Source organism: Phocoena sinus, chromosome 10 (genome assembly GCF_008692025.1).
Source record: "Phocoena sinus isolate mPhoSin1 chromosome 10, mPhoSin1.pri, whole genome shotgun sequence".
Taxonomy (NCBI): domain Eukaryota; kingdom Metazoa; phylum Chordata; class Mammalia; order Artiodactyla; family Phocoenidae; genus Phocoena; species Phocoena sinus.
In genome coordinates this window covers 85,963,744-86,107,922 of record NC_045772.1, presented here as the reverse complement: position 1 = coordinate 86,107,922, position 144,179 = coordinate 85,963,744, and the positions used below count along the sequence as shown (strand labels likewise).

Sequence of the window (144,179 nt, the reverse complement as noted above, 5' to 3'; positions counted from 1 at the left end):
GGATGGTGAATCCCAGTGGAAACCTGTAAGAGTTGTTGGATTGCCTGAGTACTAGGTGTGGCAGTCATTGTTTTAATTATGAAGTTTGAGGCATTGTATGGAAAAATGCAGAGAAAAAACTAGGGAGTCAAGACCAAACTGGGCCAAGAGGAGGGAGGCATACATTTATTGTAAGAGGGGCTTCAAATCCTTATGTACACCTGACAGATTTTCTCCATCAGTTATCACCAAAAGTATAACTTAATACTATTATTATTATTATTCACATTGAAAAGCTTTCTCATTCAAAAATGTTCAGTTTCACAACATTTAATCCTATTCCTCACTTTCTTTAGGTCGGAGATTAAAGACCACATACTTGGATATAAAACACATAATTTTATATTCAGTAAACTCTGGTAGTTTAAGAAAGCTCCCATATAGTGTTATTCTCTCGGTTTAGGTTTACTGACTGATTAGGCCTTTGTCTTCTCTTGATGAAAAATGACATATCCAGACTCTTTCTGCTTTTTAATAACCCCCGTGTCCCACTGAGGCTAATGTTGATTTTCTTCAGTATACTTTTATTTCAGTTATTATCTCTTCTTTCCAAATGTAGGTTAATCCTTTCTTTTTCAAACATAGTTTTTCATAATTTCACAAAATTTAATACTTCTGTTTTTTAAGAGTGGTTTTAAAAATGAAAGCAGTATTTCCCCTATGGGTGATGATACCTTCATGCTTACGCATCTTTCTGAGGACAAGTTCATAGGGTAAGAGGATTAGAGGGTGTCTCGTGAGGTATGGCACACCCAGGAGTCACTTGTGGTGACTACTTACAGTAAATACGGCTCGCTGGTCTAGCATCAGTATTTTAAGCTATTCTGATATGTGTTATGTTTGTGTTTAAAATACAAAAAAAATGGTAATCACAGAAATTTCTAGTTTATAAAAATTAAGGAAATCATTTCATGGTAACTGTGTGCCTATATGTAAATTGACATATAAAATTTATCACCAGATGTGTGTGTGTTCTGCTTTCTGCTCATCAGCAATGCTGTATGACCTGAGCAGAGTTAAGATAAAATGTTCTCCAGATAATCTGACATTTAGTAACTATAAATACTCTTTGCTGGCATAGGAGAGGAGGAAAAATAAAGGCCCATTGGAGAAAGCAAGGGACTCCTTTACCATATGCCAGAAAGCATGAACATCAGGTGATCTGAAGTCAGATGTACTAAACCTTCTTTCTTTTATCACCTGCTTATTGATCAGCCTCGAAAAGTCATATAACCTAACTTACATCAGTCTGAGATATAAAGATGGTAGTACTTTTTACCATAAATCAATGTTAAAAATTAATAACACTAATACACTCTTATTACCATTGTAATTTCAAATAAAATCCTAGTGTAGTTAGGATGACCATATATACTGTGTGTATATATTGTCCCAATTCATTTGTACCAAAATAAGTAGTAATAGCAGATAGATTATAATGAACTTCAGGGACCTTGTGGAATGAATATTAAGAAAATTACGTTCTCCGTGTCCAAACCTAGAGATAAAACTGCAGGAGCTCTGGCTACCTCCTGAACGGTAATGGAAGGTGGCTTCCTTGGCCATTCCTTTCTTCCTCTAAGATCCTTCATTTTTCTGTGAACTGGATCTTTCTTTGGCTAGATGGCTTGGAAATTTCTGAGGTGAAGGGAATTCACTGCAGGGTAATTATTCTGTTATAACAAAGTTAAGATTTTAGTTTCTCTCTCTCATTTGCTCCTTTTTCTGTGTCCTTCCATAATGTGCTTTGAATACATAAAATATTTGTTAGCAAAGAAGTCAACTGTTCTCAATATTGTAGCTATATAACACGTATAACATCTGTCCGTTCATTACTGATTAATCTATAACTAGGTAATAAGCAAGGCACTGCTCACTCCTGGGAACCCTGGCGGACATTCATATAACTATCCTGTAGAAATTAAACACTTTGAAGTGATGTTCAGTGCAATGAAATTTTACCTGATATTCAGTACATATATTTGTCACATATGTTTTTTCAGTAAACTGGTTACATTTCTTGTATTATTTATTCTACTTAGCACGTATTATCCTGAAAGAGTGTTACATTCCTCTTTATAATCATTCTTTCTCAGTTTGCCTTAAAATAGTTTATTTACATTTGCCTTAAGAGATAACTGTTATTTGTAGATACAAAGAGTTTTTCTTCCAACTAACTTTCATATTCCTTTAGGTATGAAATTGAAGGCTGTGAAGTGATTTGGGCCATTAAAGATAAAGCTATTGGGAATACTTTCTTCGATGAAGGAGCAGCTGAATTCTTGACTTCAAAGCTCATTGCTGAAAAACCAGAGGCTAAAATTGCACAAAAAAGAACAAGATATACAACTGAAGGTAAATATAGCATCTAGCTCATTCATTCACGGATGAAACTGTATCTTTTTAACCATATAGAAAAAGGCTATAAGAAAATTTAGCAAAAATATTTTATTTGGGGATAGGAATTTTATTTCTATTTCCTTATGTGATGTTTAAGATTTTATTTATATATATGTATAAAATATTTATAAGATAAATATATTTACATATGTGTATGATGTATTTTATATGAAAAATATGTATAACTAAAACTGGCAATTTAAAGTAAATTAAGTAAACCAGCCCATCTGCATCTTTGCGGACAGATGCTCCAGTTGGACAATACCTAAGGTAATTTTACTAAAAATGCAGTGAGTTTAAAAACAAATGCAGTTTTTTTAGTTTAAAAGAGCTTTTTTATTTTTTTTAACTTTTGGCTTATAAAATTGAGCAAGAATTTTGTAAGTTTTGGGGGTACTAAAAATTGACAAAATTTTCAAAATTTGATGTCTAATTTTCTTACCTTTCATATTAACCAGTGTATATAACATCCATAAAACACTTTTGAGTGTTTATACACAACACTCGATTGAAAGATTACCCATTTTATAGCTCTACATCACAAAATATTAAAATTATGATTAAAATGATTAATATAGATAAGTTTAGTCCTGCTGTATGAATGTATGTGTGAAAATTATTACATTGCCTAAAAACTTCTGAACAAAAACGTAATTCTCTGCCTGGCAGTTTTTATATCATTTGGATTTTGAATTGAGTTTATCCCTTCAGGAAGGAAAAAGGAAGCACAAACCAAAGCTAATGCTGGTAATACAGGCAGTGCCTTGGGACCTGATTGGCATGAAGGGTTGGATCTTAAAGGAACAAAAGAGGTATGTTTTCGTATACTGTTTAAACGTATCTAAATGCAATTTTAAATTCTTGAACTGTTTGTTAAAGACTGGTTATAAGCATATAGTCTAAGAATTGCTAGGTCACTTTCCTTAAAATCCATGGTTCTAGGAAAGGGCTTCAGTGCCACTTGGCCCCATTGAACTCTCCAGAGACAGAGATCTCCATACAGAGACGTTAGTGAATACACCCGTCCTATTTTAATCTTTTCTCAAAGGTCACTTTAGATGTAGTATAATATCTTAAAGGCTATTAGATAGATTCTAAATAAAATACACATTTAACATCCTAATTGCATAAGCAGATGACTTGCTTTTACTCATTTTATTTACTAGATATTTTAGTTTTTTAATAGCTGTTAAAAGGCTATGATATTTAAATATTGCAAGAAGCACGCAGTCCTTATTACTGTGTATGATACCTTTTCAGCCTTCAGTAGGCTGGAAGGGGGCAGGCTTCACAGTGTACCTAACTTTTGTGATGGAAATTACACAAAGTAATTTATTCCTGCACCTTCAGGTCCTAAGCTGAATGGTATTCTTAACCTGGGAACTTCAGTTTAGTTCAGTGAACATTTATTGAGTATCTCCTACCTAACTGGCATTTTACTAAGATTCTGGAATATAACAATCTGGGATATATCAACTTTTTTTTTTTAGTCTGTAACAGCTGTAATTTAAAAGAAATCTACGTGCAATTATCAGGGAAGCTCATAGTAAAAAGTATGCCCTTGGTGCTACCTGCCAGTTCAACTACTAGATCTCTTTAAGTACTGACTGAGGTTCTGCTTATTTCTTTCCAACAGAAACTGAGAGCCATGCTTGTGGGCATTCAGTGTGTTTTCTTTTATACCACAAGAATTATTTTTTCTGTATGTTTTTATAAGCGTATTATAAATTTTTTCTTCATCGTCAGTAACCCAGATCATTCTTTCTAGAAGTATTATAGTGACCAGTACTTCTTTTATTTTAGTTTTCTCATAAAATCCACATTGAAACTATGTGTGAAGTAAAGAAAATCTATCTTCAGGAAGAATTTAGAATTTCTAAGAAGAAGTCCTTGACTTTTCCAAGAGACCATCATAATCAGTTAGTTATAGCTGACAAAGGTAAGTGATGAAATAAGAAAAAAATAAACACTTATTTTAAAAGAAGACAACTTAATATTGCTTTATTATATTTAGAAAACAGCTTCATATTTCCATATAAAACTTAAATGTGAAAAGTAAAAATAAAACCATAATTTAATAACATAAATCATCTTGTTTTCACTACCTACTCTTTACATTTTCTAATAAATTGTAGAAAGAGTAACATCTTACGTAGGGCTCATTATGTTTTGACCATCATAACGTGATGAGTTAATCAGAATATCTTGTGAATCAAGACAAAACATAAAAACTAAAAGAAATCTGATACTCGCAAAGGTGAAGTGACATCCTCAAAATCAAACAGAATGAAATCTATAAATTTGAAACTAAGGCACAGATCTCTTAAAATTCCTATTCTACACTCCTGTGAGAATTACTCAGAAATACACTCACCCAAACCTACTGTATGGGATATCCCACTGCTCTGAATTCTTTGAATTTTTTCATAGGAAAAGAGAGTGTTAGTTTGAATGTGAATAATAAGGGAAAACATTGAAAAGTGAGTAACCTAGTTAGACTAAACTCTCAATGGAGTATAATCTATTAATAAAGATTTTTAAAGAAATAATTTATAAAGTATTATCAATTTAAATTTACTTTGTTAGAATTTCTGTCTAAATTTGAAGGAAAAATGTTTAGAATGCCTGCCATGGTTTTGCGATTATACCCAAAATAAGAAGATGGCACTGATGACATTAAAAATTGTTTTAGCAGATGTACCTATAAATATTAAGAGGTGTTGTTTTAAAGTCATCTCCTGCCTTTTTCTTTCTTTCTTTCTTCTAGTCACTGTATTCACATAATGTTACAGACGGTGGTGATTACACTTGAGAATAATTTTTTTTTTTATTTTAAGAGATATGGCCTGTATATGTGGAATTGACCAATGAAAAGATATATGGCTGCGATTTCATTGTCAGTGCTACAGGAGTTACACCAAATACAGAACCTTTTCTCTGTGGCAACAATGTAAGGTGAAAATTTTTGTCCCACTGTGAACACTTTTAAAGTATTGTTTATGAAGATCTCTAATTCTCAAGCATGAGTAATTGTTCATTGTTCTGGCACAGAACTGTAATTTAAGACGACTGAAAACAGTTTAGTTTATATTCATGTCTTGATTTGCAATATTTTTTTTACTGCTTCAAGTCCTTAAGCAGTTAACATCCCAGCCTAAGTGTCATTATTAAGGGGACATAATGCACAGTTTATCTAAATGTTGGTAAGAAACTGATACCTCCTATGAATTCTTAAAAGTGATTCTTTTAGAGAAGCCAGCTTGTATTTTTTGCTTTTTAGCATCTGAAGGTTACAAAAACTAAGGAATATTTTTGTAACTATGGGTGGGGTCATCATATGGTTATTGGCAATTTTTGATGTTCTAAGAATCTTAGGAATTTGAAGTTCTAAGAATTTCATGGGTTCGTCTTAGTAGGAATTTGAGTGCCTGGAAATTCAGCTTAGTTGTCTAAACTTTGCAGTTTAGCCAACTTTTCTCATTAAAGATCAGCATATCAACGTGTAGAATTTGACTTGTTCTTTTACATTAGAATGAAAAAGTCACGTTTCCTTTTTCTTACCCCGTATGCTTATGAGGAACATTGTTTAGTTTGATGTAGGAGAAGACGGTGGCCTGAAGGTGGATGATCACATGCACACGTCCCTTCCTGACATCTATGCTGCAGGTGACATCTGCACGGCCTCCTGGCAGCCCAGCCCAGTCTGGCAGCAGGTAAGCTGGCATAGGTGGTCACAGGTTTTTATCAGAGATTCCATCTGAAAATAAAGGAACTGCTACCAGCATATCCAGCCTTCTGGTTTTCCAACTTTTCTACTTTAAGTGGGAAGCTATCATTGAGTTTTTTTGTCACAAAAACAACAAACAAAAAGAACACTAGAATTTTTCCCTTTTGGTAAGTGATTATATAGTGATGGAATAGACTGGGATGTCTTCTGATTTAAAAAGAATTATGATGGTTACTTTGCTTTTCATGCTCAGATGCTTATCAGCGGTGTCCAGTGGAACTTTCTGTGATAACAGAAATGCTCTGTATTTCGGCAGTGTCCAGTCAGGTAGCCACCAGCAATGTGTGTACTAAGCATTTGAAATGTGACTGAGGAACTGAATTTTAATTTTACTTTTAATTAAATAGTCATGTGGCTAGTGACTATGATTTGGGACAGCACAGCTTTGGATGAAAAAGTAGCAAACTGAAATTAGAAACCATACATTCTGTTTCTGACGATCTTATTCCCGTGGGAATTATTACTGAAAGACTGTTCCCATAGTAAGCAGAATTCCTCAGCCTAACAACCCCCTTCTAACTGGACCTAGACTTACTCCTGCCCCGACAGTGTTGCCTGCCTTGTAATGGTGGAGCAGAAGTACTGGAGGAAGATACTCAGCGGCCAGAGGTGGGGTTGTTTTAGTAGGAGTAGAGACAGAGGTAGATGTTAACAGATGAAAGAACCAGTCAACGCTTATCTTGGTGAAAGACCAGCTCCACAGGTAGGCATGTTTATTCAGATTAACTGTGGAGTGTGAAGTAGTGCAAGAACCAGATATATTCTAAGAAGCAGCTTTATTATTTAGTATGTTTTAACATACATCAGAGATAGCATCAACAAGACAGTGATTTCAGCCATAATTCTAAAATGCTTCAAACTAGCTTTTTTTTTTAGTTTTCTCTACAATGACATCCAGTGTTGTTTTTATGGCATGTCTGTCCCAAACTCAATTCGGAATTGGAGTTCATGGGATTTTTTTTTTTTTAACATCTCAGCCCTCTAAGGGTTGAATCTAGGGAATATGTATATTATTATATCCTTCATGTGCCTCATACTCTGATACAGGAAAGTCCAAAAATAAACAGGGGTTTCTTACTTTGAGTGAATCTAATAAAGCTTCATCTCTTAATTTGCAGAAGCAGTAAGTACACTACTTCATTTGTTTTATATAGTCCGAGACACAAACTAAAGGGACTCGGAGGTTAGAATACATTAGGTAACAGTGCAGCAGTGTAATATCGCAGGCCACTTCTGTTGGCCGCTCTCTAGTTGTTACCGTGCTCAGTTTACTCTGCTCCCTTACCGTAAGCTGCCTCTTACTTCTTCAAACCCAACCTTGTTTAGAGAGGAGACCGAATTTTTTTTTAAAACTCTATCACTTCTACCAGAAATGCTTAAAGCTCATATCCATGAGTATGGTTATTATTTTTTGCACACAAAAAGACATTTGTTACCACACATGAGGTATAAGAATGACCAACACCAGAATCAGCTGGTTAGTGTGGATGGCTGATTGCTTCTGTGGCAAAGATGATTCAATCAATTACCTAACTAGCTAGATCTAACTGTTCTCAAGGACTGTCAAGCACTGAACCCCTTTAAGGAATTTTACTAGGTTAAGGTGATAACATTTTTCAAATGATGATAATAAAAAGTTAAATAGCATAACCTTTTTTTTTTATTTCAGATGAGGCTGTGGACCCAGGCTAGACAGATGGGATGGTATGCAGCCAAGTGCATGGCCGCAGCTAGTGTAGGCGAGTCTACTGACATGGATTTCAGCTTTGAACTTTTCGCTCATGTAACAAAATTTTTTAACTACAAGGTAAGATAGATAAGCAGATGAGTGCCTTTTCTGCTTGTTAGTTTTTTGGGGGTTTTTTTGCGGTACGCGGGCCTCTCACTGTTGCGGCCTCTCCCGTTGCGGAGCACAGGCTCCAGACGCGCAGGCTCAGCGGCCATGGCTCACAGGCCCAGCCGCTCCGCGGCATGTGGGATCTTCCCGGACCGGGGCATGAACCCGTGTCCCCTGCATCGGCAGGCAGACTCTCAACCATTGCGCCACCAGGGAAGCCCCTGCTTGTTAGTTTTATAACTAACTAATTATGATCATCTGATTTTCTCACATGAATAAACATATGGCTTTAACCACTTTACAAAAAATGACAAATTTCCTCATTTCTTGCAAATTTATACCTGGTTATTATTGCTGGGCTTAATCACTAATCATCTGATAATCATAACCTACCTTCTCACTATATTATTTTATAGTTCGGGGGGTTGGGGGGGAATCTCTTCCAGATTTGTTCCCTGTTGGTGCATTTCTGAGTTTTAGTTGCAATTCACTCCTCCTTTTTGAAGAGAACTAACAGCTGTTCATACTCAAGAATGAGCAGGTACTTCCCCCTACATATTATCTTATTTAATCCTCTGTACATCACTCTGAGTCAGGATTTTTCCTCCTAATTTACCGATAAGGAGAAACACATACAAATATATACATACGGTTCAGGGAGACTAAACAATTTGCCCATGAAAAATCAAATTCAGCTTCTTACTAAATCTTTAAATTGTGACTCAAGGCTAATGTAGTCTACCTCCTACATATTTGTATATTCACTAGGTATTTTTAATGTTCGTACAGGTTGTATGGTAGTGTTATCTGTAGAGTAAATGCATGCCATGCAAGTGTTTTCTTTGGGCTCTTCCGAATGGCACTTTTAGCTGTAAATTTTCGTGACTAGATTTGCCATTCTAGGAAAACACAAAATAACTGCATATTCTGTTTCTTTTTCATAGTCACTAAAATAATTGTTTTGTCTTTCTCTATATAGGTTGTATTGCTGGGAAAATACAATGCACAGGGCTTAGGTTTAGACCATGAATTAATACTGAGGTGTACCAAAGGACAAGAGTACATCAAAGCCGTCCTGCAGAATGGGCGAATGATGGGAGCGGTCTTAATTGGTGAAACTGATTTAGAAGAAACATTTGAAAACTTAATTTTAAACCAGATGAATCTTTCAGCATATGGAGAAGATCTACTAGATCCAAATATTGATATAGAAGATTATTTTGACTAAAAAGGGCATTTCAAGGGCTACATCGAGTTCCAAATAAGACAAAAAAGTCACATGCCAATAAAGTAAATTGACTGACTGCACTGATTTAAAGATGACCATCTGAAGTTAAAAATACAGAAATACGAAGATTTTAAAAATAAATAAAATTCTAAAGATGAAATCAGTTCGTGTCATTTATTTATAGATATATTTTTTTCCTAACACAGAACTGACCACTTAAGTCTTAAGTATTCATTTCTGTGTTTTTAAACTTAGACACATTCATTTGTGATTTAGATTTGGAGCAAATTTAACTATGTCGTTATCTACTTAGTCAGCAGTGTGGTCTGGTTAACATACCAGAGCCATTCTCTGTGAAATGTCAAAGTAGGGCTGTGGTCTCAAGCAGCTCACAGTTTTATTTTACTTCAGTAGAGGTGTAGCATACTTGCTAATGTTATTTGTGTGGATACCTTATTCCTTTTTTATTTAGTAAAATACTCAGTATAACAACATTGTTATCAAAAGACAGTTGTGTCAAAAGAAAAAAATACAACTAGTTATGGCAAGGCATAAAGAGCTTAAGGTAGTTATATGAACTTACTCTCTTAAGTATTTTACATTTAAAGGGTTTTACATTAAAATGATGTATTTTTCCCTTGTTTCATACTGTAAATTTATACAGTTCATGATCTCAAAATTTCAAAAGGTCTCAAGTCTTCAATACTTAAATAAATTCTGAAAATATAGCTCCATATGAATAAAATATTAATGAAATTGTCTTAAACTTTTGATTAACTACAAAACTAATGGTGTATACATGCATAAACTTCTTCTTAGAAGATTTAGAAGCACTCAACTCATGCATTATCAATTTTTCTTTTCTTAGCCCCTGTAATCTTACAATCAGGTTGCTGAAGCATGTTCCCCGACTTCTGGAAGTTACTTGGAGTTTTTTCTTCCCTCTTTTTATCAGCTCCTTCGGAATGACAACTTTGAGGTGATTCAGCCTACAAAACAACAGCAAGACAAAACACTGGTAAAAATTCAGCTATTCCATTTTCTCAGGAGATTAATAATCTCAATAGTCCTTCTATATCACCTCTTTAATTAAGTGTCCTGTGGTCTTGTTTTTTATCTTCAAATTTCTTCCACTATGCGCCCCATCTTAAATAGAAGGGGCTGTGCTGTCAGGACCGTAAAGAACACCTGACATGTCCTTAGACACACTGGTGCCGGGTGTGCTTTTGCAGGCTTGAGAGCAGTTAGTTTGTGACAGTGCTTTTCAACCTCTGCTGCGCAGGCAGACTTCTCAGCCAATAGTGACCACAAGCAAGGGCAGGGTGCCTCATAACGCCAGACATTAAATGGAGTCTTCACATCCCAAAAGGTTGGAAACCCCTAGTCTATATTCTTCTACTCAATACCTCTACAGAACACAAAAGTAGGTTTTCTCTCTTCTATACCCAGATTCCAGGAAGAAAACTGACTTAATCTCTTCTTATGCTCCACTGGACCCAGGAGAGTACTAATTAAAGAAAAGCATCCCATAGGCTTTAATGTCTTTTTCAAATATATAAAAATTAAAAATTAATAACTACCCTGAAACAGCTCTGCATGGGCTTCTTTACTTGCATTGTAATAACATGTTCCTCATTGTTCAGAAGATTAGCTTTAGGTCCTATTTTCAGATACGAGATGGTAGCATAAGCTGTAAAACTGTAGTCTTCTCTGCAGAAGATAAAGGCCAACAGTCAGGTTTTGACAAATTGCAGACAACAAACTGAAATTTATAAGAAAAAAAATAAGTGCAATAATTTTAAGTAACATTGATATGAAATATAAAACTTTTAGCATAAAAATGCAGTTTATAGAAAGTATTTTAGTTTTGTGCTTTTCTGACATACAGTAATCAAAGTTTGAATTTGTTTACTAGGTAAATTTTGCATAGCGTTTAAAAGTTCTTATGAAACAACCACAAAACCATTTGTTCTGCTGCAGTTATAAAAATGAGAATCAAAGACAACATGAAAGGGCAAGAAATGGGTTTGTATATACTTGAGATACTGCCGTATAAGAAAGTGCGCGATAATTTTCTCCAGGTCTTCACGAGGAAGCGTGGGAGGAGCAACGCCTGCTACTCTCAATTTCGCTGCACCCTTTCCCATCCAAGAGTCGATCAGTTTCAGTGGAGTGAGCTTTTCTTTCAGTTCCTCTGCCTGCTTCAGGATCTTGATTAGATCCCTGCAGTACGCCGTTATGTTCTTTCTTTCAAATGCTGTAATGAAAGAGGCATGGTTACAGGTGAATGGGATTTCAAAATTAGGGTAAGGATAGGCCGTCCTAAGTGGTTAGACTGGTTTAAAAAATATGTCTTCACCCAGTGTGAGCCACCCTAAACACTGATTTGTTTCTATGTTCTGAACTAAGACTACTGCTCAAGTCTCATCACTAGATTAAGCTACAGTCTCTGTAAGACACGGAGATTTAAGTGATGTAAAGAAAATAATCTGGTTATCAGAAGGCCTTTGGGTATGCTCTAGGAACCAAAGAGTGTCAGCCAAACATGATTATGACAAATACTTAGTGATGTTCACAGGCGGGTCAGTCTGTTCTTCATGTTACCTGAGGCGTGCTCATTAAGCAATATCCTGACAACCGGTATGGCTTCCTAGGGACTCTAATTTCATGACAAGAATGTCATGGACAGTTATTCCCAATTACTGATACTAACACTCCGATGTATGTATCAGGCTTTTGTTAATTTGGGCAGTATAAAATAATCTAATAAACACAAATAATTTTCTCTGGCTGCAGAGTTAAAATTGTGACCTTCACTGATCAAGGCATCAGAACTCAACGAGGAACGGGTTAGTCCAGCTTTTCCAATAATACGCATACACACAGGATTTTAAAAAGTGAAAAGACAGCACCAACACACTGCAAAATTAGTGTCTTATGAGTGGTTAGCCATTATCTGGATCAAAAATGATACACTATAGTCTCTATTTTGCACTATATTTCTCTTTCCTATCAGTAACTATAAAGCATCAGAGATTATCACAAGAGGTTAGCGTTCTCTTACTTAAAATAGTATTTCTATTCAGAAGGTTTTTTAACTTTTCCCTTCATTTCTTAAAAGTTTAACATGTCCTCAGTGTAGCAACATAAAATAAATGCATACGCATATGGCTTTTAATTTTGCCTCTGTTTCAAAACTTTGTGTTGTCACTCTTGAATCTGGGAAATTCTATTCACACCTTGCTTATTCTTTTAAATCCATTTTGGGTGTCTAATATTGCCCTCATGTATTCCTACATATAAATATTAGCCTATAAGGATTTTAAAAACAACTCACAAGTCTCTTTACAGCAATTATCACACATTTTGTTGCATGTTTCTGGGCTCCATACTTCATCAAAATGTTGAGCTATCAACACACGGCGACAGCTGCAAACATCAGATACAAATTATCAAATAATTAACAGTTTTAAGAATCCCTATTTTAAAATACAGAGTTATATACTGTATTAATTTCCTATTGCTGCCATAACATTACCACAAACTTGGTGGCTTAAAACAACACAAACTTATTATCTTACATTTTTGTAGGTTAGAAGGCTGACATGGGTCTCACTGGATTAAAATCAAGGTGTCAGCAGGGTTGGATTTCTCCTGGAGGCTCTTGGGGAGAATCTGTTTCCTTGCCCTTTCCAGACTCTAAAGACTGCCTACATTCCTGGGCTCACGGCCCCCTTTCCTCTATCTTCAAAGCCAACAACAGTGGGTTAAGTCTTCACATCACTCTGACATCTTATGCCTCCTTCCACATTTAAGAACCCTTGTGATTATCGTGGGTCCACCTAAATAATTCAGGATTATCTCCCTATTTTAAGATCAGCTGACTGCAACCTTAATTCCCTTTTGCCATGTAAAGTAGCACACTCACAGATTCCAGGGATTCAGATGTGGATATCTTTGGGTGACCATTATTCTGCCCACCACGTATAATAATATTTTCCATATGTTGTTAATAGACATTGCTTTTAAAAAATTGTCTGAGATTCAGTACTTCACAACTACAGGCATACCTTGTTTTACTGCAGTTTGCTTTACTGTGCGCTGCAGATACTGTGTTTTTTACAAACTGAAGGTTTGTGGCAACCCTGCATTGAGCAAGTCCATTGGCACCATTTTTCTAACAGCATTTGCTCACTTCATGTCTCTGTGTCACAATTTCATAATACTCACAATGTTTCAAACTTTTCCAATATTATTCTATTGTTATGGTGAGCTGTGATCAGTAGTCTGAATTACTACTTCAATTTGCTGAAGGCACAGATGATGGTTGGCATATATTATTAGTAATAGTTTTTAATTATTTAAGTATAGTGAAAAGATAAACAGAATTGATAAACTTTTAGCCAGACTCATCAAGAAAAAAAGAGAGGGCCCAAATCAGTAAGATCAGAAATGAAAAAGAAGTTACAACCAATACTACAGAAATACAAAAGATCAAAGAGACTACTATGAACAACTATTTGCCAATGAACAACCTAGATGAAATGGACAAATTCCTAGAAATGTACAATCTCCCAAGACTGAAGGAGGAAGAAATAAAAAATATGAACAGACCCATTACCAGTAATGAAATTGAATCAGTAATTTTAAAACTCCCAAGAAACAAAGGACCAGGACTAGATGGCTTCACAGGTGAATTCTACCAAACATTTAGAAAAAAGTTAACAGCTATCCTTCCCAAACAGAGAATGACTTTTTTCTTTTTTTTACACTTGATACTATTTATTTTTTTACTTTTATACAACTTTTAAAGGTTACTTTCCATTTACAGTTATTACAAAATATTAGCTATATTCCCCATGTTGCAGTACCTCCCACACCCCCACCCCTATACTGCTCCTCCCCGACTCTCCCCACTGGTAACCACTACTTTGTTCTCTATATCTGAGAATATATTTTCTTAGATTCAGGCATCCTGCAGGTTCATGTACTGGTTCCCACCCTTCAGACATCTGCTTTTACTGGTTTGCACTTGATGTTTCACTAATGTATTTACTCATTTGAGTAAGGACTCAAAGTAATGTCATGTGCTTTCATACTGTGCTTGTCTTTAATTGACAAAAGTGACAAAAAGGTGTGTGCTTACTTGCTTATGTTTTGGCAGTATGACACCATCTCATAGAGCTTCTGTTGTCCCACATTCTCCATCACCACCATTGAACTTATCCTGAATATATCTCCAAAGCCATAATACAAAATACAGTCTGCTTTCATGTCATCTCGACCTGCAGTGGGAAGAATCTTGAGATTGCATAATGACTTTAAAAAGTCAAACATGCAAAAATAATACATAAAATTTGCTGGCAATATTTCGTAGTCTAAATATATATCTAGAAATTTCAGACAGAGCTGTGAAAGTTAATTTGTAACAGCTGCCCTCAAATTTTTTTAAAAATGACTAAAGAGATCTATCAGTAATCAGCCTTACTAGCTTAAAAATGTGTCCATAAGTAATCCAGTTATTTAAATTATAGACTTGAAACCACTAATTAAAAACTCAGGAGGCAAAGATGGACATCAAATTATTTTAGCAAATATGAGAAGAAATAATTCATGACACTCCAACATAAATAAAATTTCTCCATAGGCAAATATAAAACTACAAAAAGGATTTCATTGTCTGTTATAAAAATACTAGCCAATAAAGATGATGAAAAATACAGTATTATTAAACATCATTTATAGTGTTTTTAAAGCTCTTTAAAAATTATTTCTAGGGGACTTCCCTGGTGGTCCAGTGGTTTAAGAATCCGCCTTCCAATGCAGGGGATGCGGGTTCAATCCCTGGTCAGGTAACTAAGATCCCATATGCTGTGGGGCAACTAAGCCCACGAGCTGCAATTACTGAGCCTGCGCACTCTGGAGCCCACGTGCCACAACTAGAGAGAAGCCTGCGCACCATGAAAGAGCCCACACACTGCAACTAAGACCTGATGCAGCCAAATAAATAAGCGTTAAAAAAAAGTTATTTCTGGATGTGAGTTACACGTACCTGCACGTCCACTCTCTTGGTAATAATTTTCCATGGATTTACTCATTGAATGATGAATAACAAACCTCACATCTGGTTTATCAATTCCCATACCAAATGCAACTGTTGCCACTACCACCTAAAATGTGTTAACATTTTACATATTAATTAAGTCAAGTTAAAATACATTCAAAGGTGAATTAGGCTTCTATTGAAGATCTGTTACTTAACCTGAATTTCATTAGCTGACCATCTTCTATGAACCTTGGTCTTATCTTCTGGTTCCATATTGGCATGGTATGCCCCTGCAGGAATCCCCAATTTCTGTAAACTAACTGTAACTTGCTCAGAGTCTTTCTGAGAAAAGCAATATATTATTCCTGTAGTAAAAGAAATGGTTAGATATATATAGTACATTCCTAGAAAATTTTTAACTCACACACTGAAGAGGCTGATAATTACAATGCACGGGGGAAAATAGGAATTATGAAAAATTCCAAGGCCCTGAACACATACTGATTTTTCAGTGTAATTCAAGGTCTGACCACCAACTTGCTCCAGAGCAGTAACAAGCCTGGAGCCACCAGTTTGGGTTCCCATTATCTCAGTTCTCTCTCCAACTTTATCTCCCACTACATAGTCTTTCTCAAACTGATGCCCCACAGCTCCACAAGATGTTAAGCATGCTATGAGAAAAGAGTTTCATGTGCGAATAAGTTTGGGAAGGTTAACAAAGTTAGACAAACACGTGTGTCTCTTTGCAGGGCTGGTCAGAATTTCTAAGGTGCTGATACACCCTGGGACTCTGCAGGAGGAATAAACGGCTGCAGCCTTCCTCAAACTTATTTGACCCTGCAACTCCTTTTACCCATGCCCCTATTAATATCTCCTGAAAATCCACAGAATAGTTTTGAAGTGCTACTTTTACACCAACTGTTGCTTTAGTAACACTTGTCTCTACATTAATCCTGGAACACGTTATACACACTCTCAACTCCATCTATACTTAGCTCATTCAGTATGTACTGTTTATTTCTTTAATGTGTCCTTTACTATAAGGAACTATAGTTTACATCCCTTTAGAAAATCACTGCTTAACCTTCAATCTTATACACAGTGGATACTTAATAAATATGTGCTGTTGATAATTAACATTATGTCATTAGGTCCACTCTTTAACGCAATTAAGTGTAAATAAGCAAAAATAAATCAGTTTTATGACTCTTATAATCTGTGTAATTAGCAAATGCCACACCTGATTTCTAAGATCACCAAGCAAATTAATTTTATCATGATATTTTCAAGTTCTTCTGCCATGCATTAATATTTCTGGTGCCAATCTTTTTCTCGGTGTATTAGTGTAAATAACATGTGCTACTTCTGGAAAGTTCTCTCTCAGTCTTCAAACTCGGTTTGTGTCTATATTACCTGATTGCCCCTTGTATCTTCCATTAATGAGCTTTACAATATCCTCAATAAAATCCTCAGTGTTTGAGGGCTTCTGCCGAACCTAAAAAAAAGTTAACTTATTAAAAAGTAAATTAATGAGTACCATTCATGCGGTCGTTTACTTAACAACTTTCAAGGCGCCACTCTTTCTTGGGCATGGTGTTTTTTTCTATTACTCTTTCACTCGCCCATCTGACCCTATCACCTCCCAGACTCTTCTTGATCCTTATTTTTGAATTTACCAGAGACGAGGAGGCACAGAAGCAGTGAATAACTTGTAAAGACAGAGACTTTTAAAATTTTCTGATGCTACTTTTGTAAAAACATAAACTATGGCAGAAACAACTAGTCAGTAAGAGCTCAAAAAATATTAAGTCTATCCTTAAAAGGACTGGAAAGTAAAAACAGCTGTGAGGTTATTTACCTTTCAAGGTTGTATATCAGATAAAATCTAAATAGGGAGTATTAGCAAATCTTTAATGGTATATTAATTTTTGCATTATTTCATAATTAATTTCTATAGAGATGTCATTAGGGTCCTTAGTATCAATACATGCTTTCTCTCCATCCTTGCATAAGAAAGCGTGTACGCAAATTTAATGAGGCAGTGTTTTCTACTTAACAGAGCAAAGAATTAAATAGCACAGGAGATATACGAAGAAAGCATTCTTTAATAAGTCTGCTTATACTCACTTGATTTTTTTTAAACTTTTAAACATAATTAACTGTGACGTAAATAGACATAATGAAAACGTAACCTTTCTTCTGAAATCCTTCACAAAATAAATTGACATAGGGCTTCCCTGGTGGCGCAGTGGTTGAGAGTCCGCCTGCCGATGCAGGGGATGTGGGATCGTGCCCCGGTCCGGGAAGATCCCACATGCCGCGGAGCGGCTGGGCCCGTGAGCCATGGCCGCTGGGCCTGCGCGTCCGGAGCATACCACAAAATAAATAAATAAATAAATAATAAATTGACATAAAAGTTACATACCTCATAATAGAGATTTGGCCGATTAAAAGAAGCTGTAAAAGTAAAACACTTTTCAACACACAGTATTTTCTGAGCATCCTTCAAAACATGGCTGGTCGCAGTTGCAGTCAGCCCAATTAGCGATGCATTGGGGAACTGCCGCTTCAAAATACCAAGGGCCTTATAATCTGGAAAAAAAAAACAAGAAACAAAGTAGCCCTCTTGCTATCCTTTAAGGAGTAAATTACATCTTCTAACATGCTGCAGATCATCAAGATGACTGCAATTTTACTTCCATAGCCATCTGTATCTAAGCTGCGGTTGCTGCCTAGCCTTGGGGATAGACAGGCTTTACTCTACTTTTAACTGGTTCTTCAGAAACACTTCTTGGCCATAGGTGTCTTCAATAGGGAATACCACAACATTTCCAATCAGCTGAGCACTGGTCTATACCTGCTAAACAGTGGATTAGAGAGGCAGAGTGGGAGGAGCCATAGTGTTTGAATCTATGGCAACTGACGAGAGATAAAAAGGCCATCAGTCGAAACCCTTCTACCACAGGTATCATCCAAGAGTGGCAAACTCAGAACAGAAAACGCTTGGTGAGGGCGTTGGTTTTTATATAACCCACTTCAGGAAAGCCGTTCTGGGCTCATATTAGACACATCTAAGTCACTAGAGAAGTTGTCTATGAGCACACCCTGAAGTACTTACTATTTGGAGAAAAGTAAAAAAGAAATGTGGGAGAGATGGCTCAATGCTAAGGTAGAGGACTCGTATGAAAACGGCACAGAAAGTAACTGCTTGGGAAGTTGTGAAAGCTTCAAGGGAGATAACATCTGAGTTGGGTCTGGAAGAATCCAGCAGTTCGGGAAGAAGGGAAGAAGAAAACACCAGGCAGAGGAAGCAGCACGCACACGTGCGGCAAACACACTGGCATGAAATCACTCGGTAGGTTCAGGTATCAGCAAGCAGTTCAGAGGGGCTATATCACAGGGTGCTGTGCTAGATGGACCTACTGTCAACCCCAGTTGGCTGGGAACTCTATTCTATTGCCTGGATGGTTCCAAGTTAAAGCTGGACCAGAAGAGGAACCTGTGTAAGGCCTAGGAGGCAGGAGAGAAGCAGCTGCTACACTCTGAAGGGCCTTCCCGGCAGATAGGATGGTGGACAAATGCCAGCCTGTCCCAGTTCTTCCCCATTCCTCCTTCAGCTCTTCTTCCCAGCTGTAGGCTTCACTGATCAACACCGGCCCTCTAGATGCCTGGCAGCAGACCCACGGAGGTGACGGCTACTCAGAGGAAACTAACCAGAGACCTCGCCTGAGCTCCCCCTGTGCGGCCCCTCTGGCAATGGCCATGCCAGCTGCAGATTTCCCTACAAGCTCCGTTTGGTCCTCCCACACCAGTGCTCCAGGACTAGTCAGTGACTTTTCTCTGACCCTCCAACTCCCCCTCCAGACCTTCCCTTCCCCAGCTCCTCCCACAACTGTGCAAAGTCTGCTTCCTAAAATAAATCCCTTATCCCTTAACATTCATAAGAGCTCGGCTTCCCTACCCAAACCCTGACTGATACTGTTACTCCAAAGAGTATAAAAAGGCAGGTTCAAGTAAGACTATGAATTGAACAGTTGGTTGATTCTAAGGAGCTAGAACTTTGCCCTATAGGAAATGAGGAGTCGTGTGATTTTTCAAGCAGATAAAGGACACAGTCTATGTTTCAGGAATCGTCTTTTGGTGGAAGTGTGAAGGATGGGCTGGAGTAAAGCAAAAGGCTGACGAAAGGGAGATGAGTTAAAAGGTGGCAATGACAGACTAGAAAACTAAAAACAGTGAATATGAAATAAGGCATGACACTGAGGATAAATCAGAAAGAAAAGACTGAAATACATGAACTGGAACCCCATAGGTCCTAGTGACTATTGGGATATGGTGCGGGGGGTGGGGGAAGAGCCCAAGATTCATCCATTCATCACCTGGCATATGCTGAACACTTTTAACTATGTGCCAAGCACCTAGAGACCTAGGCACCAGAGATAAAGTGAGAACAAGGCAAAGATGCTATGCAAACGGAACTACAATTCAAGCAAAGAAATCAGACAATGCAAGGAGTAAACCAATAAGTATCTGATTATCAGGACATGGTAAGCGGTCATCATGATAACCTTATTGTAGCTGGAGTGTAACATGTGAGGGGAAACTGGGCAGAGACAAACGGGGGACAGATCACATGTGGTCTTAGGGACCCCAGTTAAGAATGTAGACTTTATTCTAAGTACAAAGAGAATCTGCTGGGTAGTTTAGGGAGGGAAGTAACAGGATTTGATTTGGTTGCTGGGTGAAGGATGAACTGTAAAAGGGTGAGACTGGAACAGAGACAAGCTAGGGAGCTAGTGTAGTAGACTGGTGGAAAGGAGCCCAGCTGGACTTAAGAAATAGCAGTACAGACAAAGAGAAGTGGACAAGCTTGAGATTCAACTTCGAGATGGAGGCGACAGGACTTGGTGGTGGACCGGATCTGCAGAGGTAGGATAAGTCAGGGACAATGTGCCACCATGAAGTTACTTGTTCTCAGCTCCAACTCCACCCTTCTAGACTCTGCTTTGTGGCGCTGGAGTGGGGAATCTCTGCTTTGCCAGCTGGCCCTGGAAGCACAAAGTGCAAGGCTGGGGGAGGAAGAAGAGTGCTGCTCCTTCCAGTTTGCCTCCTGTGTGTTTGCTGGTGTTCTCGGGAATGTCGCCCAGCAAGGTTTATCCACCACTTAGCAGCAGCTGAATACAGTTGGCAGTTTTCTGAGCTTTGGAGAACTGACTTCATCACAGGTCCACCCTATCTCTGCCTCCACAGACACCAGCACCACGGAGCTGGGCCTCCCACAGGTCTGAGCGTCAGCTCCACAGGCCCCTCCTCTAGGTTTCTAAATCACGTCAATCCCAACCTTTTCTTCCTGTTCCCCCAGCCCTAGGGATGCTAGTTGCTTCTTCTAGCTTTTACCTCCATGATACGTTAGAGTTTTCTTTTTCTTTTTTCAGTTAGCTGCTTATAATCACTTTTTACTTAGTTAACAATTCTTTACATAATGTAATGTAAATTCTCTGTGTTCAAATAACTGGTATGGCTTTTGTCTTCTGACTAGACCCTGACTAAACAGATCTGCTAAAACTTCGGCTTAAGTAAATGTGTGAGTATTAAGTGATTTTCTAAGATAGGGAAGACTGAAGGGGAAATTGCTTGGGCGAATGGGGAGGAAGAGGGAAAGACATGGAGAAGGGAAGCAGATCAAAAGTTTTTGATCAAGAAAAAAAAAAAGTTTTTGACTGCACACAGCAACAGGGCAAATAGTGATTCCCAGTTACAAGACAGAAGGAAAAAGAACAGGCCTTTTGGGAGGCATTTAGTTGTAGTCACACTAGTTGAGATACACATGAAGAAAGAGAAATTTTACAATGTCTTGAGACAAGTGAAAGTGGAAATACAACATACCAAAACTTACAAGAAGCAAGAGCAGTTGTAAGAGGGAAGTTCACAGCAAAACACATCTCCATTAAGAAACAAGAAAGATCTCAAACAACCGAGCTTTACACCTCAAGGAACTAAAATAGGAAGAACAAACTAGGCCCAAATTTAGCAGAAGGAAGAAAATAACGAAGATCAGAATGGAAATAAAAGAAATAGAGACTAAAAAGACAATAGAAAAGATCAATGAAACTAAGCGCTGGTTTTTTGAAAAGATAAACAAAATAGACCAACTTGTTAGCCATACTCAACAAGAAAAAAGAGAGAAGACTCATATAAATAAAATCAGAAATGAAAAAGGAGACATAACAACTGATACTATGAAAATACAATTATAAGACACTATTGTAAACAATTATATACCAACACATTCGACAACTCAGAAGAAACAGATAAATTCCTACTAAAACCTATCAAAACTAAATCATTAAGAAATAGAAAATCTGAACAGAAAAAACACTAGTAAGGAGATTGAATCAGTAATCAAAAACCTCCCAACAAACAAAAGTCCAGGAACAGATGGCTACACTGGTGAATTCTACCAAAAATTTAAAGAAGAATTAACACTAGTCTTTCTCAAACTCTTATAAAACATAGAAGAGAAGGGAACACTTCCAAACTCATTCTACGAGGCTAGCATTATCCTGATACCAAAACCAGGAAAGAACACTACAAGAAAAGTTATGGGCCAATATCCATGACAAACATAGATACAAAAATCCTCAACAAAATATTAACAAACTAAATTCAGCAATACATTAAAAGGATCATACACCATGATGAAGTGAGATTTATTCCAGGATTGCAAGGATGGTTCAATATCTGCAAATCAATCAATGTGATATATATCACAGTAACAAAATGAAAACTAAAAGTCACATGATCATCTCAGTAGATGCAGAAAAAGCAAAATTCAACATGCATTCATGATAAAAACTCTCAACAAAGTAGGTTTAGAGGGGACAAATCTCACCATAATAAAGGCCATATGTGACAAGCCCACGGTTAACATCATACTCAATGGTGAAAAGCTGAAAACTATTCCTCTAAGATCAGGAACAAGACAAGGATGCCTCCTCTCACCACTTTTATTCAACATAGATTGGAAGTCCTAGTCAATAATTAGGTAAGAAAACAAAACAGAAGGCATCCAAATCAGAATGAAAGAAGTAAAACTCACTATTTGCAGATGACATAACATTATACATAGAAAACCCTAAAGACTCCACCAAGAACCTGTAGAACTTATAAACAAATTCAGCGAAGTTGCAGGATACAAAATCAAAATACAAAAATCAGTTGTGTTTCTATACACTAATAACAACTATCAGAAAGAGAAATTAAACTAGATCAAAAAAGGATAAAATCCCCAAGAATAAATTTAACCAAGAAGGTGAAATACCTATACACTGAAAACTAAAAGACACTGATGAATGAAACTGAAGAAGACACAAACAAATGGAAAGATATTCTGTGCTCATGAACTGGAAAAATTAATATTGTTAAAATGTCCAAATGACCCAGTGCAATCTACAGATTCAGTGCAATTCCTATCAAAAGTCCAATGGTATTTTTCACAGAAATAGGAAAAACCACCCTAAAAATAGGAAAAGACCCCAAATAGCCAAAGCAATCCTGAGAAAGAACAAAGCTGGAGGTATTATGCTATAGATTTCAAACTATATTACAAAGCTACAGTAATAAAAATATAAGAACATACAAATAAAAGCTATAGCTAAAGTAATGGGACAGAATAGAGAGCCCAGAAATAAACCCACGCATATACAGTCAATAAAGTTACTACAAAGGAGCCAAGAACATATAATGGGGAAATGATAGTTTCTTCAATAAATGGTGTTGGGAACACTGGACAGCCACATGCAAAAGAATAAAACTGGACCCTTATCTTACACCACATATAAAAGTCAACTCAAGATGAATTAAAGACTCGAACGTAATATCTGGAACCATAAAACTCCTAGATGAAAACATATGAGATAAGCTCCTTGACATCAGTCTTGGCAATGATTTTTTGAATCTGAGGCCAAAAGCAATAGCAACAAAAGCAAAAAAAACTCACACACCAAAAAACAAGTGGGGTTGCCTCAAATTAAAAAGCTTCTGTATAGCAAAGGAAACCATTAACATAGTGAAAGGCAACCTATGGAATGGGAGAAAATATTTGCAAATCATATACCTGATAAGAGGTTAGTTAATATACAAAATATATAAAGAGCTCATATAACTCAATAGCAAAAAAACCCAAACAATTTAATTAATTTTCAGATTTTTTTGCACAGAACATATCTGAGTAATCTGATTCAGGCTATGACTGTAGGATTCTGTTGGAGAAGCAAAGAATAAGGTTACTAAAATATACCATAGAACTATAACTCTGACGAGTTAGCTGGGTGTAGATCCTGAAGTGGGTGCTAAAGACACCCAGAATGACGACTAAAAGAGACAAATTTGAAGCAGATGCAAATTCCTCAACAGATGTGAAGGAGAATCTGGAGGTCAGTAAACCTTTATGGCTAAAGATGGCAAGGTATAATATTTGCTAATAAGCACACATTTCAAAAGATAAAGGCAATTAGACTAATAAACACTACCATGGGGGTGAGGGGTAAAGAGATCAAAGATTCTGCCTCTTGACTCCCTTTATATTAAGGCAAGAAAAAATGAGTAATAACTACCTAAGAAGATAATTTTAATGGAAGCAGGGATTTCCATCATGTAAAGCTGAGTAAGAAAAGAGTCCCTAGCATCAAGGGGTTTTCTAGATACAACATACATACCAGGTCTGAAATCATGTCCCCATTGACTACAGCAATGAACTTCGTCTACAGCAATTCGGGTAAATCTCCTTGCTTCATAGGCTTTTTCTAGTCTTGACATAAACATTTTGCTTTTTGCAATTTTCTCTGGAGTCACATAAATTAGCTTTAGCTTGGAGTTTTTATTTACCATTTCAGCATGAACCCATTTCACATGCTCCTATTGAAAGGAAACACAGACACAATGATAGTAGAGCTAAGCTAGCAGACTGCAATACTCAGTGGTAAATGAAGACATTCATTACTCAGAAGCAACAGCCTTGGGGCTCTTTTAGCAACAGATGTTTACTTCATTAAAATCAAAGTAATGTCCCAGTACTAAACTTCATGGCAGCTGTGCAAACAGCATTTCAGTTACTTACTTACATCCAGACTGCTGATAAAAGAATAATCTCATTTGACAAAAAAGAGAACAAAAAAATGAATGTGAAGACACTCCAATAAGCATTTACTCCATAAAGGCATAATGCTAAATTTTTCACAATAAATGCCAAAATGTAAGCTCAATGCAATAGGTATGGTGATAAAGGTGGGTTTTATTAATTTTTAACATTATATTCGAAATCATTTCATGCATGTGTGAACTAGCTATTTTAGTGATGTTATCAAATCTACTCATAATCTAGGTTTTATGAAGTATCTTATTCATTAAATTTTTATAATATGAAATACATATATTTATATATTATATATATCAGGGGTCCCCAACCCCCGGGCCACAGGACACTGCCTGTCCGTGGCCTGTTAGGAACCGGGCTGCACAGCAGACGAGCGGCGAGTGAGCAAGCTTCATCTGTATTTACAGCCGCTCCCCGTCGCTCACGTCACTGCCTGAGCTCACCTCCTGTCAGCACTGCGGTGAACTGTGTAATTAGTTCAGTATATATTACAGTGTAATAATAACAGAAATAAAGTGCGCAGTAAATGTAATGCACTTGAGTCATCCTGAAACCACCCCCTCCCCCAACCCCCGTCCGTGGAAAAACTGTCTTCCAAAAAACTGGCCCCTGGCGCCAAAAAGGTCAGGGACCGCTGACATCTGTAATAAGAATAAATCTTAAGGGGCTTCCCTGGTGGCGCAGTGGTTGAGAGTCCGCCTGCTGATGCAGGGGACACGGGTTCGTGCCCCGGTCCGGGAAGATCCCACATGCCGCAGAGTGGCTGGGCCTGTGAGCCGTGGCCGCTGAGCCTGCGCGTCCGGAGCCTGTGCTCCGGAATGGGAGAGGCCACAACAGTGAGAGGCCCGCATACCGCAAAAAAAAAAAAAAAAAAAAAAAAAAAGAATAAATCTTAAGAACTAACAGCTATTAGGTTCTTAATGTTGCTGTTATTTTCTATAATATTTAGAACACTGGATGTTGTATTTTCTCCCTCTAACCTAATTAGGACCAAAAGAAGTGGTGAATGCGATAGAACGTCAAAATACTTTCAATCATCCCAGAAAAGCAGTTTGTTAACTCGAGATATTCCTAGTTTTGTTAAGAAATGGCCAAAGTGTATTAAATACTTCAGCTGGTCCTAAATGTCCCAGAAATATTCGAGGAGCAAACATAAGGCTATTTCCTCAGCAACTCTTCAAGCAGTAGTGACATGGCCTGAACTCGTAATTAGCACACCTTTCTAACTACAGTGGACCCTGAAACAACTCAAATTTGAATTGCATGGGTCCATTTATATGCAGATTTTTTTCAATAGTAAATACTACAGTACTGCGATCTGCAGTTGGTTGAATCCCTGAAATGAGGAGAGCTGACTACAAGTCACCCGCAGATTTCTGACTGTGTGTACAGTTAGGGGCCCCCAACCCTCACGTTGTTTAAAGGTCAACTGTACTTTCCATTATTATTACTCTCTTTTTCAGTTTTAAAGAAGTGCAATATGAGAAGGCAGTGTTTTCCACAGATTCATTTTGGTGAACGAGAAAGCAGTTATAATGACACAAGAGTTTAAATAAAACAAAATTATATGGGAAAGACTAGGAGAACCAGGGCTTCCTGAAGACATAGCTGACTTTAGGGCTGGGAGAAAACATACAAAATGAGCACAGAGTATCTTATAAAAGGAAGCAAAGACTCAAAAGCTATGAGCTAGATGTAGGAGCCACCTTAGGTAAGACTCTCACTACTCAAAGATGGGGCTATTTCACCATAAAAAAAGAATAATAACTATGGATCAAACATGTTAAAAATCCGTAAATTTACAATGATACTTGGGAAAAAAAAAAAAGAACTTATTGACCACCTTTGGAGAATGCTGAAAAACCAACTCTTTCTGAAAATTGGTAAAGAAAGGGAAAGAACTTTCAATCTGCAAAGAGTTAATAAGGAAAAAGTTCTTTTTTACAGAAGAAGTCTAGCTAATATAAGAAAAAGTGAGAATTAAAAATCACCATCTTGTAACCCCCTAATTAAATAATGCTCTAGGATAGGCAATAATCATCGGTGGCTGCTACAAACCATTAGATGAAAAGGTGATAGAGAACTTGATAATTACAGAGCAGGCAGACATAAGCTGAACCCACTGATCAAGCTAATGTCACAAAAATATAACTGGGTTTTACATACCTCCTGAGTGATACCAGGGGAAAGTATACTCTTGCCAAAAAAAAAGAAAAGAAAAGAAAGCCCAAATACAGTCAAGCTTTTAGATCTAACTAAAAGGAAAAAGTGAAACAACATCACAAGAATACAGTCAGGAAGAGATAAAATATAGGAAAGTATAGGACAAAAAAACAAACAAAAAAACCAACCTAAACAATAATTTGCATGGGAAACAAACAAGAAATAAGGGAAACCTATGGATATATCAACCAATACAACATAATGCATGAACCTTATCTGGACCATGATTTAAAAAAATAACAACAACATTTGATGAGACAGAAATCTGAATCTTTTTATTTGATGGTTTTAAAGAACTAACACTAAATTTTTTAGATGTGATAATGGCATTGTAGTTACCTTTTTAAAATGTTAGAGATACACACTGAAGAAGAAGCTACAATTGAAATGATATGATGTCTGGGACTTATCTCAAATAAATAAACCAAGGGTGGGCAGGAAGGGAAACTGGGGATATATAGACGAAAAAAATTGGTCATATGCTGATAACTGTTAAAGGTACTTAACGATACATGGCAGTTTTTATACTATTCTCTCTACTTTTGTATATTTTTAAAATTTTCAATAATATGCTTTTTAAAAAACAAACACCTTGGAAATGCTTTATTCTACAGATAAAGGTAAGAGAGTCCCTTCCCAAACAGAAGAAAGTCCACAGGGGTTGGGTACCTTGTTACTAATTCATTTTTTGTACTTAATTATATTGCATAATAAGAAATTCTTGCTCACTGTTTTAGAATGGACACTATAAAACAGTCAGCAAATATTTCCTGTAAAGTGCCAGATAGAAAGTATTAGGTGTTGTGGTCCATATCGCAGCTACTCAACTCTGCCGCTACAGTGGGAAAACAGTCACAGACTACACATAAAAGAACCAGCGTAATTCTGTTCCAACAGAACAGTATTTATGGCCACTGAAATCTGAATTTCATGTAACTTTCACACTTCACAACATAGTATTCTTCTTTTGATTTTTTTTAACCAATTAAAAATATAAAAACTAATATTAATTCACGGACCACACACAATAGGCAGTGGGCTAGAACTGACCTACGAGCAGTAATTTTCGACTCCAATGTAAACAGTTATCAGTTTTTAAATTTTATAAGCAACTCAATTGAATCTAAGGTTCCTATTTCAATGAAGAGTGTAAATTAAAAATAAAATACAATAAAAGCCACACACACATACCTTAGAACTAGAAGCATTTAACATGGTAGCTGAAATTCCTAATTGTTTCAAAACCATTAACTGGTCTTCCATAAGGGAGATCAATGGGCAAATCACGAGTGTAAAACCTAAAAGAGAAAGAAATCTACTTTAAATTTTATATCACCACCAGAATGAGTTTACCTTCTTTACTGTAACGTGCGGCCCTGCCCATCAATTCGGACTGATTTTCGATGCAGCCTTAGCAATATACCACCTATTTCTTACCCTCATTAATAAAGGAGGTAGATACGAATAAACAATAAGCCAAATAAGCAGATATAAGATAAACAGACATCTCTCACCCTATCAGTCTTATAGAAATATAGATAGATGTTATCATTTGGAATTTACTATCATTTTTAACATTCAGTATTGGTAATCTCAGTAAAATGATATAAATCAAGTCAAATACTATCCAGTTAGCTTTCCAAAGAAAACATAGCAACTTGTATCATCTAGAATGATAGTTACATAAGTATCCATTCACTTACTGCACCAGATTAATTTAGTCGGATCAGAAATCAGGGAACGGTTTTATTGACTGACTCAAGTTCTCGTAATATATCCCCTTTCTCTGAGAACTGAAATTGTTTGCAGCAGCTACAAAAGCTATTCTACATTGTTAAAATCCTAAGTTCTTATGTTTCTGTAGTTTGTTCCTTAAAAGAGCCTAGGGCAGAAAGCAGACCAGTTTAAAAAATATACTCAAGATTATGACCTTATCAAGGATTTTACCCTCTCAATTAGTCCTCTCTCCTGTATTTTCACTTTCTCCCTCATTACTGGCACCTTCTCATTAGTATTTTATTTTATCTTATCATCTTATCTTATTTTATCTTACTTTATTTTATTTTCTGGCCACCCTATATGGCATGTAGGATCTTAGTTCCCCGACCACAGATCAAACCCGTGCCCCCTGCAGTGGAAGTGCGGAGTCTTAATCACTGGACCACCAGGGAAGTCCCTCATTACGTTTAAACACGGTCAAGTCTCTCAAATTTGCAGAAACCCTGAACACCTAATTCAGGGCCCCCTGTCTTTTTCCCTGCATAGCAATTCTTTCCCAGGAGTATCCCTTTCACTGGTTCCACTTCCTCACTCCTACTCACTCCCAAACAATTGCTCTTTGGTTTCCACCCAACCATTTTACTGAAGCTGCTCTAGCCAAGGTCATATTTGAGCCCCTTGTCACTAAGTCCACTGGAACTTCCATGTCCTTATTTTATTTGACCTTTTGCCAACAGTCATCACTATTAACTACTCCCTGCTTGAAATACTCCCTTCTCCAGGCTTCTGATAACCCCATACTCTCCTGACTATCCTCCTACACTTTGCTACTCTGTCTTAGCCTTCTCTGTAAGGCCCTCTGTCTCTGTTTATCCCTAAACTCTTGGTGTTCTGGTTTCTGTTCTGGGCGCCCTTCTCTTCTCACGCTGTTCTGGATGATATAATTCACTTCAATAGCCATCTGCATACTAACAGCCTCCAACCCAGCAACCTCAGATCTCTCGGACCCAAGCTTTCCACTCAAACATCCTCCTACTCAGAGGACAAAACTACCTGGATATCTTGCAGGCGTCATAAATTCAACAGGCCCCACATTAAATTCATCACCTTCCCTCTCCATTCCCAAATAAGTTCTTTCTCCAATGTACCCTGTTTCAGTGAACAACTTCACCATCTGTCCCAGCCTCAAATCTGGGCAGCTAGACTATCTCTTCTCCTAGTCCTGTATCCAATGAATACCAAGTCCTACTGAACCTACCTCCTAAATATTTCTGGAATTCCTCCATCTGCTGGAATTATCCTTCTAAACCACAAATCTGACAAGTCTCTTACCTGTTTAAGACCCTTCAATAGCTTTCCACTCATCTAAGGAAAAGTTTTTAAAATATCTTTAAAGACTCTTTCCACATGTCTTGGCCTTCACTGCCTGCCACACTAAAATGATTCCAGGTTATTGAATACCCCACACCACGCATGTTCTGTCACTTTTAGGCGTGCACACACACACACACACAAAAACACACTACAGAATATTACTCGGCCATAAAAAAGAATGAAATAATGCCATTTGCAGCAACATGGATGGACTTAGAGATTATCATACTAAGCGAAGTTAGCCAGACAGAGAAAGACAAATATCATATATCACTTATATGTGGAATCTTAAAAAAAAAAAAAAAGATACAAATGAACTTATTTACAAAAGAGAAACAGACCCACAGACACAGAAAACAAACTTATAGTTACCAAAGGGGAAAGGGTAAGGGAGGGATAAATTAGGAGTTTGGGATTAACATATACACACTACTATATATAAAACAGATAAGCAACAGGGACCTGCTGTAGAGCACAGGAAACTCTACTGAATATTTTGTAGTAACCTATAAGGGAAAGGAATCTGAAAAAATATATATACATATATATGTATAATTGAATCACTTTGCTGTACACCTGAAACACAACACTGTAAATCAACTATACTTCAATTAAAAAACAATTAAAATTTTAAAAAAAGCAAGCCACTTCCTCAGGCCTTCCCTAACAGCCCCTAGACCAGATCTTTGCACTGACTTAATTCCCTATTAAAACCTTTATCACAAAACCCTTAATGCAATTGCCTGCAATTAAGCTGTATTCTCTAGATCAGGGGTCAACAAACTAAGGGCCGGTTGCTTGTTTTTGTAAATAAGGTTTTCCTGGAACACAGCCACAGCCATCCCTTTACCTATCGTCTGTGGCTGCTTTCCTGCTACACTGGCAGCTGAGCAGTCGGCACAGACCTCACGGACCACAGAGCCTCTCCCATTTACTGACTGGCTCTTCAAGGAAAAGTCTGCTGACCCTGCTCTATACCCCTGGTAGTCCCCAGACAGCAGCATCAGTGTCATCTGAGAGCCTGTCAGAAATGCAAGCTCTCGGGTCTCACACTAAACTAGAATCTGCATGTTGATCAGATTACCAGCTGATTTTTATGCACGTTAAAGTTTGAGGAAGCACTGCTGGCCGCTGAGCTCTGTGAAAACGAGGACCATGTACATCTGCTGACTCCAGTATCTCCAGGGCCTAACACCACAGCAGACACTCCACAAAGACCTGGGGCTCGACTCCAGGCCTACTGATTCCTTTTCTAGGGCTTTTTCTCCTACAACATGTTCTTTAATGATGTTTCAGGAACCAGATAAAAGAATGAATTACTCTCAGTCTTTTTTTTTTTTTTTTTTGCGGTACGCGGGCCTCTCACTGCTGTGGCCTCTTCCCGTTGTGGAGCACAGGCTCCGGACGCGCAGGCTCAGCGGCCATGGCTCATGGGCCCAGCCGCTCCGCGGCATGTAGGGATCTTCCTGGACCGGGGCACGAACCCGTGTCCCCTGCATCGGCAGGCGGACTCTCAACCACTGCGCCACCAGGGAAGCCCTATTCTCAGTCTTTAACATTCCCTCTCTAGGTGAATCCTTTAAATGTCTATTAGTGGAGAGATAAATCAAACAAAAATGCACTTGACTTTGGCAAATATAGGGCTAGACATTTTTTTTAAAGACTTAAAGATATATTCAGAGAAACGATGTTTCTTCATGTTAAATTAATGTTGATTAATACCCACCATCTGAACATAACGCTGGTAACTGGTAGCATAAGCTCTTTCCCCCACCTGTAGGCATAACGAGAAATACCTCCTTTCCAGACATTGTTACATTAATCGTTTCCAGCTGAAGTGACCTGAACTTCTGCAGTTTAAAGACATTTTGCAGAACATCTTTAACTTTACCAGACCATGGAAAATCTAGAAAAACAAACCAGACAGATTAGAACTATTCAGGATTATGAATGAGACACAAATGTGAATGGCCGTTTTTATAATAGAGAAGAATCAGATCAATATATAAGACTTTTAATACTATGGACAATCTAACTTTTATAATAATAATTTTGAGATGTTTAATTCACGATGCTAAGCAAAATCATATTTAATGATATATCATAAGAAAAAGTACATCAGGAAAAAATGACATTTGCCGGTGATAAATAACTTACAGAGGAGAAAGATGCTTGGTCAGGTATTTGAAAAACAGTCTGCATGTCCATCAGGAAATTCATAGCATCATAGAAAACTCAACTATCATGAACAAAGTTAACGATTACCTGAAATTTTTGGTGTAAATATCTTGTTTAAAAATGAACACTGGAAAAAAAGGCCCACAAAAGCAATTCAATTCTTTCAAGAGTTATACTATTCCACAATTAATGATAAACAAGATGCTTGGCAAGGTCCTGAATCAAGAAAGGTTTGTTCAATAAGGCAGGACAATGCACTGCCCTTTAACGAGTTTGAATTTTTTTCTCAATTGTTTAATTTTTTCTAGTTAAAACCTAGAAAACTGAGTTAAGTAAATATCTTACTTTTCCAAGCACTGATTAATGTTGCTGAAACCATATTTGGACAAAATAATACATTCTGAATAATAAAGGCTTCATTTAAAAAGAACATGGGTAAAGAATGGTCTGCTTCCAAGTTCCCCTGCCACTTAAGGAATGGCTAGTTTCAACTCTTAAGCTACTAGAAAGCACTGATCCAGGCACAATGATTTAATTCCAGTTCATAGAACTGAGAAGAAACAAAACTGGCAAAGATAAAAAGAAAAACAACGAAAAAAGAGCAAACCTTCTTTATTCCAAGAGGCCGGTGACGAATCACATTCGCTGCTCTCGCCAGCATCAGAATTCTCTAAACACTGCTTTAGTCTCTTTGTTAGGACATTTTTTTTCTGAATAAGCTCCTGTTGCCTTTCCAGAAGTTCTTGAATTTGAATGTCTACTGCATGTAGCTCACTGGTTATAGAATCCAGTTCCTCACTTAGAGCTACGAGGGAGGAAAAAAGATATAATGACCAGACAGAGTTAATCACAACTTTAGGTTTCCTTATTATTGATTTTTGGGTATTCCTCACCATCAAAATTATATACTTATCGTAGTATAGCAGAGTGGTTAAGAGCATGTGTTTCGGAGCCACACAGACCCGAGTTAAATCTTAGGTCTTCCTCTTACTGGCTGAGTGACCTCAGGCTAAGTACCTTATACTTAACTGAGCCTCAATTTCCCTATCTGTAAAATGGGGATAATATTAATGCCTAGCTTTCATAGAACTGCTATAACAAATTAAATGAGATAGCATATTGAAAGTTCTTAACACAGTACCTGGCACACAGTTAAGCATTTAATCAATAATAATATTTTTATTATGTTGTAGGGCAGTGGTCCAACCATCTCCTAAATCATTTCAGTAAAGTGACCAGACTTTGAAGCAAGAGGAAATTATTTAAAAGTCATACCCTAACTACTTAGCTATCATTTTACAAAAACATTCATATTTGGGTTCATACTGTGACATTGTAAGGAGTCGGTGATTATAAATACAATGATGTAACAGTAAAGAGAGAAATCAAGCGTGCTACTGGAATTGGCATTACAAGGCCAGCATGCTAACTTTTAAAGAAGCCTTAACATATGACTCTAATCAGTCCAAATATTAAAGTCAAAGTGAGATTTCTTTTGACATCACATCAGTGGAAGCTAGAAAAATTTTATAGATTGGTGTTTTCTAAAACATCTGCCCGCATTAATCAGTGTCCAGTTTTTGTTTTGTTTTTTTTGTTTGTTTTTTTCTTGGCCATGCTGCATGGCTCGTGGGATCTTAGTTCCCTGACTAGGGATTGAACCCTGGCCCTCGGCAGTGAAAGCACAGAGTCCTAACCACCGGACCACCAGGGAATTCCCAATCAGTGTCCAGTCTTAATGGCTTTTCATGAGATGAAATCTTACAGTTATGATTTAAAATAGGATGCTCCGGTGGCTTTGTATTGTACCAACTGCCTGCATGATTCGTGGTTAGGGCTGGCCACCAGGGAAGTCTGTAGAAATGAATCAGCAGCCAGGTTTACGGTCAGGAGGCTGGCATAAGGTCAGGTGTTGCTGCAGCTCACTCCTGTTGTCGCTGATCCACTGGCTCACCTTGCTGACAGGGGGCAGAAGCAGGGGCAGGTTTACCCACAGCTTCTTCAGCTTCTTTGAATCTTTGGCTGGGTTCACATGCAACTTTCTGCGGCAAGTGCACCAGCTCTTCCACAGGGCACCAGCGTCCTGGAGGTCAGAGCCTTGGGGACAGTGATACACCACATGAGTCCCAATGACACACAGGTTCCACTTGGTCCTAGTGCATTTCAGCTCTTCCTTATCCTCCCACATGCCACATCCATCCTCCTGACCCTGCTGCTGGCTCTTGTGACTTCCAGACCAGCAACGGACTTCTTCACCAGGTCCCATGATCATGTAGAGACTAATCCCTGGCATAAATCCCTTATATCACTCATAATGATTCAGCTTCTCTGATGGAACCCTGACCAATGCCAAATGTTGTCCCAGAGGAACAGAACCTTAATGGGTTCTCTGAATCGCTTCTGGGCCGCCTGGAATTGAGTCTCTGATCTGATTAGATTTAAGGGCATTAATGACCCCTCTCTGCAGTGGTAGAAGCGATAATGGTATTCCACAGCATGCAGAAGACAAAGTTAAGTTATCATCTATAGATACCAGTAATTAAGTACCTAGAGAAGGCAATGCTCTGGGTGACCAAGTGTTTGCTGTCACAGAACATTTTTGTAAGAATAATGGGGTTGGTTGGTTGCTTCCGAGTATGCTGGAGCACTTGATGAGAGAAATGCAGGGTGTCCATAAAGGGACCTCAAAGTTTCTATGACTGTCCTAAACAAAACCCTTATCTCCAGAGATTACTGAATACTAACAAGTTTAAATTCTGCAGGTGGCTGAATTATGATACAAACTGAATTCCCAACCTCGCAGGGACTCTTCTGTTAAAGTCAGGACATTGATTTGGAAGGAGTGAGACCCTGAAATCAGGATGGCAACATATGGGCAGATTTCAACGAAGCAGGGGACCTTGAGCCACTAATTCTGCCAAGTCATTTTTGCCCCCCGTCCCCTTTCTGAAACAGCCTCCTCCTGCCTGTTACAGTCTTTCCTGAGGTAGATGCCCTGCAAGAGCACGCTAATCACTCGAAGGATCTGCCCCCACCACCTTCCAGTGCTACAAGACCCACGAGGCCCCAGAAGATGCGGTATAAAAATGTGAACTGTGAGAAAACATGACACACACCAGAAGAGTTGCATTTGCCAATATCCATCACCAGAAACTAGAGAGTATACGTGGGAACAGGTCCTAAGGCTACTAAATCAAGGTGGACAGCATACAATATTGAATGAAGCCAAATTTACTGGTGTGGACTCAATAAGAAATTCTGGAGTTAGGGACTTCCCTGTTGGTGCAGTGGTTAAGAATCCGCCTGCCAATGCAGGGGACACAGGTTCGAGACCTGGTCTGGGAAGATCCCACAGGCCACAGAGCAACTAAGCCCGTGCTACACAACTACTGAGCCTGCGCTCTAGAGCCCGCGAGCCACAACTACTGAGCCCGTGAGCCACAACTACTGAGCCCGTGTGCCACAATTACTGAAGCCTGCACGCCTAGAGCTAGAAGCCACAGCAATGAGAAGCCCGTGCACCACAATGAAGAGTAGACCCCGCTCGCCGCAACTAGAGAAAGCCCAGGCAGCAACGAAGACCCAACACAGCCAAAAATAAATAAATAAATTTATTTTAAAAAAAGACAGGACATAGTCCAACAACAAAATTTTAAAAAAAGAAAGAAATTAATTCTAGATTTAGTGTGCTAAATATAGTGGCCAGGAGTGGCTCTAATAATTTACTTAGCTAGTCCCAAAGATGAATATCAGAAAGTTGGGAGGGCTGGAGTGGCTGTTCTCTGTAAGCCAGGAATGACCATGGGAAGTACTGCCTTTGAACTAGACTACCTGAATCAACGAGAATGATGGATTCTAAGACATGGGGGCTAAATGCTGGGAATTCAGTTCACGACCAGAGGAAACGTAGATGTGGCTGCCATACCTGGCAATAGAGTAGAACAGTCTGACCCACAGAGATCTTCGGCAGTAGCTAGCTGATCATGATGTCTGAAATGGAAATAGACGACTTGATCTGTACAGGCAGAATACAAAGGCCTGATTCTGGTAAACACATGCCTGATTTGAATCACCGCAATGGAGACATAGTCCTTCAACCAGTTCCCAGAAATGGCCAGTTTATAGACCTAGAGTCCCTTGTATAAAGTGGAAGTTGGGGACCTTTGAAAAAGGACTCTCCTACACAGCTAAAAATTTATGTGGTAAATCTTTCCACTATCCTTCTCCAGAGAAACTTATCAAGGTTAATAGTGTACTGGGAAAAGGAAAATAACTTCTCAGAAATTACCAGACATCAACTCTAACTTGATAATTCCTGGAGAACTAAAATGCCACGGTGATCCACCAGTCAGAGTAGGGACTGGACAAGCAAAGCCGATGATCAATGCAGTTTTGCTTGGGTGCATGATACAGTGGGTTAGGAGGTCCTCCAACCTCCTCTGTGGTTATTTCCCCAGTTCCAGCAGGCATAATTAGAACAGGTATATTCAGCAACTGGCTGAGTTGGCCAGTTTGCGTTCCTCATGACAGGAAATCAACAGGCAAAGAAGGGGGTTACTGGACTGGCTGGGGTGAGTGATCCTGACCATTCAAGGGAACTGGATTGCTAGGACACTGCAGAGGTAAGGACAAGTGTGTCTGGAATGGAGGGGATCCTCTAGGCTGTCTTTTGGTATTCCCATGTTCTCTGATTAGAGTTAATGGAAAACTACAAAAACTTACTACAATCAAACTGCTAAGGCATATCCCACCAGGCAAGGCCCCATGACCAGGTGAGGTGCTTGCTGAGAACAAAAGGATATGGAATGAGAAGTTGAAAAGGCAGTTATAAAATAATAGCTATGACCACATGATCAGGTGAGACCCAAGAACTGCAATAGCTATAAGCACTTCTCCCTTATTTTGATATTCCTATATAAGCCAAATTTGGGTTTTTCTTGTTGCTGGTTGGTTGGTTGGTCGGTTGATGGATGATGGGTGGATGGGTTGATTGATGTTCCTGCTCGCGTTCCCCTAAATTCTAAAATAAAAAGTGTTAATAGTCGCTAACCTCGTATCTCAGGATTTAAGTTAGAAGATTATCAAGAAGGATGTGATTCAGCAAAAAGAGGAATGAGCATCACGCAAAGATGAAGAAAAAGAATTCCTGTCCTCTTCGGAGGAGAGGATCAGCGTATATTTGGTTGGACCAGGGACAGCTGTATCATGTGGGGGAGCCAGAGACTTAGAAGGTGGAAGTGAAGCCGTCGCCATATTTAAGAAGGTCAGTGCAAGGTCAGGCTGGTGACCTCACTGGCATGGGGCAGCAGCTGGGTCCATGATTCCAGCTGCTGCTAGATATCCTTAGGGAGACAGCAGGGCCTGCAGCTCCTCTAGATCCTGTTGGTTCTCCTCCCTTGGCTTCTCTGAACACTCAGCCAGGTCATATGCAACTCCACGGGGAAGGACGTGAGCATTCTGACAGGTCCTGCATCACCTACACTGGAGGCTTTGAGGCAATAAGAGACTGATCTAGGTTCCAGTAAGATTCATCTTTGTGGGGAGCAGTTTGTTTGGGCATTCCCCACTGCATATGCATTTTCTCTTCCTAACTGCTGGCTCCTCCAGCTTTGGGCCCAGCTCCAGACACGCAGGCAACAGACCGAAAGAAAGAGCTTAACCACTTCCCATATTCACACCAAGTAGAATCCCTACAGTTAGTCCCTTATATCTCTCATAGTGGCTCTGCTTCCTGATCAAATCCTACATAACAGAGATGTTAATGTCAAACTATGCTACAAAGTCAGTATCATCGTACCTTAGATAAAGTCCTGATTGACTAAGAATATGAGAAAATAGAGCTAGTTGTAATAAATCAGGGTCTTTTAATGCTTTTGTTCAAAATTATGTCACCTCTATTGCCAGCACGGACAACACATGACTTGTATTATTGGAGATGAGATTGAAAAGTGAAAGATTTCAATAAACCGTAACAAAGAGGGCTTATTACTATATCTCAAGAGCACATAGTATTGAGCAGGGATCACACTCCAGAGTTCCTAAGCTTACAGCTGACGCAAGGGAGGTATCTGTCTTCAGAAACAGCACATTTTCTAGCAACATCCCATACTGAAATGAACAACGAAAGGAAAGTGATTTGCCACAAGGGAAGCCATCAAATCCAAATCAATAAACTGCCTGAAGTCAACTTCAGAGGCATTTCAAACACAGTTCCACAAGTGGGTAGAACAATAGAAGAGGTGGGTTATTTGAAAGGGGCACAATATTGTAAAGCCAATGATTCAAAATAAGCATCTCCTCTTAAATAAAATTTATCTATGTCATTACTCAGTTACTTTAAAATCATAGCCTACTGAGAAAGCTTAAAGTCTTGTTAAGTAGAATAACTCATTTATGCATTCCAAAAATAACTATACCCAACTGAGGCAAGGTTCCATAACATCTCTGAAACCCTCACCTCTGTCTCTTAGCAAAGAACATTTGGATTAGCATTTAATATAACTTAAATTGTTACCATTTATTATTAACCCTTAAGCTGTGAGAATGAGTCATGAGACAAAGCCAAAATCTATGTCACTACTTTTTTCATATTTATATTTAAATAAATTGTAGTTTTTAGGGGTGGATGGGAGGATGCCATACTTAGGAAAACCATTTCTTTAAAGTTTGAAAAGAACCTAATCTTGTTACCCCACTGTTAGTGCTAGTATGTAGCAAAGGCCATATTCACTATATCCTACAAAGGACAGGAAAATACCATAGAATAAGTTCCTCACTCCTGCCATCCACTTCTTTACTGAATAGTCAGCAAGACCTCACTAATAAGCACAACAGAATCTAGCCAAGTTTATAAAAACAAGCAATGGATGGAAATATACCAAAATACCAAGAGTAGCTGCCTGGAAAAGGTCAAATGGAAGTTTTTCTTTTATACTTTAAAAACGTTTCAAGTAGCTCCACTTACAGGAACTTATCTTAAGGAAATAATCAGAGATGCACACAAAGCTTTTGATTCAAAGATGTTCAATGCAACCTTTTTTACATTTTAAAAATGGAGACAGACTGAAAGTTCAACACCAACACCAAAAGTGTTAATTGTTTAATGTCACTTCAAAACAATAAAATACAGAACAGTATTAAAAATAGAATATTTACAACATAGAATTTACTTAACAATGTCTATACTCTATATCTACATTATGTTTTTAAAAATCACATTACCAAACATTATGTACAAAACGTTAAAAATTTTGTTGAAAAACAATACATCTAAATGTTACAGTATTAACCTGACTAGTGAGATTATAAATGATTTATATTGTCTACTTGATAAGTTCCCAAATGCTATCAAGAAACATATCATTCCTTGGAACTCTTATGTATTGCTTTTTGGGAACATAAAATGGTATAGTCACGATGGAAAACAGTACAGTAATTCCTAAAATAATTAAACATAGAAACACCATGTTAACCAGCAATTCCACTTGTAGGTATATACCCCCCAAAACTGGAAGCAGGGGCTCAAATGGATACTTGTACACAACGTTTGTAGCAGCATTATTCACAAAAGCCAAAAAGTGAAATAACCCAATGTCCACTGACAGACAAATGGATAAAGAGAAGGTGGTATATACATACAATGGACTATGATTCAGCCTTAAAAAGATACATGTTACAAAACAGATGAACCTCAAAGACATGCTTAAGTGAAATAAGCCAGACACAAAAGGACAAATATTGTATGATTCCACTTAAATGAGGTACCTAGAATGGTCAAATTCACAGAGACAGAAAGCAGAATAGTGTTACCAGGGGCTGCAGGGAAGGGAGGACTGGGTTTAACGGGTACCGAGTTTCAGTTTGGAGTGATGAAAAAGTTCTGGAGGTGGATAATGGTGATGACTGCACAACAGCGCAAATGCATGTAATGCCACTGAGCTGTATGCTTGCAAGCAGTCAAAATGGTAAATTTCATTAAGTACATTTTCCCACAATGAAAAAAAATCTGAAAAAACATCACTTCTATAATCAAAATTTTTAAAACAATTATTTTTAAAATTTATTTTTTATTAACTTCTATTAAGACTTTTTTAGAGCAGTTTAAGGTTCACAGCAAAATTGAGGGGAAGGTACAGAGAAAAACATGCAATTAGAAAGAGAAGAGAATGAACTACAAAATGTAATCATCTCCACTAACCTGAAATGGATGCCATTCTAAAGTTGAACTGGAGAGCCAAATTTCTTTCTAAAAGTGAAAGAAAAATCAGAGCAACAACTTTTTAAAAACAGTACTCTTGCTAATGCTCAATGATAATGTCATTACTAAGCACAAAAAATGTTAGAAAGTAAACTATATACTGCAGTGGCCTTTCAATAAGGACGACATGCTTCTTCCCACTCTACATTTTTATGGAAAATTCTCTAGATTCCAGAGAAGTGTCCAAAGTCACATAAACATATAATAACAAGTATGACGTCAAGAACACTGAACAACTATCCACCAGACACAAAGCGATGTCACAAAAAAAGAGCAAAGCTTTGAGGTTAAACAGCTTTACCACTAAATTACTGTGTGATCTTAGCAAACCTAAACAACTTGTTCGTCTCAGCCCCTTTCCCTGTCTCTAAAATTGGGATGGTGGAAGCTATTTTACAAATAACAAGTTGCATAGATTCAAATATCCCAGATGAAGCAAAATCCATCAACATAATATTCAAATTAATAATTTAACATTTTACTGAATATTTGCTTTAAAGGGTTACAATTTAGACTCAATCTTAAAAGAGGAATTGGTATTCTACAGAGGGGTGAGATTTCAGAGGGAGAGAACATGAAAAGGTCAGAAGTGGGGAAAAAGCCTGGTTTGTATTAAGGAACTCAAAATTTTTCTGAATGACTAAAACTTAAGAGTACACAAGAGCAAGTGGAAGGAGGTCAGGTTGGAGGGTAGGAACTTTATTTAGATTGTCCATAATCTCCAGGAACACCTCCCCCAACTCTGATATGGAAAACCAGTATTTTCCAAAACTAACTTAGAATGTTCTCCAAAGCTTCAGCATCACCCTACCCTTACTCAAACTGCTGACCTTATGCCCTTCCTCATGTAGAATTCTGTAGTCACCACTAGACTGGAAAAATAAGTAGGGTCTTCCTTACCTTGCTAAGAAGTTTGGAAGGGCCACACCACTAAAAGATACTGAAGGAGGGGAGTAAACCAAGGACTTCTAATTCTTTATCGATATGAATATGTCTTCACCATTTTGTGGAAATATAATTCTCCTTCTCTAGACTGTAAGGTTCTCCAGGGGGGTAGGGATTGAGTCCCTTCACATCTGTATCCACATAGCCTAGCACAGTGCCTTGCATATAGGGCAGGCTCAGGTTTGCTGAGATTGAAAGCAGAGGGTTTTTCTATACTTATGAAACGATGTAATCTACAACCATTTTGCCCCACTATTTTAAACGACTCCTTTGATTATACTGTTAAAAAACTGCTCATAAACTCCTTCCCCAAAGGATATGATTTAATAGCAAAAGCTATCTGAACATAAAATACGTTCAAAAATTAATGAGCTATCTATAGCATGTGTGTCAGAAGTACACCTAGGCACTGTTAAAATCCAAAACAAACGGAGACCAGTCTTGAAAATTTCCTGGGCAGACAAAACCAGCACAGACATACAAACAAAGCTTAATTTAGCTTATTTTGAAAGACTAACTTGACCTGGGGCATTTTTTTGTTTCTGCCTCTGGAAATCAGAAGCAAAACTCCAACTTGTTTCCCAAGGTTGCTATGAGGTAACCACTAATCAATTCCCTATTCTTTAAGAAAATGTTAATATTATAACCAATCAGTGTGAAGAATAAACAGTCCTTACTAAACAAGCTGCTTTATAACAATATAGCCCTGAGCCTAATTCCATGTTTCGATTTGCGTGCTCCCGGTTGGCAAACTGTCTTTTTGGTGTGTACACATGAACTTCTACTAATTACTACTTCCATGATTCAGTGGTTTTACTTGCTATATCTGAACTTTTGCAAGCATCCTCAGGAAATATTTTACAGGGTCTCAGGCAGTCATGCATGCTTGACACCAAGTACCAGAGGCTAAATTACACACACACATCCTCCAACTCCTCGACCCCTGCGTTTAGACGCAACAGCAATTTAATAATACCCTCCCTTACGCTTAGGCGTTCCCAGTGGCGTTTCCCAATAAATAGTGGTTGCAAATAAACAGGCTGTGGTACCCAAGCCTCCTGCACGGAAAAGGCTGGTGATAAAAAAAGACCGGTCGGCAGTGGAAAGTGCCCCTAAAGGACCGAGTTCCATTAGAGGTGAGCAATTAAAGAGAGTTCCATTAGAACGGCGAGGGCCCCTGTTTCTCCCCCGCCAATGTATTCGTGGAAGGAAATGACCCGGCCTCCCCATCAGCCAGGAAAAGTAACGGGAGTTACCCCAGAACGTCTCCCCAGGGGGTTAAGGGACATCCTCCCCTCCTCGGTCTCTGACCCCAAAACGCCCCTGCCTCAGGTCCGCTACTCACCGCTTTCAGACGCGCTCCAACGAAAACTTCCCGCCACCAGGCTTTCCTTTCTTTCCAGCCAGAAGCATCCACCCTTCCGGGTCGGTCCTTTCAACCAATTGCAAGTAATACCCTTCTCTTATTGGTCAAGGGGTGGGGCCACTAGTTGCGTCACTGAACAAAGCCACAGGTGATTGGTTGATGTTGGGAGCAGGCTTAGCCAATGGGGAACGGCTTTGAATTGGGGTGTGGGAGGCTGCGTGTTTCCGGAAGACGTGGCGGCTTTCGCCTGGGCTGTTTCCCGGCTGCGTTCCCTCGACTTTGCCTCACACCCTGGCCGCTCAGAGGTGCTATCGACGCCGCCTTTACCCTTGCAGCCATGATCTCCTTAACGGACACACAGAGTAAGTACCTGCTCCGAGGCCCCGCCTCGAGCCCCGGACACCCCTTCCTTGGGCTGGGTCTCGCCCGCCCGCCCCTCCGCCCTCCCGGGTCAATGAATGAAGCTCCGGAATGGGGGCGGCGGCCTGCGAGACAGAGCTAGGGCTGTGGGCGTCTGGAGGGCTGCCTGGAGGAACCGAGGGCTAGACTCGCGGTGGTGGACCTGGCCTGGGGGGAGAGTCGGTGGGGTCTGGGGAGACGCCCTAGCTGGGGAGGGGAAGCTTTCGCCGAGCGTCTGTCTCGCACCGGGGTAGCGCAGCTCTCCCTCCCAGGGAGATGGGCGCTTTGTTCCCGCGGGTGGCCACGAGAGAAAGTTTGATGCGCTGTGCCCGCAGCCCACTCTTGGGGACATTTCTGCACGTGACATGCTTGGGGTCCTCTACAAGTTACTGCTGGTTGTTTGGGAGGCTGAGTTTTAAATGTCATCTATGATAGGCTGTTTTTGAAAATGTGCTTACGCTTAAATATTTTGAGTATTTGCCTTTTGCCACTACTGGAAGCACCCTTTTAAAAGTCCCTTGAAACAACTTCACTTTTCTACCGGCGACTGTCTCCCCAATAGTAAACTCTGTGTTCAGTTAAACGATTTCTTTCGTTAATATTGTATATTGTGCTTTGGTGGCATGTTTTATTATTTTAGCATCTTTCTGCCTGCCACAGTTCTCCAGGCCTATCTTATCTCTAAGATTAACATTGCTGTCTGTTTTCTTTTTCTATCAATATAAAATTTCCACTTTTCTATCCCTTTTTGTCAATCTTAATAATTTTGTATTTACATTTCTTCCAGTGCTTCCTATCTTTTGATGGTCGTGATAGACTTTTTATCTCACTTTGTTTTATCTGCCACGCCTTTTTTTTTCTTATTTTAAATAACTTACTTGAATTTTAAAGATTTTAAGAACTAAACAGTCTGTTGAAATAAAAATAGAACTTCCTTTAAAAATGCCCTGTTTTAAAGTGGAGTCGTAAGGTTTGGATTCAAGTCATGGCTAACTTGAACTTCACCGAGCTGCTAATAACTCCTGCACACACTGCCACCCCAGTCAGGCTCCCTCCCTTCCTCAAATTGGACTGGGTCTGTACCTTGGATGCCCATTTTGGTCTGCGTGTTCTGATCAGAGAAAATATAAGTATAGTCCTTTTTTGTTTGGGGTTTTTGTTTGTTTGTTTTTGGTGGGATGTTTTGGTTTACTGTTATAATAAGAGTAGCCATTGTATATAATTGTATAAAAGCATCTTATTTCAGTTTACCGTGGGCTTTTATATAAATCGTTATCCTTAATTCTTATAAGAGCCCTGTAGAGCAAAGAGGAGTATGTCTCTTATAAATTAAAGGAGGCTCAAAAGAAATTCAGTGTATAATCATGAGGAAAGTGACAGAAACAAGACTTGATCCCAAGTCTGCTGGCTCAAAAACCTTTGTTCTTTTCACGGTACCCTACTAGCATCTAAGAAGACTTGCTATAAAGCTTATTTGAAATCTATCTTAGAATCATGAAATTGTTCCATAGCAAAAAGAGTTTCAACAGTAGATATTTATCCTTTAGAATTGTGCATTGATTGTTTTTTGAGAGACTATGTAGAATATTCAGAGCCTATTTTCTTTATGATGCAGTGCTCTGTTGCTCTCAGTTGAAACCCAGAATTTAGCAGAATTGTATACATAAATTGCTAGGATTTATTTCTAATACTACTAATTACTCAGAGGAAGTACTTAATCTCTACATAGTTTTCCTATCTAACTTTCCTATCTTAGTCTGTGATTATTACACAGGTAAATATATGAACTGCTTATCCTGTGTGTAGAGATTCTTTTCTACTGAAGTCCTATAGGGACAAGTGCCTGATTTACATCCTTCCAAAAACCAAAACAAGGGAGTTGGGTTAGAATGTGGGCAGAAGAAGAAGCATTCTCCTCACTTCATTAAATTGATGAGGAGGATGAAATTATACTCTTTGCCGCGCATTTGTCAAGTGTTTTAGATAAGACAGTGGATCAGAACACAAAATGATTAGTGAACCAAAAGCTCTTTGGATTTCAAATGGTGTTTGTGTATGTGTTTAACTGTAGGAATCAGCCATCATTCAAGTGACTTGCCAAAATTATTCTGGGATCCTGATTCTGGAAGAGAAGTACCAGACCAAGTACTGATCATAGTAAATAGCAATTCATAATTGTTTTAAGGAATTCTATGTTAGCACCCCGTACCTCACCCCACCCCCAAAAAACCCCACAAGATTTATTGAGGGGGCTGGAGAGGGGCAGTTCCTATGCTGCCTCTAAATCTTTACTTCATTATGTCACATTGCCTGAAATTCTACCATGGTGTTCAATTGAGTTCTTTATTGTGATATTTTTACTTTTTGAAAAGAATGGGCATAGTAAGAAAGACAATGCTGCCTTAAAATGTCTTAAATAAGATATCAAAATGCTAACAGTGATTGTCATTGGTTTAAGAACAGCTCTCCTTATCAAATTTCTACAATAAGCTTTTGATTTTAGATACATTTGTTTTATTAGACTGCTTTTATCAGATTATGCTTTAAAAACACGCATGTGTGCACGTGTGTGTGTGTGCGTGCGCGCACGAGCGGGAAGGAAGGTTTGATAGTGCACAGAGGAAGATGTTTATTTTACTGTGTATGATTCTGGTGGTGAGAGAGCAGCTCCAAGTAGGGCTTTAATAACCAGAGGGCTTGTGAATACATAGGCATGGGCAAGAATGGAATTCTGGAGGGGAGAAAATAACACAGCGAGGTCAGTTTGAGACTTTTCACCCATTCAGATCAGGGACTATTGGGCAATGACATGCTAGTGTCCGTTTTGGCAGAAATGTTACAGGCAACCCTCTCTTTCTGTACGACACTGGATAAAGTAGTGGGAATGTTTTGGTTTCCCCTGTTATAGTTGTAAGATGTGGAGCCTGAAGACTGGATTTGAATTCTAGACGGACTCCACACCACACCCCCGTCCCTCCCTGCACCTGTCCCCCTCCACACGCACATTTGCTGATTCTGTGATCAAGGGTGAATTATTAATCTGAGTCTTCAGTTGCCCACATGAAACATGGGGCTGGTGCTACTTTTTAACACCCCAGTTTTGCTAAAGGAATTATGACATATTTGTATAAACATCTCATTAAATGTAAAACCATGTACAGACATTGTCCTTTTTCACTGCAGTCAATTTCATACTGACATCTCCTTAGTTATATTAGTAAAAAACTAATGATATTAAACCTAAAGATGCTTCTCCCAGAAGTCCAGCCTACTCCAGTGCCCTTGAATTTCATTTAATCAAACATATTTAACCTGGCAAAAAAAAATCTCTAGAATAATGTAATGATGCCTACCTTGCAGTAGTATGGGGAGGATTAAGTTCTGTAAGATACGTAAAGCACCTCGTAATGGGCAATTCATGGTAAATTCTCAATACATAGTAGGCATATTGCCATATAGTTTCCTTATTGATGAACAAACATCTCAAAATGTGTACATAATCATTAGGACAGTTTGTGAAAAGATAGAAATGAGTTGTATTTAAATAACTCAGCTGCCAGTGACTAAATCCTAACTACTAAATAGTTATTTAATGGAATTGTCCTTGCTGTTTTGTCCATATTTTCCTGTAGGAAATTATGTCTGACACCTGAACAGTTATTTGGTTAAATTCTCCTAAAGCATTTAAGCATGAAGGTATGAGCCTCCAATTTTCATGAGAATTTGTGTCCGTGGAATACACTTACCAGTGTATTTATGGACAGGTACCCGAATTCTTTTAGACTAACTTTCGGAGAACAAGGCAGCTGGAATGGGAGGCAAGAGTTAACTGTAAATTGAGGTGAAGGATGTCGAAAAAGGCATAAGATGTAAATTTTCAACTCATCATAACATTTTACATGGCTTAAATTTTTAAGTAGCTGTGACTTAGATTTTAGCTCTCTGGAGCCGAGGCAAAAAAGTTAAGTAACAGATCAGAAATCACTATTGTGTATTTAAAATTGTGTTTCCCAAAATATGGCAGTTTCGGTCTGATTTATTATTTTATGCAGATAGTGCTGCTAGGTAAAATAAGGATTGGTGACTGTTTCCTGAAATCAAAACTGAAATGATCAAGGAACTAATTTCGTGGATTGTGCTTTGTAACGTTAGCAGAATAGTACAAGTGTAATCTTAGAAAGTTAAGACTCTTCAGACATAAAGATAAGCCTAGGGAGTGTAAAGGCAATAAAATACTAGTTTTGTATAAAGAGTAACCATAGACGTAAAAGCTTATACTTTGTCCGTCACTCTATACTCAGTACCTAGAACAGTTGCTAGCATTTAGGAGTTGATCAACAATTCTTTGTTTTTGAATGAAAAAGTAAAAACCCAGAATATTAATATTAGGTAAAACAATGTTCTTTGAAATGTTGAAGAGGTTATTTTAGGACTCTTAGACTAAATATGTGAATGGATGCATAGTTGAGAGAGACTTGTAGAAGATAAATCCATAATAAGCCATGAAGAAGTTAAAAGTCTGAAAATTAACTTTGGAGGAGACGGCTTCTTGACTCAAAATCTCTCCTGTTGTCATTGTGAGAAGCAGTCTGTGCTGACCTCCCATAGCATTTCCAGTGGGTTAAGGAAGGAATTCGTTTTCAGAAGGGAAAGAAGGAACTGCAGATATTGTGCATACAAATACTAGTCATGGAATATGAAAGGAGAAGAGGAGACAAAAGTGAACCCACATACTTATGTCTGATGCCAGAAGGGCTCTTGGGAGGGAAAAAATAATAAAACCAAAGGTTTAGATTCCTGATTTGTCTTTCTCTATTATGAATATGTTTGTGAGAAATGCTCTCTCTCATATAAGGATTAGAAATTCCCATTCATATTTTAAATTTTGGGAGTAATTTTCTGTTGTTAATTTAATTTGTTCTGGATCTTAACGAATGTCGTTATGTCACCCGGCAATGTTGGGGTCCTATTTCCTTATATCAGTCAAAAGAAAAACTGAAAATTTTTTCTTGCTTAGTTTATGAGGATCTTAATGTAACTTTACTTTTGCTGTACCCTTAACCATATAACTTATATTGCAGAAATTGGAATGGGATTAACAGGATTTGGAGTGTTTTTCCTGTTCTTTGGAATGATTCTCTTTTTTGACAAAGCACTACTGGCTATTGGAAATGTGAGTTTTTCAATATATATTTTAACTAAATTCATAAGGAAGTTTTAACTACTAATGAATTATTGCCTGCTATGAAATCGGGGGGAAATAATTCACTGTTACTCATGTGAAGACTCCTGTTACATCCTCTGATTTCATCGGGGGTGGAACCTGTCAGCTTTCTGTTTAAATAAAAGATAAATGCTTAATGAAGTTTTCTAATTCCATAACTGCTCTGTTAAGTGTTTGCTATGTGATTTACAATAGATTAAATCAAGACTGCCTCAAATAGTTCAAAATAGATGACTTGATAGCCCCATGTCTTGGTAAATTTGTTAATGTTTTGACTTTACACATCTGAGATTTAACATTTGCTTAAATAGCATAAAATGAACAGATTTTTAAAAACCACTTAAACCTTTAAAAAATATATCTATATTAATAATTGACCTGCTAAGAAAGGTGTGTATATTGTTTATTTGGAATGTGTACTCTGTTGTCCATGTGTGAAGGCTGTGCAAGAGTTCTAGAAATAAATAATAACCCTTCTAAGAGGGCAATAAAGTCACTGAATAACGATAAAATATTTTTGAAGTGTATGTTAACATTGGGCTTTTAATTGGACATTGGAAAATATAAAGGGTAACAATTGTTCAAAATTAATGTTTTAATAAACAATAATATAAACAGCATTGGTATCTCAGAATGTGAAGCTTAACCGTGAGGCTTAATAAATACTTTTGTGAAATATTTTTCGCTGAAGAATGGTTATGAAGAAAGGCAAGTATTTGGGAATAAAACCTAGGAAAACGCAGGCTTTTAGTCAATCACCATCTCTTGTCCATTGTCTGAAAACATACAAACTATATTTGAGAGTGCATGGCAGTATTTGATTTCTGCTGCTCCCAGATTTCCGGAATTAATAAAACTAGGATCTTCTTGCTGGCTTTGCGTGGTTTCTTCTACTACCAACTGGGCCATGTCAGGTTTTCTCCCATCCATAGGAACTCCTATCACCCCTGATCAAGTTTTCAGAACCAGGAGTACCTTCGGTTGACATATTTACGGGCACCTTCCCTCTCTTGCCTTGCCGCTCATCTGCTTGACTAAGCCATCGCCATCTAGCTAAAGCCGGGGAAACCACTGCAGAAGCAGATGCTGCTGGGTGACACCTAATCTTTCTTTGTTTCTCTTTTCTTCATCTAATCAAGATAGAAGAGGACTGAACAGAGTGGGATACAACTACAGCTTTAACGTGGTTCTGCCTCTTGGTGTGCATTGTAGTTTTCTCTGGCCAGTTGCTCACATTAAAAGCCATGTGTCTTTTTGATCGTATTTAGCTTTGACCTTACCCCTTCAAACACATGCAGTGCATTTAACTGCTTTTTCTGTGTTACGTTTTCCTCCTCTTCTAGGTTTTATTTGTGGCTGGCTTGGCTTTTGTAATTGGTTTAGAAAGAACATTCAGATTCTTCTTCCAAAAACATAAAATGAAAGCTACAGGATTTTTCCTGGGTGGTGTATTTGTAGTCCTGATTGGTTGGCCTTTGATTGGCATGATCTTTGAAATTTATGGATTCTTTCTCTTGTTCAGGTAAGGCAACTATTTTATTTTATTGTTTCTCTTTCAGTAAACCATAATGTCATATAATTATTACGGAAACCCAGATGTGTTTATCAGATGCAGATGATTGCTTATGTCAGGGTATAAATTATTTTATAAAGTATTTTCAATGCAATAAAATTTATTTTGTTGGCATTTTACGGCACTCTGTTTATGTTTGGTATTTTCATCAACCAGACAGTGATAGATAGATAGATAGATAGATAGATAGATAGATAGATAGACAGATAGGTAGATAGATAGATCCAGCATTTTAATATGTAGACCTGATGCTGTACAGTTACTGTCACTTGATGACACTTTCTTTAATGCATGTAGATATTAGAAAATTTTGGACCAAATACATTATGGGAGGTTTTGATCAGTTAATATTTTACAAATGCCACTTACCCAGTAAATAATAGTATGCAGTGTGAGAAGATACTTTCAAGTAAATTGGTTTAATTATTTATTCAAGAAAGGTGTATCATTTGTCTTCTATCTGCCAAGCACCGTATTGCCCACAGGAAACAAACATTATTAAGTGCCAAATCTGCTTTAGAGAATCTCTCATTTCTAATATGGGAAATAGACTGTAAAGGTACCAGTAGGATGTAATAGTAATGCCATTATAGATGTTTATGCAGAATGTTATGAGCACAACTAAGGAAGGGATCAAATCCAGGGAGAGGTAAGAAATAACTGAATTTTGAAGTCTCTTAAAACATTCAAAACTTTAACAGGATCCTTTCTTTTTACATGGCTAACTGTTCATTTTGGTAATGGAGAATGTGTTCATTCTAAGAACTTTCTTCGCCTCTCCCAGGGGCTTCTTTCCTGTGGTTGTTGGATTTATTAGAAGAGTGCCAGTCCTTGGATCACTCTTGAATTTACCTGGAATTAGATCAGTAAGTAATCATATATTTAACAATATGTTTTTTAAACCATTAAAATAAATGTTCTCTGGGGAGAGGGACGGTTTGGGAGTTTGGGGTTAGCAGATGAAACTATGATATATAGAATGAGTAAACAACAATGTCCTACTGTATAGCACAGGGAATTATATTCAATATCAGGTGATAAACCATAATGGAAAAGAATATAAAAAAGTGTGTATGTGTGTGTGTATATACACACACACACACACACACGTATAACTGAATCACTTTGCTGTATAGCAGAAATTAATACAACATTGTAAATCAACTATACTTCAATAATTTTTAAAAGTTTTTTAAATAAAATAAAAATTTTAAAGATAAATGCTCTCTGATGCTCTTTGTAGAAATTTGAGGAATTGATACATGATTGATAAGTATTTTATTATGATATGAGTGGTTGCATCGCATAGATCGTGGTTACCATGAATACCAGAGAAAATAATCATTGCTAAACCTATAGAACCTGAAATTTGGTTTCACTGTATCCATTCTTAATGTTGTTCTCTCTTTTTTCATGGAACTTGGATTGATGTGCTGTGCTGCCTTTCTCTTTGAGAGTTCAGGGCACTTTTCAATTAACTTTTATATGATCTCTAATTTTAGAAGCGATAATATAAAAGGACACCATTATTTCTTACAAATGTTTTCTCTCTTAGACTGTATCACCAAATGGAGTGCTTTAAGACAATTAAATAAAGCACTGTGATACTGGAATTCAGATGATAAAATTCCGTTCCTAGCTCTGTCCACGGTTAGAACAGTCTCGTCAAATCTGTTTCTCCAGGGCGGGCAGTCAACTTCTTAAAGTTGTTTGCAGACTTTTGTAGATGCTTCTAGAGAGGTAGTTCATAGCATTTATTGAATTCTCAGAGAGCTAAAGGATGGCTTACCCACTAAAAATAGGTACCACTATAAGCCTAATCTCATTTCCATCCTCAAATCAGAACCTTGCAGCCCAGATAACCTAGACATTTTTTGAAGTTACCTTTGGAGAGACAATGTTGTGCTTTCTCTCCACCTAAATTTACCGTAAAATTCTAATGAATCCATGAGTGCTTTGAGAGCAACTTTTAGTTTCAGTGTGCCAATCGATCTGTTTGCGATAATATAAAATGCTAGAACCTAGGCTTATAGGGGTATATCCTGATTTCATTTGCATTAATCCCCAAACTCATACAGTAGTCAATGTTGTTTATACCTAGAATGTCTTTTGAATGTACTAAAACTTCTAGTTATAGAGCTGTAATCATTAATCATGTCCTTAATTTAAGGATTCTTCAGTATTTGCATAAATGGACATCCAATACTATAAATTGTGTTTCCTATTATTATTACTTCATTATAATAAATGCTTAAGTAAAAATGTGAATAATGAAATGAAAGAAAGGGTCAGATGATCGCTAGATTTTGGTAGTGTTATATAGTCACTTGGGTTATGTAACTTTTAATATCTTCACTAATTACTTTGTTTCAACATCTGTTTGCATCACCATCTGGAATGCTGAAGAAAGCCCAGTTGCTTTATATTTGGGGTGGAGTAACCAAAGTAAATAACCACTTACATTAATGTGTGTTAAAACTTATGTTCCATAATTATCGATTTATGCTTGCATCATTAAGTCTCTCTTTAATGTCATTGCCACTTTCAGTCTGAAGTACAGAATACACATTTAAAGTATTTTTAGTCAGTAGCTGTTGTTAATTATTGAACTTAATGGAGCTAAATCTGTTTGTTCAAAGACTACATAGGCCCAGAAGAGATCCACAATAATGGTCAGTTGAAATACCTTATTGGGTTCATTAATGCATGAATGGCTGACATTTCAGCTTTTTATTTTTTTACTTATTTTTGTTGAGTTAGCAGCGTTAGCTTCATCTTATCCAGTTTTTTTATAAATTGCATTGTGTTTCTTGTATTGCACCCTTAAAGTCATATGTGTAACATGTCATGCAGAAACAACTTATAGAAAAAAAATTTTTTTTATATACATTTATGTGTCAGAAGATGGTGGTGAGTAGTACTGGATTAATCGTTGTCAGTCATACCTTAAATTTCCACAAATCTTATAAAGCTGGGTTTTTTAATCAACATTTGAAGTGTTGATGTAATATTTTATAGTGCCCTAGGCTTTCATTTAATTATCTGTTTTTCTTCTTACAGTTTGTAGATAAAGTCGGAGAAAGCAACAATATGGTATAACAACAAGTGAATTGAAGACTCATTTAAAATATTGTATTATTTATAAAATCCTTTGAAGAATATTCAGCACAAAATTAAATTACATGAAATAGCTTGTAATGTTCCTTACAGAAGTTTAAAACGTATAGCCTACAGAGTAGCAACAGCAGTTAACAAAGAAGCAGTGAAAACAGACTTCTAACCAAGTCATCTAAGAAGTCAGCAAGCAAACCGAAGGAGATGAAATCTATGTTACAATGCATATTGAAACTCTTGAAGGGGATTTTTACTGTTTTTCCACAATGTGTGAAACACAGCCATCCTTAGAGAACTGTAGTGCCTGTTTCTTTTCTTTTTATTTTGAAGATGCAAGCACACCCATAGGCATTTGCTTTTTAGAACTGTAATGTCCTCTGCAGCAGCGAAAATATTTCCAGTTGCACTGTGTCTCTGAAAGTGATGCATGAGTTAGATTGGATTATGTCATCGTGATATATTAAAACCAGGAAAACCCAGTGTCAATGTATGAATCACTTTTTTTCTTTTTTCTTTTTTTTTTTTTTTGGTAAACGTATGGTTAAAATAAAACTTTTGTGGTTCTTCTGAATCTTAATATTTTAAAGCCAGATGAAAATCTGAACTAGATATTCTTCGTTGGAATATGCAAAGGTCATTCTTTACTAGCTTGTAGTTTCTAAGTTATAGCTGACTCAGCACTTTTTCTTTCAGGAACACATTCTGGAAGTCCTCATACTTCTTGGGACGCTCTCGTGAGCATCTGTATCTTTCATGACATGTAAGCATTTAACAAAAAAAGCATTCTTGGTGATGTAGGAGTCTGTTACCTAGCTCATTTCATTGAATAGTTTGTTACTTAAGATACTACATGATGCAACCCAAATGGATATTTCCATGTTGTGATCCAGTTTTTCTTTTTCTTTTCTTTTTTACAATTTAGCGGCTATTTATTATTTTGCTTTTCATAAAATTACTACTGGTAATATTTACTTTAAGATGTATGGTGTTAAAAGGTTAAACTTACAGCTGTTTTTTAAGGGCTATTTACATAAGCCAAGTTTTCCCTTCTTTTCAGCTTTTTTCATAACAAAAATCAATATGCATAATGTGTGTTTCATATGATCACTCTTCATTTGACTTCATGGAGAGAATATCTGAGTTCACATACTAAATTATTTTACTGTAATTAAACTGGCTATAGTTCTGAAAAACATGACACTACAAAAATGATGTGTTGTCTTTTCTACTGTTGCTGCTTGACAGGCAGTAGGAAACAGTAGTTGTTTCTTCATTAGTAGTTTTCCAAGGTGGCACCCTTTTGATAGATGTAGGAAGACATTTCAAGAGTCATAGTACTGTTTGTTTTACCACTAATGATTATACTATTTACTCTTTTTTTTAACAATTGCAAAGCTTTTTAATGTATAAAATCATAATTGAAATTTGTGATTTTTATTGACAAATGTGTCTACAAAATATATTACAGCCTATGTTATTTTTAGTTAAATCTCTTGATGCACAGAGAAGTTCCAACCTTGCTCATCTAAAGAAGGAAGGACTTGGTAGATAGTCTGATGGTTCAGCCTTGTGGATTACTGTCTTTTTGGTACTGGCATTTGACTTATAATCTGTGAAAACAGATGATATTGACAAAATGAGACTCCTACCTCAATAGTTCATGGAATAATAAGAAGCCTAGTGTTGTGTCTAATGTTCTTCAAAAAAGTAATATCCTCACTTGGAGAGTGTCAAATATATACATATTTTGGGGATTGACTTATACAAGTTGCCCTGTAGGACTCTGTTATACATATTTTTGACCCGTATTATTTACAGTGGCTAGATAATTCTACCTTTTTAAAGTAAGAACAGTATCTGTTAATGTATGGAACATCTGTATTATTTAGCTCCTTTGTAGACATGAATTTCTATCAAAATGTTCTTTGCACTGTAACAGAGATCTCTTTTTCAGCAATCTTATTTCAGAAAGCATTATTAGAAATGTGTAAAGGATGTGATAATCTCCCAGTCCTTAGTAAGAGTGAGAGGCTTGGAGCAGTTTTCAGTTTTAAATGAGTCCACAGTTTATCTCAAATGTGAGTTTGGGACTGCTTGGCAGCATTGTATGTTTCTTATTCAGAACCATTGATGAGGCTCTATTTTTAAACATACTTGTCTTCTGACAGAAAGGACTGTACATCATATTGTTTCTTCCTTTCCAAAATTAGCCTTCTGTCTTTGTGACAAAGAACATTCTCTGATTATTGCTATAAAGACGGAGGAGAAGGTCTAATACTACTTAGCCTTAAGTGTTTCTGGCATTGTTCAAATGTATTTTCTGTAAACAGAAACCTATTTGGAATGTTTTCCTTTTCCCCTTATAAATTGTAATTCCTGGAATACTGCTGCTTTTAAAAGTCTCACAGATTATATGATCTAACAGTTGAATATTGTAAATACACTTGTCTTACTTCTCAATAAAAGGGTACTTTTCTATTAACTGGTGGTTGTCTCAACTTGGGCTGCTATAACAAAATTCCATAGACTGGCTTACACAACAGATGTTTATTTCTCATGGTTCTGCATCCTGGGAAGTCCAAAATGAAGGTGCTGGCAGATTCAGTTCCTGGAGAGGGCCCTCTTCCTGGCTTGCAGACAGCTGCCTTCTCACTGTGTCCTCACATGGCAGAGAAAAAGAGAAGGAACAAGTTCTCATCTCTCTCCTAATAAGGACACGAATCCCTTAATGAGGAGCCCCATCTTGATAACCTCATCTAAACCTAATTACCTCCCAAAGGCCCACTCTCAAATACCATGATGTTGGGGGTTAGGGTTTCAACATGTGAATTTGGAGGGAACACATTCAATCCATAACAATGGTCAGATGTATTTTTATTAAGAAATTCTAAAACTTTAGCATTGCACAATAACCCACCTCGTGTTTTGTTTTAACATCTTCATTGGAGTATAATTGCTTTACAATGGTGTGTTAGTTTCTGCTTTATAACGAAGTGAATCAACTATACATATACATATATCCCCATATCTCCTCCCTCTTGCATCTCCCTCCCACCCTCCCTATCCCACTCCTCTAGGTGGTCACAAAGTACCGAGCTGGTCTCCCTGTGCTATGCGGCTGCTTCCCACTAGCTATCTATTTTACATTTGGTAGTGTATATATGTCCGTGCCACTCTCTCACTTCGCTCCAGCTTACCCTTCCCCCTCCCCGTGTCCTCCAGCCCATTCTCTATGTCTGCGTCTTTATTCCTGTCCTGCCCCTAGGTTCTTCAGAACCATTTTTTTTTTTTAGATTCTATATATATGTGTTAGCATATGGTATTTGTTTTTCTCTTTCTGACTTCACTCTGTTTGACAGTGTCTAAGTCCATCCATCTCACTACAGATGACTCAGTTTCGTTTCTTTGTATGGCTGAGTAATACTCCATTGTATATATGTGCCACATCTTCTTTATCCATTCATCTGTCGATGGACACAGGTTGTTTCCATGTCCTGCAATGAACATGTGGTACATGACTCTTTGGATTATGGTTTTCTCGGGGTATATGCCCAGTAGTGGGATTGCTGGGTCATAACCTCGTGTTTTTTAAATTAGCCTTATATGCAGTTTTCTTTTTTATATAATGGTCACATCTTCCATATCCAAACTGTTTAAATGTAATCATAAATAGAAATAGACTTCAGGTAAAAAAGTGAGCAGTGAATTTAGAAATTAGTGGAGAAATGCTTAATGTTTTTTTCTCTACATGGAAGGAATATATAATACTTAAGTATTTGTGACTTAAATAAAATCACTTAACGTCTGCAATGTTTTGATCTTATACTTTAGTAAGGCTGAAAACCACTGGCCAAATCTACCAGTTAAGGTACCCAATAAGTATTTGTTGAATCCAGTCATTAAACTGTAAGTCTTGACTATTGTCTGGTGAATCTGTTTTTAAATACAGTATCCAGCACATCTTTCTAACGTTGTCCTCTGGGCTGAAAGCTTCCAACTTCTGCTCTTCTGCTACTTGTATCCATATAGGAGGTTGAACATAGAAATGGCATCCCCAAATCCTTCATCGACTGACACATTTTCATGGTCTTACCTTTACCAACTCTAAGACCTATTAAAAGGTCACCTCTGTTTGACTGACTAGGCCAAAACAGCTGGCCCTTCCTGTCCTCTCCTAGAACCTGCCAATTGTTTTGTGGTATTTACATGGTTTGCGAAAAGACATTCTTAAAGTTCAAAGCCTTAAGTAAAGGACAGTAAAGACACTGGCCAATGAGTGGAGAGCTTTATTTTGGATAGCAGGCCTTCTCAGTGTCCCTAAATCTCCTCCTAAAACTGGTAGCCCTATGGGGAAATTACTTCTTCCATCCCTTTGTGAGACAACTGGCCTATGGGGCTGACTGGCCTTCAGAGAATAAAGCCAAAGTAGGACTTGAACCCAATGACCTCATCATCCTGTACCAAAACCCTCTCTTCTGTTATCAGAGTGTAATTTGGATACTTGAGTATCTCAATAGCCATATTGTCCAGGTAATCTTACCCAAGATAGGAGCTGTTTGACAAAGAGGAATATCACGTGATAGCACTTATGTGTGATTTCTAAAAAACTGATAGAAACAAACTTAAAACAGAAATAGACTCACAGACATTGAAAACAAACTTACGGTTACCAAAGCAGAAGGGGGGGTAGGTAAATTAGGAATTTTGGATTAACGGATACATACTACTATGTATAAAATAGATAAACAACAAAGACCTACTGTATAGCACAGGGAACTATAGTCAATATCTTGAAATAACATATAATGGAAAAGAATCTGAAAAAATGTTTTATATATATATAACTGAAATACTTTGCTGTGTACCTGAAACTAACTCAACATTGTAAATCAACTATACTTCGATTTAAAAATGTATAAATAAAGTTTAAAAATAATTTTTTAAAAAGATAGCTGTTTTCTGTGTGAAGACAATAATCACTGACCTTGTAAGAATGCAGTTTAAACTGTGACAGTATTTTTTAAATGGGGCTTGGGCACGCTCCAGTCAACTAGAAGAATTCAGATAACATCAGTGATGCAGGCAAAATGATCTCCATTAAATATGCCTTTAAAAAAGGTTTTGGATCCAATTTGTACAGTACCCACTGCCGGGTCATCATATCAGCAGAATAAAGTTTACTGGTTTTATGCAACAACTGTTTTTTTCTCAAAAAGTAACTTTTCTTAGCCAATCTTTAGATTTAGACCTGTAAAAATCTTAAAATATTGTGAATTTAACAAAAACATTTGATTGGGAGTCAATGCCCTTTTAGAACAAACACATTCTGGCATGTTACTTTTGATAAGACTACAATATTGATAATATGTCAAAGCCATTCTGCTCACTTGTGCATATTATGCTGAAAATGGCAGCTTTGACGTAAAACATCTGTTTGTGAATTCATTAGCGAAACTGTTACAGACAAATCACGTTAATTGTATTTTCCTTAAGATTGTAAATGCAAATCACAGTTTGGCCATTTATTTTCCCGTCCCTCTTTCTAAAACCTTTGTGTGTTTTCGGTATGGAGAGGGGGAAAAGACATTTTAGTTGTTTGTTAGGGTTAACCTAATAACTGGGTTTCACTTATGAATTGTTTTTAAATGTAAACACATGCATAATCTTTCTTCTGTGGCTTTTTTTTTTTGGAAGTTGTTACAATCCTTTGAAATTAAATTCTAAAATCCTAAAACGTAATATTTAAAGGAATATTAATTTTCTTTAGATATGGTGAAAACCTTTTAGTCCTTAGTTTTTATCTTCCTCCTCTCCTAAAACAGTGGAAAACACTACATTCATGGGTCTGGCTCCTTCTTGCTGTACTTATTCTTTAAAAGGAGTAAATATTCCTCAAGTTTCTACCTACAAACTACTTTCTATATTTCATTCTCATTTACTAACCAGATCTCAGTTTTCTTGGCCGCACATGATCGACAATTCCAAACATCAAATGCCCAAATGCCCAAACCCCAGTCTCTCTTAGACACGTGTTTACTGGTAGATAGCATCACCCCTCAAACTTAAGTCCCAAACTAAACAGATCTAGTCCCTCTCCATTATCCCTGATGTTTCTATTGTTAACCATTCTCCCAGCCTTGTAGACTCTAAGCATTAGTTGTTTTTTTTTTTATCACTTTTTATATCCTATAAGCTTTCGTACTCAAAATGTCCAAGGATTAGTAGACTAGCATTCATTAGCATCACTTGAGAGTTTAGTACAAATGCAGACTCTCAGGTCCCACCCCAGCTATAATGAATCAGAATGTGCATTTTAACAAGATTCCCAGGTGATTCAAAAGCGCATTAATACCTGCGGAGCACTGCTCTAACATTCCGAAGAAAGTGACCATCTCTCTCATCCATGGTACTTTAGCATATGGTGGCCACTCTGGTCCTTGTTCACTGTCTGCCTGTGTATAGAACTGTTTCAACTGGATATTGACAAATTTGGGTCCTATTTTTCTTGCCTTCCACAAACTCCCTTTTTTGCAGTTCTCTTTCCACATCATCAATTTCTCCTTCTCTGCTGATCATCCCCATCAGCACACATGTTCTGCAAATGGACATCAAAAGAAACCAACAGACCTGGTCGATTTAAGCAAAAGAGGACTTTATTAAAAGGACAGTGCAGTTAGTATCACTATTCCTCTAGCGCTGGATGCTGGTGTCTATCACTAGCATTGTAGCCAGGATTGCCCCCACAAACTCAAGCATCCTACAACCAGTGCTGCACTAGAAAGTATTTCTCCTACTCCCCACTTTCTTCCCTCCCCAGCTCCAGATGAGTGGGTACGTCTGATTGGTGAAGCCTGCCTCATGCCCACACTCTACCCGATAGGGAGGCTGGTAAAGACTGTCTAGCATTTTCAGCTTCTACAATACAAGGAAGATGCTGCCTCCCACCAAGAATCATAATTTATAGTTTAGGGAATTTCCAAAGTTCCCTAAAATTGAAAGGATTCAGATTTGCTGCAAAGCTAAAAAAATAGCCCGCTTCCACCACACTCACATTTTTTTAAAAGTTCATTTTCCTTTCCCCCTTTTGGTGAAATTTCTCAAAAAGGTTGTCCACGCTTATTTCCTCATATCCTATTCAACCCATCCCAGTCTAGCTTCTGTCCTCAAAAGCCATCATATTCTCAAATCCAGCAGACACTTCTTAGCTCACATCAGTTTAACCTTTCAGTGTTATTGGATAGTCTCCCTGCTCCCATGGCCTCATGATCCTGGAATTTCTTTCTTTCCGACTGCTTCAGTTCAGCTTCCTTTGCTGACTTTCCCTCTGCTCAATCTCTGTAGGTTTGTTCTCAGAACTCTATCTCTTCCTCTCTTTAACTCCATTCACTCCCTAAGTATTTTTTCAATCCCAATTTTTTCCTGTCTTAAAATTCTCAAGATTCTTAAATCTGATAATTCCTGCCTTTAGAAAAAAAAATCTATAGGCTGGTGACCTGTTTGCTGAGCTCTAGAGTTTACATCTGCAACTGCCTACTTCACATTTCTCCTTGGATGTCTAATATACATTTTAATTTTAATATGTCCAAAGGCAACTCTTTATTTCCCTCTCTTAACTGCTTCTTTATGAAGTCTCTCCAATTTCAATAAAGAGTTTCATCATTCACCCATTGATTAAACCAAAAATCTAAGAGTCATCCTTGATTTATTTTTCTTAAACTCTCATATACGGTTTATCCACAAGTCCATGTTTTCTGCCTCCCAAATTCATTACAGCTCTCCATTCCTTGCAAGGACTCCCCTAGTCTAAGCCATCATCATCTTTTGCTTACAACCAAGTTGCCATTTCTTACTCTCCAACCTCAATTTACAGTGTCCTTCCCTGACACCCACACAGCTTTGGCTCCATTGGTCTCCTCCCTGTTCTTCAGACGAGCCAAGCTCCTTGCCATCCCAAGGTTTTGTATTTTTCTTCTGCCTGAGAATGTCAGCAATACTGATTCCCACCCCAGTTTATCCCATGTCTGACTCCACCTTATCTTTCCAGACCCCCTTTTATTCTTACCTTCCCTAAAGTAGCCCACCACTTACCTTATCACATCATTTTGCTTGCTTTTCCTTTATAAAGCATTTTAAAGTTCTGTAATTACCTTATTTACCGGTTTGGAGTGTTTCCCCCCTGACTAGAAGATAAGCATGATCAAAGCAGAGACTTGTCTTTTTAATACATGGCTGTGCCCCTTGAACTGAAAGGAAGGATGTCTGTTACATAGTAGGCATTCCATAAATATTTGTTAAATAATTGAATGGATAATTAAGTGAATGACTGATGTCAAAATCCATTGAGATTCCCTAACCTTTTCATTTCTACCCAAATGATTCATCTTTACTCACCGGTGTTAGCTTGATAGCTAGTTAGTTACCCAAGACAAGCTTTCTTACTTTGTTCATTTACTTTTGATTCTGCCTGGGGTTATTAATCATTTTCAATAATAATAATAATAATAATACTGCCTTGGGAAGCTAATAGGAAAATCAAAGGTCATGATGCTGATATTTTCAGAATATCTCCTGGCTGATGTGGACAGTAAATGATATTTACCCATCAATCATTCCCCTGCTTCCTGCAACTGAATCTCCCTGGAGGAGTCATCAGATCCTCTCAATCTTGAAGACTGACAGGAAGTCCCTGTGGACACTAGCTCTATGCAAAATCAGGAGGGATCCTTGACCCTAAGATTTAAAAGCCCCACCTTCAGAACAAAATTAGAAAACTCAGAGGTTAAGTTATAGTTATTGCAGCTTCTGGAAAGGTGTAGAACATGAAGGTAAGTAAAGGTTTTATACACTTGAGTTTTTTTAGCTATTTTATTAAAAAGCTGTATAGCTTTTTACCTCTTTTATGTTTAATAAGTGTTTCAGAGGCTAAAGGATAGTTAAACGTTATGCCTTTAAAATATCAGAATCATTTGATTTTACAAAGAAAAAGTTTCACTAGTTCACCCAAATCCTCATTTGGGTTAAATAATAAAAATAATATATTTCTAATTAATTGTTTTTTAAAAAGAACTCTTTGTGGATAAACGAGACGATAAACTGGGGAACCCCCTTCTGCCCCACCCTCTGAGCGCTAAAACAGAACATAGCAAAAAGTAAGGGATTTGTAATTGTCCAGGCGCCAGGGAAGGAAGCAGAAGATCTTATAGAGGCACAGAAACGACTTCTTTGATCTTTTCATACAGGGATTCAGAAGTCTGGTGGTAACAACCTTGACTCTTTTCCTGGTGTTTTCTTTCATGGGAAATTCGAACAGTGCTCCGCAGGTAATCAAACGCAAAAATTGGGACTCCACGCGCTGTGTGCCTGCCTGCCTTCCTTCCTTCCTTCCTCCCTCTCTCTTTCTCTCAATTTCTTCCCTTCTTTTCCTAATATCTTCTCTCCTTCCTTCCCTTCCCTTTCTTTCTTTCCCTCCCCTCCCTTCTTTTTTTTCCTAATAGTGGGCTGGGCAGCAACGCCTTACTAACTGCTTTCCTCTTCTCCCCGGGTTATAGAGACTCTTTGAGAGAAGGAATTGGACTCCACAAGCTATGCTCTACCTGAAGGGTGCACGTACGTTCCACATACTTTGCTCTTCCGACAGCAATAGAGGGACATCCGTAGGGGTGCATGAATCGGTGGGATAGATGTAGAGCTGTGGGGAGAGAATCCTATCGAGTTTGTTCCCATAAATAATCGAGGTCATCCTGGTCTCAGTTAATCAAGGAGAAAGGTTGGGGGGCGGGGGTAGATTATCTGAAATCCTCCACCCTAAACCGGAGGGTTGCTGGCTCTTGCCCAAAGGGAGACTGGGGTTTCCAGGGACACACCGCCCTACCCTGGCTGGTGAGCGAGATCGCCGCCCCCTTCGAAGCTCACTCGGGGGACCGGGGGCGGGGGGCGTGCGGACTTTACCCGTGGTCTCCTCCCTCATCCGCGCCGGCGCCCCAACCCGGGCAGTTCCGCGCGCACCGGGCCCCGCCCGCTCCCGGCCCCGGAACCCCGATCGATCGGGCCGGGTGGGCGCTGAGCCCGTGTCTCGCCTTGGCAGAGGGGCGCCGCTTCATCTCCGACCAGAGCCGGAGGAAGGACCTCGCCGATCGGCCGCCGCCCGGTGAGTGCGCGGGGGTGAGGGAGCCGCGGGCTACAGAGGACCGCGCAGGACCGGAGGGGCGCGCTCGGCCTCCAAGACTGGCCCGTGGGCCTTCCCGGGGGAGAGCCGGCCCCGCCCGGCGCCGGGAGCTGGGGGATCGCAAGGCCCCGCCAGTATGGAGGTGGGCGGCGGGGGCCGGGGTTCCGCTGCCGGGCGTCAGGATGGATATGAGAGCTGTGCGCCTGCCCCGTCCGAGAAATGGGCCTCCCGTTTAGGGCATGATCTTTACAAGATTTCTCTTAAACGCTGTTGTTGTTGCCAATGTTGGTATCATCATCATCATCATTATTAAAATAGTGATTTGCCTAAAAACTTCAAACAGCTCTATTATATTACTAAAAAGAACTATCAAAAGGTTCAAAACCAGAAATAGTGAAGAAGTGGGAGCCTTTAAGGATGGAGCCAGAGACTGTTTCATGATAAACCTTTCGATGCCATTGGATTTAAAAATAACAATACCATTCATTTTGATAAACGTTCAAGATTGTTAAAAATACCAAGTAGACTCATTTTGAAACATACCAAACACTGTGTCGAGCACATCAAATGTTTGTTTACCTGCTTCAAGCCTGCAGTGTGATTAACCTTTTTTTTTTTGTTTACCTGCTTCAAGCCTGCAGTGTAATTAACCTTTTTTTTTTTTTTTTTTTTTTTTACCGTAGGAGGGTAAGTTTTGTTTTCCCACTTCAGCGGCTCCCAAATTAAAAATCATGGTTTGTGTTGAATCAGGACCGTTTGTCTTCTGTCAGCTTAGATTTGAAATCGTTTTGAATATTTTGTAGTTTCTCCTTCAGTCAAATAATTGACTTACATGTGGCCAAGAAGGTAGATTATTTTCTCAAACTGCTTTGGAAGGAACAAGAGAGAAGATAGTCCAGGCTCCAGGCAGGGTCCCATCTAAACCTTTCAGCCCAGACATCCCATTTTAAGCTCTGAGGGGGAAATTTCTCATGGGTTCTTTATCTTAATCCTCCTTGCTTTCATGAAATTCTCTGTAGTATATAGTTTAAATTTTCTTCCATTCCCTGTAATACACAACATAACCAGTTGTAAGCAATGCCTAAGGGAAGTGTGAAATGTTTCAACTTGTAAAAATCGTTCTGTGTAAGGGGCTCTTTGCTGAGGGATCACAGAGGTATTTCACAGAGATTTTCCAGTATTATAGCATACTGGAATAGGATTTATCTATATGAATATTTAAATGCTAATAGAATCTGTATTTATTTTTTCGTTTCTCCAGAAAGACGAAGCCCAAATCCCCAACTACTAACTCTTCCAGAGGCAGCAGCTGTGCTATTGGCTTCCTTGCAGAAACTGCAAGAAGGTATAATTATAGTGACCTCTTTTAACTGCAGGACAGGGAAGCTTTGAGTGCTTTGGGCATTCTGTGTTGAGGACAATGAAGTTGCTTTTATTTATTCAGATTTTTTAAAATAATTAACGGTTGCCCACACCACCAGAAATTCACAGAGATGTTTATTATTTTAATACTAGCATGCTGCTCATTAAAGTGTTTCCCAAGAATGTAAAAACATTTCCTTGATGAGACTGGGGGATTTCATGTTAATTCCATAATCCATAGCCTATTGGAGCTTTTATTTCTGTTAGAACTCCAGAAAGTCCGACTTCATTATTTTATATTTGAAAAAACTGAGGCCAAAAGAGGTTTAAATAATCGCAAATCCGGTTACTCGCTATTAAGGTTTGAACCAAATGAAATAGCTGAAAATCACTGATTTTTTACTCACAAACACAGCAGTTTCTTATGGTTCACCCTAAGAGATTGGGCTAGTTCTGATTCTAAGCCTGTGTGATTTGCATTATACTATATAGCTTCTTCCATACCAGGATTAGGTGTGTTCTTCAAATAGAGGCTCTCTGTCCATGTAGCATTAACACCACTAATTGCATTAAGGCATCTTGTTGCACATTAGCCAGGGCTGTGGAGTATAACAGGACTGGGTTCAAATCTTGGCCTTGTTGCTTTACTAGCTGGGTGACCCTGAGCCTTAGTGTCATTACGGGTAAAATGAAATAATGACATCCATGGGCAGGTTGCTCTAAGAGCCAAATGAAACAAAGTACGTACTTTCTATTAGCATTAACAATAGAGGTCATCAAAGCATATTCAACAGATCTAGATTTTTCCCTCTCAAAAATTGTAATGATGCCATATTTATGACATAATTTAAATGTTAAAATGTATTTAACAAAATACAGTGAGTAGTCTAGTGGTCAAAGCATAGGCTGCTGGCCTTGGGCTCTGACACTTGTGCTGGCAGAGAAAGCCTGTGTGCTCCCTGCCTGTTATCGGACGGGCCCCATCAGGGAGGGGAAGAGAGCAGGGGGCTCTTTCTGGCTTCTAGTTTATGGCTTTGTTGTGAAAAAACAAAAACAAACAAAAGAAACCTACGAGAAGCAAATGGAAGAGAGTGGGATAAAGAGGTCCTTTTTTTTTTTTTTTTTTTTTTTGCGGTACGCGGGCCTCTCACTGTTGTGGCCTCTCCCGTTGTGGAGCACAGGCTCCAGGAGCGTAGGCTCAGCGGCCATGGCTCACGGGCCCAGCCCCTCTGCGGTATGTGGGATTTTCCCGGACCGGGGCACGAACCCGTGTCCCCTGCATCGGCAGGCAGACTCTCAATCACTGCACCACCAGGGAAGCCCTAGAGAGGTCTTCTGAAATCAGAGAAGGTCCGCGGCTGACTTGATTGGGTGGAGGGGATTATAATACTGAATTCAGCAAATCTGCATTTATGCCTGCTAGGTGCCAGGCACTGTGACAGGTAAAGAAGAAAATGGATTAAACAAAAGCAAGAATGAGAATGGCCTTTGCAGTGAAAAGGCAGGGTGAACAGTCAGTAGGACAGTAGACTGTGAGAGTCATGGCCATAGTATAGCTATGACTACAACTACTGTTACTACTCCCTCTAGCTAATAATTATTGAGGGTTTTACTATAATGCAGTGGGTCAGGCACTGTTCCAAGCACTTGATATGGATTAATACATTTATTAATAATTCATTAATCCATAACAAATGAATTACCTCCTAGGATTACCCACTGTCATTATCTACACTTTACAGACGAGGAAATAGAAGCACAGAAAGATTGAGTAGCTTGCCCACTATCACATTGCAGGTACCTACTAGTACTGGGATAAAAGAACAGGGGGTAACTTATTCTTTATCTGAGAATCAATCAGATGGTCCATGGATTTTTACCAGAAAGAGGACATGATGAAGGAAGATGAAACTGGTTATTGCTTATAGGGTAACCATAAGAGCAGTTACAATAGCTACAATATGGGAACATCTACTGTGTGTCAGATATTAATGCTAATCTTTATAGCCCAGAAAACTGACCCTTCCTGAGCTGTATATACTTTCCTAAGGTCCACATAGAGTGGAAGTGATATGGGGAGTTTACACAGCAGGAAGTGATATGGGGAGTTTAACTCAGGGCTGTGGGATGCTGTAGCTCTTTCAGCTATGCCCTGCCGCCTCTCAGATGGATGGTGTTGAAGAGGAAAGGCCAGAGTGATGATGTCAGTGAGAAACTAAGGCAGTCATTCAGGAGTGGGGTAATGAGGTCAGTGGGAATGGAGGCTCAGCCCTGAGGCATACCGGAAGGAAGAGCAGATAAAAATCAAGGTCCTCGTGTAGAGCACAGGGAACTATATTTAATACCGTGTAATAAATCATAATGGAAAAGGATATGAAAAAAATATATGTATAACTGAGTCACTTTGCTGTACAGAAGAAATTAACACAACATTGTAAATCAACTATACTTCAATAAAATTTTAAAACGAAAGAGAGGATCCAGAGTCAAGCACATTTTTAAAGTGTTTTTGTGAGTTTAAAATGGTGATACTGACAAATGAAAATGCCTGTGGATATAATTGAGGTTCAGTTTGAGGTGATGGAGCCTTTCCAGTGGATAAAGGTGTATAGGTCACTGGTTCTCTGCTCTCCATATGTGGACTGGTTCCATCAGAGTTCTCTGTAGAACTTGCTGAAAATACAGATTTCTTGGCCTTAGGTCCAGAGAGTCTGATTCCATACTACTTGAGTGAGGCCCCAGAATCTGTATCCTTAAGAAGTTCACTCACATTATTCTGATGATGTCAGGTTTGGGAACAACTGGAAATTCAGAGCCAGTTAATAAAGGTTGGAAACATGAAAATGGAGCTCTCTCCTAGGCCTCAGATGTAGTGGGAAAAGGGCAGATAATAAAGGATTTGCCCTGGAGAATACCCAGAGATCAAGGGAAAGGGGGAAAATCATATCAGTGAAGGGACTTCAAAAGGAGCAGGCAGAAAGGTAGGAGGAGAGCCAGAATAACAGAGAATCTAAGAAGTCGAGGATGGAAAGTTTCAAGAAAGGAGTGATGAGAAGCATCAAATATAGCAGGATGCTTAGTAAGAGTACAGAAATCAAAGGAGAAGGAAGATTGTGTTGGGTAGGAAGGGTCATTAAATCACGGTTCACAAGTCTTCTCCTCAGCCCCTGCCCAGTGGTATGATTTGCTGCTGCCTTGCCCGTCTGAAACCTTGTTTCGAGGGAATTTAGGAAAAGAAGGTAAACTGCAGAGATTAAGTGGTTGCTTACTGGCGTGGCTTTCAGAATTCTTGTGATGAAAAGGTGAGAAAGAGTTGAATCATGGGTAGAAGATGCTGCATCCAAGGTGGTCTTTTCTAAATTCAGCATTTGGCACTCTGATTTTTTTTTTTTCCAGCTGCGCAGCGAGGCATGCGGGATCTTAGCTCCCTGACTAGGGATGGAACCCATGCCCCCTGCAGTGGAAGGGTAGAGTCTTAACCACTGGAATGCCAGGGAAGTCCCTCTTACTGATTTTTGAAGTCAGTAGGAGGACAGTGAGGTTGGAGATGGATTGTTAGTGAAGTCTGAGATTTAATTGCTGGGAGGATGTGCAGAGCCAGAAAGGAAAGTGAGCTGGAATGGAGAAGGTAGAGCTAATTTTAAAGAGGAGGAGAGGGATCTTCATTAGAAACTTTACAGAAGAATGTGACTGTAGGTCTCCATTTCAAGTCTTTGTTGGAGAATAAATTCAAGTTTTTAATTATTGAAGTTTCCGAAGTGGCTTGTCTCTGATGATGAAATGGGGAAACAAAATTTTATTAGTCTAAATGGATGGGAAAGTTTTGGATTCCCATATGATAGATTAATCACTAGTCACCTTTAATATTTTTATTCTGAAGTCCCTAGGTATTATTTGGACTTATTTTATGTAGTGGATTATTATTTTAAGTAGTGGATTGTTACCTTAATGGAGGATATACAGGGATGATTCCTTTCTTTTTTATTTTTTTCCTTTCCTTTAAATACATACTAGTATATTTAAAATAGATAACTAATAAGGAGCTACTGTATAGCACAGGGAACTCTACTCAATACTCTGAAATGACCTATATGTGAAAAGAATCTAAAAAGAATGGATATTTGTATATGTATAACTGATTCACTTTGCTGTACAGTAGAAACTAACACAACATTGTAAATCAACTATACTCCAATAAAAATTTTTAAAAATAGAAAAATAAAATTTTTTTAAAAAATAGAGTAGCTGATAATCAGCAGTATTTTGAAGTTTGCTACCAGTTCAGGTTAAACTATAACTCAGATATTCCAACCATATTGTAACTAGGGGAAAGTGGTTTTCTCTAGAGATGACCTTACATAAAATGAGGAACAGAAGTTTGCCTCTGGCAGCTTCCTCTCCCTTCCCCATCCTCAGTTTCAGCCCTTCAACCCATTTTTAGTCCCAGGAATCTGCTGTCATCTCAGTCCACTGTCTCCACCCCAGAGGTGATTCTTCCTGCTCTGAAGTTGTGCAGTCCTGCCCAGCTAACAAGTGTCCCTTCTTTTTGTCTTACTTCCACCCCAGACATCTAGTTCAACTTGTAAGAGAATATGTGCGAATGTGTTGTTCCTCTGTCATCTTTCCCAGCTAAAATGCATTTTAACAGGAAATACAGAAACCGTACCTTGATGCAAGTAAATGGTTCTGCTGGGGGGTATTTTAGACATGAGGCATATTTAGAGCAAGGCATGTGGCCTTTTCAGATTTCTACCAAACACACCATGTAATAGTTAAATTCACTGTAGAGATTCACATGTCAGATGTGAATTCCTCAATGCATACCAAGCTGAGGGGGAAATTTTTGAAACAAAATCAATCAAAATCCAATTTGGGGGTAGTTTCCATAGCAGAGTGCCTGAGTTGACATAATGTAGGGGGGCAAATGTTTATCTCCTGAGGTTCTCTTCATCTTATATTTTCTTCTTACAAAACACAGGGTACATGTTTATGTTATGTATTTTTTTTTTGTCCTTACAGCTGGAGAAGAAAACTTTGATCAAACCAGATTCCTAGAAGATAGTCTGCTAAACTGGTGAAAATATACCAGATTCCATTCAATTATAGTTCTGTTCTTGCTGAAAACATGAACCATGTGAATAAAGCCTGTGGACCCTTTTTATCTTCATTTGTAATCTTAGGAACATGTGCAGCCAGTTTTATTCTTTCAGAAGCTAAAGTGATGTTGAGTTCTTAGTGAGAACATCGTTGCTTTCTTCCATTGCTTCAGGTCCTGTTTAGATCGCCTCGTGTCTTACTCTTGAATTTTTTAGCCCATTTATAATTATTAGGTTGAAGACTCTTTAGAGTGTTCTTTCGTTTTGTGACAACAAATACCCATCTTGATCTAATCATTCTTAGTTGCTTTTTTTCATTCTGTTAGAATCTCCTCTCCTTTTCCCCCTTTTCTCACCTCCAAGGAGGGTGAGGCGGGGAAGCATGGCAAGATGGGAAAGAGTAGAGTGTGATTCTTTTAGTATCCAGGAGAGGTAAGTTGTCAGGAAGGGAAGAGGGAAGGGATGACTGGGAAGAAGCCCTGTGATCAGACACTGCAGTGTGGTTGCTGAGAGAGGGGACCCTTGGTGAGACTGGAGCCAGTGGAAGGTTCTACAGCTGGAAGCTCCCCCTTGTGCTCTCTGGGGATCTCCCCGAATTCAGTTTAGAAACAAGGATCTAAAAGTTACTGGGAAATAAGCAGATGGAAACACACGCTGCTCTTGTACAAAAGAAACAAAGCAGTTTTTTAGAGGTAACCCATTTTCCATGGCTAAACAGACTCAAGCACTACTTACTCTAATTGACTAGAACTCTAGGCTTTATTTGACATAAAAACATAACATAAAGGCACCCTGATACAAAATGCATGGTAATATGCCTAATTTATTCATTTTTTTAACTCAACTAGGGTTCAGTACTATCTGAAAAATAAAATACACACATACCTACAGCAAGCATATAGTATATTTATTTGGAATTACAATACGACCATCATGTTCATTATTTTTGACTTAATTACTTGAGAGTTGTTATTGATAAATGTCACAAGTAGAAAGTATTGTCCATTCTTATTGTCATCAGTATATAGCTATTAGTCAGTAGCTAAAGAATATCATTATGTGAATGTCTCTGTAACTTGGAATTACAATTTTACTGTGTTAAGTAATCAAAACCCTGCTTATAAGATTTGTCTGTATCTCATTTCATAATTGAATAATGAAACTGTATTCAAGTTAATGTAACATTGATGTCTGCCAAAAAAATAATATGCTAGCAATAAAAAAAAATCTATGTGGCATTATAATAGGTGCCTGTCATTAATTATTGTTTGATTTTAAAGTGGATTTTCTAGACAGTGTATATGTCCAGTTTATTGAGAATTATGTAACTCACCTGACATAGACTTGTACATATGGACTACTTAAATACTATGTCTAGTCCCAGAATACATTTAAAGTCTATCTTACAAAGTAATTCTTCTACAACTAGAACAATCTCAAGTATTTCCCACTGAAACAGAGTTTGTAAAAGCTGTCTAAATGACCAACGGCTGTTATAATATCAGCTACAATATTACAAGTACTTGAATTTCCTGAACATTGTTCTGCTGTACAGATATGCACATTAACCCAGTATTTGCATGTGCCCGGTTTGCTGTAACTTTCTATCTCTCCGGGGGTGTCTTTGCAATTCTCTTTGTTTCTATCTTGTTCAAAACTGAAATGAATAAGTGATCAGTGCTCAAAACTTTTCTCGTTGTATGGCTTGTCTTTTAAAATTGGAAAATATATGCCTCCTGTGCAGGTCCATGTACTAGAATACCCCACCTCCAGATAGGACTTGCAGCCCCTTTCACCCCGTTCCAGTTGCTCTTCCCCTCTTTGCCTCTATAGCCTTCTTCCCCTGTGGCTACGTGGCCTCCAGGGTGGACTCTCAATTACTCTCTGTTCCCCTGGTTTTCCCCAGTGGATGACTCCTCTCCCCCACCATAGTGATCCTAAGCAAGGAGAGAAGGTGAGAGGTTAAAATCAGCCTCCAACTAGCATTCCTTCTTTACCTGCTGATGAGAAATAAAAGTCTATATCCTACCAACCCTGAGTTACATTATTTTACCTTGGCCTCAGGAGAAAGAGGAGTTGGGAATGTAACCTGTTGGTCTCCTCCTACTGGACTATAAATCCCTTAAGGAAATGTTCACGTCTAACTTGATTTTATCCTTACAACCACAATGTGAAGTGGGCAGTTGTATCTCCCACATTACTTCACAGAAATTTAGGATCATCCTAGGAAGTCGCTTTCAATCTCCTCAAGTACACTTAACCAATCCCTCTTCTGAGACCTCCTTGTGTCCAGGAAAGCTACTAGTATAGCACTTGTAATATTTTATATTCCCATCTGTATATGTAAAGCCAGCTCTGTTCACTCTAGCCCTTACCATGGAAGGAAGGGTGGTACAATGCATAAAAAAAGTCTTGCTGTCAGCTGGCCAGGCACACACAATTTTCCATATTTCCTGTCCTCCAATTTATGGATACATACATTATTTATTATTTTTTCTTTTTTTATACATACTTTAAGAGCATCAATTTTTTGTATCTATGTTTCTCCCGGTAAGACCATTCATTTATGCAACTACTGTGTATAAGGTGCTGTGCTAGACACACAGTCACCTAATAATCCTATTGGTTGTTCCTCACCGAGCTTTGTCAATATTGGGGAAAGAGCAACTAGACACCAGGCTTTGTCAGTCTTGGGGAAAGGATAACTAAGTGACTGGAGCAAGGGGTTGGAGTCAGGTGGCAGCAGCTGTCTGAATAGAGGACCAAGTACAGGGTAGAAACTGATTCTTAACACATGCCACTTGAAGCCAGGTGTTTGCAAATCAGTCATTTCCATGTGTCCTATACCCTTTGTACTAATTTCTAATCAAAGAACTATTCTTTCATTTAAAAAAAAAACTTGGGCTTCCCTGGTGGTGCAGTGGTTGAGAGTCCGCCTGCCGATGCAGGGGACACGGGTTCGTGCCCTGGCCCGGGAGGATCCCACATGCCGCGGAGCGGCTGTGCCCGTGAGCCATGGCCGCTGGGCCTGCGCGTCCGGAGCCTGTTGCTCCGCAACGGGAGAGGCCACAGCGGTGAGAGGCCCGCGTACCGCAAAAACAAAAACAAAAACAAAAAAACTTGAATTTTAAAGTTTTTTATTAAGAAGTTATAGCTTCTGTATAGCTCATGCTTTCAGTAGCCGTGGATCAACCAGTTACCAATCAAGAGTATCACTTGAAGACACACATTGCACCACTTTATTAGGGATATATTTTCATGGTTATTGCAAAAGTGAAACCCATTTTATCATGAGATCTTTCTGGCACTTCAGCAAATGAGTATTTGGATTGTAATACAAATCTATTTCATATTTTTTTCTGACTCCTCTGCAGAGCTTGGAGAGTTGGGTTAATTGGTATCCATTGGGCATTTTTTAAGGATTAGGCTTTAGGTAATTTATTTTCCCTCCTTACAAACCTCTAAACTAGGGGAGTTTGCAACGATCTTCCATTTTGACCTGAGTTGTTGCTTGTATCTGCCATTCTTCTACTCTCCCCTAACAACGGGGTGATAGAGCTGGAGTGCAGTTTTCCACTGGTCCTGCACCATCTGACACACTGTCATTGTTTCTCTTCCCTTATTGCCATCAACAACCCAGCACTGAGAAGACCTAAATTTTTTTAGAGCCCCTACAGACCTGGGCCAACCAAGGTATTCACTGTGATCTAAATGTAACAACATTCAGTTGTGGAAAAAACAATCCATGAGTGAATGTGGGGTTTGGGTTTTGTTTTGTTTTGTTTTTTGCTGATTTATGTTTAACTACATTTAAAGCATTAATATGTTTAACTACACTCATTCAACAATGTCTCAGAGACATTGTCCTTATTATAATTAAGTAGACTCTCTATTTTCTTTTGGCTACTTTTTTTAAAAGATAGTTTTAAATGTTATCCTTCATAAGGCACTATTGTATAGTAGGTGTTTTTGCACATATTATCTTACTTAAATGTCTAAAAGAATTTTAAACATTATCAATGCAGTTAAATCTTTAAATATTGATATATTTATTCATATGGATTTAACAATTTATCACCTATGGAAGACTGACCAAGTTTTCAAAAAGGCTTTCCTTTTAAACAATAGAAAAAAACTGTTACAGTCAGATGGTACAGTACAATGGTAACATCTCCTGATCATTAACTTGAGAAGTGACCTTGTACATATGCATTAATATGTATCAACATCTGGATTTAGGGTAGCTACTGTCCTATGGAGTTTGATTGTCTGCAAAGCTAGGTATAAATTCATGGTTCTGCCTCATGTGAAAAATAAAAATAATCACTAAAGACCAAATTACTTGAAATATAAAGGTAGAACACATTCATAGCTAAGATCAGGATCCTTTATGGGGGAAATGGCAGATTGGTTTAGCAGGTAGCGCTTCCCTGGTGGCGCAGTGGTTGAGAGTCCACCTGCCGATGCAGTGGACACGGGTCCGTGCCCCGGTCCAGGAAGATCCAACGGGCCGCGGAGCGGCTGGGCCCGTGAGCCATGGCGCTGAGCCTGCGCGTCCGGAGACTGTGCTCCGCAACGGGAGAGGCCACAACACTGAAAGGCCCGCGTACCGCAAAAAACAAACAAACAAACAAACAAAACCCTAAGCCAAGGATTATGGTGATGATAACTAAAAATCAGCATTAGGAAATGAAAATTCTTATCGCTTAAAATAACCATTTAAAAAACACTTCCATTCTTCCTCCTTTAATTAACACTCTTCCTAGAGCCCGAACTGACAGGGGTAAAAGGAGTTGGATTTTATTATAAATTACAAAATTGCCGTTCACTTAATCTCCTCCACTTTTTAGGCAGAGAATAAATCCCAGTGTTATACTGAGGAGAAGAGAATGAACCACGTGACATTTTCATTTCTTTCAGTAATCATTCTTACTATGTTCTCACTGAATTAGCCTGTTCGACCAGGGTGGAATTCAATTCTTGTATTCGCCGTGCAGCTTCTTCTTCACACGAGGAACGTGATTCAGAGACAATGGCGACTTGATATTTAACCGATCCCTTTCAGCCTCCTCTTCCTCATCGTATCTTTCATCCTCATTCTCATCCTCCACATCGCTGCTCTGAGGACTAGAGACCTGAGATCCTGAAGGAGAAGGTGGTACTGAGGAAGGCCTGGGATATTTAAACCCTTCTGTCTGCCAAAGACAAAAATAAGACACAAAACATTAGAATGGCTTTTTGATTTTTCAATGATGTACACACTTGGCATGTGCATTTAATAAAAAACACAGTTGGATTTTTTGGTCTGTTCAGGGGCTATTAACTTTGATTTATCTTGATTCTGGTCCAACCACGCTCAAGAGAGACTCCTTAAATAAATAGCTTTCTTTTATCAAGCACTGAAATGTGCCAGGGGCTATATACATATTACCATTTTTTTTTTTTTTTTTTTTTTTTTTTTTGCGGTACGCGGGCCTCTCACTGTTGTGGCCTCTCCTGTTGTGGAGCACAGGCTCCGGACGCGCAGGCTCAGCGGCCATGGCTCACGGGACTAGCCGCTCCGCGGCATGTGGGATCTTCCCCGGGCACGAACCCGTGTTCCCTGCATCGGCAGGCCGACTCTCAACCACTGCGCCACCAGGGAAGCCCCATGTGATCTTATTTAATCTCTGACCAATTTGTTCTTTCCGCTGACAGAAGAAAATTGAGGGTCCAAGAGGCCAATGATTTGCCCAAGATCAAACGGCATGTAAGTGGTAGAGCAAAGAGTGGTTCCAGGGCTGTTATCGTCCCAGAGCCTTTAATATCAACTGCCATGATACACTGTTGAGATTATCAGTGTCTATGTCATCCTTCAGATTTGCTCAATCCAATTCCAGAACATGAGCAGCCTGGATATTCCATGGACAACACCCACTAGAAAGGTTCCTGGAAGTCAGGCCACTTCACTGACCACCCGTTCCTTCTATTTCAGTTAATGAGCAAACATCACTAGGTTTTAATCAATTGCCCTTCTTCCTAAGATGCTCTGAGATAACTCATTTGATAAACACATACTAAGCACCACCTATGGGGCAGGAGGAAACAAAGATGAAAAATAAGATCCCTGCTCTCTAGGAGTGCAGACGCTTCATCAATCAGGAAGACAAATGTGTAAAATTGTTACAGCACATATCACTCTGGATTTCAACTATTTTTAGACATTATTATGTCATACATGTAGGCTCATTTCAAGGCTCAGATACTTTACCTGAAAGCAATACCAAAAAAAAAAAAAAAGAGCTGAGTCCTACACTTAGGGAGCATAGGAGCTCAATACTTATTATATACTTATTTGCATTAGTTGAATAAATGAATGAATATAGCTGAATTATCATCAAGAGCAGTGACCACCTCTGAATAAGCTAAGCAAGTCACTCTGTTAGAATCATGGACATGGGAAGTGGAATTTGTATACTGAGGGATTTACAAAACTCTTTCATTTTCTCTATGAGCAAATTTTCCCTTGGGTTAACGTTCTAGATCTGGTCCCCAGACACCAAATAGAGGTGGAATATAAGGTATTAGGCAAAACTGTTTATAGTGAAAGTGGCTCCTGATTGAAAAATTACACCTGCTTTTGGAGGATCTACAAATACTTGATGAAGGTCTCTAGTATTTGGAAATCCTTGAATTTGATGACTCTTGTAATTGCTCACATTCCTTGTGGAGACCATAGAAGCTTATCTGTGAGGATTTACATGAGATGTTGGGTCCTGTGGGGTGTGGAACTGCTAAGCTAAAATGGATCTCATAGTCAATGATATGCGTTTCATCTTTTACACCTAAGTTTTCACCTGGTGGGTAGGGAACAGAGAAGTTTAGCTCTTGGACCTCTGTGTAGACTCCTGTAAGGACTAATTCCACTGAAGAGAAATGCCTGATACTGCCCTACTTCAAGCTGTGTTTCCGTCTAAGTGAATGTGATGACAAGTAATCTGCTCTAGCCTCAAGAATATAAATAACTAAGGGAAAATTAGAGGAAGACTCCCTGGTAGGCACTGTTGAATCTCCATGCATAAATGTTCATCTAGTCCAATTTCTCCCGTGGTGTTCGAATTCACTATTACTCTTGCCAAGTCGTCGCCCTACATTTCAACATCTCCTTGGATAGCAAATTCACTTCCAATGAGAGCAGGCCAGTTTATTTTTTGACAACCCTCAAAAGAATGGATGTATAACAGAGGTTTCAGGCACTCAGGCAAGGAGAGTTTTCATATGAAAGTGCTTCTCCAGTGGCATGAATTAGCTGACTTCTCAGCCTGTGTATATAAGCTAACTCTGAACTGAGGGCTTAGACTTGGTCTGATTTGTCAGTTTCTCTGTCTGCTTTGTAGCAACACTATGAAAGAGTACAATCGTTTGTGAATTTAGCTACTTCCAAATAAAAGGTATTGTTAGGACTTTTACCATATGTAAGACATTTAGCTTTCAAAACAAATAAACAATACATAAAACATTTACCATTGGTGGCGATGTGGTTTCCGTGTGGAATTTATCTGGAAAAGCTCTGCTTAATGTCAGGTGTCTGGCATGCTGGTAATACTATGATAGAAAACCAACCCATGGGTTAAAAAAGATGTATATTTATATATTTATATCTCAATAACCAAGTTGTTATATAAAATCTTTTTCTCCTACTTATAAATATATCTTTTTTAAAGTGGCAGATTTTATTCATCCTAAATTTAAGAATCAGAAAAAAATATGACAGTTTATAGCTTTATGATTTTTCAGGGAATAAGTAAAGAAATACTATCAAAAATTGGAGGGGAAGGACATACTGGCTTTATTGAACTCTGAATTGAGCACTAAGGAGACTGAAAACATTGGTTTTACTCTATAGAGAAGCAGTGTGGCACAGAGAAAAAGACGGGGCCTGAATAATCAGACACACTGGCTTTAAATCCTGCTTCCGACCTTACGTAAGAAACATAGCTTCTAAGGGGCTTATCATCCTGCTTTCATTATAAAATGAAGACAGCAAAATTAATCTTCCTGGGTGGAAATGAGCGTGACTACTGGCATTAGTGTGTGTAGATACTCAGCTGATGGCCGTATCTGTCATTTGTCAGCCAGAGTTGAGCAGTATCTAAGCAGATATATTATGTGAAGGCAAAGTCAATTTAGTTTTTATTAAATCATCCACTGCTAAGATATATGAACGTCTGAGTATTTATAAGCTAATGGCAGGATTGAAAGGAGGTATTTCCTGTATCTGTCATTTTGAGAAACAAGATTATTTCCACTCCCCACTGTAGTTGAGGAATGTGATCATATTATCTCTTAGAGTGAAACAAACTAGGGACTTTTCCCTTGATTTCCTCATCTTCATGAAACCCTGTAAAGCATCAAGTTAAGCCCAGGTGATAGAATAATTAGTAAGATCATGGCTAGATGCTGCTAGACTGGCTGTTCTGGTCTCAAACTAAATATGAAAAATTGGGGTTGGGACTTTGCGAATTCACATGAAGTTCAAAGGTATTCATATTAAGTACGTGAAAACATCACTGAGATCTTAACGATGATACAGACTTGACCTTGCAGATTACACCTCGAATCAATTCTTTTATCGTCCAGTGGGATTTTTAAAGGGGTCCTCTGTGTGTTATCATAAACTTGCTTACTCTGCCTAAGTATCTCCAATCCAGAAGGTCTGAAAGCCTCTCGGTCCGGTTCCTCTGAATGATCCTCTGGCGGCGTGACTGTTTGCAAAATCCATAGAGAAACCGAGTCAGCTGATTGCAAGAATCATCCAGTGAGCGGAATCGCCTGTCAACGATGTAAATACCTGAGGCACACAAAAGCCAGAGCGCAAGTCAAGATAAGGCTAACCTGAAAGCACTTCTACTGTTCCTTAGGGTCTATCGCGAACTGCGTGATTATCCACTCCCTGACTCCCCTACTGCCTCTGCTTTACCTTTTCCCTTCTGAGACTGTATTTCTCCTGTGATTTCCTTCCAATGGCTCAAAATTGTCACCAACACACAGCCAACAAAACAGATCTTGCTAAAGAAAATCTGGCAGTACAGGGATACCTCGGATCAGTGATCATCCTTGGGGCTGCTCACTGACCAGAATCCCCGGGGTGGGACCTGGGTCTCAGTGCTTTTTAGGTTCCCCAGTGTCCCCACTGTGCAGCCACGGGTGAGGACCAGAGCTGTCAGCCAAGGAAAGACAACAGTGATAATACAATTCTAAAAGACCAGAGAATCGGCAATGCCCAGGCAGAGCATCCAGCCCATTCTAACTTTTCTTGCTGCTAGGCTGCATGGACATATAGATGGTGATACCATCTGCCATCTTATATGTGAATTTTGATAACTTGGCATGGAACTTATAAAAGAATTATGCTGATCGATACATGTACTCTAAAGCCATGGTTATTGTGCTTGTCACTTCTAGGTAATAGAGGGCCAAATCAGTTCAGAAAAATAAAAAGGTGAAAAGGCAATGTTTGTCCAAGTTTAGCACTCCTTTTGTAGTTTGTCATTTGAGTAATATGTTCAATATTAATATCATTCGAATCTTTTCTATGGACCATATAATGAAATCTACTTTTAATTAAACAAGAAGTATAAAAAGTTTAATCCTCAAGATAGCGTTAGAGTCGGGCTCTGTAAAGACCCTGTGCTTTGTTTGGTTAGAGGTCCCTTCTCCCCCAGTTGGGTTCATGATGAAAATCCTCACCATATGCAGTGGGATCAGTCACGTGCTCCTCCATGAAACAGCCAAAGCCAGAGAGGTTGGTGGTCACACTGGGGATACCCATCACAGTGCATTCGGCTGCCAGGGGAAATAGACAAAGGCTTGGCTTCAAACCAGCAACAACATCCTCTTACACACACAGAGAAGGAAAAGCCCCAGTCCACCTAGTAATAGCAACATTTATTTTATGCCAGGCACGGTACTAAGCTCCTTACATACATGAACTAATTTAATCTTCTCAACCACCCTAGGAAGTTAGGCTACCATTATCCCCATCTTACACACGAAGACATTGAGGCACAGAGAGATTAAATAGCTTCCTCAACTTCACCAAGCCAGGCAACGTGGTAGAGCTGGGATTTGAAGAGCCCTTGCTCAGAACTGCTACCCTACACTGCCTCCCTCATTCCAGCTGGCTTTGTTTTTTGCTCTGTTCTAAGCTTGTGTCACTAAGTATTTGGCAAGTTTACGGGGTATGTAAATATGTTTTGGAAAGAACCAGCTCCTCCAACATTTTCACCTCTCTTGCCACCAACCCCTTCCACTTTCTCGGTGCTCCACTTTCGCATGGTGCCAACCCATGGTTTCTTTCAATCTTCTACCACCTTTTAGTCAAAACCCTTTTTTTAGACAATATCAGATGTGTCTTAAGACATGTTAACACACTGAAGGATCTTTGAATTGTTAACATGAAATTTATATTTTATTATGGAATTTCTCTTGGTTGGCTAGTGGGGATGAGTGGATAAAAAGAGATTTCCTCATGACCCATGTACTCCTGTTCTGCAAGTATTTCCTCTTGGTTTAGGTCTAGAGAACAGTGGTTTCCGAATCTGGGGGAAGACGGTAGAGGAGAGGAAGGTGGGACGGGGATTATTGACCCATTTGAGAATCAGATGAAAACTCTGGAACTCCTCCCCAGAAAAATTTTGCCTACAATTCTATGGAAATACACAGATCCTTATTTCTATTAAATACTCATTGACACCCATATAATAAAATGCCAGGGACCCATGTAAGCTCAGTATATGTTCACTGAGTGAATTTAATGAAGTCAGCGTTTATCTTCACTGGGTTTTCTCAAAACACGAAACACAGATTTTAACACTTTCTGGAGTGAGAGTTAGTACAGCATAAAACAATTATGTAAAAAAAGTTAGAGACGTATCTAATATGCTAATGCCAAATGTATACCACCAGAGGTTTTGTTGTTTCTATAAATAAGGAGGGACCAGCTTCTTTTGGTTAATTTATTATTTATTTATTTATTTTGGCCACTCCATGAGGCTTGTGGGATTTTAGTTCCCCAACCAGGGATCAAACCCGGGTCCTCGGCAGTGAGAGCATGGAGCCCTAACCACTGGACAACCAGGGAATTCCCCTTTGGTTAATTTAAAACAGAGAATGACTCATTCACTATAGGGTACACATTTCTCACATCCTTTTTTCCATCTACTTATTTTTCACAACACATTTGCTGGCCTTTATCTTAACACACTAAATATATTTCCTCTGTCATTTCATGTTAAGTTAACTTTGTCCTATAAAATGATATTCTGGCAGAAAGGCTGCTGTAAGTTAGATACATTCTCTTTTAATATAAATGACTTCCCACATTCCCTTGGTCACTCATGCTTTGGTTTTGTACTTCTTTGCTCTCAATATTTCCAATCGTAACTTATGTTACTTCCTAGAAATAATAGCAATAAGAGCCTATAACAAAGTTTTAAGTTCATCAAGTGAATTGTTTTCGTGTATCTCAAAAGATACTCTATTATAAGCAATTTAAGACAACTATGCGGGCATTTCATAGGTAAGAAGACACTGCCTTGAGGGAGACGCAAGAGGAAAGAGATATGGGAACATATGTATATGTATAACTGATTCACTTTGTTATAAAGCAGAAACTAACACACCATTGTAAAGCAATTATACCCCAATAAAGATGTTAAAAAATATATATATATATTGATATATACATCTATATATATATATGCACACTTTCACACTAAGTGAAACATTTCATTAGAAAAATAAAAACAATTATAAAATAATAAAAATTTTAAAAAAAAGAAGACACTGCCTTCACAAAAGTGGAATTTGTGCGGAGAACAATTTTTAGAACTACAAGAGAGGTAGCTGGAGGAGTTAGATCAATAACTTTTCTCTGTCATGCTTCAAGAATGGATAATTCTTTTTCAAACTTCCCCCAAAAGTTCTAATGGTTTTACAGCTGCTGGCAAATCATTCTTGGTGGAGCCTAGAACAATAGAATAGGACCTATGTCAAAAGATGAAGAGCCTTCATGTCACTCCTATTGTAAAGATTATAGTATCCTACTTATACAGAATTTTAAATTCCACACTAAAATTCTGGGATCAACATGTAAAGATTAGAAAAAAATCTTCTTCATAATTCAGTCTATGACCTCTCTAACCCTGACTGCTGCTGCCCTTTACTTGGCCTATAATGACATTGAGATGAAGAAGGCAAAATGTATTCATTATAAATAAATATGTTTTCTGAGCCTTTTCTTTTACAATTATAAATGGAATTATATCTATACTGGGAGGAAAATCGCTGTTTACCAAGAAGATAGAAAAGCCATCATTGTCTTCTTTGCATTGGCATATATTTAAAGTACTTGTTTCTTTTCTAATTAGGCATTTCAGTACAAATACAAATTGATGGCTCTTGATGCTAATGGCAACCATGCTAGTAGGGACCAGAAAAGAAAAATAGATAGTGGATCTGAGAATCCACCATCCAAACAGAAAGGGGGGCAGGTGGAGGGTCTGAACTGAACTATGTCATTGGGCATAATACCTACCACTGAACTGGCATTCTATGTTAAAAGTACCTCATTTTTGAAAGACAAGGGTGTGAAGATGACTTCCCACTGTTCATCTCTTTATACTATTTGTGTCTAAAACCATATGAATGTGTTATCTAATTAAAAGATACATATATCCTTTCATTAAAAAAAAGAATTCTGAAATAAATTTTAGAACAATTTTAGAAACAAAAATTGTTTCTCATATTAACCTCCTTGCAGTTAATTTCGCCTTCATATTAATGGGTAGGACTAGTGAAGATATAATCTTTATAAAACATTCTTTTTCTTTGGAATGCAATGAGGCAACAATTCAGATACTACCTAAAATATGCCCAACCACAATCTCCTATACTTACATAAAAGATTATGTATTATGTCCTTACTCTTAGGTCAGGAGCTACAAAACTTAAAATGGACCCCTGGGATAGATCCAACCATTTCTACTAAGGTTTTGGTTTTGTAGTTTTAAATGACATATCATTTAGAAATGACATATCAAATATTACATATATGTGCATAAAATAATATACTAATAAAATCTAAAACACTTCACAATCTATACATGTCACATACCTGGAGTATAACCCCAGGGTTCATAGTATGATGGAAATACTCCAAGATGACAACCTCGGACAAACTCTTCATAATCCATGGGTAACAAGGGGCTGGTGGAGGATAGGAACTCTGGGTGCAAAATCACCTGAAAAAGAAAAATTCTAATGAGAAAACAGAGAAAAGAAAGAAGAAATTAAAGCAAAAAATCTGCTACAGTTTTGTTATTTCAATATTTCAATACTATAGAATCCTTGCGTTCTAGATTCTGGGGAAAGAAAGAGAGAGATAAGAAAAAAGAAAAAGGAAAATGTCCGGGTGTTTTTTTCTCCTCTCTCCATTCTCTGTAAATATCTATTCTGAGTACTAACTTTCCCTCAGGTTCCCAGGCCTAGATTAGAGGATAGGGAGTTATTGTATCCATTTTTGTTCTCATGCTAAACTCCTCCAACCCAGACTTTACTGACAACAAAGATTTTACTTGGTTCTCTGACTGCTGGCCCTTGTCTTGTTTCTCAATTTATTCCCACCTTGAGCAGGAAAAAGGGGAGCTACCCTTATATGCCCCAGGCATAAGTTAGCCAAGTGAAATGGAACTAAGGGCTAACTGCAAGCTACCAATGTGATGTCACTGAACTGGAGATGGGAAGGGCAGCAGTACCTCCTTATAGAATATTTCCACCATGTGAGTACGATAGTCATAAACAACCTCATGAGCATAGGTAATAGGAAAATGCAGTAAACAACTAGGATGCAATGAGTTTTGAGCATTACCTTTCTTTTTAGCATAATTGATTTTTTTAAGTTTATGTAATTTAATTTTACACAATGGTTGTGTTTAAAACTGGCCTACAGCATTTCTGAAAATGCAGCAATTGGCTCTCATGCACTGGTATGAGTCCTTTCTTGGAATGCATAGCCTGTAATTTTCTGCAAAGGTGGAGCCCAGATACAGCCAGCTATACTTGGAAAGTTGTGAATAGATTAGCTACTTAACTGGTCACCTAGATGAATGAGTTCTATATCTCCTATTTATTAAAATGATGAATTATAAATTATAATATAATTATAATGTATAAATTATATTATTATCCCAGTACTTTAAAATCTGACTTTAAAAATTTATTAGAAATTATTTTTAATAACTTACTTAGCTATGGGGGGAGGCTGACAGATAACAGAAAACTGGTTTGGTGAGAACTTTCATAAAATGGGGAAATAGGAGAATTATATATATGTTTATGTATAAATTATATATTTTAAAAATTCTATTAAAATTTAATTTTATATGAATTATATATATAACTATATATAAATACATGTATATATATATATATATAATTTGAAAAAATCCCAAATTTACAGAAAAGTTGCAAGTACAATGTGAAGAGAATTAATATTTTTTCAAGAACCATTTGTGTATAAGTTGCTGACTGGATGCCCATCATCCACAAATACTTAACATGTATTTTCTACAAACAAGAACATTCTCCCTTAAAAAACTAAAAACAGAGTTACTATATGATCATGCAATTCCCCTGGGCATACATCTGCAGAAAACTCTAATTTGAAAAGATAATTTGAAAAGCACCCCAATGTTCATAGCAGCACTATTTACAATAGACAAGACATGGAAGCAACCTAAATGTCCATCAACAGGTGAATGGATAAAGAAGATATATATATATACATACCATATATATATTAATATATAGGTACATACACACTCACATATAATGGAATATTACTCAACCATAAAAAAGAATGAAATAATGCCATTTGCAGCAACATGAATGGAACTAGAGATTATCATATTAAGTGAAGTAAGTCAGATAAAGACAAACATGATATCACTTATGTGTGGAATCTAAAAGCATGATACAAATGACCTTATTTACAAAATAGAAATAGACTCATAGACATAGAAAGCAAATTTATGGTTACCAAAGGAGATAGTGGTGGGGGGAAGAAAGATAAATTAGGAGTTTTGGATTAATATATACACACTACTATATAGAAAATAGATAAACAACAAGGATAGATAGATAAATAGATAAAATACAAGTTCCCTGTATAGCACAGGGAACTAGACTCAATATCTTGTAATAACCTATAATAGAAAAGAATCCAAAAAGATATATATATATATATATATAGAGAGAGAGAGAGAGAGAGAGAGAACTGAATCACTTTGCTATACAGATGCAACTAACACAACATTGTAAATTAACTATACTTCAATTTAAAAAAGAGCATTCTCTTACATAACCACACTATAAGCATCAAAATCAGAAAATTAACATTGATACATCACTACCATCTAATCCTTAAATCCCATTCAACTTTCTCCAGTGGTTCAAATACTGTCCCTTTAAACCAAACAACCCAGTTCACAGTCACATGTCACATTTAGTTGTCACTTCTCTCTAGTCTCCTTTAGTTTGGAAGAGTTTGAGGACTTTCTTGGGCTTTCATGATCTTAACACTTTTGAAGACTACAGTCTAGTTATTTTGAAATTTGATCTTCAGTTTGGGCTTGTCCTTTGCTTCCTCATGGTTAGAGTAAGTTATGCATCTTTGGTAGATATAGCACAGAGGTGTTACTCTGTTCTTCTCACTGCATTGCATCAGATGGCAAGGGATTTACACTTTATTCATTACTTCTGATGTTTACTTTGATCTCTTGATTAAAGTCATGTCTTTTTGGCTTCTCCACTGTAAAATCTTCTGTTTCTCCTTTGTTAATAGTAAGTATTTGAGGGGGAGTTATTTTGAAACTATATAAATATCCCATTCTTCAATAAACTTGTATTGGATTCATGGTTCCTTGTGTTATTCAATGCATTCTAATTCATTGCTATCTTTATTTATTTTGATACTTAAATTGTGCCTAATTTGGCCAGTGGGAGCCCCTTCAAACTGGTTTCTGTAAACTTTTGACAGATCTCCATCATTCTTTGAGCATTTCTTTGATTTTTTGACACAAGAAGAAGTTCTAGACTCATCTTTTACTTTTCCTGCCACAGCCCTAGAAGTAACAATTTCTTCAGTGAGTCCTGGTTCCTTTTAGTGTAGAATGATATAAAGACCTGGGTGTTAGATGTGCTCATTGTTATTGGGTTGTTACAGGTCCTCTCAGCAGTCAGAGAGACACAATATACAACACACACACACACACACACACACACACACACACACACACACACACATCTATACTTAGTTTCATTATCTTTAATACTTATTGGGTCAATCCCTGATATGATCTGAATGTTGTGTTCCCTCCAAAGTTCATATACTGAAATCATAAACCCCCAAAGACGGATGGTATTTGGAGGTGGGGCCTTCAAGAGGTACTTAGGTCACGAGGATGGAGCCCTCATGAATGGGATTAGTGCTCTTATGAAAGAGGCTCCAGGAAATTCTCTGGCCCCTTCAACCATGTGAGGGCATAGTGAGAAGCTGCCATCTATGAACCAGGAAGAGGGCCCTCACCAGAGCATGACCAGGCTGGCAACTTGATCTTGGACTTCCCAGCCCCTAGAACTGTGAGAAATAAATGTCTGTTGTTTAGAAGACAACCAGTCTGTGGTATTTTGCTATAGCAGCTGGAACAGACTCAGACAATACCCCTCCACTTAACTAATCTCTCCACAGTCTCTCTCTCACTCCACTCTGGCTCTGACACCTGCTGTGAGTGTCTCTCCCCAGTGCGTGGACCTTCCCCACCTTGCCTGGGCTCTGACTCCTTTCTATGGACTACCCCAGCATGCCCCCACTTCCAGTGTAGACGCCTACCTTGTGCTGACCCACCTAATGGCTTTAGAACTGAACTGTTTGGGAAGGAGAAAGAGAAACAGGGAGAGGAAAAGGAAGAGGAAAAAGAAACTTTTTTTTAACAACAACAACAAAAGTATTAGACAGCAACAGTTGTCTAATACTTTATATAAGTCACTTTCATGCATATTACCTGATTTAATCTTCGCAACATTGTGTGATGGGGACTGTATACATTCTCATTGTCCTAATTTTAGAAATAAGGAAGCTAAGACTTTAGAAGCATTGGTTATATCTCAGCAGATCCATAAATAGCAAACATGTTAAACTCAAGAAGGAATAAAATGGTAAAAATGTCCAAAACCAGTACCTACAAATGATGGTTTATTCAATCACAAGAATCACAAATTGGTAAAGCAAAAATGGATAAAATATTTTCCTCCACAAAACATAATTTTAATTCCTATTACATATAAAATATTGCACTAGGAAAAGAGACCAAAGACATAGACGGTTGACGGAGTCTGGGCAACCATCAAGTCAGAAGCCCATTGTACTCTGTTGGTAAATATATCAGCAAAGGGGGATTTAAAAGGCATTTCCAAACTTAGGAAAATTTGTACTCTCCAAAGCCCATTTTGGAACATGAAAACATCATGGCTCATTCGTTTTGTTCCCAGCCAAAGAGAATGACAGCACGACTAAAATAATAAAACAGCTGCCCTGGGTCCTAGAACAGCCAATGGCAGAAGCTCAGGGCAGAGGAAAGGATGCCAGAGGTCAGCCCAAGGTTACAGGGAGGATTAAATGAGATCCTGTATGCAAAGCCCCCCAGCAGAGCACCTGGTTCACAGCAGTACCTGGATCAGTGGGGATAAAACAAATAAACAAAAACTTGTCGGACTGTATTTATCCTGGGAGGGAAGTAAGGTCCCAGGAATTTAGTTTACTTTCACAGCATGGTTGCACAGTGTCCAGACCCGAAATCTGCCGTCTAGACTTTTCTAACTATACCTTGCAACTGAGGCAGGATGGATGATAAATTCAAGTTTAAACCTGAATCAAATGGTCACATTCATATAAAACACTTGTCAATCCAGTCGGAGAGTTAAGAACCACTCTATAGCCATCTATAAATACGCAGATGATCAAATAGGTACTTATATTAACACAGGCCCTGAATTACTGTCAAGCTTTTAAAGGATGCTATTAATAAAATGAAATACCTAATTCTGAATCGACCAAAGTCTATCTCAGTGCTTTTGAGTGTATATTGTTAGAAAGGGGCTATTCTTTTATTTCTTTTGTGTGTGTTTGCTTTATGATATTAATCAGTGAATATCTGAAAGTGCTCGTGAGTTTAACTGCATAAACACAATTTGTATGAGACCAACGTTTTTCTCCATTCACTCTACATAAGTCATGGACTTTTTTATATTTCTGTGCCTTTTCATCTGCTTCTTTGGCCTGGTGAGCCCACCCCTCTGTTTGCTGATGAACTTGTGCTCATCTATCAAGATGTAGCTGACATATCATCTCTTTTATAAAACATTTTATCAAACCCTGCAGGTAAAAATCAATCCTCTGTCTTCTACTCTAATCAAACTCCGTTCACACTCCTAAAAATAAATGGTGTATGATGTGCCAGGGACTGGACTAGTACTAATAAAAGCTAACATTTATTATGCATTTACTCTGTGCCAAGGACTGTGTTAAACATGGTACCTATGGTTTTTTTAATCCTCCCAACAATTCTATGAGTGGGGTTATATGATCACCACTTTACAGAGAAGGCTGTGGTACAGGTAGATTAAGTAAACTTACACATTGAATAAGTGGCAGAGACTTAAAACCAGGCAGTGTGAGTACAGTCGTAAAGGACTTCACACACCTTTATAGATGTGTATGGCAGCCCTGAACTTGCCACTCGGATCTCCTTCAAGAGATCCTGGCCTGGGGATCTTGACTGACGGCCCTAAGTGCCTCACCTGTGCATCCATCACAGCGGCTGCTCCTAGCCTGTAAGACCAGCAGGGATGGGTACTAGCGCCAACCCATTTCTGCCCACTGGGTGATTCCCTTAATGGGCAACTTTTACTTGGGGAATCCCTATCCCTATTAATGGAAATCCCTATTCAAACCGTTGCATTGAACTGTTCACAGAGTAAGGCACCCATCTGCCTGCAACCTGAAACTTCTGGTAGGTGGAAAGGACACATGAAGATGAAGCACAAAGAAAAGGTTGTTCAGTAAAGGAAAATGTATGTAAGAACACTAAGGTACTTAAAATAAGTCAACAGTAAACCAAAACACGCACACACCCAAATAAGAATCTTTAGTATTAAGAAAGGAAGCACTGTAGGGACTTCCCTGGCGGTCCAGTGGTTAAGACTTCGCTTTCCAATGCAGGCGGTGCGGGTTCAATCCCTGGTTGGGGAGCTACGATCCCGCATGCCGCACGGCCAAAAAACCAAAGCATAAAAAGCAGAAGCAATATTGTAACAAATTCAATAAAGACTCTAAAAATGACCCACAGCAAAAAAAAAATCTTAAGAAAAAAGAAAGGAAGCACTGTGTAATAATTCTGAAATTGTGTTAGCTGTAGTTTGAGTGAACTACAAAGTAGTTTGTTGAAAACTGTTTTTGTACTGTTGAAAACTGCACATGTGGGGTGTGTGTGTGTTTCCTTCCATTAACTGACAAGCCATATTAGGTGGTTTTGGACCATTGCTTTTCCCCTTTATGAGTCACTATATATAGTGTGGTTATGTGCGTACATTTTTTGTGTAGTTGCTAATTATTATGAATTCTAGTGTTTTGTTAATTACAGTTGACTTTTCTTTCTGCCAAAAAAAAAAAGATAATAAGGCTGAGACTTTTTAAAAACTGGGCTGCAATCTTAGGCTCTTCCTATCTCATCCTTCCTTTTTGCTCTCTCTTCCTTGTGTCTGGCTGCACCTCCCTCCCTGTTCTTGCTTTCAACCTCTTTACCCTTCACAAGCGTTTCTGCCAATAAGTGTTTTCATATCCACTCCTGTCTCCGTGTCTGCTTCCCAGAGGAAAAAATCTTAGAAAATAGGTGAGACATGATCACTGCCTCGAAGAACCCACAGTCTCTGGCGAAAGGGACACATAAATTAAAATATATAGAATTCAATGTGGTAATTCCTAAAATTGCAGAAGATAGAAAGTGTCTTGAGAATACAGGTAAGGCAACAATTGTTCTGTCTGGAGTAGACAAATGTATATTGAGGAAAAGTGTAAGGAAGAGAAGACTTTTAGGTTGGATCCCAAAAGAATTGTTAAAATAACAGAGATAAGGTTATTTCAGAAGGAGAAAGTAATATCAGCAAGTACACAGAGGTATGAAAGTGTTTAATATGTTTAGGAAATAAGTTACTCGTCCATTCCTAGGAAATTGCCTCACTGTTATCACACTTTTATAAACATCAATCTGTATTTATTTCCCTTTCTTTTCCTGAACTTTCATTTTTTAATCCCCTCTTAACTCTTTTTTCTTTAATTTTATTTATTTTTGGCTGTGTTTGGGTCTTCGTTGCTGCACGCGGACTTTCTCTAGTTGCAGCGAGCGGGGGCTACTCTTCGTTGTGGTGCCTGGGCTTCTCATGGCAGTGGCTTCTCTTGTTGCGGAGCACGGGCCCTAGGCGCAAGGGCTTCAGTAGTTGTGGCTCGCAGGCTCTAGAGAGCAGGCTCAGTGGTTGTGGCACATGGGCTTAGTTGCCCCGCAGCACGTGGGATCAAACTCGTGTCCCCTGCATTGGCAGGCGGATTCTTAACCACTGCGCTACCAGGGAAGTCCCCCTCTTAACTCTTGAGGTTTCCTTGGGTCAACACTTTTCTTCATTCATTCCACCTGGTCTTCTAGCATGGCAGGGTCATCATTCCTTGGTCTCCACTACTGCCCACATGCCAATAGCTCCCCTCACAACTGTCCTTATAAACCCCAGACCTATGATTTCTAAGTACGTATTAAGCATCTCAACTTGAATATCTCACACATAACTCAATCTATCAAAAACTGAACTCCATTCGCGACATGACCCTCAAACCAACTTCTTTTGAAGGCTTTCCTTTGTTTTTAGAAAGTATGGGTTACATACTGAAGCCTTGCCTTCTCCCTCTTTCTCACTCTCAGTGTCCACTGGTCACTGAAATATGGTCTGTTCTGCAGGCAACCATTTCTCCCATCATTCCATTCTCTCCAGCATTTCTGATAAGGCCTTTGGAAGAGGCCCTCAGCATCCCTCACCTGTACTGTTGCAGTAGGTTCTTAATTTGTCTCCATTATATCCACTCATACCTACATTAACGAGTGAGTGCAGGATGAGAAATACATTTAAGAATAGACTATATTTTCCCAAGAAACTTTGCAGAGAAGAGTAGAAAAACATTTAGAAACATCAAGAGGAGACAGGGTTAAGGCAAAGTTTGTTTTTTCATGTGGAAAAATTTAAGAAATATTTGTAGACAGCAAGGGAAGGAGCTAGTAAGCCTACAGTATGAAGAAGGGTAAACAGGGCACATTTCCTCAGAATGTGGGAGGAAATAAGGTCCCAGAAAAACCCTTAGAATCTGAAGGAAAAGAAGTAAGAATGGGTCAAAATCTATACTCGAGGCCAGTATGAAGGGACTCATACGATCTGCTAAAGGAGAAAGAAAGAAGGGACAGTGAGACCTTTCCCTTTGAAAAGATTGGTAAAAGCTTGTGACAACTTGATCTTGAATGCTGGTGAATGGAAGTGAGTAAGGATAAGCAATTGTCTATTGCCACGTTCACCCATGTCTCCCATGCCTAGCACCATGCCTAGAACATGACACGCCCTCAGTAAACATCACAGAGATTAAGCTCCACGGTGGCAGAAACCAAGTCTTATTCATGTACCTAACCCTGTCCCTCGTCATCATAGAAACCCAAGAGTCAAAAGAATGAATCGGTCAGTAGAAAATTACATAAAACCATCATTAGCTACATTCTCTGAAACTGGAAGCTTCTCATAACTCTGCTTTTAAGTTGAACTTTATCAAGAAGAAACAAAGACAGTTCATGTTAATCTCAGAGATTCATTAATTAAAGCAATTCTTAGACTATATGTGTTTCATTAAAAATGAGGCCTTTTCCTGATGCTTACTGACAGTATTGTACAATGAAAGTGAAAGCTAAATTACCACTCAAAGCCATAAATAGTCTTCATTTTTTAAGAATGATACCAAAATAGTCATTCTTTAATTGCTCAAGACAGGAAACAAACTAATATTTACAATATTTCTGATAGACATTACAACCAAAAGGGGATGCTTCTAATACATTCTCAAACATCTATTCTGTATGATTTTGAAGTGCCCCACATAAACAATTAGTTGTACCTTGACTCTGTCTGTACGGCTGTTGAAAAGCCCGATCCTTCTAATGGTGCTGAGGATGGGATCGGTGGAGTCATCAATCATGTTGTGAGTCGTCACCGGGGGCAAAGATTGCCGCTGAAGGAACAGAGAGAAGAAAATGCCAGTTTGTTGAAAAGAATTAACAAGTGTGACTAATTTCAACAATAAGTCATGGGTGACGTGATATCCAGCCTTTATGCCTTCTGGCCTGAGATGCCACTAAAGTCTTTCATGCCACTGAGAGGAGGATAACAGGGTAAAGAACTTCCTTCCCATACTGTGAACACACGGTACTTGTGTTTTCCACCTGCAGCCACTCTATGAAAAGCCTAGACTTCTTGAGCGTTCCTGGGACTTATTTGGAGTAAGCGTCCTGGAAGCTTGACTCCAGACGAGCTACTCTGCTGGTTCCCACTAGGGGGCTGTACTGTGATGCCTCGCTGTTATTGACAAGATTCCCGTACAAGCCTAACACATTTATCTTTCCTTTTTAATAATAATTCCACTCGACTGAGAAACATTCACCTTTTCTCTATAGTGACTCCAAATTCTATGCTTTTTGAAAACTTTAGGAGATATTTTTGGTGTCATTGCAATATACATCGTTTTTCAATTGGACATATTGGTTCCAAATGAATTTTTTAAATAGATACAAAGACAAGTTCCATGAGATTTTTTTGAAGGAGCACTGAAAATACACTGAAGAAAGAGAACTTACAAAGGTGTCATTTAGGTAAATACCTAAGAATGACTTTTCTAGCTCTCACGTTTAAAAATTTCCCAAATCAGCCCAGTCCAATGCATTAAGATATTGATCTAAATGGACTTTAACAACTATGGGAAGTGATGGGCACTTTTTCCTTTATTACCTGAGTTGAAAAGATGGCTCTTTTCATAATTGTCAGATCGTCTCGATCCAAAATATTGTTCATGTCAGGAATTTCTCCTCTGTGGGGAAAACAGTTTTAATAATAAAAATGAAAACAGCTGGCACTAATTGAGTGCTTCCTATGTGTTAGACACCGTTTCAAGCAATTTAAAAAGAAATGTTAAGTAAACAAATGTTCCTGATGAAGCTCACAAATTCCTAAAGTTTGAGGAAGTTTGATAAAAGAACACCTTTGCTAGCATAAAAGAAAATTGAAATTAATTTTTAAAGCATTCATGTTGATGATTAATTTTTAAAGCATTCATGTTGATGATCAGGAGGACATTCTCATTGTATTTTGCCCACCCCTACGTACTGTGTTCTACAGTGGCCATAACTTGTCCACCTATAAGTTGATATTTTTACCAGTAACAAGAAATGATGCACAACTGCCACCATGTATCAGGAGACAGCACAGCTTTCTCTTCGTATTGTAACAAAATCCATATATTTTGTACATATTATTATTTTATAATACATTTTAATTTGATTTTTTATTTAGATTTTATTTTACTTATACATTTTATATATTTTATTTATTATTTGTTTAAACACTATATATTACTTATTAAGTAAATGTGTTCGTTAACATTAATATGTTAATTAATAAATATATGTTAATCTAATATATAAGTAAATATATATTTAATATACATGAAGTCAATATATATTTTGACTTAAAATCTCATGAAGGACTTCCCTGGTGGCTGTGTGTTTAAGAATCCGCCTGCAAATGCAGGGGACACGGGTTCGAGCCCTGGTCTGGGAAGATCCACATACCGCAGAGCAACTAAGCTCGTGTGCCGCAACTACTGAAGCCCACGCGCCTAGAGCCCGTGCTCCGCAACAAGAGAGGCCACCGCAATGAGAAGCCCGTGCACCACAAAGAAGAGTAGCCCCCGCTCGCCGCAACTAGAGAAAGCCCTGACTCAGCAACGAAGACCCAATGCAGCCAAACATAAATAAATAAATAATTTTTAAAAACCTCATGAAATCTCCCTCAGCTTCAGACTGACATATTAACCCTTAATCAGATTTCCATTGAACTAGAACCTATCTGTATATATAAATATGTTCTCATTTGTGCAAACTGTTTACAAATATTTGTCAGATGAAGGATGAAACAAAATCTGTAAAACATCTTCAAAGGCTATTAATTCCTTTATAGTTGGAACAAAATAAATACAATGTCTAAATGGTTAAGTCTGAATAGTGAAGCCCTAAACGTTTGAAGTGTTCAGCGTTCCAAGCACCTACCTTAATAATGCATCATACAGTTTCTTTCCAAACTTTTCCTTCACAGAATGCGCAGTGTCCCTGCATGAGCCGAAAGATTCACAACTTAAACAATGTCACCATTTTAAGTCTTTCTTTGCCATGACACGGCTGTTGTTCTGTCAGTGCAGACTTTGAAATTACAGGTCCCTTTTGTATCACCTCTTCTGTTCTTTTCCGATTGGCCAGTTTAGCCTGAGTTAAAACCTCCAGAGCTGAGGCAGCTGAACACCCTGACCAGTGCAGAGAACGTAACATTTTTTTGCTTGATGATAATCAGGAGAGGGTGGGGGGAAGGAAAGGGGAGTGGATGGAGGTATTGATGTAATATCGGGAATACGCTGATAATTGTTGAATCTGGGCTGTGGGCAGGTAGGGGAGCATTACACTAATCTCATTACTTTGGCATATGTTTTAACATTTCCATAATAAAATTTTGTTTTAAATTCAACCCATCTTTAAAATAGCTATAGAGGCCTTATCCTTCCATGGTAGCTCATTCCAATGTTTCTATATTAACACAGTTTTATAGGCATGACATAATCTGACATTTAGTAGCCCAAAGAGAAGAGAACCAAGTAGTATGTGTGCTATAATAATCTTAATGGAAAAAAAAACAGGTTAAGGAAATAGATCAGAAATCATGCACTTAAAAAAATCCCTTTAGGTCTATTGCTTGAGAACATGTACAAGATGTGAGGTTACCACAGCTGTTTTCGCACTGCCTGGCCTTTCAGGGTTTCCACGTTGAAATTATTTGTCTTGGCAGGCATAATGAAAAACACCACCACGGTGACGTCACTTTTATGCATCTAATGAAGGATTAGAAAACACAACAGATCAACTATCAAAGATAAAATAAACCATGTGACAGATGGACCTTAAACTATGAAAAAGAGTGCTTTGAATATCTTGAGATAAAAAGAATACTTATTTATGATTGACAAAAAAATTACACCCACTGTCTTGAGGCTTTTTCAGAAATTTTAATTTAAATATGGCATTCAATCAAGATTTGTCAATTAACAATTTAAAAATCCACACATAGAATATTTTCATGACATCAGTCATCTAAAATATAGAGCAATTGCTATTGATATCACTGTGCTTTTCTGTGGTTAAAAAAATAACATAAATGTGAGCTAATATCCTTTAAAATTTCAGGTTGGAAAGTTAATGAGGATTTCGTTTGGGTTTATTCTATTTCTTACAGCTAATTTACATGGATTTGCACAAATAGATTATTTACATTCTTCTGTTAAATGTCTTGATTCTCATGATGTTGCATTTTGGGTTTTTTAGCCCTAAAATAAGGGAACGAGCATATGCCCAGAACTTCTGGTGTGGCAGGCACTGTGTTGGGTGCTTTAAATGCATAACTTAACCCAAGCCTGGTAATACCTGCACAACAGCTATCACTCTCCTCATTAATTTCAAAAGAGAGGCGCAAGAGTTTCAAAATTTTGTCTGAGCTCCTATCAGAGGTTATTGGCAAAACTGGGAGTCAACCGGTGTTTTTTTGACTCTACAATCTGCTTACTTTTCCTATTCCAATAAATACCATTGACCTGTAATTTCTCAGAAGGAAATGACATGCCAAACAGCTGTGGGAATGAAGGCATAAACTTAAAACTGTGAACAGATGAATGCTTTTGTATTCTGAAATGACTCACTCCTGAATGTGGGACACTTCACCATCTAATCTGTGGTCTCTGTCCTCTAGGACCTGATATCCTATTTGAACATTTACAGGAGCCATAGAATAGGAAACATCCCACAAGTAACCAATGTGCCATTAAAGAATAAATGTATTATATGGAAAGAGAATGCCTTCTTTTAATTTCTCCAAAGACTGTAATTGTCTTTGATGTCTAGAAAAAGAGAAACTGGCTTTTTCTTGACATCTAAGAATAAAGTGAATAATTAATAAAGGTATGGATAAATTGATTAATAATGTCTCTAAGCACAATACATATTTGATATAGCTGTGAGTCCATCTGTAAAGCTTGTTGAATAGATACGTATCAGGAAATACTGTGAAATAAGATTATTGCAGTTTATTCTTGAATAATCTTTCTGACCTTCAATCCTATTTTACAGGCTTGGGTTTTTATTAATGTGGTTTTAGTAAATCTTTTAGCATACTTGGTACAATGTCGCTCTAAGGCAAGGCTAAATCTATGTCCAAGAAACAAAAACTGAACTGGAGAGCAGTACGGAGCTCAGGAAAGTTTAGGTTGTCTCAGTATCTCAATAAGATTGGAATTCTACACTAGTCTCCCCTGTTTTCCTGTTACTTATTCTATATTTTTATGTGATGGGATTTGAATATACGCCAATAGCTTTCATCAGTAGCTATGACACGGTACTTCTATTTACACAGTTTTTATTGCTGGATTAGTTTGGAACCTATAAAGCCCCATCCTCCTGAGCAAAAAATGATTCCACCTTGTTGGGATGGGAATCTCCTTTCCCTCCTTCATGTTTCTTTGTGGTGGGACCTCTCCTAGTTTCACAGTTCAAGACTTTCAATCTCAAGGAAGAGGCAAGGCAAGTGAGTTGGGATAGGAATAGATTTTGTAAGTGTCTTCCCCGTTCTACAGAGGAAAACTGCTTGGCTGTCAGCCGTGTTGCACATGTTCTTCTGAAGACATGCTCTGGTTGGGGAGGATGGCAATGGCCAGAGCTGCCTGTGATTGGATGTCTAACACCAAGAAGTTGAATACCAAGGTCCAATATTAGGAAGCCTATGGATGCCATACACCCAAGCCATATCTTCCATTATAGTTTTTATTGGTTCTAAAAAAGGTGAGGTTTTGTTCTCTGTTTACTTGATTTCTCTATATTTATCTTTCAATTGTTTACAAATTCTTTGGGGACAGGTGGCAAAAGGGATGCTATATGGTCGTCTTAAAAATAGCACATATAGGGGCTTCCCTGGTGGCGCAGTGGTTGAGAGTCCACCTGCCGATGCAGGGGACACGGGTTTGTGCCCCAGTCCGGGAAGATCCCACACGCCGCGGAGCGGCTGGGCTCGTGAGCCATGGCCGCTGAGCCTGCGCGTCCAGAGCATGTGCTCCGCGACGGGAGAGGCCACAACAGGGAGAGGCCACAACAGTGTGAGGCCGGCGTACCGCAAAAAAAAAAAAAAAAAAAAAATAGCACATATATAATCTATAATGGAAGAGAATGTAAAAAAAAGAATATATATATTTATATATGTGTATAACTGAATCACTTTGCTGTATAACTGAAACATGGTAATCAACTATATTTCAATAAAAATGGAAAAAGTTAAAATTAATATAAAAATATTCTTTTAGAAGCATTTCCAATAAGATTTTGCTCCTATGATTCTTGAAAACAAAATAGCACATATGTGATAAGCTTGTGGGTCTCTTTAAAATATACCTGATATCATAGACAAATACACAAGCGAACAGTGTGGCAATCCTAATATGTCAATTGAAAGACCGAAGTCACTTTTAGAGTAAGGCTGTCATTTCAAGTTTTCAAAATCATATATTCTTTTGAAATCTGTTTAAGAAGCCAGAAAGTTCTTTACTTCCCACAGAATAAAGTCCTCCTATAAAAATATACTGTATGGCGTTCTAGATCATTCTTACCCTCAGCAGGAAATTTAGCCTGGATAAGGATTCTAGGAAGATGTCAGCTCCTTTGTTTGAAAACTCATACCTCCCAGCAATGAAGAGGAACAACGTTTTTTCGAGATCAAAGTCCAGATGACTAAAACAAAACAAAACAGGTTCCAATGAAATAAAGCAACAGCAACAAAATGTACACATGAGTTCTGTTAAAGTACAAAGGGGACTAGGAAAGATAAACATTTACTTTAGTAACCCTGTTTTCTCTATACCCCAGATCCCTAACATCACACGCTAATTTTATTTCAGTGAAGAAAAAAAAAGCCTACCCATAGAAATGACCTCGAACAAAATCTTGGATCCTGGCCTTGTACATGGCATGGAGATTTTGAAACTCATGTACTGCTGAAAATTTCTTAACATTCAAGCCATTTGGAGTAATTACATCTGGAAAAGCAAAGTAAAATCATCATGAAGAAGCCCTTTTGAGAGAGGGTAGCATTGTAAAAAAAAAACAAAAAAACAGTAGTTTTAAATCTATCAAGTTAGGTGTCTATTAACATTTCTAGTCTCTGACTATCAAAGAATTGAAAATTCATAAAAGTTTATAATAAATTGCTGACATAGAAAATCAGGACTATCTGACTGAAATAACATTGAGTGATGGGTATTATGAAATACACGAATAGCAAAAATAGTCATTGTTAGAGTTTTCATTTATTGATCGCTTGCTGTGTACCAGGCACTGCTCTAAAGACCTTGCAAGTAACTCATCTAATCCCTGCAACAACCAATAAAGCCAGGGTGCCTATCTGCATTTTCAGAGGCAGAAACTGAGGCACAGAGCTGTCAACAGAATCTGTTCCAGAGCACACGTGTCAGGAGGACCAGTAGCGTCCGTGTGGTCTGCTTCCACCTGTTGTAGCTTTAACTGTGCTGTGCACTAAACTACCTCTTGTCATTTTATTTTGGTCAAATGTGTGGAAGTGTTCTGTCCATATGGAACATTGGAAAAGTAGCCCTTTAGATCTAATACATAACTGAGTCTTTCTACCTAGAAGATTTTGTTGCTTGGGCAGGGAGACATTTTTGGTTTTCCAGAATATTGGTCTGTGATAAGAAAGAGAGACACTGCTCAGAGTATATGGTGGAAATCACCTACTGAGTTGAATTCATGGGTTATTGTATTTAGTAGCAGTAAAAACAAAAGGAATAAAAAAATCAGCACGTGGCAATGAAGATTTTGGCAGTGGAGATTTGAGCTAGAAGTATAAGTATGCTATCATTTTGAAGGATATTTTACAGTTAACAGGCTATTCCCTTGAAATGCTTCCACAAAATCAACCCAGGCTTCTTGGTCATTTGTTGTGAAAAAAAAATTTAAAAAGAACTGCTGTTCTTATGATTGTTTACTAAGTAATTGGACATTTGCTACTGATCAGGATAGCGGACAAACCCCTCTTACAATGTATCTCTTTCTATAACATTTATCTCAGGCTTACTTTGAGCCAGACTTTTTTGTAGACCCTATTAATTTAATTTTCATTAAACCATATGAAGTAAGTTCTTTTCACTGTCCCCATTTTGCAGATGAAGAAACTGTGGAGAGGTTATCTGCTAAGGTCAAGTAAGTACAGAGTAACAGAAGTAGGATATAAAGCCAAGGCAGCCTAGCTCCGGTGTCTACATCCTTATTCTCTATGTCAGGCAGCTGTACTGTCCACAAAGATGGAGAAGGCAAGACTCTATATGAATACCACATTATTATGACTTTAATTCCTCTGGAATTTTCTCACTGCTTCACAAACAATTAAAAATAAAAGATGTGTCTTGACAAATATTGTGTGATATCACTTATATGTGGAATGTAAAATATAAATGAACTCATCCATGAAACAGAAACAGACTCACAGACATAGAGAACAGAATTGTGGTTGCCGAGGGAGTGGAGCGTGGGGGAAGGATTGATTGGGAGTTTGGGATTAGCAGACGCAAACTATTATATATAGAATGGATAAACAAGGTCCTACTGTACAGCACAGGAACTATATTCAATGTCCTATAATACACCACAATGGAAAAGGCTGTGAAAAAGAAGATATATATATATATATATATATATATATATATATATATATATATATACACACACACATATAATATATATATATATATGAATAACTTTGCCATACAGCAGAAACTAACAACAATACTTCAAGAAAATAAGTTAGAAAAAAAAGATGTGTCTTGAAATTAATTGTCTCAGTTTATTAGCCTAAAGAATTAGGTCAATGAGGTCTTTTAACATCTGTATTTCTAGTGAAGAATAACCTCCCACATAGAGGCCTACATGCAGTGGTATCCAGCACTCCAGGAAAAAGAGAGAGAGAGAAAGATGTTTTATCAGTAGTATTTGCCCATCTCCATGGTGTAAATACTCCCACCATGACTGATTTCAAGCTACTAATGTGAATACAGAATCAGAAAGAGATACAAAGTAACACCGTTACATACTATTTCCACCGTACTAATGCAATAGACATAAATGAGAGTATTGATCACGGTAAAATGTAGTAAAATAACTAGGAATTGATGTCTTTTGAGTACTAATTTTGCTTTTAGTATAATATTTAATTGTAAGTTTACATAATTTAACTTTTTTCTTTTATTTATTTTTTTATACATCAGGTTCTTGCTAGTCATCCATTTTATCTACATCAGTGGATACATGTCAATCCCAATCTCCCAATTCATCCCACCACCACCACCAGCCCACCCGCCACTTTCCCCCCTTGGTGTCCATACATTTGTTCTCTACATCTGTGCCTCTATTTCTGCCCTGCAAACCGGTTCATCTGTACCGTTTTTCTAGGTTCCACATATATGCGTTAATATACGATATTTGTTTTTCTCTTTCTCACTTACTTCACTCTGCATGACACTCTTTGGATCCATCCACGTATCTACAAATTACCTAATTTCGTTCCTTTTTATGGCTGAGTAATATTCCATTATATATATATACCACATCTCCTTTATCCATTCGTCAGTCAATGGGCATTTAGGGTGCTTCCATGACCTGGCTATTGTAAATAGTGCTGCAATGAACATTGGGGTGCATGTGTCTTTTTGAATTATGATTTTCTCTGGGTATATGCCCAGTAGTGGGATTGCTGGGTCATATGGTAATTCTATTTTTCGTTTTCTTAAGGAACCTCCATACTGTTCTCCATAGTGGCTGTATCAATCTACATTCCTACCAACAGTGCAAGAGGGTTCCCTTTTCTCCACACCCTCTACAGCATTTGTTGTTTGTAGATTTTCTGATGATACCCATTTGGACTGGTGTGAGGTGATACCTCATTGTAGTTTTGATTTGCATTTCTCTAATGATTAGTGACGCTGAGCAGCTTTTCATGTGCTTCTTGGCCATCTGTATGTCTTCTTTGGAGAAAAGTCTATTTACATCTTCTGCCCATTTTTGGATTAGGTTGTTTGTTTTTTTAATATTGAGCTGCATGAGCTGTTTATATATTTTGGAGATTAAACTTTTGTCCGTTGATTTGTTTGCAAATATTTTCTCCCATTCTGAAGATTGTCTTTTCATCTTGTTTGTAGTTTCCTTTGCTTTGCAAAAGCTTTTGAGTTTCATTAGGTCCCATTTGTTTATTTTTGTTTTTATTTCCATTACTCTAGGAGGTGGAACAAAAAAGATCTTGCTGTGATTTATGTCAAAGAATGTTCTTCCTATGTTTTCCTCTAAGAGTTTTATAGTGTCCAGTCTTACATTTAGGTCTCTAATCCATTCTGAGTTTATTTTTGTATTTGGTGTTAAGGAGTGTTCCAATTTCATTCTTTTACATGTAGCTGTCCAGTTTTCCCAGCACCACTTATTGAAGAGACTGTCTTTTCTCCATTGTATATCCTTGCATCCTTTGTCATAGATTAGTTGACCATAGGTGCATGGGTTATCTCTGGGCTTTCTATCTTGTTCCATTGATCTATATTTCTGTTTTTGTGCCAGTACTATATTGTCTTGATTACTGTAGCTTTGTAATATAGTCTTAAGTCAGGGAGTCTGATTCCTCCAGCTCCGTTTTTTTCCTTCAAGACTGCTTTGGCTATTCGGGGTCTTTTTTTTCTCCATACAAATTTTAACATTTTTTGTTCTACTTCTGTAAAAAATGCCTTTGGTAATTTGATAGGATTGCATTGAATCTGTAGATTGCTTTGAGTAGTATAGTCATTTTCACAATACTGATTATTCCAATCCAAGATCATAGTATATCTCTCCATCTGTTGGTATCATCTTTAATTTCTTTCATCAGTGTCTTATAGTTTTCTGCATAAAGGTCTTTTGTCTCCCTAGGTAGGTTTATTCCTAGGTATTTTATTCTTTTTGTTGCAATGGTAAATGGAAGTGTTTCCTTAATTTCTCTTTCAAATTTTTCATCATTAGTGTATAGGAATGCAAGAGATTTCTGTGCATTAATTTTGTATCCTGCATCTTTACCAAATTCATTGATTAGCTCTAGTAGTTTTCTGGTGGCATCTTTAGGATTCTCTATGTATAGTATTATGACATCTGCAAAGAGCAATAGTTTTACTTCTTCTTTTCCAATTTGTATTCCTTTTATTTCTTTTTCTTCTCTGATTGCTGTGGCTAGGACTTCCAAAACTAGGTTGAATAATAGTAGTGAGAATGGACATCTTTGTCTTGTTCCTGATCTTAGAGGAAATGCTTTCAGTTTTTCACCACTGAGAATGATGTTTGCTGTGGGTTTGTCATATATGGCCTTTATTATGTTGAGGTAGGTTCCCTCTATGCCCAGTTTCTGGAGAGTTTTTGTCATAAATGGGTGTTGAATTTTGTCAAAAGCTTTTCCTGCATCTATTGAGATGATCATATGGTTTTTATTCTTCAATTTGTTAATATGGTTTATCACATTGATTGATTAGTGTATATTGAAGAATCCTTGCATCCCTGGGATAGATCCCACTTGATCATGGTGTGTGAATCTTTTAATGTTTTGTTGGATTCTGTTTGGTAGTATTTTGTTGAGGATGTTTGCATCTATATTCATGAGTGATGTTGGTCTGTAATTTTCTTTTTTTGTAGTATCTTTGTCTGGTTTTGGTATCAGGGTGATGGTGACCTCACAGAATGGGTTTGGGAGTGGTCCTTCCTCCGCAATTTTTTGCAGGAGTTTGAGAAGGGTGGGTGTTAGCTCTTCTCTAAATGTTTGATAGAATCCACCTGTGAAGCCATCTGATCTTGGGCTTTTGTTTTTTGGAAGATTTTTAATCACAGTTCCAATTTCATTACTTGTGATTGGTCTGTTCATATTTTCTATTTCTTCCTGGTTCAGTCTTGGAAGGTTATACCTTTCTAAGAATTTGTCCATTTCTTCCAGGTTGTCCAATTTATTGGCATAGAGTTCCTTGTAGTAGTCTCTTAGGATGCTGTGTATTTCTGAGGTGTCTGTTGTAACTTCTCCTTTTTCATTTCTAATCTTATTGATTTGAGTCCTCTCCCTCTTTTTCTTGATGAATCTGGCTAATGATTTATCAATTTTGTTTATCTTCTCAAAGAACCAGCTTTTTGTTTTATTGATCTTTGCTCTTGTTTTTTTGTTTCTATTTCATTTATTCTGCTCTGATCTTTATGATTTCTTTCCTTCTGATAACTTTGGGTGTTGTTTTTTCTTCTTTCTCTAGTTCCTTTAGGTGTAAGGTTAGATTGTTTATTTGACATTTTTCTTGTTTCTTGAGGTAGGCTTGTATACTTATAAACTTCCCTCTTAGAACTGCTTTTGCTACATCCTGTAGCTTTTGGATGATTGTGTTTTCATTGTCATTTGTCTCTAGGTATATTTTGTTTTCCTCTTTGATTTCTTCAGTGATTTCTTGATTATTTAGTAAGGTACTGTTTAGCCTCCATGTGTTTCTGTTTTTTTCCCTGTAATTGACTTCTAATCTCATAGCATTGTGGTCAGAAAAGATGCTTGATATGATTTCAGTTTTTCTTAAATTTACTGAGGCTTGATTTGTGGCCCAAGATGTGATCTATCCTGGAGAATGTTCTGTGCACACTTGAAAAGAAAGTGTAATCTGCTGTTTTTGGATGGAATGTCCTATAAATATCAATTAAATCGATCTGGTCTATTGTTTCATTTAAAGCTTGTGTTTCCTTATTAATTTTCTGTTTGGATGATTTGTCCATTGGTGAAAGTGAGGTGTTAAAGCCCCCCACTATTACTGTGTTACTGTCGATTTCTTCTTTTATAGCTGTTAGCAGCTGCCTTATGTATTGAGGTGCTCCTATGTTGGGTGCATATATATTTATAATTGTTATATCTTCTTCTTGGATTGATCCCTTGATCATTATGTAGTGTCCTTCCTTGTCTCTTGTAACATTCTTTATTTTAAAGTCTACTTTATCTGATATGAGAATTGCTGCTCCAGCTTTCTTTTGATTTCCATTTGCATGGAATATCTTTTTCCATCCCCTCACTTTCAGTCTATATGTGTCCCTAGGTCTGAACTGGTCTCTTGTAGACAGCATCTATATGGGTCTTGTTTTTGTATCCATTCAGCCAGGCTACGTCTTTTGGTTGGAGCATTTAATCCATTCATGATTAAGGTAATTATCGATATGTATGTTCCTATTCCCATTTTCTTAATTGTTTTTTGTTTGTTTTTGTAGGTCTTTTTCTTCTCTTGTGTTTCCCACTTAGAGAAGTTCCTTTAGCATTTGTTGTAGAGCTGGTTTGGTGGTGCTGAATTCTCTTAGCTTTTGCTTGTCTGTAAAGCTTTTGATTTCTCCATCGAATCTGAATGAAATCCTTGCTGGGTAGAGTAATCTTGGTTGTAAGTTCTTCCCCTTCATCACTTTAAGTATATCTTCTCACCCAAATTCTGAATTTATTATTTTTTTAAAAAAATACAAAACAAAACAGAATAAATTCGGAATTTGGGTGGACAAAAAGTCTCTTACCACATGGATGCCTTTGAAATAAGGAAAATGAAAAGAAATTTGATATTCTTAATTACATATAGCTAATCCAGCTCCCTGGATCCTCTCTTTTTTCTCTAGGTAGTAAAGCAACTGAGTAAAAATAGGATGTAGAGAACAAATTAGTGTTTACCAGTGGGGAGGTGAGAGGGCAATATAGGGGTGGATGATTGGGAGGTACAAACTCTTGAGTGTAAGAGAGGCTCAAGGATGTGTTATACAATATGAGGAATATAGCTAATATTTTGTAATAACTGTAAGTGGAAAGTAACCTTTAAAAATTGTATACATTTTTAAAAAATATTAAAAGAATAAAAATAAATAAAATATCTTGCTTGGTTTTTGGAGCAGGCAAAATATTAGATTGCAAGCAACTTATCTTGGCTATGCACAGAGCTCACAGAATTGTTGTAACAATCCAAGAAAGTAACTTCTTATTTCATTCCTTTTTTGCCCTCTTGGGTATATAGGCATCTCCTGTATAGATGAAGCCTTGAGTCTTATCTGTTGTTCCCTTAAATTTTACCTAATCAAAGAGGACTTCTCTGAAACGCTACATAAAGAAAAAATCAAAAAAAAACATGCCCACCACCTCCACCTCCACTCCCTATTCCCTTACCTGATTTACTTTTCTCCACAGCATTTATTAACCCAAACATATCGTGCATTTATTTGATAATCTGGTCTATTGCCTGTCTCCTCTCTTCAGAATGTAAGCTCTATGAAGGTAGATATGTGCATTTATCCACTTACCCTTTCCTACTGCTTGAAGCAGTGTTTAATAATTAATTGTTGGATGAATGAATAGTTTCTATATTACTTTATTGAAATGTTGCTCCATACTTAGAATTTTGGGACATAGAATCTCCATCAGTTTGAAAGTCTAATTGCTCAGGAATTCTGAACCAAGGGTGAGTTATGATTCCTTGGGCATCTAAAATAGTACTATTGAAACAACAAGGTCCTATTGCACGGCACAGGGAACTATATTCAATATTCTATGATAAAACATAATGGAAAAGAATATGAAAAAGAAAGTATATATATATATATATATATATATATATATATAAAACTGAATCACTTGGATATACAGCAGAAATTAGCACAACATTGTAAATCAACTATACTTCAATAAACTAAACTTAAAAAAATAGCAGGTCTGGCTGGGTAGCATCCAGATGGTAGCACTTACAAGCTGTTTGGTTTTGGAATAGTCACTTGACCTCTCTGTGCCTTGGGTTCCTCATCCATAGCAAGGAGGGATAATAATAGTTCTTATCTCATTAAGCTAATGTGATGATGAAATGAGATTATTCATGTGAACAAAATACTAGAATGGGGCCTGACACATAACAAGCATTCAATAAATAATATTGATCATGGAAAAATAAAAATAAAATAGTATTATTGGCTACCAGTTGTTGACAGCACAAAAACAAAACAAAACAAGCAAAAACAACAACAAAAAAAACCCTAAGAGCTTGCCACCAAAAAGGAATTGAATGCTGCCTCAGTGTCTTATTTAGAGTGCATATGTTGTCATCACAGTACCGTATCCTGTTTTATCATCAGGTTTTAGTACTGGCACAGCATGTACACCTCACTACAGATGTGTAACTAGTTTAAGGAGTATTTGCTCATACTTTTATTCCAATTTTTTTCCTTAGGAAGGGCTCAGGTCTTAGTTCTAAGCTGGAAGTATATTGCAGCAATGATTAAATCCAAAAGAGCTGACACTGATGCTTCTTTGTACTTTTTTAATTTCTGAGAGATCACCATGGGAAGTCTGTTTCTTGTTGCAAGTTTATTCTACTGGTTTGAGGGCTACTGGGACTCCTTACCAAGGGGATTTTGGATCATTCTTTGCTTTGATAAGTGGAAGTGACTTTGAGAGAAGCAATTCAGAATATAGCTTTCAGTGATATCACGTATGCAATGACTCACTATAATCATGAAGAAGGAATATAACAACCTTGGCCAAGGGCCACCTGAAAAAGTGCTTATTATATCATAACTGAACACTCCATACCCGCCTTGTCCATATGGTATTATACAGACGCACTGTCAAAATATTCTACAGGATTTTGAGCCATTTTACTGAATGTTCTGAATGCAGTAGACACTCCTGGGATTCATTGTCTTGTGAATAATTCACATCATAGCACATCACATAAGGGGACTGCTAGAAATTCCCTAAACTCCATATAATAGATTTTGAGAGTCATACCAGTTCAAGATGAATATTCTTGCAAAACACCCTCTCTGCAGCCTGGGTTGGGGTTTAAAGCTGTGCTTAGTGTGTTTGAAAAAAGTCTACAGGAGCTTTGGACCCCAATGACCTTTCTGGCAAAATGGCATGAAATCACTCACTGGCTAGAGTATTTTGTTTGGTTGACATTACAATGTCAAATTTAGTTCATTTATATGACACCTCTTTAAGATGACATCACAAACCCTACATTTTCTAAGAAATATCCAAATTGTGAAGTTCGGGCAGATGGTAGAGTTCTACAACAAAATCAAAAAATTCTTACAGGGACGTTGATTCTCTTTGTAAAATTTACATCTCTGAACAAAATCAGATGGTTTTGAATAGAACTGTGCCTTCAAGTTTTTCACAAACCCAAACCACCAAACGTTAGGTGAAAGGAGGACAATGAGTGATTTTACAGTAAATGTGGGAATGCATCAGCTGCCGGATGTATTGGCGTTCTTCAACTGGAGATAATTCGTTTGGGAGTTTTTTGCTTCAACACAGAATAAAAACTTTTCAATATATAATCCATGAGGGCAATCTTTTTTTTTTTTTTTTTTTTTTGGTACGCGGGCCTTTCACTGTTGTGGCCTCTCCCGCTGCGGAGCACAGGCTCCGGACGCGCAGGCTCAGCGGCCATGGCTCACGGGCCCAGCTGCTCCGCGGCCCATGGGATCTTCCCGGACCGGGGCACCAACCCGTGTCCCCTGCATCGGCAGGCGGACTCTCAACCACTGAGCCACCAGGGAAGCCCGAGGGCAATCATTTTGATGTACATTATTTTCAAGTTTCAAAGCAGATGTATTCAATTGCATATTGGTAATTAGTAAATTTATAATGTTGCCCTCTCTCCAATATTTTTAAAAAATCATCTTTTCAACATCAGATGTTATTTTGAGTGGAATTTATGGTCAAAGTATAATAATACAGTAATAAATAAGGCTTTGCCAATTAGCATATGATAATATTATTAAAAATATCTTGCCCTATATAACCTTTCGATCCAGCCAACATTTCCCTCTTGCTCTGGAGCTACGCCCACACCCTTTAGCTGTGGTTATACTTTTAACTGGGGAAGACTTCAAGGAAAATGAAAAACTACTAAGTCATGATGTGCTTTATGATGCTTTTTCTCAGAATGCTCTTGGGAAAAATTTTGTGCTTAATAATCCATTAAAAGTCTGTGGACCTTCTTGAACCACAAAGCATCAGGGATCTCACAATTTCTATCAGAGCCACCATGTGATTCTTTTACTAGTCAGAAATGGAGTAGCTTATGGGGTTTATAGTTCTACTAGAACCTCCAAGTGAAGTTAGCAGAAACAGAGATGAGAGCTTGGGAAACGTCTGATCCATACAAAATAATAATCGTTGTCATTTTCTGAACCTTTACAATGAACCAGGCACTGATCTGCGTTCTTCCCGTGTAGTAACTTATTTAATCATTGCAACAATTCTAGATAAGAGATAGTATTATCATCTCCATTATGCAATTAGGGCAAAGAGAGCTTAAGCAACTTTCACAGTGTCACACAGCTAGTGACATATATTCAACACAAAGTCATTTTTGATACTGAACTCAGGCAGTTTGGCAACAAGTCCACAGTTTTCACCCCTATCCTACAGCAATCTCCTTAAGAAAACAGGAAGTTAAGAAAATAGTATATAGAGAAAGCAGGATCCAGAATCTGATCACGGAGAATGTCTGCTTTTAAAAGATGGAAGATAGAAGACAAACTATGAGAGACACTAGAAAAGAATCATATTTGAGAAAACTTAGAATATGTGATGTCATGAAAAGTAAGGGATGATAGAGGTATCTGCCACCTTTAACTTCTAAAGAATGTCAAGGAACATAAAGAAAATTACAGAATTCTGAACTTGGTGACTTTGAAAAAGCAATTTTAGACCAAGTGTTGGAGGTTGGAAATTAGAGTTGAAGGGGCCGTGAGTAAGTGGAAGAACTCTGGATTATTTTTCTAAAATATTTAACAAAAGGAGGGAGGATGGGATTGTATAGACATCTGACAGAGTAGTGGCTTCAAGAGAAATTTTTATTTTAGAATAGGAAAAAACAAAGCATTTTCATAAGCACAGAAAAGGATACTGAAGATAGGGGAAAAAAGGAATCCGAGAAACAAGTGAGCATATTGATGTAGCAAACTCCTGTAAGAGACATGAGAGTGAGAACCCAAGTGAATCCAAGAGAAGCCTGGGAAAGAAAGAAGAATAGCATAGGATCTTGCGGCTGTCACTACTCAAATTACTTGGATTCTTCTTTTTTAATTATCTAGAACTTTGAAATGCTTTCTCTGATATTCAACTGGTATCTGAAAGAAAGACAACTAGAGACAAGACCACAGCAATCAAGCAAGGAGGATGTACTAATTAGGACTGTTTGGTTGCAAGTGACAGAAGCCTATTAACACTAAGTATAATAAGGAGGGATTTATTAATAAGATGCTGGAGTGTCTCATAGCAAAGACTTAGCTGGGCCTCAGGAATTAGTTTAAACCATGGTCTAAATCACTGTGGAAAGTACAGAGTTCTCTCTCTCTCAAACTGTTTCTGCTTCTTATTGTACTTCACTGTAGTTTAACTTTCTTTGCATCTCATGCAACATAATGGGAAAATGGGCACTGCTAACAGCTTCCAAGGTGACATTTCTGTTATACAAGAGTGCATTCAAACAGACTCATCTGTTTAGACTCCTTCTTATGAGAGCATTCTGATTGGTCCAGCTTATGTCAGATGTCTACCTCTGGACCAATCAGCTGTGGCCAGGTGACAGTGTCATGTTTTAGGAACATGCCTCTTGGCATTGCAACCTCTGGATGGGTCTGGGGATAGTTCCCAGAAAAACTTACAAGAAAATCTTGGGAGAAGTAAAACAACAGGTTTCTACTGAACAGGACTAATAAGGCGATGTTCTAGGATGTAGGACTAGGGTAGTATCACTTACATTTCTGATATTTTCTGGACTTTCATTTTCTTAAAATAGAAAAATCAACTCAGCTTGCTTACGCACAGGAAGTCATTATGACAACCCAGTTCAGAACTAGGTCATTTTAAGCATAGACTATAAGACAAGCACAGATTGTACACTAGTATGTTCCAGATATAGCTTAGTGTTCAACAAAGCTACTGAAAATATGTGTAAAGATTTGAGTGGTAATAGTGAATGCAATTTTTCCTCTTATTATTATTTTACGCATTTTTGTTTCAAACAAAATTCTCATAGGTCGGTGACAAACTCAGGGATAATAATTACCAGGCTTTCTCTTCAGCATGTGTTCTGCCTCTATCGCTGTTATTTCAGAAACAGTGGTGAATACATGAGCACAATGGACTGAGGCACGCTCCATGCAATACCGGTGATAAATCTGCCTTTCCCCAGCCTCTTTGTCTATGTTAAACTGTGAACACAAAACAAAACACATGCACATACACATTTGCTTACACCGATCCTTCTATACGAGCAAAACAAAATCACATATTTCTCATATTGTTTTTCCTCAAAGCTGTGTGAAATTTTATGACCACAAAAGAAATAATGATAAATTTCTGTTAAACCCATTACTAAAGCACATAGCTACTTATGCTTACAAAAAGTGCTGTTTAGTTCATCTGTGCTTCTAAACTGTCATTTAATGTAAATATTTCCCCTTTGCTATAATCATAGAGAATTCTTGATTTTTTTGGCATTTTAATTTTACTTATTTTATAAATGTTGAGCTAATTCCTTTCCCCAAGGTCTTTATCATATTTTTTCCATAAGAAATGAAACAAAGCTGACATTAAACTTGATACTGAAAGTAAGGATAAGTATTATCCTTCTTATTCACTAAAGGAAAGAAACCTGACAAAGAGAAAAGACAATGCTTTTCCATGCTATATAACTCCCAACACCGTGAAATTTCAAGGAGTGTACAGTTACTTTAATTAGATGGTGTGTTAGATTCTGTAATCATCCATTATTCTGGGTATCTTAACTTTAAAAAAAAAGCCAAACCCCCAACAATTACTTAACACAGTTAGCAACCGTTGTGGGCTTTTGCCATGTTGCTTAGTTACTGAATGTTATGTCTCTATAGCTGCATATGAAACTGGCAGTGTCTAAGACAAAAAAGTATATAAAGTTTCTGGCATTGTATTAGTGGGGTGCTTTTTGTAATAAAGATTACTAGAAGCTCAAGTCTATGTATCAGACCCTTCTAAGAGCGATATCATATTTAATCCTCATAAACCAGAGACACATTTTTTGTCTTCATCTTACGTAGGGGGAAATTGAAACTTTTAGGGGTTAAAAAACTGGCCCAAGGTCACATTCCTATTAAGTATCTTAGCAGAGCCCTAAATTGATCCCAAATCAGTTTGACTCCACACCTGGGCTCCTGCCTGCTTTTATATCAAGTAGATTCCAGCTCAATCAACATGGCAATCCCAATAACGACTGCACCATATAGAGGAATGTACTAAAAGAGACTCCTTGGATGATTCTAGAGATTACAACAGGGACGTTCCTAGAGCATTCTTTCTTTTTTTTTTTTTTTTTTTTACGGTACACGGGCCTCTCACTGTTGTGGCCTCTCCCGTTGCGGAGCACAGGCTCCGGATGCACAGGCCCAGCGGCCATGGCTCACGGGCCCAGGCGCTCCGCGGCATGTGGGATCTTCCCGGGCCGGGGCACGAACCCGTGTCCCCTGCATCGGCAGGCGGACTCTCAACCACTGCGCCACCAGGGAAGCCCTAGAGCATTCTTTCTTGACTGTAATATTTGCAACCATCTCTCTGAAAATGACTGAATCAAGGCTCTATATGGCATGCTTAGATCAGCTCTGTATGGCTGGTCTCATTCATTCAACCAAATCTCTCATTCAGCCTACATTTGTTTAGTAATTTACATACTTTTGTTGCTTTCAGAGAGCTTATGAATGAGAAAGCAGGTAAAAACTGGGCAGAAATGAGTAAGTGTCTGAGTAAGGTGCAGGATCAGAGAGGGTCTGAGTCATCCTGGCTGAGGAGAGAGAAAAGTATCTCATATTTATGCAATTGTTCATATCGTCAATATCACCTCTAGAATGTACGATTTTCAAGGGCAAGGAACATGACTTATTAATCTTTGTATTTCTAAGTTGATTAGATAAATAAAATGACATTTGGACTGAGGCATGAAAGTTTAATTTGGGGAAAGGTTATTTTGGACTGAGAAATTTAGCTGCCCCAAAGAACAAATATATAAAGTCAAGCTGTATGTGCAGAAAATGGCAGGACATCTGACGTGACTATAGCATTGGGTGTAGAATGTAGGACACGTAATAGAGAGACATCCTGGTAATAGGACCAGATCCCAGAAGTCCCTGAAGACAAGGCTAGAAATTCAGCCTTTGTCCTGAATACAATGGCAAGCACTGAAAGGGCTCAGCTAGAGGTATGGTAAAGACATAGTCTATGTTTGAGAAAAATAACTCTGGAATGAAACGTTTCCTATTTCATTAAGTTTGGGGGAAATTACATGAGTTAACACATATCAAATGTTTAGAAAAGTGTCTGGCATATGGAAAGGGCTTGATAATTTCAGCTATTGTTATTATTTAGTAGTGTTGTTATTGTAGAGAATAGTAAGATTTCACATAGGGGTAGCACTTAACATTTGAATACTATTTAGAGGTGAGAAGATAGGGTTCCTAAATGAGGAAACCAAGTATGCAAAAATACAGGGAGAGGATAGCAGAGGCCTTGCGATCCCCTATAATTGAACTTGACCAGCTCAAAACTTGGTCAGAGGAAAGAGTTAAAATCCACCAAACAATTGTCTATGGCTTTCTTCACCATTTTCTAATCCCAAACAGCCCTGTCCTCACTTTCCCATCTAGGAAATCCCATTGCTATCAAGAAAAGAGAGGCCTAAACATAAGAAAACGAATGCCCATCCCCTTTTTATTTAAAGCATTAGGTATCTAGTCATTATCATTGAGGAGATGATTGACCAATGGCAGGACCACTAAGAATGAATTTTGAAACACCTTCATGGAGAGTCTCAGAAAATTCATATGCTGGCTGAAAATAGTTGCAATCCTATTTTAACTAATACATTTAAGCCAAAACATAAACAAACATCAAGGTCCTTATGAATCGGCTATTAACCAAAAAGGTTGTCAGTTAATGTCTTTGAGTAAAATAGTTCTAATCTTTCTGCTTTTATCAAAGTTAAATGCTTTTATCCTTGTTCTCATTTTCCCCCGATGTCTACTTGCCTGATTCAGAGCTCACTGAAACTGACTGTGGATCCTGAACCAAACACTAATTTATGACTCATTTCTTATGTTGAACTTTTAAAAACTTTTCATATATATAATTTGGTGTTTTGCTGTTTCACTGAATTTCTAAACCTACTGTGAGCATTGGAAGGTCTGCTGTAGAAATTGATATGGGGGCCTTTCCTGTGAATAATGATTATGAGGGGTTTTTTTGTTTTTTTTTTTCTCGGTACGCGGGCCTCCCACTGCTGTGGCCTCTCCCGTTGCGGAGCACAGGCTCCGGACGCGCAGGCTCAGCGGCCATGGCTCACGGGCCCAGCCGCTCCGCGGCATGCGGGATCTTCCCGGACCGGGGCACGAACCCGCGCCCCCCGCATCGGCAGGCGGACTCTCAACCACTGCGCCACCAGGGAAGCCCTGATTATGAGTTTTTAACTTAAAACCTAGTTCTTAATTACTTGTTATTTATTTACTAGCCACTCTGCTGAGCAGGACTTTTTAGTAGAGAGATGGGCTGGGGTCTGGCTAAACTTCCATATTTCAACAAGTGAGGGGTTTAAGCGAGGGAGATATATAATCATATTTGAAAACAGTGTGATATAAACACTGACCTTTTACTGAACAGATACAGTTATAATATATAACTATATATTATAATGGTTTTGTTCCTTAAAAACGATTAATAAAATCTGATGAATATTATTAGTTGTTTTTATTAATTGTTTATCCAATGCTCTTAAATATTCTGCTGTGAAATATTTGATATGCCTCTGTAATATTTTCTCTTTCACAAAAATCAAAGTCCGCTCTTCTCCAGGAAACATGGTGGTTGAGTTTATCACAGATCACTGGTTTGCCCTCATTAGTCTACCATTAGGAAATCTCCCTGATCTCCTGACTTTTTGAATTCCTTGTTGACTTTATTTTAAATATACATCTAATGTTTACAGTTTGACCTTCAGGTTTAGCTGACCTTTTTATAGGCAAGCTCTCCTTAGGACCATTCATTGCTTTGCAAATGTTAAAGTTTGTCTGAAAGAACTGTCCTGTACTCAAAATGTCTCTGAGATGATAGTATAATTTTCTGCCCTCATTATCTGAGTAGTAGTATTCATATGTTACAAACACACACAAACATACACACACTCACACAAGCATGCTTTCTGTTTCATAGAATTCTAGAACTTTTTTAAACTGGGGGAGTCCTTAGAAATCGACTTTCCAACTTCCTAATGTTCCTGATAGTGGAACAGAACCCTAAAATACTAAATTGACTTAATTGGCAACATAGATACCAAATCTGCAAAACTCCTGGCTTTATGTTACTCAAATGCTTGATCACTATTACTGACAGGATGATGTGAGAAACATACTTTTATTAATCTGATTGAACTGATGGAAAATAGAAGAAGTCAAAACTGAATGACTTTGGGTCATAGAATAAGGCAGTCTTCTAAGATAGGCAAACCCAACTGTTTAGTCATGAAGGACCCACATCCCTGTTTTTTCTTTTCTTCAGAGATGTATTTCTTACTCGTAGATCTTTTCATTCATCTTTTTTTCATTATCTTGTACTAATTTCATCTTAATACTCTCCGAATTTATTTTGTTTCATCTATTCTTTTATTTTCTTTTTTAAAATTTTTTTAAAATTAATTTATTTTTGGCTGTGTTGGGTCTTCGTTGCTGCGTGCGGGCTTTCTCTAGTTGCGGCAAGTGGGGGCTACTCTTTGTTGCGGTGTGTGGGCTTCTCATTGCGGTGGCTTCTCTTGTTGCGGAGCACGGGCTCTAGGCTAGCGGGCTTCAGTAGTTGTAGCACGCAGGCTCAGTAGTTGTGGCTCACGGGCTCTAGAGCGCAGGCTCAGTAGTTGTGGTGCACGGGCTTAGTTGCTCCGTGGCATGTGGGATTTTCCCGGACCAGGGTGCTAACACGTGTCCCCTGCATTGGCAGGTGGATTCTTAACCACGGTGCCACAAAGGAAGGCCCGCATCCCTGTCTTTGATAACTCTGTTTTACTAGACCCCCACAAAGTTCCACCTATAACTCACTGCAGAGTCACAGCAGAAATCTGACCTTTGCTCACTTGAAGGATGGAGGAAGTAAGGCTCATAGAACAAGTTGATGGCTAGATTCCCTGCCATGCACCTGCCACTCAGATCTGTGTGTGGATCCAGAGTCCTCACAGCATTTCCCAAGCTTCAGAGTAGACAGCAGCCCAACCTCACATCCTCAGTGTCTGACTCCCACCAGATGCCTTTGGACCTTGGGTCTATTGCTCCAAAGTGGACAGCCATCTGGCCTCTCCCTGCTACACTCTACTGCACTCTGAACAAAGTTAAACTATATGAGCTCTCAGTCACTCAGGGGAGGCTTTGTCATGAATACTGATTGGTTGAAAGGGCATTTCTGCCATCTGGATGACAGATGAAAGACGAAGGTCAATATTTCCCATCCTTCAGCTTCAAGGATCAGAAAGAAAGGTGATGAGGGGGGAAGGTGGAAGGACTAATTACCTTATCAAGGTGGTTGTAGAAATCGATGTTTGCTGCACAGAGATACCTCCCAAGCAGTGTGGCGTGAGTGGTAAAGACTGTAGCAATCGGAAGTTTCCGAGCTCGAGAAAGAATCAGTCCAGTCCCAGCCTGCCATTCATGGAATTGGACAATGACGTGTTTCCCATCGGCATGATCTGTCACCTACACCGGAAAAGAAGCTTTTAGAAAAGTTGGTGGTGTAGTTTGGTCTTGCTCGTGGCCCACAGCATAAGGAAAGTTATCATGCCTGTAAAGTTTAGCACAATTTAAAGGGATCTAAAGACAAAGCAGGCAGATTTAGCAAATATAACGGTTTTATAGAATTTAGCTGCATGTTCATAAAGCCCATATATGTTTATGGCATAATCCTCTCTTTCAATATGGATCAAATTTATTTTTGTATCCACAGAGGGGACTCCTGAATAAATGCACAGTAGGCACTCAATAACTATTCATTAAATGGAGGAATGAATAATAGCACTATTATCCTTGAAGATTCACTGAGCTGCTGAATTAGTTGGGACCACCCACTTACAAGCATCTATTTAATAAACAATATATGACTTCATGTTTTAAGTCAGTCTCATTTGGACTCTCTGTTCCTTGAAGCCAAAAACATTTTAAATGATATACTATTATTTTAAGAATTTGGAACTAGGGAAAGAGATTAATAACTTGCTTAGAATCAAATAGAAATTTAATAACACACTGAGGACCCAGGTCTAATTCCAGGTCTCATTCTAACACTAGTCAGGGCATCAGTTCCTTAACCTAAAAGTGACTTTGTTTCACTAAAAATATAGCTACCATATGATCCAGCAATCCCACTCCTGGGCATATATCCAGAGAAAACCATAATTCGAAAAGATACACGCACCCCAATGTTCACTGCAGCACTATTTACAGTAGCCAAGACATGGAAGCAACCTAAACGTCCATCGACAGAGGAATAGATAAAGAAGATGTGGTATACATATACAATGGAATATTACTCAGCCATTAAAATGAATGAAATAATGCCATTTGCAGCAACATGGATGGACCTGGAGATTATCATACTAAGTGAAGTAAGTCAAAGAGAGAAAGACAAATATTATATGATATCACTTATATGTGGAATCTGAAAAATAATACAAATGAATTTATTTACAAAACAGAAACAGACTCACAGACATAGAAAACAAACTTATGGTTACCAAAGGGTTGGATGGAGGGATAAATTAGGAATATGGAATTAACAGATACACACTACCATATATAAAATAGATAAACAACAAGGATTTACTGTGTAGCACAGGGAACTATATTAGTATCTTATAATAACTTATAATGGAAAAAATATATATATATATAACTGAATCACTTTGCTGTACACCTGAAACTAACACAATATTTAAATCAACTGCACTTAAATAAAAAATGTTACTTTGTTTCACCCTTACAAAAAATTAATATTTACATTCCACTCCCCTTAATGACTGTTTCCCTAGTGGGGGAGTAGCATCGATAATGAAAAACACCTGTGTTCAAGGAGCCTGCCCAGAGAATTGGGAAGTCTGGAGAGTTAACCTAAGACAGCGGTTCTCATACCTAGGGTACATCAGAATCACCTGGAAGGCTTGACATGCACGCATGTGTGGCATGTGTGGGTGCTCGTGGAGGCTGGCCTCAGCCCTGGGGCAGTCGGCAGAGGAAGAGTTGGTTTCAGCAACTGATGCTAAGCCTGCAGCTATCTGTCATTAGGCCAGATCCTGTCAGCAGCCTCACTCTTCTTCTCCTACGGTGTCACCAAGACAAAGCAATAGGACCACCCCTTCACTTCCCCTTCACCTCAAAGCAGCCCTTTATGGCTGTTGGACTTAATTCATCAGAAAGAAGTTATACTGGTCAAGGGGGACACACTCCCAACATAGAGTCCTGTGATCTGTCCTTAGACCACAGTCCCACTTTGCTAGGGATGCTCTTCATTCTCCGATTTTTAAGTGAGGCGTAATCATCTTGAGGTAATGAAAGGAATAGGAAGAAATCCTACTGCCATGCTTTCAGGAATTGAGTACAGGCTTGGCTCATTTAACAAGGACTGATTTCCAATGCTCTTGGTTTTTTTTTTTTACATCTATGGACTATTTCACTGCTGTGGACTCCTTAGCAACTGCTGAGACCACTTCAGCCTTTAGCAAATGATTAAAAGATCTAAGAGCCACTGACGTCGCACGAGCACTCACACATAAACAAAATCAAAGATTTCAGGCCATTTTCTACTCCCATGACGCTAGAAATCAGGTACATAGTGCATGATGTATACTGTTTTCTCTTGCATATATGTTGAATATTATCCATGTAATGGGGAATATAATTGGGTGTTTTATCCACATCATTCTAGTTGAACCTGACATGAGGTAAATATGAATAAGCATTATCATCACCCTGTTCCAGAAGCTGGTATTCAGTTACGGGAAGGCTGAATGTTTTCTCAGATCCCTTTGAAATGTTTTAGGACAATTAATAATGGCATCATCTCAAAATTGGCTTAAAGTTTAGAGGATCGTTGCTGGCCACGGAGAGCAACCGTGCTTCTCCTCTGTTGTACGACTCTACAGTAAACAGTACCTCTTTCAAGAACCAGGCAGTTAACGATCCAAATATCAGCATTTCATTGGCTTCCTGGTCGTGATAAGGGATACCAACATTGCATGCCTCCCAGAAGTCACCTTTCCACGTGTCCAGGTTCTGAGCCGAATAGCTTATGTCAAAGAGCACCACATAAGGACTCCCTTCTATGAGCCATCTTCCAAAGTGCACCTGCCATAAAAGAACACACAGCCACGGAGGAATACTAGGCAATGCAAGGGAGAACAATGTATTTGGGTTTAGAAGCTATAAACTGTATTTAGAACTCAAAAGCAGATTACACAAGCCGTATAGGAAACCATGGTGATAACACAGAGCATCTGATGTTTGAGCCCGAAGAGGGAATGGGCTGGTACCCATTCTTCTAGAATCTCCAAGTTCCTGCACTTCATTAAATTTGGTTATTTTAAAATGAAGTATTTAGATCATGTAATCTCTGTTCTTCTGTCCCTCATTATCCTCCTGTGACCTTGAGCCCATGGTTTTAGGATTTAATATTATGGTCTATGTTTTTATGATAGAGTCATAAGGTGAACTGCTCTGTATCTTTAAAAACCCGGAGTTGGATATGTCTACCATGTCACTTATTTTCCTTTATGCAACAGGACTTACGACATTTCCTGCCAGAAAAAAAGTTGTTTCTCTAGACAAATGTGTATAATTTCCCTTATTCCTCCTAACAAAGAAAATGTGACACCAAGTGCTTCCCAATATGGTTGCTGCCAGAGGTCGTAACTAAATGTATTGCCCAAGATGCATTTTCTCTTTAATCTAGCAGCTCAAGGTCTAATTCTATTACATTCATCAAATTGATTCTTTTATTCCTAAATGTTTTACCTTGTGCAAGTTTTAATGCAGTAGCTATTTCAAATTTTTCCAATTGTAATTATTTAGTCACTTGTATAACCAAGTTTTAACTTCCCCTTTGGTCTCTATTTTTCTATAGTAATTTACTCATGCTCTTTATTTTATGTTTATTCTCCTATTACATGCAAGGCAATTCCATAAATCACTTCAAACCCTTTCTGAAGTTGGCAGAAGCTAAGAGCTTCTCTCATTGAGTATCCAGACCTCTCTAGTAAACTGAATGTGTCTACACTGCTTACATTGACGTTATGACTCCACCCAAGGCTGAATTTTACAGAGCATGAAAGCCCGTTTGATCATCATTCCCTTGCTTGGGACTCAGGAATGTATGGTGATGTCTCTTTCCCAGCCATGCCCCAGTCAACATTGAAAGACCCTCATTATGTGTCAGTCGCTTCCACTGTAATTCAGTATTTATCATGGCACTCTTTCAGATTTTTTCCTGAGCCCCAAACAACCTTTCAATCGTTTTCTCTTTGGGATGCTCATTGACTTATGTATTCAGTTAACAAATAGCTACTCACTGCCTAATATGTGACATATGATACAGTGAGCTAAGACACAGTGAAATGCTGAACAGAGAATGTAAGCTAGCTTGTCTTGACGTGCAGTGCATTCTCAGCCCTGACGTGGAAACATCCTTACGTCAGAAATCCATTTAGAATCTTGAGACCAGTCAGTTCCACCATGGCTTTCACCTCCCTCTTTTATCGCAAGTGCTTCAAATGCGAACCCCTTCTAACATCTCACTCATTTCATCCCAACGGTACAACATGCAACCTTCCCTACTCTCCTAATTCTCCATGTTACTCTCACGGTGATATGCTTCCATGGTGCCCTCTGGGACCTCAAGTTCCCTTTTAAACTAAATATTCTGCACCTTAAACCTTGTATATATCTCCTAGACATCACCACTGACATGGACATCTCAGTAAGAACTTCTCATTTTTCACCCCCAGAAACTATATTCATGGGGTGAGTAGGAAGGAAAGTTAGGATTTTAAAAATTACACTGAAACTTTTAAAACTTTATTCTTTATTCGTATATAAAGACATCTCTGAAATTTTCCTTATGCAAATATGTTACTTTCCTTGTTCTACAAATCTCTTGGTTACTTTTCTACCTTATTCTGGGCAACTTTAAAATCCAGGATTGTTTCCTACACACTTACATCATAGCTATTGGACGTTACTGACTTCAAAGAACTTCATGGCAATCTTACCCTTGTCAAAATCCAAACTGTTCCTCCTCTGAAATGTTCAACCTTAGCATTGTATCCCTTGACCACAACTACCATACTTCCACTTCTCTCACTATATTTCTCCCAGTGTATGCCTCCCTTCAAGACCTCCAGTTTCTGGAACCTCCCATTTTCTCCTACATCATACCCATCTTTCTCCTTTCACCCTTCCTTTCCTATCCATTTCAGACCTAACAACTCATCAACTCAACAATTAATTCAGTCAATCATACAGTTACCTCTAAGACTTGTGCCACCTGGCCCCGTTGCACAAATGCTGAAATTAAACACCACCAAATCTCCAACTATTTACTTCCTTCACTTCCACTCTAGCTGCTGGAGAAAGTCACAGTCGTGTATATTTGTGCCATTAAAAAGTCACGACTGGGCTTCCCTGGTGGCGCCGTGGTTGAGAGTCCGCCTGCCGATGCGGGGGATGCGGGTTCGTGCCCCGGTGTGGGAGGATCCCACATGCTGCGGAGCGGCTGGGCCCGTGAGCCATGGCCGCTGAGCCTGCGCGTCCGGAGCCTGTTCTCCGCAACGGGAGAGGCCACAACGGTGAGAGGCCTGCGTACCGCAAAAAAAAAAAAAAAAAACAAACAACAAAAAAGTCACGACTGTACCTTTAAAATGTCTAGAAATTCTTTTCCCTATTCCTTGAATACTTTCTGAACTTTTTTTGTCATATTCTCTTATTTTAACACTTGCCTCCTGCCTCTCAGAAGATGACCTTTAGCTCTTAAGATCATCAGAAACACTGAGTGAGACCATCCTGAGTTCTCCATCAGCTTATCTCTGTTTGCATTCATCCTTTGTTTCCAGTTTGAGTGAGGAGTGAAGAACGATCCTTTTAGTAGTGCTTTGGATCTCGTTCCCTCTCCTGTCCTCAGCGATCTTACTCTCTTCAATCATCCATTCCTTCTGAACTTTCAGCTTCTCTCTGCTCCCCCTAGATATTTCCTTTTGTCATATAAATGTGCTCACTCATATTTAAGAAAATACCAACTCTCAAAACCATGTCACTCTGAAACAACTTAATTATCTTTCCTCTTCACAGAAAAATCCCATAGCCACACTTCTATATCCTTTATCTCACCACTCATTCGTCCCTCAAGCTACTGCAATCTGATTTAACCCTCCTTTTTCCCCTGAAGTTAGTTAGCAGGCTGACCACAAATGGCCTAAATATTGCTAAACCAAGCTGACCCTGGTTCAATCCTTTGTTGATTCAGTCCCTCCTCTATACTTGAAACTCTCTCCTTCCTTGTCTTGACATCTCTATTCCTGTTGTGATGGCAACAAATTACTGCCTTCCTAGTAGTTTAAAACAACGCAAATCTGTTATCTGCAAGATTTGGGAGCAAGTCCTCTGAAATGGGTCTTATGGGTTAAAAGCGACATGTCAGCAGAGTTGCATTCCACTTGCAGTCCCTAGGGGAGAATCTGTTCTTTAGCCTTTCCCAGCTTCTAGAGGCCACCTGCATTCCTTGGCTTGTGGCCCCTTCCTTCCTCCATCTCAAAGCTCTCATCACTCCAATTTCTGCTTCCATTGTCACATCTCATCTCTGATTCTAATTCTACTGCCTCCTTTTTTTTTTTTTTTTTTTCGCGGTACGCGGGCCTCTCACTGTTGTGGCCTCTCCCGTTGCGGAGCACAGGCTCCGGACGCGCAGGCTCAGCGGCCATGGCTCACGGGCCCAGCTGCTCTGCGGCATGTGGGATCTTCCCAGACGGGGGCACGAAGCCGTGTCCCCTGCATCGGCAGGCGGACTCTCAATCACTGCGTCACCAGGGAAGCCCTACTGTCTCCTTTTTATAAGGACCCTTGTAATTACATTGGACCCACCCAGATAATCCAGGATAATCTTCCCATCTCAAGAACCTTAACATAGTCACAACTACAAAGTCCTTCTGCTTTATAAGGTAACATATTCACAGGTTCTGAGGATTAACACTTAGACATCCTTGGTTCTAATCACCAGCTGAACTTCTATTTTTGCAGTCTCTGACTTCCTTTTGTGTAGATATTCTAACATGTTCACATTGCCCAAGATCTGGCTCAAAACCTTTGCTCTTAGTCTATAATCTTCCACTGAATAATGCTATCAATACCCATATTGTCAACTACAATTTAGACACAAATCACTTTTCCCCAAACATCTCTATTCTATACCCTCTGCTGAGTTCCAAACCTAGTATACTTCTAGATGGATATATTATGGTTTTCACAAAGTACCTCAAATGTAACCTATTTAAAATCAAGTTCATCATCTTTTTCTAAACCAACTCCTTTCCCCTAAGAAGATGAGTGGCCTTTTCTTGTGAGTTCGTGTACATTGTGGTGTTTTCCCACAACAGTTTACTAAGGCTTGCTTAATGAAGTGTCAGACAGTATCCTTTACCTGGCAGCCATGTTTGTTCATCACGTCCACTGCTCTTCTCACAGCATCATTTACAGGTTCACATTGTTCCACCTGAGTCTTCACATTATGCTCAAAATATGGACCAAGCAGAAAGTAATTGTCTCCCCATTCATCTGCTGTTGTTTTGGCCTTTGTCTGAATCACAGTATAGATGCCACCAACTGTTAAAAAGAAAAGGTCCCATTATCATTCAGGTTAGTAGTTCATTTTAAGTGATGAAGGGATGGACACGAGTCTTCATTTTTTTCTATGTTACTTAAGCCAACATTTTTTTATTGAAGTATAGTTGATATACAATATTGGGTTAGTACTCATTTTTAAGTTAGCATTTGGGATCCATCAAGCGCAAGGGTTTATTTAACTTTCTAAAAGAAAAATTTTAAGGGACATTATCAAAGAGTTACTATTTTGTTCAATTTCATGCTGGGTGCTTCTCAGAAAGCAGCAGGTTGGCAGCAGCAGAGAAGTACAAATATTTCAAGGAAACCTGAAGAGACAATTGGAATAAAGCAGTACTTGGCTTAGACCTCTATCCACATGGAAGTGTCAAAGGCGAGACAAACAGCTATTGTCATGACACATGCCCTCAGCAGCAGTAATCACATTTCACCCCTTCTCCAACAGTGGTCCAAGGGGATAAAATACGACCAAGTAACAGCCACTGCTCAAATTATAAGTCTCCCAGGAGACCAAGCAAGTACCTTTTGACAAGGAGAAGCTGATGCATTTTGAGGGGGGTATGCTTGGCCCAATCCTCATGTCAAACCCAATGAAACAAATACAAGTTTTCATATGGTATTTCATTTTGCCTCTCTGGCATTGCTGCTACCACTATTAAAACACAAAGCCAAAAAATATGTATACTCTTGGAAAATATGCAGACTGTTATACCCAGCACATTTACATCTGGAAAACTGTCCTGGGGGAAAAATAAGAAGATGTGTGTATAAGGATATTTATTAAAGAATTATGGTGGTGAAAAATTGTAACCAACTTTAATTGAACTAGTTAACTCATGTAACCTGTCTAAGGCTCAATTAGCTCACCTGTTCAAGGGGGCTAAAACAGTACATCACTTGGGGAGGAAGGGCAGGTTGGAGCAGCAGTATTAAAAATTAGGCCTCATTGAAAAGGTGATATTTGGAGTGAGTACTTAAAAGGGTAAGGAAATCAGGCAAGTGGATATCATGGGGAAGAAATTTTTAGACAGAGAGAACAGTCAGAGGCAAGGCTCTATTTTGGGAGCAGAAGGTACAAGCAGAGAGTCCTAAGCATTCAAAAGGAGGGGTTCAGTAAACAGGTGGGAGGAATAGAGAGGACCAAGGGGAAAAAGGCCTTCAGTAAACTGGCCAGGATATTTCCCGTGCCAGCTCAAAGCAATCACCTCGTATGAGAATATGAAAACAATGTGAATCCATTTCTTGAGCGATACTTTGTCCATGAACCACAGGCAAAGGAATGACTCAAGAAATCCTGTATAAAATTCCCAAGCCAATACAGATTCTGGCACCAATCATCAACCCCACTTCCAAGGACAATTTTGTTACTTGTATATTAAGAAGAAGAAGTCTTATTTTTCATCATGGTTTTTCATAAGGTATTTCAATTCTTCAGGATGTAGGGTTTGATAGCTACTGCATCTCTTAAATTTCTTATTTCAATAAAGTAGACCTTAAATAATAAATCTTACTGATAGTCATAACTGAGAGCCAAAAGGTAGAATTGCCATTTGCCTATTTTTTTGAAAGTCTGAATCACTCAAAATACACACTTTGATAAATTGCCTTTTGACAGGTGAGACACAAAAGGCAAATGTTAATACTATTACATGATACAACCGGGTTCATTAATTTATAAAAGAAAAGAGCTAACGTAACTCCCAACATGTAAATATTACATGTAACTTTCATATAAGCCTACATAAATGTATTGTCCTTAGAAACTTGATCTTTAAGAACAAACTTTTTGACCATACCTAAAAGAAACTTAAACTGTCACTTGAGCAGAATCTGATAATAAGGACACTATCAATCTCAGTTCAGGTGGCTGATGAGGACAGCGTGGGACCAGAAAGAGGCTCTGCAAACCTGCAAGCAGAGCCTTTCGGACTGCACCAGAACAGACAGGATTCACTTAACCATTCAACCACGAATCTGAGTCTACATAAATTGATGCCAACCTCAAGGATGCCTAAATATTTCCCCAAATTCCAGAAAACTTAGGAACCGTCAAAACCACTTGTTGAGGAAAAAAAAAAAAAAAATAGAGAAATAGTTTGCAAGAGCAACTAAAAAGAAGAACTTTTCTCTAACATCTTGGAGTCACATCTTAGCAACATATTTAAAGGTATATATATTTATATAAGCTTTATTCAAGCCCACTGTCAATAAAAATTGAAAATCTCCAAATAATTCCTCCTCTTTGTAGACTATTTTCCTTCATGTTTATATTATCCAGGGGACTATGTTATCGGGTTCTGATGGCATACACTTCTTAAATGTCTTATTCACATTTCAGGTCTTGAAAACTCTCTTTTATTTGCAACTGTGTACCTTGCCCAGAGACCTTTGAACATCCTTGTTTGTTAGATTATGTGTTGCAAATTAAAATACACTCGGGTTAATGCAAACATATTTTTATTTGCTAAAGGATGTAAGGGAGAAGAGAAATTTTTTATTTCAAAAAAAATACATGGTTACATTTGAGAATTGAAATGCAAAGATAGACACAATTAATCTGCTGCTTCTTTTTCCCATTTGAGCCCTTCAACCTTGAGATAAATAGTCCCCAAACAGCCTTAGAATGTTTACAAATACTATGGCTATGTTCTTTCAGTCTATCAGGAATAAAAACATAAAATTTTTAAAAATTTCATCCCATATTGGTTGAAGCTTGATTGTAAATAAATCTTCCCACCCCCCAAGCTTCTCCCCGTACAGTCTTTCTGTGGGGAGGTCCTCTTACTGCTATTTCACAGGTTCAAGCTCCACTTCAGGTCCTCCCTGTCCTTCCCGGATTTATATGCCAACGACTTTCCTTAATTTTCACTCTATTTAACACCTTATACCCCAAACTCCTCTCTCGGCATGCTCATTAAAGATGAATATGATAGGGCTTCCCTGGTGGCGCAGTGGTTAAGAGTCCGCCTACCGATGCAGGGGACACGAGTTCGTGCCCCAGTCCGGGAAGATCCCACATGCCGCGGAGCGGCTGGGCCAGTGAGCCATGGCCGCTGAGCCTGCGCGTCCGGAGCCTGTTGCTCCGCAACGGGAGAGGCCACAGCGGTGAGAGGCCCGCGTACCGCAAAAAAAAAAAAGATAAATATGATAGCTGAGAAATAGGGTCATTCTTATTTTCAAATCTGGAGTACAAACCAAAGGTTCACCAACACATATTTTTTAATGAATTATTGTTTTACCACAGTGTAGGTCATTGAATTTGGACTTACCCTTCACTTTCAAACATGTACTTTGTCTTTTATTGATCTATATTTTCCTGAAACAACATGGAAGCTGTCTGTAGTGTGAGGGCAAAGTATCAAGCCTTTCATCAGAAAGGAAAGATGAGCTATCATAGCATATATGTCAATGAAGTAGCTAAAACCTCAAGTTTTTATCTAGAAACACTGCTGATATTGTTAAAAGCAGAATTCCAAGGCAGTATGGGAGGTGGGCACCAGCCATAAAAAGGAGATATATGTTATAATATATAAATGTAAGTATATATATATATATATATATATATATAGAGAGAGAGAGAGAGAGAGAGAGAGAGACTCTTCACTATTTTTAAATGGTTAAAAGTCAGCGAATTTAGAAGTCTATGATTTCAGTGTGCATAGCTACTAATCTGACCCTCCTGTCCCAAGACATAGTTACGGAAGCAGGGATCGTCATTACACAGTTAGACATCATTCTCTGAGGCAGCAGGTCTTGGTAGGAAAGAGGTTAAATGCTACTGGTGACGATGGCCACCAAATGTTCGTGTACCTAGCAGTCAGCTGGGTCTGTGGTTCAAATCAAAGCAGCCGCAGTCCCAGGCGGTGGGAGGTGATACACTAAGAGCATACCCACAAGCACGCCCCACCCTGATTACATCCACAGCAGCAGCTCTGAATATTTTATACAGGAAGGGCTTAGTCATGGCAATCTGGATGAAAGGGAAGTGGAGAGACAGTACTCATCTTGAACGTATGTGTGTGATAAGCATGGTTCTTACAGAGACTGTGTGTTTCATGTGGTGTGGTTCAGGATGCGTTTGACATGACATGGCCACTGCATATCCACACCAGGCAAGGAAACCCCAACCTCTAATTACAGCGTTGTAGTAACTTTGATCCATGTATTATTTTTCTCTTTCTTCTTCTGCATTTAAAAATAGAAACATGCAATTGCTCAAAGTAAGAGCTAGTGTGAAAATGAATGTCCCCATTTTATGAATAAACTTTATAAGAGATAACAATAAGGTAACAGAGTGTTAATAGATGCTAAGCACAGTTCTAAGTGATTTACAGTTGGTGTTTCTTTTAGTTTTCACAACACTATTAAAGAAGATGCTATTATTACCTTTATTTTTAGATGGGGAAACTGAGACACAGAGAGGCTATGAGATGGATCCAATATTACAAAGGTAATGATGGAGTTGGGATTACAATCCAGGCAGTCTGATTCCAGAGCCCACAAGATTTAGATAGCAGGACTGTAAGTATAATTGTCCCTTGGTACCCCCAGCAGGTTGGTTTGGGGACACCACTCCCCAACCACCACTGTGGATACCAAAATCCAAGGATGCTCAAGTCCCTTATATAAAATGGCATAGTATTTGCATATAACCTATGCCTATCCTCCTATATACTTTAAATCGTCTCTAGGTTACTTATAACACCTAACACAATGTAAATGGAGGTGTAACTAGTTTGCTGGTACGTGGTAAATTCAAGGTTTGCTTTTTGGAACTTTCTGGAATTTTATTTCGACTATTTTTGATGCAGAGTTGGTTGAATCCGCAGATGTGGAACCGTGGATACAGACGGCCGACTGTAACTCTGTTGAACAACATACTGATGAATCTTTGAAAATGGTGGTGGGAGGGGCAGAGGGAGAAAGTGAGCAGTATCACACATCTTTAAGTCTTGGGGAGGGTGGAATCCTTTCTACTCTGCTCTCAAGAAAGGCCATTTGGAAAACAGCACTTAGGGGAAATAGCATTTTTATTTTGGCTCTAAACATTCTGGGTTAATAAAAAGGAACCCAAGGTTAAGGGAACTTTAGAGCAGTGGTTCTCACATCAATCACAGGGACCTTTGGAAATCCGATGAAATCATTCAGTCCTTTTCTCTGACAAAGCACGTACATGTATGAGCACACAATATTCACATACGATTTGGGAAGGTTTGCAAACTCCTGGAAGTTCACTTTCATCAAGGCCTCCACCTTTAGAACTCCTGCCTCAGATTGCAGTAGTGAACTTGATCATAATCAGTTTCTACCACATCTTTTTGGCTGTAGTTTTCTGAATTATTCCATGTGCCTTTTGTACCATGTAACCCAGAACTATGGTGTCCAGTTTGAGGAGGGAGCAGGGAGAAATATTATGTCAGGCAATAAGCTGGTGTGGACAAAGAATGTCACCTGCCATTTCAGTAAACAAAGGATGTTTTGTGCATGAAGTCATCAGCCACCGCACCTGCCCCATGGTACACCCTGAGGGGAATTCAGGATGGAGAAAAACAGGATACTGGCCCTAGATAGTTAAGAAGCATATCAAAGGAATGATTTCAATGATTTCTGCAAGTCCAGACTCTTGCATCTTTCCAAACATAGAAAATACTTAAAGTCATTAACTTGAGATGTCTGTCTTTGTAATTAGCAGTAACCTTTTGATGTCTGACTACATGTTCATGGTTTTTTTTTGTCTTTTTTTGTTTTTCTTTTTTTAAGCACAAGTTGTTATATATCCTGGCTCTTGCCTTACCTCTTTGGAACAGTCCCTCAGAGTGAACTGAGAGGCTATAGTCCTCAGAAAGTCTGCTGAATAAAACACAGTTCTCAACTTTTAGGTTGTGCAATCTTTTTTTCAGTTGACACTGGCTTGGTGCTAAAACAAATTGTTTTTAGTCAACTTTTAGAGGAAAGCATCCATTTAGTGACGAAATTTCAGAAGTGTTCACATTTCTTAGATTAGCATACGTTATTTTTGACAACATTCATTAAACTCTTTTTAATGACCCTAAATATCCTCAACATGGTCATTGGTCCACAATCTACAATGATTTGGGCAAGTTTGTATAGAAGAAATGATTGTAGCAAAGAAGTTGAAAGTAAAGCTTATCTCCAATATTGGGGCAAAACTCTCCATCCTAGACCATGGCACAGTTACTTTCCTGCTAGCCTGTCCCGCAACTAGTAATAGTGCTTTTTGTGGTGTATATATACAATGGAATGCTACTCAACCATGAAAAAAGAATGAAATTTTGCCATTTGCAGCAACATGGATGGACTTGGAAGGCATTATGTTAAGTGAAATTCGTCAGAGAGAGAAAGATAAATCCTGTTTGATATCACTTATGTGTGGAATCTAAAAGATACAGCAAACTAGTGAATAAAACCAAAAAGAAGCAGACTCACAGACATAGAGAACAAATTAGTGGTTATCAGTGGGGAGATGGAAGGGGGGAGGAGCAATGTAGGGGTCGGGGGAAAAGTTATTACGGGATTATATGAAATCATGTGTGTGAAAGTTGCAAACTGTAAAGCACTATAGAATTTAAAGAATTTTTCATTCAGTTAAAAAAAATTTTTAAAAACCACATCTGACTCCTTAACACTTTCCATTATCTAGAACTTCAATGGCTTCTCATCCTTCGTGGATTGGAAATGTAACTCCTTAAGGCTCTTAACTCACCATACACTCCACAGTCCAGCCCTTGCTGGTCTCTCTTGTCTCCTCTCATGCTCCACTCCTTTTCCTCATCTGAGTTTCCCTCAGATCATTGAACAGAGTATACTTCCTCACCTCTGCACCTTGGCATGTACAGTTCCCACGTGTAGAACTCTGTCCCCTCTTTATCACCACCTCATCTCTACCCAACAGCTATTCATCTTCAGGTGTCAGCTCAAATGTCTTTTCGTCAAAGGTTCTTCCCAAGCCTCCAGCTAGGTAAAAACCTCCCCCATCCCCACCAAATTACAGGCAGACCTCAGAGGTAATTGTAGGCTGTGCTCCAGATCACCCAATAGAGCGAGTATTGCAATAAAGAAAATCATGAATTTTTTGGTTTCCCTGTGCCTATAAAGGGTATGTTTACACTATACCACGATCTGTTAAGAGTGCAATAGCATTTGTCTAAAAAAAATAATGTACATACCTTAATTTAAAAATACCTTATTGCTAAAAACGTCTGCCCATCATCTGAGCCTTCAGCAAGTTGTAATGTTTTTGCAGTAGTAACATCAAAGATCACTGATCACCATAACAATACATTAGTAATGAAAAAGTTTGATATATTGTGAGGATTATTAGACTGTGACACAGAGACACGAAGTTTAATGCAGGGGTGCCACAAACCTTCAGTTTGTAAGAAAAATGCAACATTGGCTAAGTACAATAAAGTGAAACAGTAAAATGAGGTCTGCCTTTACAGTCCTAGAGCACCTTGTTCTCACTCTTACACTCATTATATTTGACTACAATTGCATGTTCAATGTCCATCTTCCTACAAGTTCATAAATTCTGGAAGATCGGAAATCAATTCTGTATTGTCAAATTCTAAGCCCCTTGTTTTCCAGTGTCTGATACCCAGTAGACACTTGATGAATCTTTACTGAATAAGAGCAATAAATTTCAAGGTTAATGTGAACAAGTAGAAAAGGTTATTTTGACGTCTGAGAATTAACACCCAATAATTTAACTATGACTCTGTTGTTTGTTATATTTTACACATTTCCATTGTTCATGGGCAAAATTCCGCAGTAAGGAATTTTTTTCCCCTAAGAAATCTTTTGTCTTCTTGGTTATGAATACATTTTCTGGTTTCCACAAAACATTGTAAGATGGCTGGAGCATACTATATTCATTTTATCATGAAGAAACTGATATTCAGACAGTTTAAGGGATTTTTTTCTAAGTCTAAGAAAACCCTGACCTTTTTGACTAAAGTCCTGTGTCCTTTCACCTACAGGGCACTTCCTTAGAAACTGGACATTTTAATTTTTAATGCTTGTGTGGTAATAAAAAAGAGAAGTGGACCCGGAGGAGACCTAAATGCTAGTCCCAGCCCTGCCATTTGCTTGATCATTTAATGCCTTGTAGGCATCCTTTTCATCTATGAAGTGGGGGAGTTGGAGTCATGATCTCAGAGATGCCTCCTATCGCTGCTATGAACTGCAGGGAAGTAAAAGTTCAAAGTAAATTTTTTCAAAGAAACTGTAGTGTCAATGTCTTGTCAGGGATGGACACAATAATTGTCCATTTATATAAAAATATGACCATGGGGGCTTTCCTGGTGGCGCAGTGGTTGAGAGTCCACCTGCCGATGCAGGGGACACGGGTTCGTGCCCCGGTCCGGGAAGATCCCACATGCCGTGGAGCGGCTGGGCCTGTGAGCCATGGCCGCTGGGCCTGCACGTCCGGAGCCTGTGCTCCGCAACGGGAGAGGCCACAACAGTGAGAGGCCCGCGTACCGCAAAAAAAAAAAAAAAATATATATATATATATAAAACCATGATAAATATTAAAGGTATGTTGGAAATGATATCAGTTTGGGTAAATCACTCTGTGGGTCCCATCTTGACAAGAAAATTCCCTTCCTCTTGCATGGGAAATGAAAGAAAATAAGTATCGAAGGCAACTTCGAGGTTGAAAAATAAATGTATTCATTCCTTCATGCAAAAGACAAAACCCACTGAGCATTTTCTATGCGCCAGGCACTGTTCTAGGCCCTGAGAGCTGCATGCATAAAGTCAGGACACAAGATCTGTGGGATAAACAGTTTCACCGATGTGTAGCCAGCACCGGGAGACAATGCCCCAGCAATGTTTGCTAGAAGGAAGGAGAGGGGCTCTGCTCAGGAGAACCCACACAGAGGTCTTCTGAACTGATTCTTGGTGCAAAAGAGTACCCCCCAGTTTTTTCCACCAATAAGCAATATCCTTGAGTTCCTGCTTACTCTGCAGAAAACAACCTCTATTTCAAGTCACAGTCTGGGATTTATATGTAGTAGAGATGGCTCTGTTCCCAGGAGCTTTGGGCATATTTAAGAACCTTGGACTGGAAAATGAACAGTAGGAACAGCTATTGTTATAATACTTCACGCTTCCAAGTTAAGGTTTCTGTCTCCTTTCCTTCCTCCTCACTAAACTACAGAGAGGAAGATTGTGATTTGTTCTCTGACATTCATTCCATGCATTTCTAAATAAGAAGAATTCATTTTTAATTTTTAGTTTATGATTTTATGAATTTTATGAATGCATACACATGAGAGCTTTGAGCATAAGGTAAAATTCAGATTCTAAATACAATTTCTCTGATTTTGAGGTTTTGCTGGCTCTGATTAGCTAAAAGGAAGAAGCAATGTATCACATTCATGTTTATTTCAGATCCTTTAGACTACTGCAATAAACATGTCATAAAAAATAAAAACAAAAAAAAATTTCAAAAAAATGAACATGTAATAGATCACATCACATGTTATCATGTCAGATCCTTTAAATTCCACAAGTTATCACTGCCTTACCCATCAATCTTTTGGCTTGGTTTTTCATGACCTTGAAGAACTCAACCTTCAGAACGGTTCCTTTTTCTTTACCAATATTCCTTCAGTATTAGTGGTAATAGTCTTGACACTTTTAAACTAGACAATATCAATCCACGAGGAATTGTTTTTTAATAATTTTACAGATACCTTTATCATAAAAATCATTTAGGTCACAGTTGTCTGCCTTGCCATCTCCAATCCAGCGTAAGTGATACTATACCTTATTAGGAAATTGTTTTAGATTTGGCAATTTGATTTCCTTTCTTATTTTATAATTTCTATGTTTATATAGTATTGAAGAAAAAATTACATGCATTCTTCTTAATAAGAGCTCAATATTATGCCTTCTGAACTGGTTCTAAGTTAAAACTTTAACTCCAAGCTAATCTTGAATTATTAGAAATGTTGTTAAATATTTCATATAATCACTAACGGAGTGTGGGGTTAAAGTTTCTAAGTGGTCAGGCACAGTTCTTCCTAAAATAAAGGACAAAAGTGTGCTTTTCTTTGCTGAGAAAAATCATAAGACCAGAAAGGTAAATATGAACTCTATATCCCTGTCTTGTCATAACGCGGATTTCAAATTTTAATTTAAATGCACGTTCTCTGGCCATGACTAATATTTTCAATTTTCTCTTCCCTCCACACATACACCAGTTTAAGGTTTCACGGCCTTTCATTTCAACTTTGTCGAAATAGACAAGGTTACACGTGATCTAAACATACTCCTCACTCACAGGCATTTCATTCTTACTAGAGAGCATTCTGTGAAACCCTAATCTACATTCTTCAGCAATCTGTCAAATAACCACCTCAGGGGCAGTACGAACCTTTATTGGTCACTTCCCAGGCGACTTCAAAGAGCAGTAAATCCTCCACAGGGAGTCCGGCTTCCCACCGGGGAAGCCCACCCAGGGATGTCACAGATAGGGATCGGCCTCGGAGCATTCTTCCTTCAGTTCTCTGGCACTTTTGAATCCCTCTTTCAATGAACTGTAATCCTAGGAGCGGTGCACGTTAGGGACTCAGAGGTTCAGAGCTGGTAGATCACAGGCTTTGGTAGCTTCTCATAGGAATAAACCAGCAGAAAGAAATCTCATGGCCTTCCCAGAGAATTTCCAATGGAAGGCAGAATTCTTGGCTCCTTTTACAGTCTTTCTGGGAAGGTCCAGTGAGGACACTATCTCCGATCAATATCTACCCAAACAACCCAGAGGAATCACAAGTAAAACCCTCCAGTTTGGGGCTTAGGTAAGCACCCCCCAGGATAATGGAATCTTCACAGGCTGATCATGACGTGAGTCCGGACATTTAGCCCTTGTCCTCTTGACCAAACTCCTAGACTCACACAGTCACCAGTACTTATTTCATCACCTCCAAAGTGATCCAGGAGTAGCAGTTCCCCTTATAAATTTTGCAGACCGTTGTACATTACACGTAGAATTGACTGGGGTGTATTTCTAAGCTCTAAATTCCTTTAGATTTCCTAAGTAAGTATTATTTTTTCTCTTGATTCCCATTTCTAGATCACAAAGAAAAATTATTTCTACTTATTTTATTCTACGTTGACAAATCTAATTTTGATGATAGGCATCGATCTTGGTTCCCCTTTCCTTAATTACTTTTCTTAAAAATTTCCCTATGAAAATGCCAGGATGTCTTTGAGTATAACATACAAAGAATGTAATTTTGACTGACCCATTATCATCAGACCATCATTTTAATGAGGTTGTAGAAATTAATTTTAGTCATATTTGTATAATTACCTCAAATATTATCAAGTTGATAAAAAATAATTCAATGGATGTAAAAGTGTTCAAAAATGGGAAGAAAATTGCAAAAGACATTAGATTCTGAAATATGATCAGGATCTGCCTGTCAATAAATGCTATAAATATATATTTTTTCCCATGTGTTTGTATGTATATAAGCATGTATGTGCTAATTTATTTACACACAGAGCTACACTCTATATTGCTCCTAAAGGGAGTAAAAACATTCACAAACGAATGCTTTGAAACCTCTTACTTTACAGTTTTAACCTACAATCAATATGTTTACATTATTATTCCATATAGCAGCAGAATTGAAATTCACGCAAAATATCCTTCACGTTAGAATTATGAGAAGAATTCTCATAGAACAGTTTGTTACTTGTTAGTACTTTTACTATTTTAATTTTTTACTATTTATTATAACTAATCTTATTTGTTACTTCTTAGTACTAAAACCTAATGAAAGATTCTAACATTTTAGAGTTAGAAAGGTTAGAATCTTTAATTAGGTCTTTAGCCATTTTCTGTACAGGGGGCCTTACCTACTTAAGCATATTTTAATGACTCAAGATAAAGAAAACCATATTTCATTATCTGATATTAATAAATCAATGTGAATCAAGTAGATTAAAAATCTCTTCCATGATTCAGTGATGTATTTGATTCTTATCTTTGTAAATTTAAGTATATAGTTTATTATCCATTCATTCAAGTAGTGGGAAAAAAGTTAAACGGCTAATCAAAAAATTCAAGTACTAGAATAATAAAAATAGGAGCCCAAATTATCGAAAATGACTTTCTGCTTCACAGAATGACTTGCTTGTGTTGACATAAGCCCTGTGAGTCCTGCAAATAAAAATTCCAATAAAACCAAACAGAAGGACGTGTTGACAGGAAGTGAGAACAGGGTGACGGGGTTGTGATAGAGCTTGAAGCCTGCAGTGTCTAGTCTCAGCAACCCTGAGAGTGGTTCTTCCAGGATTGAACAAGCCCCAGGATAGCTGATCCACATTATCCAAATTACACTGTGAGACTTTATTTATTCACAGTATGTGCCAGGTATCACGTGCTTGGTTGTAAGGTCATCACTTGTGAGGGCAAGTCCAATCTGCCGCTTATCAGCTATGTAACCTCAAGCCAATTGCTTAACTAAGTTTTGATTTTCTTACTAAAGTGAGGATGAGATCATTTGTGTAAGGGACTTAGTATAGTGCCTGGCACTATACTGACCTCTTTAATAACTTCCAGCCTTATTTATAAGACATATAGTGGTCACCTAAAAGCTTCCCCTAAGAGTAGTGGTTACTATTGGAGAGAAGAGGAGTAAAAAGGAAGCTCACTTTTCTTGAACTTTTTTTTTTTTTTTTTTTTGCGGTACGCAGTCCTCTCACTGTTGTGGCCTCTCCCGTCGCAGAGCACAGGCTCCGGACGCGCAGGCTCAATGGCCATGGCTCACAGGCCCAGCCGCTCCGCGGCATGTGGGATCTTCCCGGACCGGGGCACGAACCCGTGTCCCCTGCATCAGCAGGCGGACTCTCAACCACTGCGCCACCAGGGAAGCCCTTCTTGGCTGATTTTAATCTCTATCTTTTCCCTGTAATAAACCATAACTGTGAGTATAACAAAAAATCAATGAGAGGGCAATTAAGAAAAAAATGAAAATTCATATTTGGTTTCCTTGGTAAATATTCCAGCAGAGGTCACCAGATACATTTAGAAAACCACATATTTGCTTTGCTATTTGACAATCTTCTTGGAGGTCTTTAGGATTTCAAAGGCTTGATTAGCCTGCACCTGCATATCCAGACAGATTCTGTTAACATATATATGGAGCACCTACTGTGTACTACCATTATAGGAGCTGAAGTTATTGTCAATAATCAGTAGACAAGTTGCTGCCCTTGTGTGAACAGATAGACATTAACCATGTAAGCCAATAAACAAATTATATTATTTCCGGGGGGGCAGCTACGTTTCTGAAGAAGAAAAAACACAGTGGTAGAGAATGCTACTTGATAGAAATGGGTGCTTTAGCTGGGGAGGGCAAGAAAGATGACTCTGAGGAAGTATTATTTGAATTGAGACAGAAATAATGAAAAAGAGGCAACACTTGAAGATCTGGGAGAAGAGAGAGAAATGCCTTTAACTCACACAGGAACAGAAAGACCAATGTGCTTAGGGCCCAGAGCAAAACTAATAAGAAGTCTGGAGGGGAGAAAGTCAGAGACAAAAGCAGAGAAGAAATCATAGAAAAGCTGGTTGAGAACTTGCATTTTATCCTGGTTACATTGGAAAGTCATTGAATGGTTTTATGCAGGGTAGTAATGTGATCTTATTTATGCTCTGAAAAGATTTCTCAGTTTGCTCTACGAAAAATGGAATATTGAGAAGGGCAAGAGAGGAGGAATGGAATCTGAGGTTTCGAAGCCTGCCTATCAGTCACAAATTCTAGAATGTAAGACTTTATCCCTTCCATACATAATCTCCGGTTTTCTTCTCAATGCTATTAGAGCAGCAATGAACATGTTATTAACATTTGATCTTTTTCTTCTTAAGGTAAAGAGAATGCCTTTCCCTATATAGTTCATTTCTATGCTCTCACTTGTCCATTGTCTATAGTGTATTATACATGGGTTGTTGTTGTGACTACAGAAACAGGATTAAAATGGAGAATTAAATGCAGTATGTCAGGTACTGTGATCAGAATTCTTGACTTTGTGAAGTTTACATTCTAGCAGGGAAAGTCACTATGAAACAAGTAATTAAAGGACTTTGAGAGTGATGAATTAAATACATGTAATGATAGAATTAACACAACTAGATATAGAGAATGATCTCCCAAGAAAAAGAAATAAGAGGAAATCAGAAAGGAAGAAGTAAAACTGTCACTATTTTCAGATGACATGACATTATATATAGAAAATCCTAAAAACTCCACTAAAAAACTGTTAGAACTAATAAATGAATTCAGTAAAGCTAAAGGATAAAAAAAATCAATATAAAGAATAAAATACTAGGAATCAATTTAACCAAGGAGGTAAGAGACATATACACTGAAAACTGTAAGATATTAATGAAAGAAATTGAAGAAGACACAAAGAAATGGAAAGATAGTCTGTGTTCATGGATTGGAAGAATTAATATTGTTAAAATGTCCATACTATCCAAAGCAATCTACAGATTCAATGTAATCCCTATCAAAACTCTAATGGCATTTTCACAGAAATAAAACAAACAATCCTAAAATTTGAATGGAACAACAAAAGACCCCAAACAGCCAAAGAAATCTTGAGAAAGAGCAAAGCAGGGGGCTCACACATTTTTATTTCAAACTATGTTACAAAGCTGTAGCAATCAAAACGTATGGTATTGGCATAAAAACAGACACATAGATCAATGGAACAGAATAGAGAGCCCAGAAATACATGCATACTGATATGGTCAATTAATTTATGACAAAGGAACCAAGAATATACAATGGGGATAGGACAGTCTTGTTAATGAATTGTGTTGAGAAAACTGGACAACCACATGCAAAAGAATGAAATGAAACCACTCTCTCAGATCATACACAAAAATTAACTCAAAATGGATTAAAGATTAAACATAAGACCCGAAACCATAAAACTCCTAGAAGAAAACATAGGAAACAAACTTCTTGACATCAGTCTTGGCAACGTTTTTTTTGGATTTAACAACAAAAGTAAAGCAGCAAAAGCAAAAATAAACAAGTGGGACTACTTCAAACTAAAAAGCTCCTGCAATCTGATTTAAAAATTGGCAGAGGATTGGAATAGACATTTTTCCAAAGAAGACATACAGGTGGGCAACAGGTACATGAAAAGGTATTTAACATCACTAATCATCGGGGAAATGCAAATCAAACCAACCAAAAGATATCACATCACACCTGTTAGAATGGCTATTATCAAAAAGACAAAAAATAACCAATGTTGGTGAGGATGTGGAGAAAAGAGAATCTTTGAACACTAAATTGATGTAGTTACTATGGAAAACAATCCAAAAAATAAAACTATCATATGATTCAGCAATTGCCCTTCTGGGTATTTATCTGAAGGAAATAGAAATGCTAACTGGAAAAGATAACTGTACTTCCACGTTCATTGGAGCATTATTTATAATAGCCAAGTTGTGGAAACAACCTTAGTATCCACCGATGGATGAATAGATAAAGAAAATGCGTTATACATATGCCCAATGGAATATTACTCAATCATGAGAAAGAAGGGATGAGACTAAAGATGATGTGTTTACAGTTTTTGGATATGCATCATATGAACATTTAAGTTCTGAAAATTAAATTATATCTGCTAGACAAAGAGAAGCTAGAACAAGAGAGAAAAATTTAAATAGCTTGAGAGGATCCACTCAGTGAGAAGAGAGGATGCCTTAGAATGAGAAGGAACTAGAGGACTGCATTTCCTACAATTGGTCTTTCCATAGTCTGAGTATCTCACTGTGAATGTGCATGAGGGTTGACACATACATTTTGACCAAGATTTTCCACTTATATGCTGGCTATAAAACCCAACCTCAGTTTTAAAAAAAAAAGCGACTCCGATGTAATCTATGCAAGAGATGGTGGCAATTTGCATTAGAGTGATAGCAATGGGATTAGAGAGAAGTGGGTAGTGAGATGTGTTTAAGAGTTGACAAAGAAGATGTGGTACATATATACAATGGAGTATTACTCAGCCATAAAAAAGAATGAAATAATGCCGTTTACAGCAACATGGATAAACCGGGAGATTATCATACTAAGTGAAGTAAGCCAGAGAGAGAGACAAATATCATATGATATGGCTTATATATGGAATCTAAAAACAAAAAAAAAGATACAAATGAACTTATTTACAAAACAGAAAGAGACCCACAGACAGACATAGAAAACAAATTTACCGTTTCCAAAGGCGAAAGTGGGGGGAGGGATAAACTGGGAGTTTGGGATTAATATATACATACTACTATATATAAAATAGATAACCACCAAGGACCTATTGTATTTTATACTTAATATTTTGTAATAATATATAGGGGAAAAGAATCTGGGAAAGAATATATACATATATATATATAACTGAATCACTGTGTTGTATACCAGAAACTAACACAACATTGCAAATCAACTATACTTCAATAAAAATAAATAAATAAATAAATACAATTGGCAAAAAAAAAAAAAGACTTCACAGGACCTGGAGTTGATTGGGAGTGGAGAACTTGAAGTTTATTGGGTGTGGAGAAGAGTAGTTTTGGTACCTAGTTTGGACACCTAGGCAGATGGTCATGCAGTGTACTAAAATCAGAAACATTGGGTGAAAGAATAGATTTACTTGAAAGATTAGGTAATAACTCCAATTTTAGACATGGTGAGTTTGAGATACCAGCCAGATGTCCAGTAGGAGGTTAGATATTCTCCCTACTCAGAACCTCAGAGGAGAGATCTGGGACATAGCTGGTAACTGAGGCCACAGGAATAGTAAGATCCCAGGAAGAGGGAGTGCAGGGTGCAGAAACAGAGCTCCAGAAAATTCAGCTTTTATAGCAGAGGTCACAATACGGTCACCTGAATTTTACTTGGTACATATAGTGCTCAATATTTACAAAAGGTGCAATGATTTCTCAAAAAAGGGAGATTTCATATAAAACTTCGGGTTTCTATTTTCTCCTGAAAAACCTAGATCCTATTTGCATACCTTCACAATAACAATCAGCTGGAGCTGGAGAAATCTGTCTTCTTAACAGTCACCATAGTTACCTTAGTCTCTGCAGGGCTATTTTACTCATTTAGGTTAACTGTAAATGCCTCCCTAAAAACACAGGAACCTTAAGCTTCTGATTTAATTTTCTACTGTGCACATTTGGAGTTGCTGATCGGGAAATGGCCAAAGAAAGAAGTAGTTATTCTAAAATTAACCTTGTAATCTAAGTTGACAATTCCCACCCATGGCATTGATGATAATGAGAAAGATTTTTGACTTTGACCATTGAGATTATTTTAGTGGCAGCGTAAATGGAGTCTTGTTCAGACACCCAGAACTTGTTTTTGGAATAGAGATTTTGTTTTGCTGTGCTCTCTTCCCTGGCTTTATTTTAAAAAGAGTAGCTTTAGGGCTTCCCTGGTGGCGCAGTGGTTGAGAGTCCACCTGCCGATTCAGGGGACACGTGTTCGTGCCCCGGTCCGGGAAGATCCCATATGTCACGGAGCGGCTGGGCCCGTGAGCCACGGCCGCTGAGCCTGCGCGTCCGGAGCCTGTGCTCCGCAACGGGAGGGGCCACAAGAGTGAGAGGCCCGCGTACCGCAAAATCAGTCTTATCCAACCTTGACCGTTGAGATTATTTTAGTGGCAGCATAAATGGAGTCTTGCTCAGACACCCAGAACTTGTTTTTGGAATAGAGATTTTGTTTTGCTGTGCTCTCTTCCCTGGCTTTATTTTAAAGAGTAGCTTTAAGGCTTCCCTGGTGGGCTTCCCATACTTCCTCTGGGGCAAATAATTCCTTCTCTGGAGTCAATACAGCATACAGAAATTGGACCTGGTAAAATAAAACTCTATGAGAAATACTGCTCACCTAGTTTCCTTACTCTGGATAGCAGAAGCTTAAGTGCGATTCAGGCAGCATTCACCTGGTTGAGATATTTAATGCATATCAGTTTCTGGAGGATTTCATTATTTAGGATTTTATGAAGACATAGGGTTAGGTAAGCATGAATGAATTCACATTATGCCATTTGTAACAGGAACAATGTTTAAACACTTAAGTGTAATCTATGCAGCAAAATGCAAATGAAAATTCCGATGCTAACTTCTAGTTTCTTCTTTGCAAGGAGCTGCTGAAAGCTTTTAGCTAGATGTGCATGAGAGCAAAGTCTTCCTTCTCATCATTTCTGAATCTTTTTGAGATGCCCAGGGTTTCTTGAAGCTTTCCCTAATACTTCCTAGCAATCTGTCTGTTTCATGTCACTCCCTACTAGAAATCACTATCTCGTGTCAGGGTCCGTAGTAATACTTCCAAATTTTTCATTCTGCATCTGGAAATGTTCATAGTTTAAGCCTTGAGTCCTATCACTTTTTTTTCTCTTAACTATATCTCAAAGGAGTCTATTTCTCTCCTCTGCCTCTGCCACCACCATGGTCCAGGTCGCCCTCAGCTGTAACCCTTTAACTGCCGTAGCCTCCTTACTCCTCCTAACTAGACTCCCCACATTTCCTTAGCTCTCCTTCCTGCCACAGACACAAATAGTCCAGTTTCCATGCAGCAGTTAGAGTGAGCATTTAAATATAAAACTATGACCATATTACTGTCATACTTTAAATATCTGATTCCATTGCAGTTGGATAAATCCACCACCACCAAAACAGTCAAAACAAAAGCATCAATTCATTTGGATTCTGCTTGGAATTCAAGTAATTTTATATCGGGAAGGATGTATATCTTTATGATATTGTTTTCCCACCCAGAAATTAAAATCTCTGTATATAAATGCTTTTGTTAGTACATTTCATAATATATAAAATTATTTTATTACGATTTATCATTAGTAGTTTTGTAATTTTCTTCATGTAAGATTTTACTTCATTTTACTTTAATTTATTCAAGGTATTTTAAATCCTTTATCAATAGTGTGATATGTGAAATGAGATAAGTTTTCCATTTCAAGTTTAAATTTCTTCTAGTATAAAGGAAAGTGGTTAATGTTTACGGTTCTCTTGTTTCTGCCATATTACATTGTCCATGGATGTGCCTTTGACTCAGTGAGAGCCCATAGGATGCAATGAGATATTTTCTGGAGTTTCTAGGAAAGCAGTAGGTAGTTTTCTACTAGACCTGAGTATGAGAGGATGTGAGACTGGAGTTTTACCACCACACAGAACCTGAAAATCAAATAAATATACTAAGGAGAGAAAAGTTAGAGAGCTGGAGAAAATCTTTTTTTTTTTTTTTTTTTTTTTTTCAGTACACGGGCCTCTCACTGTTGTGGCCTCTCCTGTTGCAGAGCACAGGCTCTGGACACGCAGGCTCAGCGGCCATGGCTCACGAGCCTAGCCACTCCACGGCATGTGGGATCTTCCCAGACCGGGGCATGAACCTGCATCCCCTGCATCGGCAGGCGGACTCTCAACCACTGCGCCACCAGGGAAGCCCTGGAGAAAATCTTGATAATTCTGGTAACATTTTTTTTGTTCCTGAATACGATCTTGCTTAATGTCATTTCCACTTCTAGGCTTTTCAGTTAGGTGTACCAATAAATCCTCCCTCCTTTTTGTTTTGTTTTAGATAATTTGAAGGACTACTAACCAATAGATCAGCTCCATAAACTAGCTTGGTTGCATTTAGATAAATCAGATTAGCACTTAGGTCTTAGTGGCTCTTCTGTAGAATACCTTGAGCCCAGGTCATTTCCAATGTTAAAATTATATGAGACAAAATTAGCTTTACGGATAAACGATCTATGTCAGTCCCAAACAGTCCGTGAGTGTTGTATTTTGGATACTGATCTATGGAATATCTGAATCCATGTATTAACAGTTAGGTGTTACCAGTCATCTCCTCTATTCCTAGGGAATCTTAGCAGTTCCATTTTTCATGTTTCCCCAAAGAACAAAAAGACAACTGAAGTGCTCCAACTGAACATGTGAAGACTCAGGGTTTTTTTTCTAAGGTTATTTTACAGCACCTTATTTTGCGATTTATCATTCATGTCTGTCTCCTTGATTAGATGAAAAGTTATTTGCTAATAGCTGTTTTGCCTTATGGTTTTCCCAATAAAGTCTTACAGAATACGTTACTAAATTGGGCTGCTGAGACACATACCCATAATAACATCAATAGGCGTTTATTTCCTCCTAATGCAAAAGCAGCTTGAACGTAGGCAGTCTGTAGCTGTTAGAGCAGCTCCATTAAAACCAAGAGCCCAGACTTCTTCCAGCTCTTGGCTCTTCCAGAACAAGGGTTTTGCTTTTCTGCTCTTGGTCCAGGACGGATGATAAATTTGAGATTATGGTGTTCTTCTTTTGGCATTAAAATATCTGTTCTTCTGGACTTCCCTGGTGGCGCAGTGGTTGAGAGTCCGCCTGCCAATGCAGGGGACATGGGTTCGTACCCCGGTCCCAGAAGAACCCACACGCCACGGAGCGGCTGGGCCCGTGAGCCATGGCCGCTGAGCCTGCGCGTCCGGAGCCTGTGCTCCGCAACGGGAGAGAGGCCACAACAGTGAGAGACCGGCGTACCGCAAAAAAAAAAAAAAAAAAAAAAAATCTGTTCTTCAGTATAACGGTAAGAATATATGTTCTTTTTTCCCTCCATGTCTTTATTTGGCAATATTACAAGATGGCAAGGCTATGTTGAGGCCCCCTACCTCTTTCCACACAAGGACTCATTCCCTATCCCTGACAAAGTTTAAAAAATTTTAAACTGGTCTATGAAATTCAAGCTTGGAAATCACTGGCTTGTTGTAAATTCAGTATTCACAAATAAATTAGAACAATGAATTACAGACATAAATTAAAATAACCTTTCTCCTTACATCTAGCTAGATGTATGATTATCATCCCAAAAGATCGTCATTTTTTAAAATTGAAGTATAGTTGATTTACAATATTGTTAGTTTCATATATTGGGTTGGCCAAAAATTTCGTTTGGGTTTTCCATAAGATCTTACCGAAAAACCCGAACAAACTTTTTGGCCAACCCAATATATAGCACAGTGATTCAGATATATATTCTTTTTCAGATTCTTTCCCTTATAGGATATTACAAAATACTGAGTATAGTTCTCTGTGCTGTGCAGTAG

At 38.2% G+C, this 144,179-nt stretch overlaps 5 protein-coding genes across 10 annotated transcripts in view; 3 read left to right on the top strand and 2 right to left on the bottom strand.

Moving 5' to 3' along the window:
• The window catches only part of PYROXD1 (pyridine nucleotide-disulphide oxidoreductase domain 1), a 23,065-nt gene extending 13,614 nt beyond the window's left edge, over positions 1–9,451 (top strand). For both annotated transcript variants that reach the window (XM_032645074.1, XM_032645076.1), the window contains 7 exons: positions 2,234–2,394; positions 3,151–3,251; positions 4,243–4,378; positions 5,277–5,389; positions 6,030–6,152; positions 7,896–8,033; positions 9,043–9,451. In XM_032645074.1, coding sequence (XP_032500965.1) covers positions 2,234–2,394; positions 3,151–3,251; positions 4,243–4,378; positions 5,277–5,389; positions 6,030–6,152; positions 7,896–8,033; positions 9,043–9,291 — 1,021 coding nt within the window. In that variant the 3' untranslated portion in view covers positions 9,292–9,451. The remainder of the gene's footprint in view (positions 1–2,233; positions 2,395–3,150; positions 3,252–4,242; positions 4,379–5,276; positions 5,390–6,029; positions 6,153–7,895; positions 8,034–9,042) is intronic.
• Positions 5,185–42,618, bottom strand: RECQL (RecQ like helicase). 4 transcript variants are annotated; one of them, XM_032645073.1, is made up of 17 exons: positions 42,533–42,598; positions 40,183–40,230; positions 35,911–35,975; positions 33,940–34,082; positions 32,593–32,790; positions 31,534–31,713; positions 27,906–28,012; positions 24,055–24,253; positions 17,763–17,929; positions 16,751–16,832; positions 15,554–15,702; positions 15,344–15,461; positions 14,438–14,576; positions 12,629–12,720; positions 11,329–11,548; positions 10,872–11,001; positions 5,185–10,280 (listed from the first exon to the last, which is right to left on the bottom strand). In XM_032645073.1, exons 6-17 carry the CDS (start codon positions 31,616–31,618, stop codon positions 10,131–10,133), a joined length of 1,638 nt encoding a protein of 545 aa, XP_032500964.1. In that variant the 5' UTR covers positions 31,619–31,713; positions 32,593–32,790; positions 33,940–34,082; positions 35,911–35,975; positions 40,183–40,230; positions 42,533–42,598; the 3' UTR covers positions 5,185–10,130. The 4 variants fall into 4 exon arrangements, with proteins under 4 accessions (XP_032500964.1, XP_032500962.1, XP_032500963.1 ...); XM_032645071.1 differs by lacking the exons at positions 33,940–34,082; positions 35,911–35,975 and having other exon boundaries at positions 5,185–6,196; positions 10,175–10,280; positions 42,533–42,617; XM_032645072.1 differs by lacking the exon at positions 33,940–34,082 and having other exon boundaries at positions 42,533–42,583.
• A 149-nt stretch (positions 42,619–42,767) lies between these two features.
• On the top strand, positions 42,768–55,345 carry GOLT1B (golgi transport 1B). Of its 2 annotated transcripts, none has more exons than XM_032646370.1 (5): positions 42,768–42,915; positions 48,034–48,125; positions 49,520–49,698; positions 50,534–50,615; positions 52,810–55,345. In XM_032646370.1, exons 1-5 carry the CDS (start codon positions 42,891–42,893, stop codon positions 52,846–52,848), a joined length of 417 nt encoding a protein of 138 aa, XP_032502261.1. In that variant the 5' UTR covers positions 42,768–42,890; the 3' UTR covers positions 52,849–55,345. The 2 variants fall into 2 exon arrangements, with proteins under 2 accessions (XP_032502261.1, XP_032502260.1); XM_032646369.1 differs by having other exon boundaries at positions 50,513–50,615.
• Positions 55,346–61,682: 6,337 nt separating this feature from the next.
• SPX (spexin hormone) lies at positions 61,683–70,709 on the top strand. Its single transcript, XM_032646970.1, has 6 exons — positions 61,683–61,688; positions 62,103–62,183; positions 62,412–62,469; positions 62,948–63,010; positions 64,290–64,373; positions 69,410–70,709. The coding sequence occupies exons 1-6, from the start codon at positions 61,683–61,685 to the stop codon at positions 69,466–69,468; spliced, it is 351 nt and encodes a 116-aa protein (XP_032502861.1). The 3' UTR covers positions 69,469–70,709.
• A 3,414-nt stretch (positions 70,710–74,123) lies between these two features.
• Positions 74,124–133,804, bottom strand: GYS2 (glycogen synthase 2). Its single transcript, XM_032645803.1, has 16 exons — positions 133,420–133,804; positions 122,815–122,996; positions 118,284–118,475; positions 115,653–115,835; positions 110,150–110,294; positions 97,936–98,053; positions 97,628–97,748; positions 94,707–94,813; positions 93,984–94,043; positions 92,668–92,746; positions 91,781–91,894; positions 82,643–82,769; positions 79,216–79,311; positions 78,153–78,316; positions 76,990–77,070; positions 74,124–74,681 (listed from the first exon to the last, which is right to left on the bottom strand). The coding sequence occupies exons 1-16, from the start codon at positions 133,535–133,537 to the stop codon at positions 74,460–74,462; spliced, it is 2,109 nt and encodes a 702-aa protein (XP_032501694.1). The 5' UTR covers positions 133,538–133,804; the 3' UTR covers positions 74,124–74,459.
• Positions 133,805–144,179: the final 10,375 nt, after the last annotated feature.

Coding starts and splice junctions, on each gene's coding strand:
- RECQL (XM_032645070.1), bottom strand. Junction 17,930..24,054: donor GGGACATGATTTCAGACCTG/GTATGTATGTTG, acceptor TTTTTTTTCCAG/ATTATAAGGCCCTTGGTATT. Junction 15,703..16,750: donor AAGATACAAGGGGCAATCAG/GTAATATAGACA, acceptor CTTTTACTACAG/GAATAATATATTGCTTTTCT.
- GOLT1B (XM_032646369.1), top strand. CDS start 42,891: ATGATCTCCTTAACGGACACACAGA. Junction 48,126..49,519: donor CACTACTGGCTATTGGAAAT/GTGAGTTTTTCA, acceptor CTCCTCTTCTAG/GTTTTATTTGTGGCTGGCTT. Junction 49,699..50,512: donor GGATTCTTTCTCTTGTTCAG/GTAAGGCAACTA, acceptor GTTCATTCTAAG/AACTTTCTTCGCCTCTCCCA.
- SPX (XM_032646970.1), top strand. Junction 62,470..62,947: donor GCTCTACCTGAAGGGTGCAC/GTACGTTCCACA, acceptor TCGCCTTGGCAG/AGGGGCGCCGCTTCATCTCC. Junction 64,374..69,409: donor CTTGCAGAAACTGCAAGAAG/GTATAATTATAG, acceptor TTGTCCTTACAG/CTGGAGAAGAAAACTTTGAT.
- GYS2 (XM_032645803.1), bottom strand. CDS start 133,537: ATGCTCCGAGGCCGATCCCTATCTGTGACATCCCTGGGTGGGCTTCCC. Junction 82,770..91,780: donor GCCGTACAGACAGAGTCAAG/GTACAACTAATT, acceptor TTTCTTTTTCAG/GTGATTTTGCACCCAGAGTT. Junction 77,071..78,152: donor ATTGGAGATACTTAGGCAGA/GTAAGCAAGTTT, acceptor TTTCTATCATAG/TATTACCAGCATGCCAGACA.